The 144,179-nt window shown below is 43.2% G+C and overlaps 2 protein-coding genes across 3 annotated transcripts; both read right to left on the bottom strand.

The window, feature by feature from the left end:
- Window positions 1–45,140: 45,140 nt before the first annotated feature.
- On the bottom strand, window positions 45,141–76,872 carry MRPS28 (mitochondrial ribosomal protein S28). Its single transcript, XM_081874864.1, has 3 exons — window positions 76,573–76,872; window positions 70,100–70,281; window positions 45,141–45,440 (listed from the first exon to the last, which is right to left on the bottom strand). The coding sequence occupies exons 1-3, from the start codon at window positions 76,705–76,707 to the stop codon at window positions 45,290–45,292; spliced, it is 468 nt and encodes a 155-aa protein (XP_081730990.1). The 5' UTR covers window positions 76,708–76,872; the 3' UTR covers window positions 45,141–45,289.
- A 6,105-nt stretch (window positions 76,873–82,977) lies between these two features.
- Window positions 82,978–118,187, bottom strand: LOC309348977 (tumor protein D52-like). Of its 2 annotated transcripts, XM_081874815.1 has the most exons (7): window positions 117,902–118,187; window positions 95,234–95,349; window positions 93,752–93,900; window positions 92,239–92,340; window positions 86,876–86,917; window positions 85,880–85,928; window positions 82,978–84,498 (listed from the first exon to the last, which is right to left on the bottom strand). In XM_081874815.1, the coding sequence occupies exons 1-7, from the start codon at window positions 117,933–117,935 to the stop codon at window positions 84,382–84,384; spliced, it is 609 nt and encodes a 202-aa protein (XP_081730941.1). In that variant the 5' UTR covers window positions 117,936–118,187; the 3' UTR covers window positions 82,978–84,381. The 2 variants fall into 2 exon arrangements, with proteins under 2 accessions (XP_081730941.1, XP_081730942.1); XM_081874816.1 differs by lacking the exon at window positions 86,876–86,917 and having other exon boundaries at window positions 117,902–118,158.
- Window positions 118,188–144,179: the final 25,992 nt, after the last annotated feature.

Here is a 144,179-nt window from a genome sequence, read left to right as displayed (position 1 = left end):
TTCTTTTAGCTGGGGATTTATTTATTTATTTGAGGAGGGATGTAACTGCAATTTATGCCGCGTTCCCACGCTGCCATTGTTTGGGCTTTTGTTTCCTATTCCCATCACGTGTCCTAATTAGCCGGAGCCACTGCCTCGCTGGGAGGCGCGCGGCTGAAGCAGCGGCGGAGAGAGATCACTTCCTGGAGAAGGCGAGGAAAGCCGAACAATTCTCTTGCTTTTATTTATTTATTTGCTCTCAGGCCTCCCCCCCCCCCCGACGTGGAAGCGTTTGTTGGCTGGCAGGCAAAACACTAGAGAGAAATGGCCCTCATTGTTAGAAACAATTAAAGGTATAGACATATTGCTCCACCCACCACTTTGAGTTTATTTTTGCAGAGTGGTTTTTACAAAGGCTTCCTACTGCTTATAGGGCTTTAGAGAAAAGCTATATATTCTGAGGGTTTTTCCTTTATATTTTTTAAACTACATACATCACTGGGTGACCTGCTGAGACTAAAGCTAGCTCAGGCCACAGGCAGTAATGTTAGAAACTGGACAATTCAGGATGCTGGTTTTCTATTTGCTGGGATTGGCGGCAGGGCAAGGCAATAGTTTTCTTTATGGGGTATCACTCAATTATGAGACCCCCACCCCACAGACACACCTGTAGTCACATCAGTATATAGTCTAGCAAGAGTTTTCCATAGAATCTGCTGTTGGTATCAATTATATTCCTAGTGACTCATCAGATCACTGCTGCTCAGTCCTTGGGCTCCTCTGGAGCATTAATGGGCATTCAACCTGATACGCTTGCACAAAGCTTATGTGAAGGTGAGACAATGTCTGTCTTCATTGAGCATTCATTCTGATTTGTTTGCAGGGCAGCTATACGACAATGAACATTCATCCTGATTTGCTTGTGCAGTGGTTATATGTCTTATCCGTTAATCAACCAATTTTCCCACCCTATTTAGTGCAATTCACTTTCCTAGCTGCAAAAACTCCTGTGTTTCTAGGTGGATTTGTTGGGACAGAGTGCTTTAACCCACTTTTAACTGTGCAAATCTAAATTTCCAGCATGCGATCTCCCAATTTCTTTTCAAGTCTTGCTATCCAAGGTCCTTTGCCAGGAGATTCCAGCCAGTGATTAAATCTAGGATGGGAAATGGACAAAACTAAGGCCCTCTTTAAGAAAGAGGCAATAAAATCTAAACTGCAGAACTTTCTTTCTCACAGAATTTATATACTTCATTTCTAGCCCCAAAGGGCTTTTTGAAGTGGCTACTATGAATTTCCAGCAATTCTATACACGTAAGCCCCATTGATTTCAGTGAGACACTCTCGGTTAAGTATATACCTTTTCTAGGGAATAAGTTCCAGTTTGTATTACTCTGAAGTAAACATGCAAATGATTGTGCTGTAAATGAATGCATATATTGGTAGGACCATGAGACAATAGCCAACCTTAGGGTGAGAGACTATTCCTTATTACATCTGTACCAGAAGGTAAAGGTAAAGGGACCCCTGACCATTAGGTCCAGTCATGACCGACTCGGGGGTTGCGGTGCTCATCTCACTTTATTGGCCGAGTGAGCCGGCGTACAGCTTCCGGGTCATGTGGCCAGCATGACTAAGCCACTTCTGGCGAACCAGAGCAGCGCATGGAAACGCCGTTTACTTTCCCGCCGGAGCGGTACCTATTTATCTACTTGCACTTTGACATGCTTTCAAACTGCTAGGTTGGCAGGAGCAGGGACTGAGCAACGGGAGCTCACCCCGACATGGGGATTCAAACCACTGACCTTCTGATCGGCAAGTCCTAGGCTCTGTGGTTTAACCCACAGGGAGCTGCTATATGTGTCGGATGATTTGATCTGAACTGATCAAATCAATTAAATTTGATTTGAACTGATTTTATAATGAATTGATTTTAGAATGCTGTATTATTTTACTATTTGTTACCACACTTTGCTTTTAAGATTCAATAGCTTCCATTGAAAGTGGGCTGCCTTTAGCTTCATGAGGCAGTTGGTTGTGTATTTAGGTAATGGCGGAAGGGTGGAAGCAGGGCTTTTCTTCAGCTGGAACTCAGTTTTGGCACCTCTCACATGGGTGCCATTGCCATTACCATTACCATTGACTGGGAGTGGCCACCTAGACCATATAACAACGGTCCTGAAAGACCTACATTGGCTCCCAGTACATTTCTGAGCACAATTCAAAGTGTTGGTGCTGACCTTTAAAGCCCTAAATGGCCTCGGCCTAGTATACCTGAAAGAGCATCTCCACCCCCATCGTCCAGCCTGGACACTGAGTTCCAGCTCCGAGGGCCTTCTGGCAGTTACCCCATTATGAGAAGTGAAGCTACAGGGAACCAGGCAGAGGGCCTTCTCAGTAGTGGTGCCTGACCTGTGGAACGCCCTCCCATCAGATGCCAAGGAAATAAATAACTATCTGACTTTTAGAAGACATCTAAAGGCAACTCTTTTTAGAGAAGTTTTTAATGTTTGATGTTTTATCATGTTTTTAATATTCTCCTGGGAGCCACCCAGAGTGGCTGGGGAAACCCAGCCAGATGGGTGGGGTATAAAGTTGTAGTAGTAGTAGTAGTGGTGGTGGTGGTGGTGGTGGTATTAGAACATGTTCATGGTGAGTTCCAGCATCTCTTTTTCTAGAAAAATAGCACTGGGCAGAGGTACATGGAGGCCACCCTTACAGTGGTTACGGGCAATGGGATATTATTATCAGAGGCAGTAATGCTTCTGAATACCAGCTGTTGGAAACCGCAGGAGGGTGGAATGCTCTTGTGCTTGGGTTCTGCTTGGACATCTCCCACAGGCATCTGGTTGGCCACTGTGAGAACAGGAAGCTGGACTAGATGGACTATAGTCCTGATCCAACAGGCTCTTATGTTCATATTGTGGTCATCAGTAGTCAAGGTCACCTGGAAGAAGGGGTGCTATATACATTAAGTCCATTGCGCCTCCTGGACCACCCCACAGCTATCAAAGTTGGGTTGTCCATGTTAGTCAACCCCTCGCTTGGTGGGTGTTATGAAATGCCAGGTCACTTCACAGTAAGTCATCTATTCTTCCTGATTCAATCATGGAGGACAGGGCCCACATGGTATGCGTTACAAAGACCTGAGTGGGCAAGTTGTGTGGACTGAAACACCAGTCCAATCTAGAACCATTGTTATAAACATTCTATCATTCTTACCAGAAAGCCAATCCACTCTGGGACTGGATTTGAGGATGCTGCTGGTGTGTCACCCATCTCTCTGGCTGTCAGTTTCCCAGGCTGAGCTAGCAGAGGTGGTGTTGCGGGATTTCAGCATTCACACTAAGGTGGTCTCCCATGATGCTTGACACTTAATGGTCTCCCATGGTGCTGCTTCTGGTCTTAGTATAACCCTCCTACCTATGGGTCTCTGATTTTCTCTATCAAAGGTATGTTTTAGATATCACTGTACACTGTACCCTCCTGGAACACCTCCAGGATTTGTGTGTGCTGGAAGCCTAGTTTTGCAGCAATTTCACTCCTGCTTCCAGGGTCATTTTCAGAGAATAACAATAGGAGACTGCTGCTTGGTCCCATGAAAACTGTCCTGCAGGGTCCCACAGGGTTCAGTCTTAGACTATTTGACAACTATATCAGGGATTGGGAACCTCAGGCCTGGGGGATGGGGTTCAGGTGGCAAAAATTTGGTAATTGGGACTTTTCCAAGACCACACACCATCTCCAGCCCTGCTCCACACCCTCCTTGAGAGTTTTTGCCTGGCTGGAATGTGTCCTTGAACTCTGTTAATGATTCTTGTTTGCCTGAATGGATGATAGAGGGGTGTGTGTATGTGTGTAAACTAGCTTAGTGTACAAAGATAAAATTCACATTCGTTGCTCTGTCCACATTTGGTTCTGGCCTTGCTCAAGAGAATGCCCAGAAGGCCCTCAAGTTGAAAAAGTTTCTTCATTCCTGAATTATATGAAGCTGTTAGGAGCAGTCATCAAGGGATTTGAAGCAAGGCATTATGACTATACATAGGACACCCAATTCTCTTCCAATGGAATGAAGGGAAGCCGTGCAGGTGCTGAACTAGTGCCTGGAGGTGGTAATACGTTGGATGTGGGCCAATAACTTGAAGCTAAAGCCAGACAAGATGCAGGTGTCAGGTGGGTAAGACTGTCAGGCCAAGGATTGAGAGAAATCTCCTGTCATTGAAAGAGCAGGTGTGTAGCTTGTGAGTGCTCCTGAAGCCAGCATTGTCACTTGAAGCCCAGGTAGCTTCAGTGGCTAAGGGTGCTTAATCCAAGCTCTGTCTCATTCTCCAGCTATGGTCATTCCTAGAGTTATCCATGGCCTGATAACTTCCAAGTTGGACTACTGCAAACTCTGGCAGCTAGAATACAAATGGGTACCACAAGTCAGGCACATATAAGACCAATTCTTGTACAATCAAGCTGTTTGCCAATTGTGTTCCAGGCCCAATTCCAGGCAGTTATGATGACCTACAAAGCCCTAAATGCCTTGGGGCCCAAATATTTGAAAGAATGTGTCAAATACCCCATGCAAAGCTGACCACGATCAGCAGATTCTACCATAAAGGGACACGGGTGGCACTGTGGTTTAAACCATCAAGCCTCTTGGGTTTGCCAATTGGAAAGTCGGTCTTCCGGGTCGGCGCCATCGCCGAATGGCGGACTCCCTCCGAGCTCCGGAGGGAGCCTGCACGGCAGGGGCTGGGTCCTACCGCACCGGCGATGCGGGGACCCTTAAAAACCACGGCCACGGGGGCCGTGGACATGGAGACTCGGCTGACACCGTTAGCGCCCTCCCGACTCGTGAAGGAGCCTTTTTAAAGGCTACGGATCGGGTGCCGGGGAGAAGCGTGGTGTTTTGAGTCCTCTGCTATCCCTGCCGTGCGAAGCCGCATGCCATTCGGCGGAGAGCGCTGGCTTCTTCCTTTGAAAATTCAGACCTAAAAGAACAACCTGTAAGTAATTGGAACTTGGATTAAAAAGAGGGACAAAAATTTTAAAAATTTCGGAGCGAGCGGGGGAGGCGCAAAAAAGGAAGTCAGCCACCCCCTCCATTGTAGAAGGGTCAAAGCAAAGGATCTGATAACTAAGATCGGAGTAACATCATTTTGGCAAGTTTTTAACCTCACGAGTGAAGAATATGAGATTGAGCTGGAGGAGGAAAGTAGAATTCGGACTTAAAAACAACCCCCCCTGGAACCCCGGGAGCGATCGATGACGGAGTTTGGAGAGGAGAAAGGCAAGTTTTGACAGCTGTCAAAGAGCTGTCAAAGCGGAAAATAAGATAGAGACTATGTTACAAGGACTTTGCTGGTTATATTTGTTATAAATTGGATACAAATTGTTTTAAATAAGGATTACAAAGTTACTAGGGCTAATGGATGCGATCTGGAAGAGAACTCAGCTTTTGCAATCCACCTAGAGGAGCCGAGGGACATTACAAGTTTTAGCTGGAAATTGGAACTGAACTGTTTATCTCCTGGGAAACTGCAGAAATGGAACATTATTATGACTACAGAGGCCACTACACCGAAGAAGACAATGGAATCATCTGTTGTGGAATGAAAGGAACTTGACGTAATGTTTTGTTTCTGAATAACAAGCCTCTGTAAAGGAACTAACTTTTGGAATTAGGACATTTGTGCAGGAAAACAGGGACAGAAAGAAATAGAAAGAGGAGTGTGATCAATAAGAACAACAAAATAACAAGAATTGGACCAAGTTAAAAGTGGGGACATTTGGGACATCCAGATTTGACAAGCTTAAGGATTATAATTTGGAGTTTTTCACTCCTGGATATAAAAATCTGGATGGAAAAAATGGGCCTCTCTTTGAGACAGAATCCTTCCATGATTGGACATTCGAAACTAAAGAGGACTGGCAAAGGACTATGATTTAGAGAGACGTGGAAATATCGGACATTGAGGAACATTGGGAACGCAACCGGGAAAAGGGGGGGTGGGAAATGTGGAATCCTTAAAGGCGTAAACTACGTTTTATTTAGGCTATATACATCTACATGGTATTCTAAAGGGGGGAACTCGTGGTGGGAATAAGCCGATTTTAGGGGAATGGAAAATAATGTTTTTTTTTTGTTTTTTTTTTAAAAAAAAAATTGGGTTAAGGATAACAAGTTTGAATTGAGGAGAAGAACTTGTTGAGATCATTTGAGAGATTGGGAATACAAGGGGGGGAGGGAAGGGGAAGTCCTGAAAGGATGTAATTGGAAAAAGATTTGAAATTGGATGTTTTATTAATTTGTAATTAATTGGAAAACTTTAATAAATATTATTAAAAAAAAAAAAAAAAAAAAAGGAAAGTCGGCAGTTCGAATCCGTATGACAGGGTGAGCTCGCGTTGCTATGTTCCAGCTCCTGCCAACCTAGCAATCTGAAAGCATACCAGCACAAGTAGTTAAATAGGTACCTCTGTGGCAGGAAGTTAAACAGTGTTTCCATGTGCTCTGGTTTCCGTCACAGTGTTCCATTGCACCAGAAGTGGTTTAGTCATGCTGGCCACATGGCCCAGAAAGCTGTCTGTGTACAAATGCCGGCTCCTTCGGCCTGAAGTGAGATGAGTGCTGTACCCCATAGTCGCCTTTGACTGAATCTAACCGTCGAGGTATCCTTTACCTTCTTCTTTTTTTTACCTCTGCCCCCACCCCCAGTGAGGTCTGCAGTTGTGCAGGAGGACCTTCTCTGTAGTGGCGTCATACCTATGGAATGACCTCCCCTCTGAAGTGGGTCATGAATCAAAATTATTGGCACACCTTTTTGCCCTGGCTTTGCCCTAGCATCTCATGCTAATTGATCGAATCTGCTTTCTTTGTTCACTGCTACCATATAGATATTTAATTGACATTTTGCCTTATGTTCTAAATGTTTTAGCCCATGAAATGTTTTTAAATATGGTCATAACATATTAATCTGGTGAAGAGCGATTTATAAATTTACTAAATATATGCAGGCAGGCCGCCCTGTCCTAAAGCAGGTTAAAACACCTTTTTTAAAGAAGAAGAAGAAGAAGAAGAAGAAGAAGAGCAGCTAGAACAAAGGACAGGATGAAAGGGATTGAAAGGTTTGTCCAAATGACCATGGCTAAGGTTATTGGTAATTTGGAAAGGTGCTAATTTTAGTACTTAAAAGGGAAAATGGAAGCTGAGACGCAAACTGGGGCAGAATATAGTATTAAAAACAGACTGCACAAGCAATATGTGGCATTTACGAGGAGGGGGAGTCACATGCCGAACAAATTATGGTAAAGATACCTGTTTAGCAAAAACAGGATCTGAACTGACATGAAGTTATGCCGATTCCTGGGCACAAAGCTTATACCCTGCTAATGCAAAGGGGTGTATCCAAGTCAAGACATGCATGTTAAAACTGGATTGCCCACTGTTTCTGTATTTTATTTTAAAACAGAAAGAATCAGCAGAATTGGGCAGTTTAAGTTTATGAAACTATACATGGGAAGCTGAAAGGAGACCTTCTGCCCACCACTCAATTTTGCCACAACAGCCAAGTAGGTGGATGTAATTCCCCCAATTGTTTTCTCATCATATCCCTGATTCTGTCATTATTGCATTTCCTTTAGATGTGCTGTTTTGTCAGCCTATGGGCTTTATGAAGACCTCCCCCCGTCTCCACTCATAGCATTCTTCTTATTGAGCTCATTACAGATCTGGAATGCTTGTCTTGCTATTTGGGAAATAATTACAATTTGTGTGGTCTGATAAGTGGCCCCAGAGTGCTTCAGATACAAACAGCAGGGCCTACAGGAAATATTTCTGGATAGTAGAGCAGTTGTACTAATCTACGAGGAACTAAAAAAAGCACTTACCCCAGGCTAAAACCAGTAGCGAGGAGCTTAATTGCTTCCATGTCACCAGGAGAAATTACTGTTGCCATATAGACTAATGTGAACCTGATTCGGGTTGCAATCGTACCTGGGGATAAGTCCTGGTGACTTGCTTTTGAATAGGCATCTACAGAATTGCACTGACTTGTATTTCTGATTAAGGACCATTTTGTTTTAATCATTTCAGATAACCCAGATCATCCATAATGCAAAGATCCTTGGCTCAAAAGGGCAAGTCATGTGAATAAGGGGCTAAAAGGGGACCATTAAAATATGGTTAAACTGTTGTAGGCTTACTGTCTGATTACTGCACACACATTTATCGCTATGGTTTTGCCTTTGATCAAAAAAATTTAACGTTTTTTTAATGGCCAAGGGGAGGCAGCTGTGGAAATGGGTAGGCAGCCTCAGGCCTGAGGGCAAAATGTGGGTGTCTTTATCTGGCCCTTGAGACTCTGCCTAGGCCAAGCCCCTTCCTCAGATCACATCCATCACTGGTCCTTAATACCCTCCTTTATTGCTTTTGGTTGGGCCAGTGTGGTGTAGTGCTTAAGAGCGGTGGACTCGTAATCTGGGGAACCGGGTTCGCTTCCCCGCTCCTCCACATGCAGCTGCTGGGTGACCTTGGGTTAGTCACACTTCTCTGAAGTCTCTCAGCCTCACTCACCTCACAGAGTGTTTGTTGTGGGGGAGGAAGGGAAAGGAGAATGTTAGCCGCTTTGAGACTCCTTAGGCTAGTGATAAAGTGGGATATCAAATCCAAACACTTCTTCTTCTTTTGCCTGGCTGGAATTTGTTCTTGACCTCTGAAAATGCCTCTTGGTTGGTTGACTGAATGCACAATTAAAAGTTGCATGTGTATAGAAACTAGCCTTTCATATAAAGACAGAATTCACATTTGTTATCCTGTCCACTTTAGCTTCTGGCCATCCCACTTTTTACCTCTGTCTTTACCTACCACTGACATGTGGAGCCCAGAAAGGAATGTGGCCCACTGGGTTCCCCACCTCTCTGTTAGAAAATTATCTTTTCCATATACAGAAAACTCCCAGAGATGTTTGCAAGGGAAAGTGATTGGTTTCAATGAGGGGATGAGGTTGTAACCAGATGCCCAGCTTTCTCTCACTAGTGAGGCTGAAAGGTGTTTCACTTTGGCTGGATCCTACCAATTCCCCTCCGCCTTGGTCTTTTATTAAGGCTTGCCATAAAGACAATTACTAAATAAGCACACCCACACTTCATTACTTGCTTCCTTCTTGTTGCTCTAGCAACCTAGCCAGGTTACTAGTAATCTAGTCAGCCAATATTTCATTAGGTCACATTAGGGTTGCCCCCTCTTTATGCAGCTTGACTCCTCTAACAGCTGCACAGCTAGAAGAAATTTTGAAAAAGCCAAAGCATTTCCCAGCATGCAGATTTCAAGAGGAAAACCACCTGCTGACTTCCTGTTTATCACAGCAATTATAGGCACAGGAATCTGCCAGAGGAGATGGTAACCATGGGTCAAACAGGTAGTTCTCCAACCTCCAAAATGTCTGCCTGTGCTACATAAAGAGGAGAGAGTACAGTAAGTTGTCACGCTACCATGTGTGCAATAAAATTAATTTATGGTGCACCTTTGACTGCCTCACCTCCACACATTTCACTAATCCACTCCAGCTGGATCAGCTTCTAACATTCCAAACTTCTGAGCTGCCTCCGACAGCTGCCGCTGTTTGTTCTTTACCAACCTGCTATAGAGAGACGTTTCATTTGTTTCTCCGCTGAAAAGTCTTGATTCCCTTCCCCCACCACAATCATATATCGCATTTAAAATTAGTTTCAGTAAAATGTGCAACCATATACATCCCTTTAAAAAATAATGCTCCACACAATAAAAAATATGAGCATATTTGTAGCAGGGCAGGGAAGGGACTTAAAGCCACCTCCCTTTTTAATGGCTTAAGGTAAAGGTACTTGTTTATCTACTTGCACTGGTGTGCTTTCGAACCACTGAGTCTCTTGGGCTTGCCGATTGGAAGGACAGCAGTTCAAATCTGCAATGCGGCGAGCTCCCTTTGCTCTGTCCCAGCTTCTACCAACTTAGGAGTTCAAAAGCACACCAGTGTAAGTAGATAAATAGGTACCACTGTGGTGAGAAGGTAAATGGCGTTTCCGTGCGCTCTTGTTTCCATCACGGTGTTCTGTTGCGCCGGAAGCGGTTTAGTCATGCTGGTCACATGACCTGGAAAGCTGTCTGCAGACAAACGCCAACTCCCTCGGCCTGAAGCGAGATGAGCGCCACAACCCCAGAGTCTCCTTTGACTGGACTTAACCGTCCAGGGGTCCTTTACCTTTACCTAATGGTTTAAGGAGGGCACCTATGACATCAGATGATTGAAACTTCAACATTTACCACACTGAGCTCCTAATTCTTCCCTTGCAACCATGGCTGCAAATAAACACTTGTTTGACACACATGATCTGCATATGTCAAGATGGTGCTTCTGCTGTGAGGGTCCTGCATGTTGCCCGAGAAATTGCAACACTTCCCTCAGACAGTGCATTCCATGTGGAACATGAGGGGTGTCTACCTATTTAGTATCTCTTGGTTTGCAATTCCATCCTTGGAATGGCAGTATTTGAAAAATGGGAAGAGTACAGCCCTTTCACCATCTCCCTTGACCCACCTTTGTGTGTTTTATGCTTTTATTTATTTTTATTTTTAAAAATTATGCACATCACACAGAAAACAATTCACAACACATCAACCACTTTGCTTTATCAAATTCTTACAGTTTACTCCAAAAAAACTTTCCACATATTGCAATGAGATCTTAGGAGGTTATAAACATAATCTTCTTGACACATATAATCCAAAAATGGTTTCCACACACTATTTAAAAAGATGGGAGTCAGAATACCCTTCAGTTGCTTAAATCTGGCATGTCAGCTTTACAGCCAGGGTTACTGTCCATGCTCTGGAGCACTATGCTTCAGTGTTCCAGCCCAAGACAGTGCACCATTGCATTCCTTTTTCCATATATGCTGCCACAAGGAGAAACATTAAAAGTCCTTTATGAGCCATGAGTGGAGTAGACATGTCCTTTATTCCAAGTAAAGCAAGTTGAAGGAAAGGTTGTAGGTCTATTTTGTATATTAAACTCAATTCTTTAAATACCAAAACCCAAAATGAGTAAACAGATTTGCAAAATCACCACATATGGATGTAAGACCCTTTTGTGAAACCTTGCAAGAGAGGCTATGGATCTTTAACATTACCTAGGATTCTTTGGGACAGATCTGGCAATTAAACTGATTTAAAAATTTTTAGAAGCATATAGTGCACAAGGGCAGAGCAGATTTCTAGGTCATTCTCACCACTCCCTAACTCCCCAAAACTGTAGGAACCTCATTTTTTAGAAGAATCAGCGGAAGGTGGTAGGACAGATACAGGTGAATAGCAAAATGTCCCCAAGTCAGTCCCAACTAGCTAGGATCAGCAGACCTGTTTCTACTCTCACTATTGGCCTCTTGCAGCATCATTCAAGTTGGGTGAACAGATGATGGGGCCAATGTGGATGAATTTGCAAGAGCTCTCTCTTTCTCACATACACATCACTGTTTTGATCAAGTTCCATGGGCTGCTGATTATCTTCTGTAGCAGGGAGCCCCTGTACTCATGGAGAAGATTCCTGTGGAAGATTCCCCATGCATTTTAGAATCCTGATTTTCCAAGTTCACAAGTTTGCCCTCCCAACTCATGGAAGGCAACTGGAATGGCGAAGGGTTGGGGGTAGAGCTAGTGCACATGCTTACTGAACTCAAATAAAGAACGCCTGAAGAGGGTTTATGTTTTCATACATTCCTGGTGGTGCTTTCAGAAGATGGCCATTCCAATTGGTTGCTCACACAGACTCTTCCTTTCTCCTCTTTTTTGACACCTGGTCTGGGTTTTCCAAAGGAGATATATGATCTGGAGCAGGCCAAGCAGCTGTAGGACACTCATAGTTTCCTGATGTCATCAGCCTGCCAGCTTCAATGGATAAGTGCGCAGAAACTCCTGTGTGCCATTACCGATTAAATGCAAAACATGCGGCACCATTTCAGGAGTATCTTTTTTCTACTTGCATAGGAAACAAGTAACTGACTTTGCAGTATTGTAATATGGGGTAATCTCCCTCTTACAGACCAATTTCAGTCCCTTGGTCCCTGTTCACATCAAAGGACTGAATTCTGTATCTGATTTACACGTTGCTCAGCTCTAAATCAACTGAGCTTTGGGCCACCCTATCCCTCTGACTGCCAAAGTACTATATATATATTGGAGTGCTCTGATGCTTAAGCAAATGTGGAAATTAGGTTAGTCATACTTTCCTGTAATCTATATTCCGGTCCATTTGGCGACAAGCTGTACATTTTTATGAGTGTTCTAGCAGGAGCCAAAGCTGAATGCTTGTCAACAAAAAGAAGTACCAGTCAAGACAAAAATGTAAACTTATGCCACAGTGTAAGAGTAAGTCTGACTCATACAACAACAAATGACTTTAGATTGCTGCTGGGGAACATGCTTTGAAAACAGAAGAGACCATGTCCTATTCCTAACATCTGAAGGTAAAGGATTTCAGGAAGCAGGGCTAAGAAAGACTTCTGCTTTAGACCGTTTATAACTTTTGCCAAATGGAATGAATAGTCCTGAGTGAGATGGGACTGAACAAATACAAGTCAGCTTCAAGCGCTCAAGGATTTCTTTGCAAAATGAAAGTTCAGATGAAGCAGGGCATGTTACAAGAATAACTTCTGACTTGTTCCCAGGAAAATCAGACAGAGATGATCCAAAATAGTTCAGATACTAAGTTACACTGCATAAGAAGAACTAAAAAAAAGCAGCCTTCTCCAACCTGGACATTTTGGACTACAGCTTTCATCAGCCACAGCCAGCACTACCAGTGAATGGTATGGGGTGATGGCAATTATGGAAGGCCACAGGTTAGCCACTCTTGTCATGTCTCGTAAACTAGGGTCCACTTCATCAGATGTTCATCTAGCTGTCCCACCCACATGTCTTCATTGATGTTGGGGATATCTGAAATACCAGAAGTTGCAGACTCTGGTAGGCTAAGTCTACTGTCTCCTGCCATGGCAGCTGTTGAATGTCTTCCCAGCACACTGAATGGACAAGAGCCTCCTTTGACTGAATAATCAGCAGTACTGGCAAATACTCTGAACTTAGGCTTGGGGCTTGATTTGTGCCAGGGTTGAGTTCCAGAGCTTACCCTCTGGGAATGCCAAAGCGTAACACTGATGGCAGTGCCAATGAGGAAATGCACAATTTTCTTCCCTTTACCACTGAACAACCACCTCCAGTAAAATCAAAGCAGGTGACTACCAAGCAAGTTCTGTACCCACCCCCAACTGCTAATTTAAAAATTAACTAGTGCTGAAGTTTGTCAGAATGGTTCAGCTAAGTCTTGGTCAAATTCACACCTGATAGCAGCGAATTTTTAAGCGCGCATACACACACACACACACACACACACACACACTCACACTCACAGAGTTCTTGCCAAGCTAAGGCAATTGGAAGTCAAATAAAGGAGGATTGTCCTGAAAGTGGGTTGCATAATAAAAACAAACCCAATATTCTGTTAACGAGGGTTTAGAGGTCAGGTTCTCATCCCTGCCCACAAAGACATGTGCAAGCCCAGGAGATTAAGGGGAGGGTGAGGGGAAAAGAGCTGGAGGGAGACTGTTTCCTTCCTCCCCACCCTGGTGCGTTTCTCTCCTCCCACCCCCAATCTCCTTGCAGACTGACACTGAAAGAGAAAGGATCGTTTTTTAAGGCGCCGAGGTGCGATTGCACCAGAGAATGCCATGCATTGTGCACTTCATTGCAGGCAGGCCAGCATTTCAGTGCCAGCAGAGGAAACAAATGCTGCCCCTCTGTCTCCTGGAAATCCCGCTCTCATCCCTGCTGGGCGAGCTCATTTTGACGCCAACTGACTTTTTGCCCTCTTCTTAATAGAGCTTAAAAGGTTCCAGCTTTCTTCTGTCCTCTCTCTCTCTCTTTCTTCCCCCCACCCTGCTTGCCGCATGCAATGATCCCAACCATGAGACATGTGCATAATCCTGGTTCGTCACCAGGGAACATACTGGCAGGCGGGGGGGGGGGACCCTGGGGTGGTGGGGATTAATAGGAGGGCGCTTCTCCTCCAGCTTGCAAGGGGTGTGTGGGTGTGTGAAGCTGCTTGGGTGCGAAGGCTTCTCCCCGCAGCAATCTGAGCAAAACACTATAAAAACAACTGATCTTAAAAGGTAGCAGCTAAAGCCACCCAAATCCCCTCTGGAGCCTGACCTTTACAGCTGCGGGGCTGGATGGGCCCCCCAGCAGATCTTTCTCATACTCTCTCCCCCTAATGATGTTTTCACTCCCCTGGAGGCGCACACTCAGCCCCTCTCTCCCCCCCCCCCCTCAGCACGGAAACAAAGGTTTTGTGTGAAGTGCGGCCTGGCCTGCCTTGGGCCAGCCACCGGGGAGCCCTTTCAGCCTCAAAGAGGCAAGGCTCCCAAGGCGGTGGCGGGCCTGAGGTAGGCCGCTCTCCAGTAATTAAGTTAGCTCTGAGCTTCTGTGAGCGGAGGCCTTCGCCCCAGCTGCACCCCCCCCCCCGTCCCTCTCTTTCCCTCTCTCCCTCCTCTCCCCCCCCCCCAGACTGTGTGTGTTTAGGAGGTGATGTTTCCCACAGCTCTGATCTAATTCAACTGTAATTCAATCTCCGTGTGACCAACACTCAGCCAGCGCTCTCCCACCCGCCGGCAGACTCCTCTCTCTCACAGGCTGTGTGTGTGTTACACATTTGCACTGTCAATCTGACATACTCCCCTCAAACAACCTCCCCGTATAGATTTACGGTGTCAATCAGGCAGGCTTGGGTTGGGGGGGGGGGCGAGCCCGTCTGAGCAATAACTCTCCACTCTGGACGCCTCCATCCGTTCCTACCTTTTCCACCCACCCCTTCTCTGTGTCCCCTTTTATGCTGTGGAGAGAGATACCCTATAGCTGCCACTCAGCAACTTGCAAAGGGGTTTAATAGGGGTTTGGGAGCAGCCGCAAAGAGAAAAGGCACCCCACCCCCAAACCAGATAAGGCTGAGAACCTGAAGCAGATGTAAAGGAGATCAGGCCCAGCTTGCCCCTGGATCGACTTGTAAAAAAATTACAATCCCTTTTAACCTCTGTCTAAATTGGGGCTGCTTTACGACTGATGGAACAAGGTTTGCTGCTTATCTTGAAAAGCAGCCTAAAAAGCAGACAGAAATGGTGAATTCTTATCATGCAGGAGTTTGGGCAGCTAACTACATTTCTTGTTGTTTTTCTCCCTCTGACTTCAGTTATCTTCTTCTGGCTTCATTCTGTGAATCCCCTGAAATATCCCAGTAGTTCTAAACTAGTATAAATATGGCTGCATATGTATCAGCTCAGCCTGCATGACTAATTGCATTGACTGGTTGTTCCCAACTTCTCAACAACAGATTGTCCACCAAATTTCTCAGTGCAAGTATCGTTTGAGTTGGTTCAATCCCCAGCACATTCAGGTAGGGCTGAAAATGTCCCCAGATGCTTCTTCACACAGTGCATACATAGTTAAACTACAGAACTAGAGGAAGTGGTGGCCACCAACTTGGAAGAGAATTAGACAACTTAATGGCGGATAAGGCTATCAATGGTTACTAGTCATGATACTACATTCTACCTCCATTGTTTGGGGCATCATGTAGCTGGGAATCCCAGGTGGGCAGAGGGCTTTACGCTCATGTCTATCTTGCAGGCTTCCCATAGGTTAGCCACTGTGAGAGTAGGATGTTAGACTAAATGGGTCATTAGCCCAATCCAGGAACATCATCTTATGCAAAGGAACTTGGGCCTCTCCAGACACTTAAGGAACCCACAAGCCTTCTTCAGGCATTTGAGTTGAATGCATGTGGGCCAAATGTGAGGAGAGGGGTGGAGATGCACATGCAAGCCCTGACCCAACACCCCCACATGTGCTAGCTCCACTTCAGACCTTCCCACATTTTGAGAATCTGGAGAAGGTGCACCATGAGAATAATATGTTTTCAGGCATATACCTGTGTAGTGCTATAGTGTGTGTTGTAATTATGTGGTGCAATTAGTCACAATTCCCCATCCCCAGGAATGTGAAGCGGTACAGCCCATAATTCCTTACTGGAGCCTAATGCCTCAATCTTCTGCGCATGGCCATAGCCAATATTTTTGTGGGGGGGGGGGCAGGCCTTAGGGGAAGCAGAACCTCATTTTGTTATGTATTTTTGTTGATTTTGAGGGGGCAGCTGCCCCTCCCTGCCCTCCTGGCTACACCCATGCTTCTGCATGTGCAGATGAAACCTTGGATACAGGGGGTTTTTTCTCATTTCCTTAACCGGTTTTCCCATTGGTAGAGAAAGCTCTGAGCTACTCCTCCCCTCCCCCACCCCAGAAGTTTTTCATGCTTTTTTTGGTGCTGAAATCTACTGATGGTTAGAATGCCAGAAACATTGTTGTAAATCGCTGTGATATTTTCATGAAATAGCAGCATATATATATATATATATTTATAATTAAGAATGCAGTAGTATTAGGCCAAGTTTAATTGCTGGACAGCACCACTGAAAAAAACCAACATTAAAATCGAGGAAATTTCTTCATCTTTTTTTTTTTTTTAAAGAAAACTCTCCATCCTCCTCCAGCAAATTCCAGTTCTGCACATTAACCCTAACACTGCAGTTCTGTAATCCCCATTTGCCTGGAAGTATGCTCCATTGAACTTTGTGGGACTTATTCTGAGTAGACATATAGAATTGCACTGTAAGCATCTAGTTTAGCTTAATCTTAAAGAGCAATCTCACATTTACTCTGGAGAAAGAATTAAGGATCACCCATGACAGATGACAATTTTTCTTCAGCTCGGAAATAAAGCGCCAGGACTTTTTACTTAAAGTCTCAGTGAAATATTAAAACCCCAATAGAACCATCATCTTTCAAAGGATATGTGGTGCTCGTTAAGCTTCATTAGACAGCCTTGAAGATTTGCGTTTTTCCTCCTCGGAAACTAGAAAGGGTAGCAGTATCTTGGTGAAATGTCTCCCAAGTCCTCAATCACTATTTAAGAGATTGTGGGCTTTTGAAGGGCCATAGAGGAATGAAGTTGTTTGGGGATTACGTGAATAGCTTTTATTTCCGCCCATAATGGTGTTGGGAAATGCAACAGATGCCCCTGGGCAGATAAGCTGATCCACAAAATACTGCTCAAGTGCCTTTGCTAAGCTAGAGGATCAGCGTCAACAATGCAAAAAAGAAAACCCAGCCTCTTTTATTCGGTCATAAGTCATAATGTTTTAAAGCATTGAACAATGAAAATGTCAATGGTCATGCAGCGCTGAAAGAACCTGCAGCCGTTACATGCACATCCCCTTTGAAGTGACTTCAAAGTGACTACTCCTATAAGCAGAGGCTGTGGTTCCACCCTGCTTGGCTAACGAAGGAATTCTAAAAATTATTTAAGAAAAAAAAAGATGTAATATATCTGAGCGTGTTTGTGTGTGTGTGTGTGTGTGTGTGTGTGTGTGTGTGTGTGTGTCTCGTTGGAGCTCCTAATATTGTTAGCTAGCTACTGACACTTCATTTCAGCAGAAGATGTTTGTGCTACACTCCAAAGAGAAACTATTTATCTTTGGCATTAACTTGCACACAGACACCAATGAAGACCTTTTAATTGTGCACACCTAAATTTCCCTGCATGTGCTTGAAACCTTCCCACAAAATACCGACAATCTGGTCGGTTGCTGTGGAAGGCAGGAAGATGCTGGGCTACACTTGACAAATCCTTGGTCTGAACCAGCAAGACTTGCATTAAATCCTTTAAATTGAAACACCCTTGCAGTGAGGAATCCAGTCTTATAGATTGCACAGCCTGTTCCTCTCAGTTTTTGAACTCGGGGAGATTCCTCTAGCCTGAATCACCTCCCACATCTGGTTTGCAGCAGTGATCAAGTGCACCAAACTTTTGATTAGTGGTTGTGGAACAAGATTGTGGAACACTAGGAACAGGAGCTTTCTAAATGATCCCCTCAGCTTGGCCGAAGATAACAACACAACTTAGTTATGTGTAGCATGGAGTGAGAGACATATGGTGGTCCCACACTCTGCACAGGATGACTCATGTTGAATATTCTGTTGCATGAAGACAGCAGCTGGGCTGGGACTCCTCTTTTGCAGGCACAGGTGGATAAAGCCCCAGCTGCAGCACCCTGAATACAAAGCCAAGGCAGCCAAATGGGAAAATTGTCAAAACCAAGAGAAAGGTTCCTTTGGCCAATATGTATACATCACAAAGCAACAGCATCCTCTCTCTCTCTCTCTCTCTCTCTCTCTCTCTCTCTCTCTCTCACTTCAGCTGCGCTCTCAGGACATACTTGTTGAGTTCTTGTTGCTTTCTTGTTTGGAAACATCACAAGATGATAGTGGAGCTTCTCAAAACACAAAGGGCACAGGAAGTTTCCTGCTCAGGCTCCATTGAAACAAATGAATGCCAGTCTCTTGCCTCTTGATAACACCTGGATTTTGGTATTCCTTGGTGTGTAAATAAAGGTAAAAGGACCCCTGGACAGTTAAGTCCAGTCAAAGGCGACTATGGGGTTGCATCATTTATCTCGCTTTCAGGCCGAGGGAGCCAACGTTTGTCCACAGACAGCTTTCTGGGTCATGAGGCCAGCATGACTAAACCGCTTCTGGTGCAATAGAACACTGTGATGGAAACCAGAGCGCACGGAAAGGCCATTTACCTTCCCGCCACAGCGGTACCTATTTACCAGTACTTGCACTGGCGTGCTTTCAAACTGCTAGGTGGGCAGGAGCTGGGACAGAGCAACAGGAGCTCACCCCGTCGTGCGGATTCGAACCGCCAACCTTCTGATCAGGAAGCCCAAGAGGCTCAGTGGTTTAGACCACAGCGTGTGGTCAGGGTTGACCCTACCATTAGGCAGAGTGAGGTGCCTTCCTCAAGGAAGGCAGTCAGGTGTGTGACATATAAACTCAGCTTTGCACCCTGAGGTTGCCTGCTGCCCACAGATTTGGTGGAGATTGCTGTTCTGCTGCCAATTTGGCTGGCTCCAGTTGTGAGTTCTGGGGAAAGGGGCATCCTGGGATGGATCCACACGAAAATTTTAAAGCATACTCAATGCACATTATAAAAAAAAATAACTTCCCTCAAAGAATCCTGGAGTTTGTTAAGAGCACTAAAAATTGTAGTTCCACTCCATGAGGGGGGAAACTACAGGTCCCAGTTTCTATGGAGAAGCCATGTGCATTGAATGTGCTTTAAACTTATAGTGTGTAGCTGTTCTTGTTCTTGCCCTCAAGCAGCAAAATGTTTTGGGTTGGCTCTGAACGTGAGGGGGAAAGAGGATAAGCAGGCCAAAGCTCCTGATGGAGAATACCAACTACTAGCCACAATGGCTATGTTCTGCTTCCACTACCAATTTCTAGGAATCAGAAGTGGGGAGACTCAGGTCCTGCTTGTGGGCTTCTCATAGGCATCTGGTTAGCTACTGTGAGAACAAGACGTTGGATTAGATGGGCCTCTGATGTGATTCTCTGAAGCTTTTTTGTTCTTAAGAGGAGGAGGAGGGATAAATTGGTCTCTCGGTGGCCCTGACTTCCCCACTCCAAACTACTCAGATCACCTCACAGTTTTGACATATTCACCCTTTCTCCCAGTAATTCAGTTTGTTGCCATGTATGGGAGAAATTTAGGGGACTATATTTGGGATGACTGCAAAAATTAGTCTATACCTGTCATCTTCCTCATCTCTTAGACTACCTCATAACACCTTTATCCTCGTTCTCCCAGAGACATCAACACAAAGCATTTGCTTTCATGGGTCAAGGAAGTATCCATGGCTCATACTGATCTGCACCTTGTTAGTTTATGGGAAGATTCTAAAATCTATAGCTTCAGCATTTGAAACAATCACCTGGGGGCAAATAAAATTCATCAGTGCCAAAGCTACTGAGTATGGAGCTGAGGGATTAGAAGAATCATCAAGAAGCTTCAACATATAAATAATAAGATCAGGTAAAATGCTGGGAGATACACAAATAAACAGAACAAACTTCAGGAAAAAATTGGAGGAGCAAAAATAAATATTGAATATGGCACTGCAAAGCTTTTTTAATCCAGCAATGCAAAAATAGAAGATAGCATGCTTGCACTGCACCTCATTACCCACACTTTAAACACCTTAAAGTTCTGTTAATCTCAATATGAGAACTAAGCACATGCTTCAGTCTCTCCCTTGAAATAAACAGAACTTAAAACTAGTTTGACATCAGATGGATTGCAACCAGTGTTTTTCAATACAGTAAATACCGTATTTTTTGCTCTATAAGACTCACTTTTTCGACTTCCGGGTTGGCGCCATCGCCGAATGGCGGACTCCCTCCGAGCTCCGGAGGGAGCCTGCTCGGCAGGGGCTGGGTTCTACCGCGCCGGCGACGCGGGGACCCTCAAAAACCATGGGCGCTGAAACCCATGGGCATGGTGACTCGGCGGGCACCGTTTGTGCCCCCCGACCACGCGAAGGAGCCTTTTTAAAGGCTGCGGAGCGGGTGACGGGGGGTGGTGGTGCTGTGAGTCCTCCGCTTCCCCTGCCGAGTGAAGCCACATGCCATTTGGTGGAGAGCGCTGACTTCTTCCATTGAAAATCTGGACTCAAAAGAATAACCCGTGAGTAATTGGAACTTGGATTAAAAAGGGGAACAAATTTTTTCTTAAATTCGGAGCGAGCGGGGGAGGTGCAAAAAGGAAGTCAGCCTCCCCCCTGTTGTAGAGGAGCTAAAGCAAAGGACCTGACAACTAAGATCGAGTGCAACCTTTTTTTTTGATAAAGTTATTAATTTCGCGATGGAAAATTATAAGCTGGGCTGGAGGAGAAAAGTGGAATGTGAATTAAAATACAACCCCCCCCCCCCCGAAAAACCCCGGGAGCGATCCGTGAGAGCGCCGGGAGAGGAGAAATAGAGGTTTTGACAGCTGTCAAAGGAGCTGCCAAAACTGAAGAACAAAAAGAGAACTTTGTTACGAGGACTTTGCTGGTTACATTTGTTATAAATTGGATATAAACTGTTTAAAACAAGGAATAATAAGTTACTTTGACTGGTGGGTGTGATCGGGAAGGAAACTGAGTTATTATAATCCCTCTAGAGGAGCTGTGGGTCATTACAAGTATTGCTGGCATGGAATTTGAATCGGACTTTTTATCTCCTGGGAAACTGCAGAAATGGAACACTATTTTGTCTACAGAGGTCTACACACTAAAGGAGACAATAGATTTATCTATTGAAGAATGGAAGGGACTTGACGTATTGTTTTGTTCCTGAATAACAAAGCCTCTGTAGAGGAATTACAAGCTTTTTGGAATTAGAACATTTGTGCAGGAGAGCAGGGGGAAAAAAAAAAGAGGAGAAGAGAGAACAACAAGAACAACAAGAATAACAAGAACTGGACAAAGTTGGAAGATAGACCCCTTCCAAGATTGGACATTCGAAATCAAAGATGACCAAAAGACGGCAAAGACTATTAAAAAGACGGCAAAGCGGACTGGTGAAGGACTATGGCTTAGATGTGGGAGCTCCAGGACGACAGTAGACATTGACGGACATTGGGAACGCAACCGGGAAAGGGGGGAGGGAAATTTGGAATCCAAAGGGTGTTAAATTACATTTTATTCTTTTTTCTATTTTTTTTATGTTAATCTGTATTGTATACTAAAGAGGGGAACTCGTGGAAGGGAACAGGTCGATTTTAGGGGATGGGAAAATATTTTTTAAATTGGGTTAATGATAATAACTTTAAAACTTGGGGTAAGAATTTGCTGAATCTATTTGAAAGAACTGGAATACAAGAGGGGGAGGGGAGGGGAAGTCCTGGAAAGATGACATTGAAAATAAGGCCTTAAATTTGGATGTTTTTCTTTTCTGTTAGATTTGAAAATTTTTAATAAATATTATTTTAAATATATATATATATAAGACTCACTTTTTCCCTCCTAAATAGTAAGGCGAAATGTGTGTGCGTCTTATGGGGCGAATGCAGGCTGCGCAGCTATCACAGAAGCCAGAACAGCGATCCCTCTTGCTGTTCTGACTTCTGAGATTCAGAATATTTTTTTTCTTGTTTTCCTCCTCCAAAAACTAGGTGCGTCTTGTGGTCTGGTGTGTCTTATAGAGCGAAAAATACGGTACTTTAATATAACTTCTAAGATTTAAAAAATGTGGACTACTAACATTGCACATTTTTTTGTTTAATGTTGCAATCCTTCATGTCCGTGATAACTTGTAGTTAGTTCCATTCAATTCAATGAAACCTTTTTCTGTATGAGATTAGACTGTATTAATATAGAAGCAGCAAAAAAGAAAAAGTAAGCATGAAATAGAACAGAAAAGGCATATTTAGGAATGCTAATTTTAAAATAATCTGTCCTCCACATAATACAATTTAAAGAAGTTATCTGCAGAGTTTTCTTGCTTCCCAAATTGTATGAGTCAACAACTGTCCCAGCAACATCCCACTAAAGTGAATGGCAACTTCATAAAAACACACTCCCATTATTTCTGTTGGACTTACTCAGGAAACATTTCTCAATGGATTGTAATCACCATCAGGGGACCCCCCCCCCTCAGCTGATATAGCAAATATTAACAGGAGCTCTTTGACCCTGTACATGTTAGTTTTGCCATTGTTGTCGATGAAGAAAGAGCAGCCCAAACAACAATAGGGATAGTTCTGAAAAGAATTCCCAACTATATATGGAGGGTGGCTCCTTTTAAGAAAAGTACCTTTCTGCAGCTGATCAGGAAGTCCACAGTTAAGTTGTACAATTTCTCATTCTCAGAATTGTTTCCCTCTGCCTACAAACTTTCTATTGTTCCCTAAGCATTATCCTAGAACAAATCATATCCTTGAGAAAACATGTCCTTTTAAGCCACTCTGTTGTTGTTGTTGTTGTCTCCTCCCGTCCCTCCCTGGATCAGATTTGCCTGACGCACAGAAGCCAGTCTGTCCTTGCTGCTCTTGCTGCTGCTCAAATCTTATTAGGAGGGAAACAAGGACAGAATGATTCTTACACAATGTACAAAAATACATACGTGAGGCCCTCTCAACTTTCCTGATGTCACCCGGTGAAGTACAAGGACACATATTAACTCCCACCAAATATGAGTTCCTATATCTGCTTAGGGAAAGTCCATAGCTCAGTAGCAGAGCACATGCTTTGAAGGCAAGAGCCCCAGGTTCATTCCCTAGACTTTCCAAGTCTACATCTGAAAGCCTGGAGATTTGCTGCTGGTCAACGTAGAGGCAGTGGTTTGATTTGTACAAGGCACATCCCTATGTCACTTTGAAGCCCAGCTGATAATTTTCCTTCTGTTCTTTTCCACTGACAATAGACCAATTGGTGTAAATATGTTTACTGTTGAAACTGCTCAACCATTTCAACATGCTTGAATATTCCCACTTGTGCGGTGCTGCTATTATGTTTTTATATGTGCTGCCCAGAATGGCTGGGGAAACCATGTTGCAGTGGCTTCTGTTGCTACTTTTCAAATTTGGCTGTTTGTTTTTGCTGCACTCTGAACTTTATTGGAAAATGACACGGTGTTTAAAACAGGGTCTTTGCTTCATAAATAGTCCATTCATAAATGGGAACCCCACCATAAAAGGGGTCGCCTCTTCCTTGGACAAGGCGGATGGAGGGTGACGCGTTGGACGGCCATGTGCGCTCATCCTGCCTTCCCTGCGGAATCTGGGCCCTCAGGCCTCCTTGGGGTCCCGGCTGGCTGGATTCTCCCCCTCCTTCCCTCCTTTGGCTCTGGGGGGCTTGGACCCCTGGCCAGCCTTGGCTTTCTCCCCCTTTGCCTCTTTGTTTTTCTTGGCTGCTGCAGGTGCCTTGGCCTCTTCCTGGGGGCCCCTCATCCTCGGCCCCCTGTCTTGCTTTCCTTAGACACAGCTTTCCGGGGGGCACCAGGTGTGTTTGCCGGCAAGGCCTTGGAAGAGCTTGGTTTCTTGAGGATTTGGGCTGCTTTCTCCCCCTCGGGGGACTTCTTCACTTTGGGCTTTGCTGGAGGTTTGCCTGCATGCTTGCTAGCTTTCGCCTTGCTGTTCTTGCTGGGAGCTAACTCCTTCTTCTCCCCTTCTGTGATTGATCCCTGCCTCGGTTTCTCCACAGGAACCTTCAACTTGGGGTTCTTGGCTGCTTTCTTCAGTTTGGGCACTGTTTTCCCATCTGAATCCGATTTTTTTTCATGGCTTTTCTTTCCCTTGGCTTCCTCTGTACCCAGCTTGAATCTCCCCGTGGCACCCAGCGTGGAAGAGTTTTGGGGCCGGATGAGGCAGTCCCTTTCCAGGCCTTGGGCCAGGGTGTACTTCAGGTGGATGGGGTCCACCCCGGGGTAGCTGCCCAGGATGTAGCACTTTGTGGCCACAACAGAGACCCCCTTGCGCTTGTCCAGGGTCTTCACCACCTCCATCACCATGGTCAGCGTGGGTAGGTGCTGTGTCTTGGGGCAGTTCAGGAGGGCCAGGGGGCTGGCCAGTGGGGCAGAGGACTTGGCTATTGACAACGCCTCCATTGCAAGCAGCCCCCAACTCTTCCACCCATCTCCACCTCTTTTCAAAGATGATTTGCACAGATATAGGTTGTTTAACCAGAGTCCCCCAAAACACTCTATTGTGAAGGGTGAGAGCAATAATTGTCAACATCGTGCAAATGTTCTGGCATGATGATGCAGTATCCTGAAGCATGCCTCTTGGTTTATTTTTATTCTGCTGATAGGGCTCACCAGGAATCTTCTATCCAGAAACTGGTCAGGCCCAAATCTGCTTAGAATCAGAGGTGGCTTTATATCACACCTCTTTGATTTCCCTGCGTTATATCAACAGGAGAATGATCAAGAGAAATATTTCTTCCTTGTTTATTTCTCTCTTTCAACACAGGACATCTAACACAGGACTTAAGAAGCTGTGAATGGTTTTCAACTCTTGAGTTCCATCAACTGTAGCCAGCATGGACAATGGTCAGGGAGGATGGGAACTGTAGTTCAACAAAATCTGGAAAGTCACAGGTCTCCCAGCCCTGATCTAGAGCATCACACAATTAAATTGATGCATCTTCGTTCATTCTCAAAATATGGGTGGGAAGTCATGGGAATGAGAAGACGCGGGCACAAATTAATCTGTCATGTGAAGGACAAGGGTGAACCTAATCCCCTGTGCATGATGATACATTCATTTCACTTCTGCAGGCCTTTATTTGCCAATTAAATGCATTCACAAAGCCACTGATTGTGCCAATTGCTGGGGTTGTCATCACAGTTCCATATTAGCAGGATAAGCATCCTTCTGTCACTATCCTCCTGTAAACACACTTACATAAAACACTGCTTGGCTCCATTAGCCTAACTTTAAAGCAGACTCTGAGAACTCTCATCCCAGCAGAGCGGGTGTGTGTGTGTGTGTGTGTTTCTATCAATAGAAGAAGTCAAACCAGAGGAAACAATTTTAATTGAATCAGAGGCCTCCTGTGGTTGCAGTTTATGTGCCACCAGATTGGTCAATTCATTAGACTTCAGGCCTGTCAGAACTGCTAGGCATGTTCCTACTTTAAAAAAATTAAGAAGCCAAAGTTAAATTATTTTGAGGTCAGGATTTCAACAAAAGTTGCCTAAAATATTATTATTTTCAGCACCATTAAAAAAAAAAATTCACAACTAAAGCAAAAAAGAAATATTCCCCAGTGCATCCCTGAACAGAACCCCCCATTCATTAGGGTCCCAGCACTCTTAATACAATTGCACAGGTGCATGGAGAACAGGTGCTCTGATCACAGGTGGTGGTTAAAAAAACATTCTTTCCTCAAATGGGAAGAATGTTTGTGAGCCCATCATTTTCTCATTCCCTATTCAGATGGCTTCTCCTCATGAGCATGGTCTGCACTTGGCTCTCAAGAATGGTGCAGTGTGCGGACTTGAACCCTGTTTAATATACATGGAGGGCAATTTTGATTGATCCACGTGCATCTCTGTGTGCATGCATCCAGGTATTTGCCTATTCCTAAATACTCAAATGTGTAATACCACAGCCCTATGCTAAATTAAACTAGGCCAGGAACTACTTGCTGTTTTTTGTACTGAATTCAGACTCCAGTCTTCAAAAATGACAATATGTTCATGCCATTGCTTTAAGTAGAGGGTAGCAGTGAATAACAGCACCATCCTATGTACACAGACTCAGAATTAAGTCCCAGTGAGTTCTGAAGTAGATGGGATTGCAAGCACAATCATTTTAATTTTACAACATACCGAGGATTTCCCCCCTCCAAATCTCAGATGTGACTGTTACTGTGATACCCTCTTTATTTGCATGAGAATACTTTTGTTTTCTTTCACTTGGCTTTTATGCGCCAATTAAAAGTATTCCCAATGCCATAGTTGGCTGGCTGGCTGGTGTGGTCATCAAAACTCCATTTTAACAAGATATTTTGTCTTAGAGTGACCACGTGTCCTGTTTTACAGAGCAAATTCTTCAATTTGAAAGAGTACTGTTTGAAGGCCTGTTCAGTTTTAAGTCTGTAATTCTATTTAACTTAATATTTCTAAATATTCTAATCAAATCTGTGTTTCCTTTTGTTCTCTTTTTGGGTGATGCCAAGTGGGCATCCGAATTCCTAGGATAGGGGGACAATTTCCCAAGGTATTGCCCTTGTTCTCATTCTTGTGCAAAGCTGGGATAGCTCAGCTGGCAGAGCATGAGACTCTTCATCTCAGGCTCGTGGGTTGGAGATCCCTGCATTGCATGGCTTTGGACCAGATGACCCTTGTGGTTCCCTCCAATTCTATAACTCATGTAATAAGTAGAACAACTAATTAACCCTATGAATTTCAGGTAGTTTTCTTGTCACTGATAAAGTTTCAAGAGTAGTCAGTGGGGTGCCCTCTGAATGCTGCTGGACTACAACTTCCATCAGGCACAGCCACCATGGCAAATGGAGAAGGATGTTAGGAGTTGTAGTGCAAAAACATCCAGAAAGCATACATTAGCTCGTGGTGGTTAGAGCACCAAACTAGGGCTGGAACTCAGGGAAACAGGCTTTGAATCTTCACTCGACCATGAAGCTCACTGGGTGAGATGGGGCCAGTCACTGTCCAGCAGCCTGAGCTCCTTCTCAGTGTTAATGTGAGGATAAAGGTGGTACCTCGTGTTACATACTTAATACATTCTGGAGGTGCGTTCGTAGCAGGAAACTGCTCGTAACATGAGGTGAGCTTTCTCTAATGGCGCCTCCCGCTGCTGCCGCACCGCCAGAGTGCAACTTCCGCTCGCATCCCGGGGCAAAGGTCGCAACAAGGGGCATCTACTTCCGGGTTAGCGGAGCACGTAACCCGCAGCATTCGTAAGGGGGACGGTACGTAACACGAGGTACCACTGTAGGTGGGAAAGAACTGTGTTAATTTCTGGATAGTACAGAACCGGGGTGTGGAATATTACAAAGACCACAACCTGTCTTTGTGTGGGGGGCGGGGTATACCTTCCGTTGATTTCAATGGTCCAAATACAAATACATGTAACTGAGCTGTAAGCAAAATGTCTCAAGGGCTTTAATCTGGCTCTGCGAAAGAGCAACATGCTGCATAATTACTCAGCGCAACATCAAGGCAGCCTTGCAAAAGACAATGTTGCTTTAAAGGGTCTGTAAAGCAGAGCACACATGTACCCTATTAAAGAGAACTGAGAGAGATAAATGTAGGGTTTGTCCACTGACACATTTTATTTCCCAGCTCAAGTCGGTGAATAACTCTGTGAACGGTTCTGGGGTGCAGGGGGAGAGAAAACAGAGAGGTAGCGAGCTCTAAATCCTCTTGCCAAGTACCCTTTTCATAATTTATAGTCTGTCACTGGTTTTATCACAGAGAACTGTCCCTCTCTCTCTCTCTCTCTCTCTCTCTCTCTCTCTCTCTCTCGTTCTGCCGGCTCCTTTCCCACTGGACAGTCCATGCCAGCTGTCTAGGCAGCAGGAACGTCCTTTTTTTCCCAAGCCCCGACCTGTGGGAAAATCTTCATTGGCCAGTAATTGATTCCACCCTGCCAGCTCCATTACTTTACTCTACAGTCATACTGCCAGCAATCTGGAGACAGGCAGCCTCAGCCCTCCCTTGCTCTCGCTATTGAAGTCTGCTCTTACCAGTGCTGCAAGCTACTGGCTCTCCCAGTTGATGTGTCAGCCCTCCCTGCAATTAGCACTAATCTGAAAATTGGCCTCTGCTTGCAAAGCCAAGCACCTGACAGCTAATTGTTTATGTCAGATTGATGTGCATTTAATATGGAAAGGTTATTTATCAAAGGGTATTCTTCCCTCCCCCTCTTTCTCTTCCCCCTTCCCCCCACCCCTACTGTTTGGCTTAGTTCAGAGCAAGAAGCATTGCCACAGGCTGTGTGAGTTGCCAGAACAACCGAGATCTACGTCATATACCTTAAGAAAGCACCTAAATAAATACCTAAAGCCAAAACAACTCCAAGAAGGCAGTTGACACAGTTTATCAAGGAATAACTGCTAGTGCTCTTCGCTTCTTCAGAATAAGTGCACCTTGAGGGAAGGAGGCAAAGAAAGAGGGGGGTGGGATAAAATCTCCATACAGTATTGGGTTGACCCAGTGGCACAAGCAAGCCAAGTTGTCATTTGGGATGGCGGTAACATTTTTGGGAATGCCCAGTGAAGCTTCCTGTGGTTCAGGAGGTGCACCCCAGTGCATTGCAAGTCCCTGATAATGCCACAGAGTCTGCTGAGGTGAAGTAAAAGAGCTGAAACCCAGCAAGCATTGCTACATTACAAGGGATCTCAGTCCATGCAGTGCAGTCTGTTGGGGTGATAAACTGCCCATGTTGTGTTTATGGAATAGGCGCGCTGTGATTTTTTCTAAGGTGCATGTTAAGGAAGTTATGGCTTCCACTCCAACAGTTTCTTCAGTCATTGAGGCTGGCAACAGAGCAGAAAGTTGATGTTCCACTGGGTTTTAACTGTTTAATTGCCACTGCTGACACAGCTACATAGGAGCCAACTCCTAGGGGCCAAGTTCCCTTCAGCCCCCCAATAAAATATTTGAGGGGGCCACCCCTCAAAGTTGATAGGAATTGTGTGTTTGTGCCATGACATGTGATCAATTATGCAGGCTTACCTGGACCTGCCCAATATTTTATTTAAGTTGGCCTGAGGCACTGTTTTACAACACCCACTTGTTCGCAGCCTGACATCGTATGCAGGGCCAAATGGAAAAGAGAGATCTAGGTGTGCCCTCCACACTCACTTCCAGCTCTTTCCACTCACTGGTACTATTTGGTGCTCATTGAATTTGGTACCTTTTCCAATCATCCTACTGCATGGGTGTGAAAGTAGGGCATAGCTTCTGGTCTCATCCAACCAAGAGAAAGCTAGTTGTACTGAAACCTGATTGAAACCATTTGAATTTAAAGTAAGCCATGTCAGAACAATTTCAATAGAGCTTAAGCCTATATGTATTATTCAAATGTCATTCATTGAAACATGCATATATATATTTTGTATTCTGCTTTTCCGTTAATAAAAAATCATGCTCAAAGCAGCCTACAACAAAGAAACAGGGATGTGTTTCAAGCAAACACTATAAAAACAACTTCATAGAATCATAGAACTGTAGAGTTGGAAGAGACCCTGAGGACCATCTAGTCCATGCAATGCAGGAATCTCAACTAAAGTATTCAGGACAGATGGTCATCCAACCTCTTCTTAAAAACCTCCAAGGAAGGAGAGTCCACAACCTCCCAAGGGAGACCGTTCCACTGTCTAACAGCTCTTACTGTCAGAAAATTATTTCTTATGTTTAGTTGGAATCTCCTTTCCTGTAACTTGAAGCCATTGGTTCGAGTCTTACCCCCAGAGCAGGAGAAAACAAGCTTGCTCCGTCTCTCATGTGACAGCAAAACAATAACATAGGATAGGAACAATTTCATACTATCATAGCAAAACAAAAATCTAATAACATACAAAAAAACCCCATGTCAGTACTATAAATATAACAGGATTACTTAAACAACATACCTATAGCATCCAATAGAAAGAAAAACTAGGGAGCTTCACAGTTTCACCTTAGCCCTAGAAACCCCGCTTCCATGATGTTACTTAAAGTAATTGCTGTCATAACGAAAGGTTCCTTAATTTACTGTGACATAAATATTACAATGTTGAATGTATCCATCTGAACAGTAAACAAATGGCCACACTACTCTGTTGGATGCAGGAAGCACTTTGCCACTTACTCAGTTACTGGTCTATGACTCTGAAGAAGACAAGGCTTGGTTTACACTGTCCAAAGGCTAGTAATAGAAAAAGACATTAACATTTCCATCGCACTGGAGTCATTGCTTGAGTCTTCTGCATCAGAATTTTTTTGTGTTACGGTACTTTAAAAAACAATAACAGCAAAAGATGGCCCTTTAAGATATGATTGTGTAGCTTGCAATTTTTGAAGTTTTCAATTATATCAATGTATTAATAAACAGTGGAAACAATGGTCATCTTTGTAATTTGTAGGAAACACACATAGCATTAACCTAAGCCAGAGCTTGCCAAACTTTTCATGTTGGTGACACACTTTTTAGACATGCATCATTTCGTGACACAGTACTTCAGTTTTACGAGCAAACCCTTTCCAACCCTGGGAGGAGTATGGGGTACATTCGTGTGACACATCTACACACTGTAGCTGACACACTAACATATCACGACACACAGTTTGGAAAGCTCTGGCCTAAGTGTAACTCCCCAAAATAGAAGGAACTTGGGAGGAATATACTACTAATAATGAAATCTATTACAGAATAGAGAACTGTCAGCTGCAGATTTAGAAGACATTCTTATTCATGAAAAGTGAAAGAAGGAGGTTAACAGCTTCACAAATGTTTCAATTGTGTCCAGTTACAGATAGGTAGCCGTGTTGGTCTGCCATAGTCAAAACAAAACAAATTCCTTCCAGTAGCACCTTAAAGACCAACTAAGTCAGTTCTTGGTATGAGCTTTCGTGTGCATGCACACTTCTTCAGATACACAGTGTATCTTCTGTGTATCTGAAGAAGTGTGCATGCACACGAAAGCTCATACCAAGAACTGACTTAGTTGGTCTTTAAGGTGCTACTGGAAGGAATTTGTTTTGTTTTGTCAATTGTGTCCAGTTAATACACACAGATTAATACATACAGTTAATACACTCACACACACATACTTTGGCATAATTTATGAAAGAGCCTGTTTACATATGAATGTTAGACTCTTCACATGATACGCTGAATGAGCAATATCCTGGTCACTCCTCTACTTGCCATGTCGGTTAACATCTGTACATTCTTGTTGTCATCAGAAGGGTAGACAATCTGGTGCTTTCCAGATATTGTTGGATTACTGTTTCCATCCTCCCTGTCCATTGGCTGTTCAAGCTAAGTTAATGGGAGTTGTTTCCAACAACATCTGGACTACCACATTGGCTTCTATACTGTGGGAACAGGCGTCTCAACTGCCCTGCTATCTGATTTTGGTTTGCTTCAACACTTCTTTTCTTAAAAAAAAAAAAGAATAGAAAAGAAAATGACAAGGAACATGCATACATTTTATCAGTTAAAGGAAGAAAGGGGAATCAGCATACCTAAACAAACAACCAGAGGATGAAAGATTAAGATGCATCATGTAAATATTCAGAGGCATCTTTAAGGGTGCAGCAGGGAAATGGAAGCGAAACAAACATTGTGCATTGTATTCTACAGCAATGATTATCTGCCGGTATTAAATGCTTATCTCCCAATCTAGGCCTTTTCAGATAACATACTCAAGTTTGCTCCAAGGACAGTCTGTACCAAGGCACTGAAAACCAGTTGTGATTGAAGATTATGCAAAATGGTAAATCAAAGTGACACTCCTTTCCTCCCCACAAAGACCAGTTCTAAATTCTGTTTGCTTTTTCTTTCATAAAATTCCAATGTAATGAGGGGGAAAGTCCTAGGGGGGAAATGAAGAAGAGGGCTAACATGTCTCCCCCCTACACAACTTCTATTCTATAATATGCAATGTGGTATCAAAGGTTTATTGGTCTGTATTAGTGTGGCCTGCTTTTGTCCCTCAAAAAAAGTAAGCTGAGTAAACAGTGGAGGTACTGTGTGTGATTTGGGTTGGGGGTAGAGGAAAGGGAAGGAATCAGTAGGAAAATAGATTCAATCACATTCTCCTTTACTGTTTGCACAGGTTTCGTATTGCCTTCTGCGAACAGCTCAAAATACTGTATTTGACCTACGAAGCCCAACTGCAGACCAAATGCTAATAGTGGTGCTACCAGTTCATGTTTTAACACAGAGATGAGGAACTTTGTGGCCCTCCATATGTTGTTGGACTACAACTCCCATCCTCCCTAACCACTGGGCTGGTTGGAGTTAGGAGTTCAACAACATCTGGGTGCCAGATGTTCCCCATACTTCTTGTGAGATAGCGAACCTATTCTTACTGGCCATTATGAGATTGCTCTTACCACCCTCCTTCAGAATGGTAGAGCATCATGCTATGCAGGTGTGTGAGAGTGAAGGGGTGGGGAAATTACATTGGCATAGTGCTACATTTAAACCAGCAGAAAGGCTACTGACAACTAGGGATGGGTAAAAATTGTTTCAGTGTGTGATTTTCACTTTCCTAAACAACAGAAACGCAATCACTGGCACCCTTCAAAATTAAAACTTCTCCGAATTTTGCAGTGCAGTTCTCCAGCCAATTGCAATACTGCAATATTACCGGTATGTTGGCCTGAATGAAAACACTAACATTGAAGTTAATGAACAAGCCAAAATGTCTTCACTCCATTCCTTCCTCTTTGTCCCACTTCCCGCCCAGTGTTGCAGTGGTGGTTGCAATTCTGTCTGCTTCCACGGCTAATTAAATCATTGTATCACTGGAAGGACAGATCCTGAAGCTGAGGCTCCAATACTTTGGCCACCTCATGAGAAGAGAAGACTCCCTGGAAAAGACCCTGATGTTGGGAAAGATTGAGAAGGGGATGACAGAGGATGAGATGGTTGGACAGTGTTCTCAAAGCTACCAGCATGAGTTTGACCAAACTACGGGAGGTAGTGGAAGACAGGAGTGCCTGGCGTGCTCTGGTCCATGGGGTCACGAAGAGTCGGACACGACTAAATAACTAAACAACAACATGACACCAGAGGCATATCAGATCTAGCAAAGGAAACTTGCTGTCCCTTATCAAGACGTATGGCACAGGGCTGCATCGCTCTGGCCTTATGTACCTTGCAGCACAGAAATGAGAACACGGATAAAATGTCACCTTGCAAGAAAAAAAGAAAAAGACTACCAAGGATCACAATAATCACAACAATGTAGACAGTGCATATTGCTAACACTTGTCTTCTTAGGACCAGAAACAACCACCAGGAACCAAAATACTCCCACAACTGGGGCCTAAAGGATAGAGTTGCCATATTTCAAAAAGTGAAAATCTGGACAATTTTATTTTTTAGTTTTGGCCAAAGTTGTTGAGCCAAACTTTGTTGGGCCAAAGTTGTTTGCAAAGAAATTGGATGTTTTTGAGCTATTTCTGAAGGAAATCGGCAAAAATGACACTGGCAACATGGGCTGCCCAAAATCCAGATTTTCCCGGACATTTTGCCAGTTTTCACCAGGACACTGCTTGCAGCTACAGTATTCCGGATATGTCTGGGAAATTCCGGACGTATGGCAACCCTACTCAAGGGCATAGAAATCTACTTTATATTGTGTCAGAACATTGGTCCATTGGCTATCTTGACTTGAGAACAGCTCTACAGAGTTTTAGTCAGGACAGAATCTCTCCCAGCCCTACCCAGAATGCCAGGAATTGAACCTTGGAGCTTCTGCATGCAAGGCAGATGCTGTACCACTGAGCTATGAACTCTCCCCAAACAAATGCAAGCAAGAAACGGGAGCAGTTAAATTCAAGTAGGACTTGCAAATATCCTACATCCCTCACTCTGCGCACAAGAGCAAGCAGAAGAGCCCACCGCCCAATACCACCAGATGACTCCTCCTCCTGAACAGCTGCAATATAGGGAAACATGTATTATCTTAACAGCCTTCTCTTAATCCACAAGCTACATATATTGCCAACCAGCAGGCCATGACAATCATCCAAATGAAGATGGAAATATGGTTGGACAGCATAATGGGAGCTGGCTAACATGGAAGGTTTCTGGGGCATAAATGGGCCAAGTTAACAATGTGAGGCTATCGTGCGTGTTAGTGTGTGTTTCCATTCCTTTTCCCCTGGGAGATGGTGGCAAGATCTCAGTTTGCATAGATGCTTTGTTCCCACAGTGGAACTCAAAATACTTGGGATCCCACTTGGATTCCCCATGTAGAGTACCTGTCCAAGGCACCATAATAATTTGAACACAATTAATTTCCTTTGCTTCCTATGAAACATCACAAAGCAATTAAACCAAATTTTCTGCCTCACATTTTTCCTCCTTTTGTTAATTGGTGGATGAGTGCGATCACAAAAATGTTACACTGGCATCTGGTACGTTCCTAGGGGGGCCTGGAAGGGTGGCAGAATGAGCTACGGATGCTGGGAGAGTCTTCTGTTGGCCAGGTGGCTACCTGACCTAACTCTCAGAAGCATTCATGAATGCACTGCTTCCAAGAGAGCCAGTGGCTAATGTTTGACTTTGATGGGGAATCCAAGACTGGGTTGGTTTTTTATTATTGTTTTTTTCATTGTGTACATAAACACTCACCTAGAGAAGTTTTCTTTAAGGGGACAAATAAATAAATCAAAAAATAAATAATGGGGAGGGGGAGAGGATAGAGAGCAAGCAAGCAAGCAATCATTATCCTACACCACATCTTGTGTCCTACTTAGCTGCCCACTATCCTTCGTTTCTAGAAATTAAGTGACACCACAAGACTAATTGAGCTTCCATTGTGAATAAAGGCTGCCTTGAAGGATGGGCCATATGGGAGCTTCCTTCAGCCCTTCTTGTTCAATAATAATAAAAAGGGGGAGAAAATATTTGATGGGAAAGAGGGTGGAGGAGACACTCCCCACAGCTCCCTAATCGCTCGCGGTAGTACTGCCTGTACTACCCCTGTCACAGCAAACTAGCAATTACAGGGAATATCCTGTGGCAATTGGATCCTGATTCTCACGTCAAAGGCAAGTCTCACCATTTGCATGCAATAAATTATGCAGGGCTGTCAGCTGCTCAGATGGGAATTGGTACGTCTGTGGTTAAACGCTCGCCACATGGCTAATTTGAGGTGTGCCCACCAGAGCCTTACCCCACTCAAATTAAATATTATCTGGGGTGCAGACAATCCCCATCTGTGCCACTCATGTAATTTGGGTGAAGAATTGTGGTTTTGTAGATGTGTGTTCATGTCTCTGTGTATATCCATCTTCTGGCTAAGGGGGCAAAGCAGTGGGGGGGGGGGGAGGAAGATAATATCGTAGTGGGACGATCCAAATTTCAAAAAGACTAACGTATTTGCAGCCTGCAGAATACCTTGCTAACATTGTTATTTGCACAAAGTAAAATGAACATTTTCAAATGTGCTCCACATTTTCAAAAAGCCCACCAATATTGAGCAAGCAATAAATTATACAAGATGAAACATAAGGTCACCGTTGTTAACTAATCTTGGTTGCTTATTTAATTAAGGTACAGTACTTAAATACTGCTTTTCAGGCGGTCCTCACAAAGCTGTTGCAATAACCATCACATCTAAGATTGCCATCACTTGCCTGGGCAGCGATAGTTGAAGGAAATTGCTCATCATATTAGATAAGAGAAGATGTTTATATGGGGAGACATTTCTGCTGCTGCCTATCTGGAACTGCTGAGCAAATGGGGTGGCAGGGAATTCATGGATGTGTGCAAACATATCTGTACACAGAGAGTCCCCCAATCTGAGCTGGCAGTGGTGCAAGCCCTGGTGAGGCCGAGAATGAAATAGGAGTGTAAGGCAGCTTTCCCTCAATGAAATGCCCTCCAGCTCTTTTGGACTACAACTCTCATCGTCCCCACCCAGTGACCATGCTGTCTGGGGCTGATGTAATTCTTCAGCAAAGGGTTCATTCAAGGAAACTGACCCATAGGACTCATGCACCATACTTCCTGATCCACTGAGTCTGCATTTAGGCAGAGGGAAAATAAAATAACAAATGAAGAGTCCTGCTCCAGCCCCCATGCTCTTCTCACAATGGCCAACCAGTTGCCAGTGGGAAGTCATGAGCTCAACAGCACATTTTCCCTCATGTTCCCCAGCAATTGGTTTGATCTTTGATGCGCTGTGGCAACACCTACATAATGGCCAGAAAGGTGTACTGCTGTTATGCAACCCAGTCAGAGCAGATCATCTTAGGAGCTGATTGAAGGCCAATCGCAGATGCTTCAGTTTGAGCAACTTGTCAAACGAAGCAGCCTTTATAGCACAATTTTACGCTTTCCTGCTTATATTTATTTTGATGGATTATTTACTGTAATTTCTTGACCGCTTAACGTATCTGTAAGCAGTATCCAAAATCTGAAGCAACAACAGACAACTTAAAAGATTACAAAAACCACAGAGTTACCCAACTACAATTATCTTACATTAATTTACCACTTTAGAATTGTGACTTGGGTCTTACGATGCACAGATCTCATGTCTCCCGACGCAGCAGATGGATTCAGGACAGTTTTATATGATTACATAATTTAGTGTTACGTTGCACAGTAGACACACTCCCCCATCCCTCCACCTCCCAGTGTTATTTGTAACATTCAAAGCAATCCTCAGGCTTCTGGGTTCATGTGGGAGATGGGCCCCAAGATGGTGGCAACGGAAACTCTTTTCCTTGCTGGTTTGAAGTTCCATGCCCTTGCCTAATGGGGCTGCGAGAGCAGCAGGGAGCAACAGCTGTGGATCCTTGATCTAGGGAAGCCCTAGAAGTAAGCAGGTGTGGTGCTAAGCCAGGGGCCTTAGTAAAGGGTTTGGAAATGTTGGGTGGGATGTTAGTGGGGAGTGAGTCCGTCACTGATTATTTTAAGTATTAACTTTTTCTGGGAAAAGACCTAACGTGTTCATGTTTGAAATATCTTGAAAAAGTATTTTGAGTCTGTAAGTCTCAAAAATCCCATTGTGACTTTCAAGTTTATTTTCACAGGTGCAAAAAATACTGATGGATTAAAATGTGGTTACAAATGGGTTCCAAGATACCACCAATTTTAAGAGCAATCTTTTGTTCCATAATATCATAGTAAGAGAGAATATGATATTTCCACTCATTCTTTTAAGAAAAAAAATATTGTTCGTTTAATCATGTTCCCTGAACACTGGGTAGCCTATAAATCACTACATTTTAAACCATCATGGTAAAAATGAAAGGGCCTAGGAATCACGTGTGTAAAATGAATTTTTTATTATGTTAGCAACAAAAAAGGGATGGATCAGGAACAAAGGTGCTGGACATTTGGTTTTTCTGTTGTAGTAGGTCTTTCTCCAGTGTCCCTCAATGAATATGTTCTTAGTAAATAAAACAAAAACAAAAACAAAAGGCTTCTGAGAAATTATTGGCACTTGAACTTTCAGGGCTCTAAATGAAAAGCACGACTAATTTTCCAATTAAGCCGTTTGATAGGCACGATGACATGTGCAAAAGAGGAGGGCAAGCTTGAAGCTGCATTTTTTATCAAAATTTCTCATGACTACAGCGGCCTCTCTCCTCACTGACAGCTGAGAAGTACACTTTCCCATGCCGTCAGGGGTGAGAAGGTTACAACTTAAGTATTGTGGCAGTTGTTTTTCACACAAGAATCCAGCTCGCTTGAAAGAATCCAGTCCCTTGAAAGAGATGCAAGCGTCCCCCACCCCCACCCCCACGCACCCGGCTCTTTCCTCTCCTTTTATTGCACGCTACGCCCCCCACTTGAGTGGGCAGCTCAGTTTAACCCGCCATTGATCTGGACAACTTGCAACACTAATTGGGAACAGGGGCTTTTTTTTCCAAAGCTGCTCAGTCGGTAAATGAAACTTCAGCTCCCCTGTGATCCAGCGTGTGCAGGGAAGCTGCAGCCCAAGGGGCAAAGAGCACAGCAAAGAGAGATTCCAGGCAGCCGCTGCTCTTTCACAGCTCACGCTTGCTTTGCCCCAAAGCCAGGCAGCTTGCTTTGTTTGGCAAAACGGGGGGACACACACAGATCTTGATCTCCTAGCACTCCTCCCAACCCAGGGTTCATGGGGCTACACAAGGCACCAGCAGGCTTTTCACTACTGGTCTCATTACTATAATAAATATTCCTCCAAGCAGCTCTTCAGCAGCGGAGCTAGCCGATCAGGTACCTGGGGGTGGCGCAGAGCCTGCAAGTGCCCAAGCCTCCACGTCACTCCTAGGAGAGACATGTGGCTCCCAGTGCCCCCTGCCGCCCCCCAGCTATGCCTCTGCTTCTCTCCCTCTCCCATTTCATCTTCAGAGCTACCCTTGTGAGTAGCCACAGAGGTAATGGCTTGTAGTGTGCTTGTTTTTTTGTTGCAGTTAAATATTTTTGCAGCCTCCCAAGCTGCCTGTGCCTCTTGATCATTGAAAGCCCTATGGAAGAAATTACCTCATGACAGCCTTCCCTGAATTTTAACTGATGTGGGAAGTTGTAGGTGGATACCAAGCACCTAAGACTGGTGTGCATGCCCATTTTGTTTCTAAAGGGAACTCCCTCTATCTTTCTTTCTTTTTAAGCTTTCTGCCCTGATTTATTTACAAGTGAAGAGCTCACTTAAAAACCACAACAAACAGCAGACAGGCACAAGGTAGTTAGCATCCCTGCCTTCTGTACTCACAGAGTAGCTCAGCCAAGGACATTGTGGGTTTTCCAAGAAGTGCAGGCACCCAGGAAGGCTGCAGAGTGCAGACCAACTGAAAGTTTATTTGTGTAATGTTTCATTATGTTTTTATACAGTGGTACCTCGGGTTACATACGCTTCAGGTTACAGACTCCGCTAACCCAGAAATATTACCTCGGGTTAAGAACTTTGTTTCAGGATGAGAACAGAAATCGTGTAGTGGCAGCGCAGCGGCAGCAGGAGGCCCCATTAGCTAAAGTGGTGCTTCAGGTTAAGAATAGTTTCAGTTTAAGAACGGGCCTCCGGAACGAATTAAGTTCTTAACCCAAGGTACCACTGTAATTCCTTATCACAAAATACATAGCCTTTTTTCAAGTTCTACATAACTCATTGGGCTAGATCATGGGTAGGCAAACTAAGGCCCGGGGCCCGGATCCGGCCCATTTGTCTTCTAAATCCGGCCCGCGGACGGTCTGGGAATCAACGTGTTTTTACATGAGTAGAATGTGTCCTTTTATTTAAAATGCATCTCTGGGTTACTTGTGGGGCATAGGAATTTGTTCATTTTTCCCCCTTCAAAATATAGTCCAGCCCCCCACAAGGTCTGAGGACAGTGGACCGGCCCCTTGATGAAAAAGTTTGCTGACCCCTGGACTAGATGGTAAACAGAACAATGTGGCAGGGTGTTTGTGTGTGTGTTGGTGATGCTGAAGCCATGGATACTTTTGACTGTCTATGCTAGCTCCTAGTACTCAACCGACCTACCTCACTAACCACAACATATGAAAATTTGCTCCATTCCATTTAATAAGCACAGCTTTAGCCACTGGCGTTATGTCTTATGCAACTTCATTCAGGACACAGTAGTCTACCTGAGTTCTGGGTGTACTTTTCAAAGTCTGTTTGAACATGTGGTTACACTGATTAACCCAGAGCAGTTATCGGTAAGTTTCATAACTCAATTTGCATAACCAATAATATCTCATAGTTCTCAGGGGGGGGAAATGCATATTGGATTGTGACTGACAGGTCAGAAGAGTCTCTACATATTCCCAATCCAAAGAACTTCATTAAGCAGGGTATAATTGTTGGAGAAATATGTTTCCCATTGATTTGATGCTGAGCAGCCAAAAATGAGCAACCACAGACATAGCCATGTTCTTGAAGTGGGAAGGGTGTGCAAAATAATGAAATACGATTGTGGACTTGCTAGTGATACTGTAAGTTCTCTGAGGTGGCTCACAAAACAATACAACATTTAAAATGACAACTGTTAAAATGAAAAAGGCATACAAAACACAGATTTTAAGGACTTGGTCGTAAAACATAAGTTATTTTAAAGGCCTGGATGTTCACTTGATAGCAGAAAGACCATAAAAAATAGTACCAGGCAAACCTCTCTGGCAATGCTGTTTCATAACGGGGGGGGGGGGGGGGGACTATCATAACGGGGGGACTACTACTTTACATGAGTAGAATGTGTGATTCTATTTAAAATGCATCTCTGGGTGATTTGTGGGGCATAGGAATTTGTTCATTTTCCCCCCTTCAAAATATAGTCCGGCCCCCCCACAAGGTCTGAGGGACAGTGGACCGGCCCCCTGCTGAAAAAGTTTGCTGACCCTTAAAATCATAGAATCATAGAATCATAGAGTTGGAAGAGACCACAAGGGCCATCGAGTCCAACCCCCTGCCAAGCAGGAAACACCATCAGAGCACTCCTGACATATGGTTGTCAAGCCTCTGCTTAAAGACCTCCAAAGAAGGAGACTCCACCACACTCCTTGGCAGCAAATTCCACTGTCGAACAGCTCTTACTGTCAGGAAGTTCTTCCTAATGTTTAGGTGGAATCTTTTTTCTTGTAGTTTGGAACCATTGCTCCGTGTCCGCTTCTCTGGAGCAGCAGAAAACAACCTTTCTCCCTCCTCTATGTGACATCCTTTTATATATTTGAACATGGCTATCATATCACCCCTTAACCTCCTCTTCTCCAGGCTAAACATGCCCAGCTCCCTTAGCCGTTCCTCATAAGGCATCGTTTCCAGGCCTTTGACCATTTTGGTTGCCCTCCTCTGGACACGTTCCAGTTTGTCAGTGTCTTTCTTGAACTGTGGTGCCCAGAACTGGACACAGTACTCCAGGTGAGGTCTGACCAGAGCAGAATACAGTGGCACTATTACTTCCCTTGATCTAGATGCTATACTCCTATTGATGCAGCCCAGAATTGCATTGGCTTTTTTAGCTGCCGCGTCACACTGTTGGCTCATGTCAAGTTTGTGGTCAACCAAGACTCCTAGATCCTTTTCACATGTACTGCTCTCAAGCCAGGTGTCACCCATCTTGTATTTGTGCCTCTCATTTTTTTTGCCCAAGTGCAATACTTTACATTTCTCCCTGTTAAAATTCATCTAGTTTGTTTTGGCCCAGTTCTCTAATCTGTCAAGGTCGTTTTGAAGTGTGATCCTGTCCTCTGGGGTGTTAGCCACCCCTCCCAGTTTGGTGTCATCTGCAAATTTGATCAGGATGCCCTTGAGTCCATCATCCAAGTCGTTGATAAAGATGTTGAATAAGACCGGCCCCAAGACAGAACCCTGTGGCACCCCACTAGTCACTCTTCTCCAGGATGAAGAGGAACCATTGATGAGCACCCTTTGGGTTTGGTCAGTCAGCCAGTTACAAATCCACTGAGTGGTAGCATAGTCAAGACCGCATTTTACCAGCTTCTTTACAAGAATATCATGGGGCACCTTGTCAAATGCCTTGCTGAAATCAAGGTAGGCTACATCCACTGCGTTCCCTTCATCTACCAGGCTTGTAATTCTGTCAAAAAACGAGATCAGGTTAGTCTGACATGACTTTTCAGAAATCCATGCTGACTATTGGTGATCACAGCATTCCTTTCTAGGTGCTCACAGACTGTTTGCTTAATGATCTGCTCCAGAATCTTCCCTGGTATTGATGTCAGACTGACTGGGCGGTATTTATTTGGGTCCTCTCTTTTCCCGTTTTTGAGAATAGGGACAACATTTGCCCTCCTCCAGTCTGCCGGGACTTCGCCTGTTCTCCAGGAATTCTCAAAGATGACTGCCAGTGGTTCTGAGATCACATCTGCCAGTTCTTTTAATACTCTTGGATGCAGTTCATCTGGCCCTGGAGACTTGAATACATCTAAACTAGCCAAGTATTCTTGTACTATCTCCTTAGTTATTCTGGGCTGTGTTTCCTCTGCTGAATCATTTGCTCCAAATTCTTCAGGTCGGGCATTGTTTTCTTTATCGGAGAAGACTGAGGCAAAGAAGGCATTGAGGAGTTCAGCCCTTTCTGTGTCCCGTTTGCATTTCACCATCTTCTCCTCTGAGTGACCCCACTGTTTCTTTGTTCTTCCTTTTGCTACGAACATACCCATAAAAGCCTTTTTTGTTGCTTTTAACCTCTCTAGCAAGCCTGAGTTCATTCTGTGCTTTAGCTTTTCTGACTTTGTGTCTACACGTGCTGGCTATTTATTTGAATTCCTCTTTGGTCGTTTCCCCCCTTTTCCGTTTTTTGTACACATCCTTTTTTAATCTTAACTCAGTTAAAAGTTCTTTAGATAGCCACCCTGGCTTCTTTAGGCACCTTCCATGTTTCCGTCTCATTGGTATTGCCTGAAGTTGTGCTTTTACTATCTCCCTCTTAACAAACTCCCAGCCATCATGAACTCCCTTTCCCTTTAGTATTACTGTCCACGGGATCTCACCCAGCACTTCCCTAAGTTTTATGAAGTCGGCTTTCTTAAAGTCAAGAAATTGAGTCCTAGTATGCTTGGCTGCTCCTTTCCACTGTATAGTAAAATTCAGAAGAGCATGATCACTCACGCCTAATGATCCTTCCACTTCTACCCCACTAACCAGGTCATCAACATTGGTTAGGACCAGATCTAAAATGGCTGTTCCTCTTGTTGCTTCTCCCACTTTCTGGACAACGAAGTAGCCTGACACCTGGCTGGTTGATAGGGGATCAAATACTTATTTCACTCATTATAATGCACATCAATCTCTGGCTTTTGTCTTCTGGGTTTCTGGGGGTTTTCCTGTTGTTATTCTGTGTCTCACAGCTAAAATAAACCTACCATTAAAATTATGAACTGGTCATTTCTTCATCAGAGGGCAAATTTAGCAGGGGATCAAATACTTTCCCCGCTCACTGTTTAGGAGAAGGCAGTCTTTCAGGTAACCTGGTCCCAAGTGCTTTCAGTTTTAAAGTTTAATACTAACAGTTTAATTTGGGCCTGGAAACAGTCTGGGAAGCAGTGCAGCTGTAGAGTATGGTCAGCTCACCAGTTAATAATATTCTAGACTTGCATAATTTCTAAAGAAACACACTGTAACATAAAACATTTTGCCAGACCTGGGGACAAGGCTGAGGTGGAGCAAGATTTGGTTTAATTTTATTAAAACATTGGAACCTGCTTTAATTGGGCAGTTCTGCATCTGAGTCAAGGTTAGCTCGCCTACATCCAAAATAATTAATTTTAATTTAATGTACAATTGAAGCTAACTAAAATTACAGTATTGTGGGGAGGAATTAAATCTAACACTGTGGCAATCATTCTGTCAGCACAAGCATTTCAACTTGCCAGATGGAACCCCCCCTCCTTCCCCCATGCACTACTCTGGGGTAGGGGGATTCTGAGCCAATTTTAGGGAGGGAAAAGGGGGAGGAAAATCCCTGTTCTGCTAGCATAAGTCCTTGTGTGGGCTTCTGCTAGCAATACTTGCTGGCTGAATCTGGCCCAGCATTTGGTGTTTAACTAAACAGCTCACAGACAAGCCAAGAAGGATGGTAATTCCTAGCAATACCAAAAGCTCATACCAAAGAAGTACAGATGTCATATTTTGTATGGAATATAAAAGAAGCAGGGACATAAAAGTATTTCTGGTTGCTGCTCCCTTCCCCCAATATTTGCTGGTGACACTTGTTGGTTCCTGAAAATGTATTGCCCATCTCTCTTTGTTTTTTAACCGGAGGGTAACATATGGAATTCATGTTCAAGCTCTCCTAATAAATAACACCAAGAGAGATCAGTTGTCTTTGGCTCAGAGCATTTCCGATCTGACAAGCAACCTCTCATTATTGGTTGGTATGCAGAATATGCTAAAACATGTCTCCATTCCAAGCATGTTATTTTTAAAGGCATCTTATTACCCAGAACGTGCTGTGAGAAATATGTTATGGCTGTAGCTTATTTTAGAGTCAAAATTACCCTTGATAACTGGGCTGGACTTAAATCCAGTTTACTCTTTTACTTACCAGAAATACTGAAGAGAAGATCAAGAGTAGCTACACGGGACATTTCAAATAGTCTGGTCTTAAAGGTGGAAGAAATAATTTATATACAGTGGTACCTCTGGTTACGTACTTAATTTGTTCCGGAGGTCTGTTCTTAACTTGAAACTGTTCTTAACCTGAAGCACCACTTTAGCTAATGGGGCCTCCTCCTGCTGCCGTGCCGCCGGAGCACGATTTCTGAAGCAAAGTTCTTAACCCGAGGTACTATTTCTGGGTTAGCGGAGTCTGTAACCTGAAGCGTATGTAACCCGAGGTACGACTGTACTCTGCTACGCTTCTAGTTAAGACTTGTTGTAATTCTATGAAAGACAGGTTTAATGGGATTCAAGATACGAGTCACAAATGCATTATGAACTTACAAATGCATTATGAACACATCACTGAAATGACTGGAAGTGTTGAATAATTCCTTTTAAAAGTTGCATATACTGAATTTCTCCTGACTTATCATGGAGACCAAAATACACATTACATTTAAAATATTGTGAATAAAATGTGCTTACACTAGCAGCTTTTATTCTGAAGGAAAGATGAGCTGATTTGGAAAGTGCTTCTGCACCAGTTTCCTGCTGACCTCCCTCCACCCCCGCTGCTATGTGCAAACAGCAAGTTTGTGGTCAAGTAGTAGTTGGGGGTGGTAGTGTGCATTGGCCTTCAGAATGTAGCCAGTTGGTTGTCACTCTGGAAGCTTCAGAGTTTAAGACATTCAACAGTTCACTCTTTAATCAGAAAACTTCATATTTCATCTGTCATGAATTTGTGTCGCTGTTTTGTCATATAATCAGACACGGTGAAATATACCTCTTTCTTGGATTAAATATGAATACAAAATAGAATTAATATAAACAATTAATAGTATGGAGACAACAGAAGGGAAATAGATATTACAGAACCAAATTTGCTAAGATGGTTTCTTTTTAATTTATATTTACTTGCATCAATTAGGCAACAGAAGTGGAAGAATGGTTTCAACATTTTAATTCAATTCAAATCTTTATTGCTTAGCCAAGCCATCACAAAAAAACTAAAAGTGCTGAACAAATCAAATAACTACCTAGATTTGCTAAAATGTAGTCAGGAGTGAATCTATATTGAGGGTTTTTGGGAGGGGAAATAGCATTTGCTATTTTTGTCTATTTTCTTTGCTTTCCACAAGTCCCAAGAGTACTGCATCAGCTTCCAGTAAAGTTGTGTCTGTTTTGGCTCCCAAGAATCTAGATGAAAGTTCAAGGTCAGTAAGTCTCAGCCGGACTTTGGATCCCTTCTGATATTTCCTGGTGAGAAAAAGGAAAAAATGTTCAGCACTGTTTGTACTTACATCTTCTCAAATAAGGCATTTTAAATTTGGCAATAATGTGACTGTGTTGAATTCTTTCATTTACTGTAAGATATAGGGATGCAGGTGGCGCTGTGGGTTAAACCACAGAGCCTAGGACTTGCCGATCAGAAAGTCGGCGGTTTGAATCCCCGCGACAGGGTGAGCTCCCGTTGCTCAGTCCCTGCTCCTGCCCACCTAGCAGTTCGAAAGCACGGCAAAGTACAAGTAGATAAATAGGTACCGCTCCAGCGGGAAGGTAAATGGCGTTTCCGTGCGCTGCTCTGGTTCACCAAAAGCGGCTTAGTCATGCTGGCCACATGACCCGGAAGCTGTACGCTGGCTCCCTTGGCCAATAAAGCGAGATGAGCACCACGACCCCTAATGGTCAGGGTCCCTTTACCTTATCCTTTGTGATCTTCAATAAGCTGCTTCAAATGAAAAGCTATTTTGTTGTGGTGCTTGTCACCAAAGGTACAGATCCTCATGGAGCCTCATGTTTTTTATATAGTTTGACAATAAAACAAACATCAAATCACAGAACACACCTGTGGCCTATAATCTGAGAGGACCCCTCATAAAAATTATGAGGGTCCTTAAGGATCCATGCTTTCGATTCATGTTTTTGTGTTGTGATAGCACTAGAAAGTACCAGCGCCATAATTTTAGGGTTCAGTCGATGGAGACATGAGATCTGTGATTTGATGGTGGTTTGAGAGAGGGGGGAACTATGGAGAAAATATCCAATTTCAAGAGTTTCCATTTAACTTAGTCTGGCTTGTGTGTGTGTGTGTGCATCTCTCTCCTGTCTGCTGCAGTACCTTCCTGGTCACCTTGTAGCACTGGTAACAGTAACAAGGAGCTATACAATTGAAGGCTATATTGCATGGGTAGGCAAACTAAGGCCCGGGGGCCAGATCCGGCCCAATCGCCTTCTAAATCTGGCCCACATATGGTCAGGGAATCAGTGTGTTTTTACAGGAGTAGAATGTGTACTTTTATTTAAAATGCATCTCTGGGTTATTTGTGGGGCATAGGAATTTGTTCTCCCCCAACCAAATATAGTCCAGCTCCCCACATGGTCTGAGGGACAGTGGACTGGCCCCCTGCTGAAAAAGTTTGCTGACCCCTGATATTTTGATCAGTCAATGCAAGCTATATCTGGAAACATTCTATTGTTATCCTAGGTTCTGCCACCACCAAGTTCCTCTATGGTTACAAGAAAGGAGAAATCTCATCATTAAAAGATTGAAATGGCAAATAAGGTATAACATGTGAAAAGTTCAGTTCTGACTTCCAGTTGCACTTTCCCTCGCTTAATTTTTTTGCGATAGTCGGAGTCAAACAAATATTAGTTTTCGCCTTAAAGACTCTCATTTACTATGCACCCAAAGGAGCCTGCTTGTCTGAGCAGGATAGAAAGAGAGCAATTAAATCTGATTTTGCAATTCTGCATGAGGGGGTGATTTGAAAGCTTTTCACTTGGAGATTTTTATTTTTACTTTTTTACATTTCCCCCATAGGCATTCCTTAGCATGTGCCAATTCTTTCTAGAAATTGCTTTGCTTTCTTAGAAGGAATTCTCTGTGCTAAGGCTTTGACATGATGAATGCAAAGCACACTGAAGCAAAGAGACCCATCATCTGTTTGGGTATGGATTCATGCTAGAAAAAAAACTTACTGGTACTTTTTTATAACTGGAGCTTCCTGGCTATTACATACACCTCATCCCACTAACACCTGCCATAGCCTTGAAATTAGGAATGAACCTAATTAGTGAGAGAACTCTCACTACAACTAGTTGGAAGAACTAGTTGTTAGTTACTGTTGCAAGCCAAGCCACTATAAAAATTTTGTTTTGTTTTGCCGATCATCAGGGCTTCCAATACAGTTATACAGTACAGTTGAATTTATAACGTAGTATTCAAAGCCTAAAACAACTGTCATAAGCAGGCCACAATGGAGTCTCCAGTATAGGGGTAGCCTATGTATCGCTCTCTACACATTGTGGGCTATACTGTTGAGCAGCTCCATCCCGCATGGCTAATGGTCGGTGATGATGGGAGATGAAGTTCCCAACACCTGGAGAGTTCCACACTGGTTCAGGAAAATTCAATATACAAGTCAAGATGTGTGCTATCACAGGATGTTTTGGTCTCTCTCCCCAATCCAGATAAACGGCCAGAACACACTTCAGTTGGATTTCCTGTGATGAGATATTCTGATTTTTAGGACAGCTGAGAATAAATAATAATTATTGCAGAATTGTTTATTTTCTATGAACAGCTTTTTGTATGGTAGAAAGGGGGTGGGTTTGCATTATACACATCATTTTCATTCAAATGTACACAAAGCCAATCTCCTTCCCAAAGTACTGGACAAAATAATACCATTTAAAAAAGAAAGGCCCATGTGGGATTCAGAAAATTACAGATTTGCTAATCTAAGTGCTATAAAACAGGCACACCATTGAAAACATTAAAAATAAAAGAACTAACTGTATAAAAGAACAAGCCGTATGAAAGAAAAATCTGCATGGCTTCTGCAGTAGGTCACTTTTGACAGGTTGGCAGATCCACACTAACTTGACACCATTTGGCATCAGGTGAATCTGTGCCCACCAGAAAGCAGGGGAGCCTGCATTGGGTGCTATATTTAAAAAGCTTTCAGCAGGGATTGACTTCAGCCAGGAGCTCCTGAGTGGAACCAATCTTAGCAGTGCTTAGACTCAGCACCAGATTTAAATAGCACTGAATGTAAGCCCTGATGTGAAGAAACAATCAGGAATGCACACCTGCTGCTGCAGCTTTAACCTGTCTCACACCTGATGCCATTTGATGACAGGTAGTGGGATGGCTGGTTGAACATTTTGCCCACGGACCAGAGGTTTCCCTTCCCTGGCATAGGGTGATAGCAAACAAAATCTTACTCGAGTAGATCCACTAAAACCAATGTTCCTAAGACAATTGATTTCAATTGTTCTGAGAGTATGACTAATATCAATAAAAAATAAATTTATTTTAAAAATACATAAGTAAAGCATTCTAGGCTGCAAACTCTCTTTTAATAAAAAATTTTCCAACAATAATCTGTATACTGTTGCTGCTGCCCATTGAAAAAGTTGTGTGCTGTAGAATGTTGCATCTAGAGAGATTTTTTTCCAGGGGATGGGGGTGGGGAATCACCTTTCTCTTCTTTTTTAAGGCATATCTGCCTCCCTGTGGGACTTATATACATTTCCTTTCAAATCAAAGATGAAATCTGTAACCTTTTCATTGTGGCAAAACGCAGAAGAATTTGACAACTGAAACTCAGGAAAAGTAACTCCTGTCATCGCAAAACTTGTATCGCATGTGATTATGTCATAAAAAATAGTTAATGCCAGTCACCTTTCAAGGCAGTATTATAGAATTTATCACTTAATTTGAGATGAAACGCCATCTCAAAAGGACAGTGACAGGAGATAACTGTCTCTTTCCTTCAGACTGTCTGAAGTACCTGCACATCTATGCATAACATCAAAATAACTCTTCCTTGCTCTCCCAGCCATATGTTTCCAGTACCATAAGGTTTACATACTTTTCAAGCATCAGGGCTTGAATAGCAAAAAGGCAGAAACAAGCAAGCACACATGCCAAGAGCCCTTAAATGTCACAACAGCCCGCTTACATCAAGACATCTTTCTGTACCCCATATTATCTTCTGGTTCTGGAGGGTGAAGTTGCAAAATGCTAAAAAATAATGGGCCGAACCATAATTCTCCCCATAGCAGCCAGTGTGTGCAAGCAGATATGTAACAATATGCCAACCTTTCCCAGTGTAAGATCTGTGAAACTTGAAAATATTTCACTGAATCCAAGGGTATGTTTTGCCTCTCATTACTATTTAACAATAATGATGTGGGAAACATTTTATTTGTTACCACTCTGAATGTAATAATATTTCAGTTGGATGAAAAACAATGCAAGTTGCTTTGTGTGTTCTTTCAAACTGTTTTTAAACCTATTTTTAGTTGTTTTATTGTATATCTTATTGTAAGTACCTTGAGAATAATAAAGCACAACTTCACAATGAGAATGTAAGGCAACAAGACATCAAGCTGCCGTTTTACAAATGTTTTAGAATTTCATGCAGTTTTCTTTTTTTTTTAATGTAACTAGCTACTGTATTTCATTAGCCAAGTCTGTGGATTGTCTGTTCTTAAAAGTCCCATTCTGAGGTAGCGTAATGATTACTGCAGTGGTTTGCACCTTGAAAAGAAAAAGAATGACATGCTATCTGAGGTACAGAACTGACAAGAGGAGTCTGTATTCTGCAGTGTAGTTCAAGGCTGCTGTTAAGCTGAAATTTCAGCAAATGAATGGGTTTGTTCCTCAGCATCTCTCACACTTGAATTTCAACAGAATCAGGTCTCACACAAGGGAGCATAGTGATGATAGGGACTCCCACCAATGATATGGCTCAGCTTCCTTTGGTCATGTAAGTTCAGAGCTATGTTGGTGCTCCCAGAGGCTCAGGTTACAACAGACTACTTTCCTGATACAGGAAGCTGGGCTACCAGCAGCATACAACAATAGTCTGTCAACATTTGCATTGGTTCCCTATTTATCTTGTCTTTTAGGTTCAAATCAAGAGCTATTTTTGACCCACACAACCCAAAAATTGTTATGGTCCAAATACATAAGACTGCACATTCCTGTACTGTATTAAGCAAGATGCATTTCTGCCACACACACTCCTAAACACTGTTAAGTCCTTTCTATTTCAACTTTTTCAGCGACAATGGTGAATCCAGCAGGTTGACAGTTTCAAAGTTTGAGGTTTTAAGCTTTCTTACATTGCATTTAAAATTGGGATTCGTGGTTACATCCAATGTTGCATGTGCAGAAGGCAGCTCATGCAAGCAACCTTGCCCTTCTCACCCCCACCCCCCTGAAAAGCTTTCCCAAGGGCCCAAAGACCTAGTGAACATTGTGAGCTGCATTTTGCAGGGCTTCATGTGAGGTGGGAGGAATCTTGCACCACACAAACAAAGCTCCTAGTTTCTCCTTCCACTACAGCCCTGTAGAACAAAACCCACAGTTGTCTGGTAGGTCCTCTATCCAACTTTCTGGAGAGGGTACAGGTAACTTTCAGAGAAAGATTTGTTATGTAAACTGCTGTTGACTCAAGCACTACTGGGTGTACCCCCAAGATCTTTTGTCCTTTTCTAATTTTGTGGATACTTACTCCAAGCCTCTGGGAAGTGGTAGCCTATACAGTTACCAAGATAGATGTTTATTGTGTGGCTCTTTTTTATTATTTTTCAAGAAGAGATTCTATTCCACCTCTAGGGTCAAAACTCCTGTAATTCATGTTGTTAAATCTTGAAACGCACAGAAGCGGCATTGATACCTAGAATTGAAGCAAGCCACATGACTATGCTAACTATGTGAAGCATACCTCGTAAGACTGTCTGCTGGAGGAGTATGTTATTAGCTAGGCTTGGATGAAACAATCCACTGCTCACAAAACTACTTTAAATGTACAGTCTCCACTAGAGTGGGGGGAAAGTCAGAAAATTAAAACAATACATTACGCTGCATTCCCAACTCTGCAGCAGTTACCAGCACAGGCAGCACTTTGTCTTCAACAAAGAGACTCACATTCTATGCTACTAAAATCTCTATACTGGCTAATACTGTAAGAACGCCAAGAGGAACATCTGTGTGCTCAGAACTATACAAACCCAGCTTTAAATAAAAACCCTCACAAACAATGCCCATGTGATTGCTTGGTTAGGAGGCACTCCTACATTCTTTTCCCATATCCTCAAATCTGTATTATTATTTTTATCCAAACGCATGTTTCATTGTCTAAATTAATTGAGTTTCATGAAGTTTATCTTCTATCACCAACAATGATCTGCATTTCTTTTTAGAATAAGCAACTGCTGTAGAAGTTAAGCAGAATTCATCACTGAATAGCATTAATGCCAGGTATAATTGTTGCAGTTTAATCACAGAATAAAACTAATATGAGATTACTGTAAATCGTAAGGTTAATATATATTGTACTACAGAAAATCATGGCGATAGCCACCAGTTTTTCAAACAATTATAATGGGGGGAAATGTTGTAATTCATCATGATTTTAACAAAAGACTCACAAACACATATATGCACACAATGAGCTGCAGCATAAAAAACTTCAAAACTGTACATTAAAAAAATTATTTATATGGAGGCATAATCTTCAGATATGGGGAATTCAGCTAAAAGTACTTCTTCATTTTATGGTTTGTGAAGTTTTTATTGTGTTTAATGGTATGTTATTTATCACAGACTTATAGAACTGTAAAAGTTGGAAGGCACCCTGAGAGTCATCTGGTCCAACCCCTTGCAATGCAGGAATCTCAACTAAAGCATCCAGGACAGATGCCCAAACAACCGCTGCTTAAAAGCCTCCAAGGAAGGAAAGTCCACAACCTTTCGTGGGAGTCTGTTCCACTGTCAAACAGTTCTTACGTGAGTTTAAGAATTACTGACAGGTGCCTTGATGGGTTTCTTCAACCAGTGGCGTAGCGTGGGTTGTCAGCACCCGGGGCAAGGCAAGTAATTAGTGCCCCCTAACCCATGGATTTGCGCCCCCTAACCAGTGGATTTGCGCCCCCTAACCCTAACCCCCAGATGTTGCGCCCGGTGCAGCCGCCCCCCCCTGCACCCCCCACGCTACGCCACTGTCTTCAACTGAAGGGCTGGGCAAAATTTTGTTAGTTAATAAATGAAGCCAGAATCAGATATTGTTCCTGAACACTCCCAGTTAATTAATAAATACACATTTTTAAGCATTATTAATTCTAAGACCACCTTGCACCAAACAATAATATGGCAGTTGAAATTTATAGTAATAGGCATTAAAGATGAGAAAACATTAAAATGAGAAGGGGGGGAAAGCTATCATGTGCACCACGTTAAAGTTAATTAAAATAAATGATTGCCCCCCCCCCCAAAAAAATCAGGATCATGCATATATGAAGTATGGATGCAATGCATAAATGTAACTTGTATTCACAGTATTTCTTTCAAACAGGACAAAACTATGTTTTGTAGTTAAAAAAATACTTGATCTTATTGATGCTGCACAAAATGTCAATAATAACAATAAGGAATTTCATTTTTTCAACTTACTGTATCTGGGACTTGTATTTTAATTTTTTAATTTTTTTAATGTGCAACTAAAATAGCCCCCCTACTACTTTTCATATATTCCCTTTTTGAAAAAAATGATTGATTCATATCCCTGTAGACATACTGTTTGAATAAACCATTATTCTGTATGTTATTTAAACTGTATGTTATTTAGGATGTGTCTGAGCAATTTCATCTGGGAACTGTTGGCCACCACAAGGGGTTTTCTATCATCATCTTCTCCAATAAACCTATAGTGCAGCAGATCTTCTGTGGGTCTTAGTCTGATACCAAATCTGTCTTTTCAGCTCATCAAATAGGTGTCACAGGTTCATAAGTTCCCACTGTGAAGTCCTTCAAGTGTGTGTGCTTAACATTGAGGAATATGTGGCTGTATTACAGAACTTGGCTACGGGCCACAATTATGCAGTACACTCTAGAATGTAAGTGGGTAAATAATGGTTAATTGTGTTGTATTGTATTTTTTATTTACTTTGTTGGAAGCCGCCCAGAGTGGCTGGGGAAACCCAGCCAGATGGGCAGGGTATAAATAATTTATTAGTAGTAGTAGTAATGGTACATCAGGGTAAGTATAGCAGTCAGTGCAAAAACTGGGGTTTTCAGGACCACCATAGTAAATTAATTTAAATTTTACATGGATGCAATTCATAATGGGCACAGTTAGTAATAAAGAATACTTGGTTTGAGTCAAACATAAAGGTGTCCTAAAGTAAGTGGATAGTGTGATAGGATTACGGCATATTCTATTTATTATAGCACCACCTATAGGCCATGATCAGAGTTTTTGCTCTTTGCCTTGTTTCTCTCAAGCACAGCTTGTTGAAGTCCCAGGCAGCGGTGATTCAGCTTGCTCCATCTAACAAAGAGATCATTCCACATAAGGGGCAACAAAAGGGGGCATTAAGGAGGCAGGTAGACTTCTTCACAGTCTCTGTTCATCGAAGTCCTCTGCTTGGTAACATCTCTCACCCTGGGAATCATCTGCATGAAACAATTCAGTACTGCAAATCAAGATGTGTTCTCTTAGTTATGTTGTTGCAACTTTGTAAGGAGCACCATCAGAGCTACCACCCTCAAAGGAAAATGCTGTGTGTTTAGGCTGATGTTTGGGTGTAAAATTTTCTGCATACCTATGCTTTTCTGTGATGGAAAGCATTTGTTTTCCTGAGTATGGCTGCAAATTAATATCAGCTGCATTCACACATGACTAAGCCATGGCCTGTTTAACAAACCACAGGTTGTCTCACAGATGAGCAAACAAGACATGGTTTGTTTCTCCAAACCTTGATTTGTTCTCCAGCTGCTAATGGCTCTGTAGCTTGAGAAGGCTGTTCCATTTCGACCAAACACCAAATCTAAATAAAACAAGCCTTGCCCTCACATTGTAATTTGTTGCCAGGAAACAAACCATGGTTAATCTGCTTGGCTGGGTCTGGGCATTCAAACAAACCACACTTTAAGAAATGTGCTGCATTTCAGTCTGACATTTTCAGGCTTATAACTTCATTTAAATGAAATGAAAGGCCTCCTTCCTTATACCAACCATCTTGAGTCCTATGACTGACAGGAGAGGCCCTGTAGGTAGTAGTAGCCACCAGGTGTTGCTTGGTCAGGGCCTTCTCAGTGGCCGATCCCCATTGTCTTCCCTGGTGAAGTATGTCTGTCACCCATGTTAATATTCAGGAGGAATGGAAAACCTTCCTGTTCAGTGAGTCATTTAGTGACTTAAAACATACTGTTTCTGGCAATGCTGAAAGTATTAGCTATGAAGATATGTTACTGTTTTATAATGTTGTGAAGACGTTTTTAAATGTGTTTCTATTTTATTTTCAATTGTATTGTTTTACTATCTGTTGTTTGCTGCACCATGCTACTTTGGCGGGACGGTGGGAAATTAAATAAATCTATAAAGATACTACTAAGAGCATAATGAACCTATATTTTTTCAGTAGTATACATTTCTGAGAAAATATAATAAATTCAAATTAAGTTTACTGATTTGATCATAAGAAGTTTAAAATACCAACTAGAAATTATAAATAAGCCTACATATTGGTGAAACAATCACAGCAGCTTTAACTAATTCTGCTCTTATTAGGAAAAACAAAATAAATTACTATGCTATATTTATCCTTTCTGACCAAAAGAAAGTCAGCAAAGTACCCTATTAAAATAGGAGGAAGTAGCTGATGCTAAAATGAAATATAAACAGGCCTTCTGTAGTTATGTTGTACAGATGCATAATATATGCATAACATATGTACAACACAGCCAGATGGAAACCCAGCCAGATGGGCGGGGTATAAATTATTATTGTTATTGTTATTATTACATGCCATTTTAAAAAATAAGCAACCAAAAAATATCAGAAGTCCCCTTCTTAGCAACTTGGAACAAGCCTTTTCAGTGTAGCTGACCCTGTATTGTGGAACAGCATCCCTGTTGAAATCTGACAGATACCACTATTTGTCGTTTCCAGAAATAACTAAAAACATCCTTATGTCAACAAGCTTTTCAAAGCTTGGGGGGGGGCGCGGATTTAGGTCTCTGCCCTGGTTGTTTATTTGCATTGTTTTTAAACATATCTGTGGGAGAAGTTGCATTGTTTTAAAATCTACTTTTCATGATTTATTGCATAGTTGTAAGTCGCCTTGAAATTCATAAAAAGTTGACCCATAAATCAAATAATTAAAAATAAATGAATGGTTATACCTAACAAAGTCATCCATTAATTAGTACAAGGCCTTTTACCTCAGGGCAACCCAGTCAGATGGACGGGGTACAAATATAGTAGTAGTAGGAGTAGTAGTAGTAGTAGTAGAAGAAGAAGAAGAAGAAGAATTACTACTGTTACCTGTGCAATGGGACTTCCCTTCTCTCTCTCTTTCTCCTCTCACTATGCTACCCCCTGCAACCCTCCCTATTCTAAGAGAGCAGGTTTGAGGGGAGAGGAAGTCCTGCTGTGGCAGTGGAAGTCACTGTGACTTGGTGGGAGCCAACAACGCAATAATAACAACAACAACAATAATAATAGTTTGTAGAAATGGAAGATTCAAAATTTAGAGAACTGTACTGCGATTAAGATCTAGCCTTCTCTATGACATCAAGTTTTCTATATACAGGGTACGTAGTGGACAACATGCTAAACCTGGCTTTTGAACTGGCTTATCACAAACCAAACCATAATCAACATGAACTGCAGTTTGTTGATTTGGACAGCATCATAAAACTGTGATTAAGCAAAAATAGAAGTGAAACATTCCAAACTCCTCCTGTTGCTACTTGCTCCTGTCGCATGATGGAATGTCCCAAAGTTTAATGCGATAGCTCAGTCGATAAAGCTTAAGACTCTTAATCTCAGGGTTGTGGGTTTGAGCCCCACGCTGGGCAAAAAGATTCCTGCATTGCAGGGGGTTGGGCCAAATGACCCTTGTGGTCCCTTCCAACTCTACAATTCTATTATTAAGTCCCATCTGTAATTTTTAGGTGATGCAGCCTAGAAACAAGTCTACAACATCAGTGAGAACCAGGCCCAAGGAAGACTAAATTTCAAGATCCTGTCCCTTCTTTTAAAAAAAATTAAGCAGGCCTTGTGGCCTGAAAATGTTATATGAATTCATTTTTTAAAACAAATTAAAAAGACAACCAAGTCATGCCTTTTCAAACAGCTGATCTCTTGTAACTTGAAGCCATTGGTTCAAGTTCTACCCTCCTGAGCAGGAGAAAACAAGCATGCTCCCTCTTCCATGTGACAGCCTTTAAGAACACTCCAGATTGTTCACAGATTTCTACGGGTGAGAATCACAATGCCAAGAACAAGAAAAAAGCCCACCTTCAGCTGGCGAGGGTTATCAGCCATTTCACAGTAGAGTACATTAAGACACACTACACAAATCATATACCCGAGTGTGAGCAAGATTAATTGAACCTCAGTATCTCTCTTTTTATTTGCCATCTCGGAAGGTGCTTGAAGCTTTCCCACAATATCAAGTTGCCTGTGTGTGTGGGTGTGGGTGTGTACACACCAAACACCTCAGAGATAATTCATTTCACTTTCAACCACTTTTTCAAACAAACTTTTCTAAACAAAAGCATTTATCTGCATTTAAGTGGCAGGTGAAATTCTAGCACACTTCTCAATAAAAAGAACAGAGCCGCTTTACTGTTCAACAAAAGATTGAGGAAAGTATTGGCAGTACCAGCAATCTAGAAATACCCTTGGGGTAAAGAATTATTCTGAAAGTTTTCTCACACTCAGACAAAAGGGGGAAAGCAGTGCGTATAAAGTGATTCTATCCACTGATGTACTGGGCCATCCAATCCCTCGTTAAACACTTTGAGACATCTAAATAATGTTAACAGTTGGCTCTCTGAGACAGGAGGTGCCTGATTTGGAAACCTAAACAGGAAAGCAGATATTGACTGCGGTTTATGAGAATTACTTTCTTTTAAAATATATTGTTTATTAAGATCATAATTTGAATAGCATTTAATTGTGAAGTTACTAAAATATTATTATAAAAAAATATACAAATAGCAAGGGCATATCAACATGGAACCAAACAATAATTTTCAAAATTTACCATCTAATAAATTCCAAATCCAGTTCAGATATAAAAACAATTTAGTATTCAATACTTAGTTTACAACTTTACATCAGCTTTTGCCATTCCACTGCCAATTTTTTCAAGGCTGTTCATTTTACTATCTTTAATTGCTCTCGTATCATATTTAATCATTCTCTTTTCTTTGGTTCTTTGTTTACCTCTCAACACATAACAAAGAATTCTGGTGGTGCTTAATACATATATCAGCTATTTCTGATATAACTTGAGGCAAATTTGCTTTATATAATCAATGGGTTGAGGTTGAATCCTGACGAGACAGAAGTACTGTTTGTAGGGGCAGGGTAGGCGGGTTGGGGTGGGCTCCCTGGTCCTGAATGGGGTAACTGTGTTGTTAAAAAATCAGGCATGCAACTTTTGGATCAATTTGGACTCACAGCTGTCCATGGAGGTGCAGGTTAACTTTGTGTCCAGGGCAGCTATCTACCAGCTCCATCTGGGATTCTGGCTGGGACCCTATCTGCCTGCACACTGTCTTGTCAGAGTGGTACATGCCCTGGTTATCTCCCGCTTCGACGACTGCAATGCACTCTACGTGGGGCTACCTTTGAAGATGACTCGGAAACTACAACTAATCCAGAATGCTGCAGCTAGACTGGTGACTGGGAGTGGCCACTGGGACCATATAACACCAGTCCTAAAGGATCTTCACTGGCTCCCAGTACATTTCCAAGCACAATTTAAAATGTTGGTGCTGACTTTTACAGCCCTTTACAGCCTCAGCCCTGTATACCTGAAGGAGTGTCTTCATCCCCATTGTTCAGCCCGGACACTGAGGTCCACTTCCAAGGGCCCTCTGGCAGATCCCTCACTGTGAAAAATGAAGTTACAAGGAGCCAGGAAAAGGGCCTTCTCTGTAGTCGTATGCACCATGTGGAAAACCCTCCCGTCAACTCCAATAAACGTGAAAGAAACAGCAGCAGAAACGTATCTTTTTAAATTCCAAGCACTTTACTTCTAAGATTTTAATTATAACCATACCACAGAAAGATAAAATATTTATAAGAAAATAGAAATTTCCACATTTTTAAGTGAGCATTGAAGTGAAATGGAGGGACAAAAGAAATAAGAAGAACAGAAAACTTCTAACATGTACTCCAAAGCCTCTCTGCCTATATGGAAGAAACATCCATCACATTGTTGCTGAACAACTTGTTTCGGGTACTAGAGATTTTATGAAACGTAGGCCTTCCTCTGCCATAAGAAAGGGCATTTCTCAATACCAAGATCCTCTCATGCCTTGCTATTTATTTTTCAATCACTCCTTATCCCAGAAAGTTTATATTAAAAACTACAAGAGGCTCAAAAGTGTAATGCACTGTGTCACTGGAGCCTGGTCTGAACAATGGCTGGTATAATCACATGGAAAAGACTAGTACAACTGCATATTAAATATCCCATTCTGCTTCTGGCCTTTCTTTGCACTCCCCACTTTAAAGAAAATGTTCCCTGCATTATTTTGAAGAAAATGCTGAATGAAGTAACAAAGTCTGAAGTGGCTTAGGGGAAGGCGTTGGTCATTTACTGTTGACAGCCTGGCTTTATGTTACACACAGTATTTTTAGGCTTTTCACTAATCCCTCTTCTTTTTCATTCAGAACCTTATGTTACTTGAGAATTTGACAGGAAGTTTCATACAGACAAGGCCTTCCACATATTGGCAGCTGATGACCAGATCAAACACACGGATTGGAAGCTTTCATCCAACAAAGACTAAGCAAACAAATGCAAACTTTATTCTCCTTCTACAAAGTAGAGGGAAGAATACAATTTTCACTTTTCATGAGTAACCACAAGGGACCCACTGAAATAGGACTGTGACATATGTACGATTGAACCACAGAGTACTGTAAAATGTGGTTTATTCTACTTATCTTTGGGAAAACTCATTTATGACATTCCTGCACTGCAGGGGGTTGGACTAGCTGACCCTCAAGGACCCCTTCAAACTCTACAGTTCTATGATTCAATGAACCTATTCTTCCCCACAAGCCTTCATATGACAGCTGATGGTGGAACACTGAGGGGTGGGGTGGGGGGAGAGACTGTGTTTGTCACCTACCCACCTTATCGCCTTCTTAACGAAACAGCTGCCAGAAAAACTGTTAAGGGGTTTCTGACCTTTTGCGTCCCATTATAAAAGTTGTGTGTGGCCACTGTGGGATATGAAGTGGCTTTTTGATAAGTCTTATGCTCTCTTCAATAAAATTAATTGTTGAACTGTTAGTGCTATAGTAGTATTATAATCTTAATTCTATACAGTGGTACTTCTGGTTGCAAATGGGATCCGTTCCGGAGCCCCGTTCGCAACCTGAAAGGAACGCAACCCGCGTCTGCGCATGGGCGGGTCACAATTCACCGCTTCTGCGCATGCGCGTGATGTCATTTTGTGCGCATGCGCGAGTAGCAAAAGCCAGAAGTAACCCTTTCCGGTACTTCCGGGTCGCCGTGAGACGCAACCTGAAAAAACGTACCATGAAGCAAATGTAACAAGAGGTTTGACTGTATTATGGTTGTGACTCTCACCTTTGTACAGGAGACATTCCAGCCATGCAAAAGTCAGATATTTCTACACACACACACAAACACACACACACACTTCTCCATCCAGACAAGCAAGATGCACTATCCAATTTCAAGGACACATTCTAGCCAGGCAGTGGCTCTTGGGGAGGGCTCAGAGCAGGGCTGAGGAGGGACGTGGCCTGGGAAAAAGTCGGGGTGGGGGCAACATTCAGTGGTGGCTTAAAACTATCAACAAAGAATTATACCAAACAAGAATATCTACAGCCTGAACCAATTTCTTGGTTCACCGCTCCCATCACTCCCTGTTGCTGCAGAGGAAACATGCATTTCCTCTCTGCTCCTCCAGCCAGTTAGTCATGTTACAGCTGGGGAGAAGCCAGAGATGTTTGAGGATTTCACCCAGTGCTGGTCATCACACAACTGACGGGTGAAGGAAAGATTATTTGTTGTGCTTTTAAAAAACCACAACGCGCCATATTCTCATATCTATCTTTTCAGTATGTCTGACTTCTGGCTAGAGATATAAACGTTTTTGATTGTGCACCAATTGTAAATTCTTCTGAAGTTCCAAAGCTGATGTCAGACCCCACTGACTGAATAGTGTAGCTGTCAGTATAGGCAAAATGGTTCCTGTCCTAATCCTGTTCTGACCTCCGAGTGGAGCCTGAGAACCTGCCAGAAAGGTGCTCTCACAGTACCAGATATCAAGCAACAGCTGCACAAGTTGGACAAATTCAGCAGCTGTTTTTTGTTGTTGTTTTTTGATATCATTCTGGACAGACTTCACATTTCACAATGATTTTGCAGAGCAGAAGACACAAAACATCTAAGAATTTCACGAATGTCTTGTTTTATTCAGAAGAAGATATAGAGAAATTGCTTTCACCGCTACCCAAGTTCTTTTCAAATTTCATGACTGATGCTCTCTCTCTAAGGCAGTACTGCCTTACTTTTTTGGTTTGTTTTTAATCTACTAAGTTAGCTTTAAGAAACAGACCTGAAAGAAAAAGACATTCATATGCCAATATGGAACATTAGATGTATTATTTGACTCTCCCTGACTCCTCAAGTGTTCTTACATTATCTCTTCTCTGTTGCTTGTTATCTGCTTTGTATGCTTCTTTTTTCTGCTTGCTGTTAAAAGGTTGCACCTTGGGCCTCTCAAAAGTGGGACAAAAAATGAATGTGATACTGTATTATTATCCCCGACATGCTCCCACTGAGAGGAACAGTTTCGGTTAAAAGCGTTTTAGTTAAAAGCGTTGTAAATTTAAACAGGGGAAACAGGTAGAGAAAAATGGGACTCCACATCGCCATCTGGTGGCGCAATGTTATATTGCATATACAATGCAGATAAATCGCTTTTTCTTTACCAATCTAGCTGAGTCCTAGGATATCAACAGGAGGAAATAAAGGGCTGAGCCTGCCCCTGCCCCTGCCCCCTCGGCACTCACAGCAGCAGATGGTGGTGGTTGGGAGACAGAATGGGTCTGATCAGGCCTGGATTGGGCACTATGCCAGAAGACGCTGGCTGTGAGATGAGCTCAGGATCCAGGAGATTCCATGCTGGGCCCTTTTATTATTTTGCTGTACATGCCAATAAAAAAAGATCCCAGTTCTGAACAGTGGACAAGATTGAGGTGCTAGGCATCCTGCCACCATCATACCCACCCACCATACCCTTCTCGGTGCATTGTTTGGGCTCTAGAGATCCTTCTGTATTTCACATGCCTACAATCTAATGAAAAAAAATGCAACTAAACTTGCTGCCATTTCTGCTTGCATTGAAATTAAGCACACGGTAGACAGAAGAGGCAAGCATATTTCTTGCATTCTTTCAGACAGGGTTGTGGCACTATGCAAGTGCAAGGTACAGTGGTACCTCAGGTTACAGACGCTTCAGGTTACAGACTCCGCTAACCCAGAAATATTACCTCGGGTTAAGAACTCTGCTTCAGGATGAGAACAGAAATCGTGCGGCGGCGGCACGGCAGCAGCAGGAGTCCCCATTAGCTAAAGTGGTACCTCAGGTTAAGAACAGTTTCGGGTTAAGAACGGACCTCCAAAACGAATTAAGTTCTTAACCAGAGGTACCACTGTAGTTTCTTTTAACCTTTCCACAATCCCTGTTCCTTCCCTCAAGGTATCACGCTCACACTATCAGAAACTCTGCAACCAGCATTTAAGAAATGCCTATTAATCTGACACAGTAATCTGGTATCTTAAAAATGAGATCAGAAAGGCTTGTTCCTATATATTCTTACTCATATTCACATAAGAAATAAATGGTATCCATAGTTGCTCTTTGTGCTGTATTCTTATACGGAAAAGCATTTCATCTGGGCTCAGATTTCAGATGCAGAGGAATGAAGCATAATAAAAAATACCAAGTTGAAGCAAAAGCAGAAGATCTGAAAGAGAGGCACTTCTCTATATCTGGTACAGTCTGACAAAGCTGACATTTTTCTACAAGTTTAATTAGTCCATCCACTTGTGACTGAGTTTTGTTGAGTACCGTGGCTCGTAACAATGACCATGTTCACTGACAGTTACCCTTCTTTCCGAAACCTTTATAGAGTTTTTAGACTTTCACTGGGAAAATGTCCACCTGCTTACTTCAAGCCTGGGCAGCATCCTACTTTCTCACAACAGGTAAGTACAAGCACAGAATGTTGCTAAGACAGTCAAGACCCTGCCAAAAACTGATACTACGAGTTTCTGCTGTTGTCTTAGGAAAATCCCATTTTATATTGGCCATGGCTTTCAGCCAATACCTAATTAAGACACTTAGCAAAACAGAGAAAGATGTGTCTTTTATTCAGCCTATAGGGAGTTACAAATATTGCAAGGAAGCTTTTTAAACAACATGTTGTTCTTTAGACATGGTGTCCAGAGGAAAATTGGTTTACAGTTTCATGCTGTAACATGCCAAGGCATTTTTTAGTTAGAACAAAGGAAGGGAAAAAACTGAGCAAACTATACTAATAAGATTACAAGGATGCCTAAGGGTTTCAGGTTATATAGATTTTCCAGGGACACAAATTAAAAATAAGCACCAAAACTAGTAGGTAATTTCTTCTACTCTAGTGTCATTCAGCTCCTATAAAATCCTTGGAAGGCAGACAAAAAGAAGGAAAAATAAAACATTATTCAACAACACTATCACTTATAGACTGTGTAAAATATTATTTTGTTAAACCTTTTTACCCAGGATACTCCTTTGCTCTTAAATATGCAAAAACACGGGACTGAACTGCTGGACTGATCTAAAGATTCAAAACTACGGTTTTATAAAGTATGGTTGAATGTTCAGCTTTCTTTTATCTTTGTACACTAGCTTGGGTGAGCTTTACCCTAAAAAGTAGCTTATTAAGTATTTTAAATATTCAGAATAGGTGAAGTGCCTGCATATAGCATTTGCCCAGCTCCCCCACTATCCCTTCTGAGGCAAAGAAGAAGAAAAAGCAAACCAGCATTCCTACTGAGCCAAACCTGGAGACAGAGACCTTGTTCTATAAGCAGGCTACTTCAACTGGTACAAAATATAGCAGTCAGACTTTTAACTAAGGCTTATTGTTTGCAAAATATCTCAATCGTCATTGACTGCCATTTGTTTCTGGGTCCAATTCAAGGTGTCATTAGCCATTAAGGGCTTTTAAAGCCATTTGGCGCCAGAATACCTGAAGAACTGTATCATCCCACATGTACCAATTTGTGCATTCTCGTCAACAGCCAAGTCCCTCTCCTCATTCCCCTGCATTCAGAAGTGAGGTGGGTGAGCAGTAGAGCCTGGGACCTATCAGCCATTGCTGATTATATCTTCCTGAGTAGGTCTCTTTGGCCCAGTCACTGCTTGCTTTTTACAACTGGCACTGAAAACCTGGCTCTTCAATAATGCTGATGCTGCAGCTTAAGTATTCCCCACCCTCTGTATTTTACATGATTTGACTGTTATAATTTTAATTTTTATATTCTACACAATTTTACTCTTTATTGCTTTTGTGTAAAGCCACTTTGAGAGCCCTTCAGGGGAAAAGTGTGGGCTACAAAATAAAATAAATAATAGAAGTAAACTCATTGTAAGTCAAAGCATTGCACTGCCCAACTTCTCCCACATATTAAAAAAAAGCACACAACACAATTTTTCAACTCTACTGGTCTCATGCTACGTACAATAAGGGGAAGCAGCTACAATGGCCAGTGTATGGGTGGCAAATGCCCACAGCTGAGGCTGGCACGTACTGATTGTAATATGCATTTTTATAGTCTATAAACTTATTTAATTACTGTATCTTTAAAAAGAAAAGGGTAATGGAAAGATTTGCAAGTATGCCTTGCAATACAGAAGAGGGGTGGGGTGGGGACTCATTGCAGTCCTGAGGCTAGAGAAGACATGGCTTGTCCATGGGGCTTCTGGGATAGGTGAAGCTGATTACTGTTTATATTTACTACTGTATGACTGATCTACTGCTTGTTGGTGTTGCAGCTATGTGTATAATTACTGTTATGTAATTAAATGATTATTTAATTGTTTTATTGTGATTCTATTTTGTTAGCCACCTTGCAAGTTCTTTTGGATGGAAAGACTAGGTAGAAATAGTTTACTTAAAATATCTGATACTAATAAATAAATGGGTCAGTAACTGAATAAGGCTAATCCAGATGCGCCCCTGAAAAACTCAGAAGCTTATGAAAATATGGAAGTGACTTGTATATTATCAAAAATAATAACCAGAAATATATATTCAAAAGTTATCTCCCCACTAATGTCCTAGTTTTTTCTTATTATTATGGCACCCACCTATCCATGCTAAATGTTGTGGATATATCCATTTGTCAATATGTAGGACTGGTAAATATAGTGTGTGTGTGTGTTTGTGTGTGTGTGTGTGTGTGTGTGTGTGTGTGTGTAGCAGTGGCTTAGACTAAAAACTCAAGTAGCCAGCTAAAAAGCAAAGAGCTGAGAGATCAGTCAAGTTGATCAAGTGAGCTGGAATTATATCTGACTTTACATTCACTACAGCCTTGTTTTCCAAATTCAAGTTCATCACCAAACTTGCAACAAACATTATTGGGCCCTGAGGAGAATAGTGACTTTCAAAACATCTGCCTTCAAAATTCCCTGGAAAATACACTGGAAACAGGCTTTTACATTGGAGGATTTTCAACTGGTACCATGAATGTCAACCTTTTTTATGCTGAAAGCAAGGCAGCTGCAATAAAAATAATTTATTGCCAGGAATGCTATTACCACCCTAGCACACTTACCACTTAAGGATTTAAACTTACGCATAATAATGCTATAAATATTGAGCTCCTAGCAGCTCAGCCTAGAGGGATGGTATAACATACATATGTGCCACAGCAGTAAGTCAGTTATGAGAAAGAAAGTGACAATGGTATTAGAATATGAAAAGAGGCAGGAAGGCAAGATACAAAATGTACTCCCCAAACTTGGCTCACAGTCACTGAGAAACTAGATCGGGAAATACAAAACAGCCAAATGTACAGCAATGGGAAAATGCTGAAACAGGTAGGATGAAGAAGTTCATATCACAGCTTTCCCCCCTTACATGTATAAAAGTATCTACCTTGTTGACCTGTCAGTCTCACTAATCCATCCTCTACTTCCACTTAATATCATTAAAGTCAAGCTTTCAAGGACCTAGACACTGTAGAGAAAACCACCTATTTTCCCCCCTTAGGGCGGTAACCAGATGTCAATAGCTGCAGCTGTGACTACATAATTACCTGTTTGCATTAACAAAGACCACAGTTTAGATTTAATAGGTCAGATGACAATGCAGCAAAATGCATTTACCCTATGATTACCCCTTTTCAAACATTCTCTCACTCGCAACTTCGACCCTGGGAACATTGCAGGCACAGACTTGGGTCAATAAGAAACATTGGCCAGCACAATAGGCCTTGCCTCAAACAGCGCTGTTGACAGACACCAGCACAAAGGAAGTGAATAGAGTCCCCCTCAGTTCTCACACAGAGCGAAGAATGAGTCAGTGTACTGCTGCTTTGGTGCTCTGTTTGTACAGTGTATACAGCTTTTGTCCTCAGCCACTGTTCCCGGCTCAATGGGGGCTAAAGAGCCTAGGAAGTGAAGGAGGAAGAATGGCGCTGCACTCTCTTCTGCAGCCAACAGAATATCCATGTGCACATGACAAGGTCAAATGAGAAGCCTAAAGTCACCAGTTGACTCTCTCCCACCTTAATTACTCCCACAGCACCTCTGCTCTTCCCCTGAAGATCCAGCAGCAGGGACTTGGAACAACTTCTACCACTAGGATGTGAGCTTGAGATTCACTTTTGTGATTTTTTCCTCTTTCTAGTCAATCCTGGTGCCTCGGTACATTATTGCTTTGTTAGACATCTGAGAACTGCAACTTCTAAAAGAATACAAGTGGCCTGGGACGTCGAGTGTTAAAAGTGCACAAAGGTTGCAATCCTAACCCACTTACCTGGGAGTTAGTCCTACTGAATTATTTCTGAGTAGAAATGCTTCAGACTACACTGATAGTAGAGTCACAGCCAGTGCTTTTTTTCTGGCACTACACAATGGTAAGCAGTACCGCCACATTTGGGGGGGGGGGACAAGGAGGTGGGAAGGCTCTTGGACCACATCAGAGCATTGCACCTCCTTTCCCAAACTCAGAAAGTGTTTGCCCAACTTAGGGAAGGAGACGTGATGCTCTGACAGGATTCTGGAGACTTGCTGCCTCCTTCCCAAAGTTGGACATGGGAGGCCTCTTCACCTGAGCAGGAACAGTGCCTTGGTAGGTGAGTAGGTGGGCAAGGGAGAGTCAAGCAGCTAACCAGCCCTCAAAGCCCAGAACCCCTTTCTCCCAATTTTTAAAAAGCAAATGCGGAACCAGAAAACATGAGGCCTTCTCCATTTCTGAGGCATGTTTGGTGGCAACATGCAAAAATGATTGCTTTGTTGCAGCACCCCATATGTGGAACTTGCTGTCCCAAGAGGTTTGATCATCTTCCACTTTGTGTTCCACCAGCACTTAAAGACTCTTCTTTTAGAGCAGCCTATGATTATGAGTTATTCTCTGGTTAGTACTGGCTCTCTGGACCCCATTTTTAATGCTGCTTCACTGAAACTCTGTTATTAAGGTTCCTCAAAGGGAATTGGTTGGAGGTCACATACAGCCAGAGCCAAGTAAACAAGGAAATTCCTTATTTCTATCCATGCCACCATAATCTCTCTCTTTCTCTTTATTTTCTACAGGGGAGAAGGTGTGAAGCAGGGGCGGGGGAAGAGAGAAATGGCTACATAAATCCAGTGACCCTATCCCTATCTTTCTGCTCAGATGTCCTCGACCTGGCAAGGGCAGGAAACCAGGAAGTTCTATTCACCACTGATAGAAGCACCACCTTTGTCCCAGCCTGTACAGCCTCTAGAGGCAATAGGAAAAAGGTGGCACAAGGGAAGAGATATATTCCTAGCCACTGTCCCAGCTGGGATGCCAAAGTTCTCCTGAAAAGAAATATTTTAGGGAGTTGCCAAAGTTATTGAGCCGCCATGAACTGGTTAACGTTTAGTTCAGTTCAACAGTGCATGTGGCTCTGGTGATCCTTATGTTAACCCATCTACATGTGCAAGCAAAGGATACGAGTTCATTTAGAAAAAACTGAGTAGACCCTCAAGTACAATGACAATACTGATGGATTATGTTTTGCAATGACTTGCACACTGGCTCCAAGATGTAAATTCTGCTAGCTAATGCTTAATTGTCTACAGCGCTAAACAAAGACATACTCCAAAAATGGGTACAGATTCATGGTCTCAGCAATTTGGGCAACAGTGTTTTTGTGGAATACCGAGCCACAGAAAGCAGCACCTCAGTTTGCGGCTGAAAATAACTTCTTCAGAACAACAAAGTGGGTGGCAAAACAAAAAGTACACTGTAAGGCAACTAAGCGAATAATATGATGTCCACAGTAGATAAAGAGTTATAATTTCCAAAGTATATACTACTATAAATAAAGTTGGGGAGTTATTTGCTGGAAGAATGCATAAATTCAGCCTGCAATCACACAGCTACTATGTGTGAGTGCTGTAAAAAAAAGAAAAGCTGTCTATTGCTTGACAGTAGACATACTGGCACCACATGCATTGTTTAGACTAAGAGCTATGGTGAATGTGTAACAGCAGCTCTAAAATACTACCCTCTTTGAATTTAAACTTCTTTAAATATAAAATAGCAGCTATTCTCTTAAAAACACATACACTTCTATGATACAGAAACAGGACAAGGAAAACCATCTTGTCAAAGATTTCTTTCTGGGATTTCAGTTGTTTGTGGCTAGAAGCGTAAGCATTACATACTTTATTTGCCAGCAACCATCTCAAGTCACTGAAACTCACACCACTTTTTCTTTTGAGGAGGAAGTTAAGGAAAAATGAACACACACAAAAAGAAACTGTTAATAATCAGATAGCTTTGGTTATTCATTGTTAAAGAGAGAAGAGCTTGCAAGGGTGTAAGTCAGCACATCTATTTAACATATTTTACAAAGCTTAGGAATTCCATCCAGTGAGGAAAGGAACAAGTTACAACAAAACCTTTTTGTTATAGTTTACAATCCTGGTTTACAGACTATTTTTGAAACAAGTTTTCCTTTAAATAGCTTACCTTTTGCACAGAAGTTTAACCAAATTTATTTAACTTAAAGTATTTCACTTAAGTCCATGGTTACTACTTGTAAACTAGCTAAAGAATTATAAAGTTTCACAGGCATGTTAGGGGACATGGGAGGGGCGAGTGTTTCAATCCTTCTCCCTCCTATTTTCTCATCTCCTGACCTCACAAACCAACCCTGTCTACCACTCCCAGTCTCTCCTTCCCTACCTCCAATAGCAACAACAACTTCAATGATGGACAGAAAGATAAGAAACTCTTCTCCCAGCTTCCCATCCTTTCATCCATCAATGTGGGGTTGTGTAGGGAGTCAAGTCTGCTTTACTCCAGTTGACTGTAGCAATTAGTGCAGATCCTCTGAAATGGACTGTGTTACCCACTCTTCAAGCCATGTGCTCAGCTAGCAGACAAAGCACAGGAAATAGACCCAGTAACCCATTGGAATGAGAATTCAAAGTGTAACTCTTTCTCTTTGAATGTGATGGAGTGTTGGGAAATAGCTGGTATGTATACAGTGATACCTCGGGTTACATACGGTTCAGGTTACATATGATTCAGGTTACAGACTCTGCTAACCCAGAAATAGTACCTCGGGTTAAGAACTTTGCTTCAGGATGAGAACAGAAATCGTGCTCCGGCGGCACAGTGGCAGCAGGCGGCCCCATTAGCTAAAGTGGTGCTTCAGGCTAAGAACGGACCTCCGGAACGAATTAAGTACTTAACCCGAGGTACCACTGTATTTTAATCTTATCTGACCCCACTGTTGCATGGCAAAATTATCTAAAACCAGAGACCCAGAGCCACATGTCTAGTTATTTCAATTCGGCCAGCTCTCATCTCCCTTCTGCTCCCCATACCTCAATTCCTAGAACTATCTCAAACCCTAACTTCCCATGAACCACATAGAGATCTGTGGGAAGGGCGTCTCTCCAAAATAATTTTTCTCTCTTCTGTTAAGACTTGTTTTACTCAGTTTGCTTTCTACTCTACCCTGTTCCTTCACCCATTCTGTGTCCTGAGGCCCATCTGATGCCTCATGCAATTCCTGCTAGAATGCAGGAGCACGTGTGACAGCAGCAGGAGATCATTGCCAGCAACACTATGAGCAGATTTTAAAAGTACTAAAAGCAATCTTTAGCCATAGCTGCCTGTTTTAGCTCCTTCCCTTATTCTGGAGCCAGGACAAGCAGGAGAAAAATTATACACTTGTACTGCCTCATTAAGAGGCAGAGGGGTGAACAGGTTCCTATACTGTCATAGAAGCTTGTCTATGACATTAAATGCAAAGTATCTTTTATGGTCACTTCCCTTAGCAGCTGGAAAGAAAAGAAAAAACAGACTTTTAAGGCAATATCTAAACCAATGATGAGATTGTGAAGTTTCAATATCTGAGGGTGAACTTGCGTGATATACATGAATATTCAACTTCTATCACACATATTATATAATAATAATAATAATAATAATAATAATAATAATAATAATTATTTATACCCTGCCCATCTGGCTGGGTTTCCCCAGCCACTCTGGGCGGCTTCCAACAAAATATTAAAATACAATGGTCTGTTAAAGATTAAAGCTTCCCTAAACTTCCATCATGAATATTTTACTTACTCGCCATCTACTTCTGGTCGCTTGCATACACAATGAAATTTGCCACCAAAATCTATATACAGATCATCTTCTGTGATGTGGAAAATTTCTCCAATGGCAATTTTGTCTTTGCAAGGTCCCATCTGAATTAAAGGAGAGCGCCTCAACATGGATGCAAAGGATTCCGCCTTCCTGGAAGGAACCTAAATAAAAAAATATTATTATTTCTTTTAGTTACACATTTGGTGCACCAGCTCATTCAACAAAACACTAAATAAGCATACTTTTGTTTTAGATCATTTGATTCCCAATCTAGAGACAACAATAGGCAGTAATAGCCTACATTCAATGATCCACCTATATAGAGTCAAAAAACTACTGAAGCTCTTTTTTAAAACCTGCTATGTGGAGAAAAGACTGGGATTGAGTAATTCCACTCTCACACCAAATGAGTGATCGGTGCTGTCAAAACTAGCAAGTCCTATCAACTGCTGTAATGATAAGCTGGGATAACCACCAAGGTGCCTTCTAGATGTTGTGAACTATTAACTCTTATCACCCCTGACCACTGATCACTCTAGCTGGGGCCAATGGGAGTTTTAGCCCATAACATCTGCAAGGCACCATATTGGCTACCCCTCAGCCAAGGACATTTACTTGATTGGGACTGATTCTACTGAAGCTTCTTATCAAGGAAGTAGCACAGGCTGATATATGAATGAGCCTTTCAGTTGCACATGCAGTCCCTTCACTTCTGTGTCAGCAAGGAAACTAACTTATTTTGTTTGAACCAGCTTGGGAGCAAGCCAGAATATCAAACCAACTTCCAATCATGGTTTCCTATCCAGGCATGTTCCAAAGCTTTTAACCATAGTTCTCTGGTATGGGCAAAACAGGAAACCTGTCATGACCTCAGAGCCTAGTGGCGATCAAAACACAGAGCTGCAGATTCACCAGCTAAGTAGTCAAACTCTGAGCCTGATGTTGGTGTTCAGGGGATCACTAAATCCAGAACTGGGGGCAGGAGCAACATAAACCAGAACTAACAGAGCTAGGTCTGATGGAGATAGAAATGGAATCCTCATGGGCACCTTCTTCCCTGGGTCTGAAGAACCAAAGACCTCCCAACCCACCACGGAGGTCCAACAGGACAGAGAGTGCAGAAGCACTCATTGGAAGGCACTTTGGGTTAAATCTATATAGTTAGGTGCCACAAAGCTCCACTGCTCTAATGTGACTTCTTCTTCTCCCTCCTGCCTAGTGCCTCCTAAATGTGCTCTGGAGGGTCCCTAACCTCCCAGAGCTGGTTTTGGGGACATGTAGGAGGCTGGAAAGGGACGCAGGTGGCGCTGTGGGTTAAACCACAGAGCCTAGGACTTGCCGATCAGAAGGTTGCCATATCGAATCCCTGCGACGGGGTGAGCTCCCGTTGCTCAGTCCCAGCTCCTGCCAACCTAGCAGTTCGAAAGCACGTCAAAGTGCAAGTAGATAAATAGGTACTGCTCCGGCGGGAAGGTAAACGGCGTTTCCGTGCCGTGCTCTGGTTCGCCAGAAGCAGCTTAGTCATGTTGGCCACATGACCCGGAAGCTGTATGCCGGCTCCCTCAGCCAATAAAGCGAGATGAGCGCCGCAACCCCAGAGTCAGCCACGACTGGACCTAATGGTCAGGGGTCCCTTTACCTTTACCTTAGGAGGCTGGAAGGGACAAAAGAAGGGTGCATTGCACACTGAAGTCTGTTGCACCAGCTGAGCTGCAGCACTACATATGAAACATCGTTCCTCTAAGGCAGTGGTGGAGAACCCTTGGGTATCCTGAAGGGCCAAATATTCCCTAATCCTGCTGTGAAGATTGCAGTTCTCATGAAGGGAATGGATCTTAGAAGAGGACTGAAGGAAAAAGCTCAGAAGGTCTCAGTCCACCTCTGTCACAGGCAGAGCTCTCTGAGGTTCTGCAACTGCTCACCTGCCCAGCCTTGTAGGCTACTTCAAAAGATCAGAACAGGCAAAACTATAGTTAATTGAAGACTTCCTGATTTACGTGTTCTTGCCACAAAGGGAGGAGCAAAAGGACCTGTCTGTATGCACACCAAAAGGAATGTTCATCACTTGGCTCAATTAAACTAAGATATGATCAAACTGAGCATTACCACAAGGCCAGATAAACAAGGAGCTGCTATAAAGTTACTGCCAAAGGGCAGCTTATGGTAGAAAAGCTAATTATGTAAATCTACCCTCAGAATTCTGTTGCCAGGTGTAGAGTTTCAATTTAGAACATTTTTAAGTAGCATGGTTAAGAACACAAGAACTTGTTGATATCTAGTAAAGCTGAATGTTTCAAGATATAGGACACATAAAGTACTTCTTCACACAACACAGGGTTAAAATATGGAATTCGATCCCACAAGAGACAGTGATGGTATGTTATGGTCCTGCTTGTGAGTTTCTCACAGGCATCTGCATGGCCACTGTGAAAACAGGATGCTAGGCTACACAAGCAACTGGCCTGATCCTACAAGGCTGTTCTTATGTTTCCTTAACAGTGAATGAAGATGTGACATCCAGATATTCATATTTTCCTTACTTTCACAGCGATCATTCATGACATTCATGGTACAAAAAAAATGGCATACAAGAGACATTGTCCTGAACCATCCCAATTTGCATCATCCTAGCAGCTAATAAAGCCACTAGAAAACAGGAAAGTTATCACCCCTCTAAGAAAGCTATCCTAGTGGTGCAAATGCACAAAGCCAAGTAAGTGTCTCTGAGGTTAGGATGCCAACTCAACTGAGTCCTAGAATCCGGTCCATAACCAAGAAAAGAAAAGAGGATTTATGATAACAACATAGTTTTTCCCTTTAAGCCACGGGTAGCTAACCTTAGGCCCTCCAGATGTTGTTACACTCCAATTCCAATCATCCCCAACCAGCATGGGTAAAAGATATGTAACATTTGGAGGCCCAAAGGTTCGCCAACCCTGTTCTAAGTCTGCATGGCTGGACCAAATACATAGACAAACTTTGAATGTTCATATATTACTTAATATAATATTGATAGAATGAATGAAAATAAGCATACTGTATAAAAAGTGCAAACAAATTGAATAACAAGCTTTAAGTGACAAGCCAAGTGGAAACATATATTAGCACTATTCTGCTTTACAAGTACACAACCTCTCTCAAATACTGTCATCAACATTTGGGTAAACAGAATTTTAAAAACCAAAAGAATAACTATGCTAGCACATATCAGCAACAACAGAAACTTCCTTCTACCTTAGAAACTACTTGGTTTATCTGACAAAAGATTTTGTACCATTATTTGGCACATGGTGGTCAATAAACATATTAGTGTGTGTACATTTTATATGTATACACAAGCCAACAGCAAATAAAGTTAATAAGGTGAGAACTGAAGGTAATGAGAATACAAACACATTCTGACTCGGAAGAACAATATACAATGGACAATCTGAACATTTGCTGAAGCATGAAACCAAAAATATCACCTAGATGCTGAAAACACTAGACATAGATACAACCCAACCCAGTAAGAGACATGAGAACCACTCCTAGTCCTTGTTAGCACTGCTTAAAAAATAGCAGTCTGATGTGTTAGGCGTGCCGACAGAAAACAAACAGCAGGAGCAACCTAAGTGAAGTATTGACCTAGAATAATTTGTCAGCTAAATCTGGAGCCAAACTATTCTTATCCAAGATACCATACCACTTGTGTGTGTCATCTTACAAACAAATCACTAGTTTTGAATTAGAAATAAAGGCAACTATAAATATTAGGCACTAACCGATAGCCAAATATGATGAGGAATTGCATATGAGTGGGCCAGCAGAGGGTAGATGGAGTGCTAACAATTAACTAACAATTTAAACATCCTTTCTCAGTTCCCACCATAGAAATCAAGTGGGCTGCTACAAGACAGAGCCTCCTCCTCCTCCTGCACATTTAGTATAGAAATGCAGTTTTTCCTCCCTCCTCTGCCAGCCCCCAGTTTGCCATTAAAAAAGAAGAAGTAGCCTTTGTGGGGTTATTTGCAAGTAATACAGCAAGAATAAACACATGTATAAAATGAAGTTTTGCAAAGGTATATTTTTATACATATCTGTAGCTCACACAAACCAGATATATGCAAAGAAAAGTATGCCATACATGCTACTCTAACCAATCTATTACCCTCTAACTGATCTCATACCTCTAACCTCTTCCCCTTTCTTTTCTTGTGTGTCACTTCTTAACCTAAAGACAGGGCCTCATATTTTATGTACTTTGTTAATGTATTTGTCCAAGAAATATTCACCTCATTCTTAGACTTCTGGAGATTAAATATAGCTAGTTTGTAGCTCTGGAAAGAAAAGCTTCCCAAGTTACATTTTCCCCCCTAACACATTAAGAAGCTGTTTGGAGAAGATTTGGGGCTGCTCCACAAAATTACTTTTCTACAGATTTAAGTGGGTCCAACGGTTTTTCAGTACAAAGCAACAAACCAGATTGTATATCTAGCAGCAGTCTGCGAGACCAGAGCCATATTTCCCAGCTGTCACAATCAGAAATATAGCCTGGTTCATATGCTATGCTTGTTTGAGCACACGTCTGAGGATGGCTGCAACTGTTTGAATACCCTAAGATTCCAAGCTGTGACTTGGAAAGGACTTCCAGGACCAAGCGCCACCTTCAGTCTTGTGTACAACTCCATTAAAAGCTAGGTTAAAAATATGTATTTGCCCAATGAAATGCATGTCTGGATTGTGCAAAATGATCCACTGAGAATTGTTAGAAAGTGCTATTTCCTGAGAGGAACTAAAGAGAAAATAACAAGAGACTATGAGAAAAAGACTCCAACACAGACTGGGTATTTCTCTGTTCCTACTTCAAGCTATGAGTTTAAGTGTTAAATTTTCTTTCTATAATTTTCTTTTCTAATTAAATCCTAAATATTGCATATTAGCTGATAAAAAAGAGCTAGAAACAAATACTCACTGTGTTTTATATGCTGAATCTATGCACACTTATTCAGATTAGTTTGTGCGCTATGCCTACTTCAGTGTTGGTGATTCTTGAAGACTGCAGTCTCAAAAGCAAAAACTTATGCAGTCTTTTATTTATTTTGTCTGTTTATACAAAAATGTATATCCTGCCCATGGTGTTGTCTGTTTATATAAAAAAGTATAAGAAAATGTACCCAAATGAAGGAGCTTGTATTCCAAAAAATTGGCTTCATTGTGAGTACTTATTTGGTTTCATCATGAATACTAAAAACCGACGGCCAAAAAAACCTGTGAGCTCTATTTTGTTCTGGTCCTCGAAACAAATTCCTGAGCTCAGAATTATTTAATTCACAAGACCTATTTAAGCGTGTGTGTAAACAATCAGGCTGATGGGGGGTGGGCCACTGCCAAGCCCTGACCACTTTGATCTTGTTTACAGCCCTCCACATATTTGACAGAGGTCTGAAGCTCGGAGCACTCTTTTTTCATGGAGGTTACCTGAACAACAACAAAACAGAATTTACATGTGAGTAATCTAAATGCCCAAATTAGTGTATGTCTCACAGATCCACCACTCCAGTTGGTGGGTAGCAGCATTCTAGTAATAATCTATTCAGTAGATTCTACGAGCTTGAAATCTGCTCATCCCTATTTTACACTACCTACCAAGGCTGCAGCCATGTACACTCTGACCTGGGAGTAAGCCACATTGGGCAATAACCGGGGCTTACTCCCAAGTAAACATGCACAGACTCAGATCTTCCCGTCTTGGAAACCAGTCCCGCTACATTCAACGAGCTTAAATGGTAAATGTACCCCTGACCATTAGGTCCCATGGCCGACTCTGGGGTTGCGGTGCTCATCTCGCTTTATTGGCCGAGGGAGCCGGTGTACAGCTTCCGGGTCATGTGGCCAGCATGACTAAGCCGCTTCTGGCGAACCAGAGCAGCGCACTGAAAAGCCGTTTACCTTCCCGCCACAGCGGTACCTATTTATCTACTTGCACTCTGATGTGCTTTCGAACTGCTAGGTTGGCAGGAGCAGGGACCGAGCAACGGGAGCTTACCCCGTCGCGGGGATTCGAACCGCTGACCTTCTGATCGGCAAGTCCTAGGCTCTGTGGTTTAACCCACAGCACCACCCCTGTCGCTTACCTACAAGCAAATGTGGAAACCTAAGGCTCCAACTCTCTTGTGTATTTTACCAGGGGGTAATTAATTACTCCATATAATTCTGCGGGACCGGCTTCCGAGTAAACGCGCACACACGTGGCCAGGCAGTACCTCTCAGAAGTAAATGCGAGAGGGAAAAGAGAGGCAAAGAAGGGACTGGGAGGAGGGGAGGGGAGATTCCCACACAAAAAGGCATCCACTGACACACATCCACTAGCAGGGCCGGGTTTGTCGCCCTCCGCCCCGGAACAAACTCAAGCCATGCTAGAAGGAAGCAGGGGGAGGGTAAGAAGGAGTGCACGTCCGAACGCGCCGCACCTCGCTTCCGCCGCCTCCTGGCCCCGAAAGACCTTGGCGCCGCCAGCCAACTGCCGTTCCTGTAGCCCCGCAGAGGACTCGCGCCTCTAACAAAGAGGCTCTCAGGTGTCTCGCGACGATAACGGCCGCCGCCATGGCAAACACCTGCCACACGCTTTCCAGTCAGCCAAGCTCCTCCTGCGCCGGAAACGGTCCCTTCTCAAAGCCCGCCCCGAGAGGCAGAAAGGCTTAAACGTATCTGGGCCTCACGCCGGAAGTAGCCTAGGGAGGCACAACCCTTCTCACTGCAGTTCCGCCCGAATGAAGTTCCGTAGCAACCAACCCGCGCGTCAGCGACGGCCGTTGACGCCCGCCCCTTCCCTTGAGGAGAAATCACGCCAGGCATCATCTCGTCACGTGGCCGACCACGCTCGCGATGCGGAAAGGAGCTTAAGTGTCTTGGCTTTGTGAACGCCGACAGCCTGTTGAGAGAGAACCGCGCATGCGCTTAAGCCAGAAGAGCAAGCTTGCTTATTTACTTATGGGAGCTGTAGCTACCAGTTACTTAATGGGCCATTTAGACATTGTAGAATGTAGATCCTTATATAGACAGACACGAGGGAGGAAGGAGCAACCTCTGGAACTTAAGAGCAGAAATGGAAAAGAAAAAAAAAAAGGGGTGGGGCCGAGGACGGGGGCGGGGGTTGGATCCCAGAATAGCTCACTGTAGATGCTGACCAAGGGTGGAAGGAAGAAGAGGGCAAAGTGAGGTTTGGAGAATCCTGGAACAGGGCCTGAAGCTCCACACAGGAGCATCCCCACACTGCAACATTTTGTTGCAGATCTCACCTATGACAGGGTATAGAGAAAATGGAGACTATGCAGAGCTACTGTCTTTTTTATTTTATTTTGTCCTATATCCCACAATGTAAAATCATTCTAATGCTTCTTAAAATAGCAGTAAAATTATACCAATAGTCGTACCTTGGTTCTCAAACGTTTGACTTCTGAAAATGTTCGAAAACCAAGGTGGAGCTTCCGATTGGCTGCAGGAGCTTCCTGCACTCAATCAGAAGACGTGTCGGACATTCGGCTTCCAAAGAACATTTGCAAACCGGAACACTTGCTTCCGAGTTTGTGGCGTTCAGGAGCCAAAACGGATGAGTACCAAAGCGTTCCAAGAACCAAGGTACGACTCTAGTCTACAAACATTAGGCCCAATGAAGCCACTTACTAGTATGTATATTCCACCTTTTCAAGAAGCTTAAGGTACCATCCCCGAGTCTGTCCCCCTTTATTCTCATGACAAGCTTATTGAAATGCTTTATTGTCATTGTACAACTTGTACACAGTGAGATTACACAAGCACGCCCCCCCCTCGGTTCTCTTAGCCTTAATTCCCCTCGTTTACCTGAAAGTCAGTTGCCCTGTTGTTATCTTTTCATTCAGCAGCCTAACACCCACAGATAGAAGCTGTTCTTTACCCTGTTGGTGTGACTAATCATGCTTCTATATCTTCTGCCTGAGGGCAGGAGATCAAGAAAGAGCCGGCCAGGGTGTGAATCTTCCCTGAGAATTTTCCTCACTCTCCTGAGGCAACATTATGAGGTACATGAGGCTGAGATCAGGGCTAGCACAAGAGATTTCACCACCACTGCCACTCTTACTCATCCACTTCTCCTACTGGCCGTGGTTATAGCTCCTTCACCTGAGTTACTTTGTTTTGTTGCTGCTAGATTGGTGGAGAACAATTGCTGGGAATGGCAAGTGGGGAGAGTGCTATTGCACACAGGTCCTGTTTGAAAGCTTCCCATAGGCATCTGGCTGGCCATTGCGAGAAAGAATTGCTGGACTAATGGGCCATTGGCCTAACCCAGCTTGCTCCTTTTTATGACCCTCTTGAGCCAGGCAGGCAAGATGTGGAGTCTTGTCACTGTTAAACCAGCAGTAGCATACCAAGAAGAAGAAATCTCCTTACAAACAATATGCCTGCTTCAGTCTGCCCAATGGTATGCTCAGTTTTGTATATAGCTTTTGACCAGCCTCTATAGATCAGGTTGCCATGAGCATATACCCCAGGCCTCTGGTAATGGCCCCTGAACCGAAACAGGTTCTCCAATATTGTGCTGCATTTTGGAGAAGACTAAAACAGAGATAGATTTGTTGTGCATATTGCGCATGTTGTGCTCCAAAACCCAGCGTTACTTGAGAGACATCACCACTCCTCTCTAAGGCCAGAGGGGGGCATGTGCCAGAGGAAGTAGGGGAAGGGTGGGTAACTATCACAAATGGCCCCAAGTATGGCTCTGTTAGTTACTATAATGCAGAGGTAATTAACCTACGGTCCTGCATGTGCATAAGGTCAAACAGATTCCTCACTGGCCTTACAGACAACTTCATTGTCCAGAAAGTGGGAGAAGCAACAAAAGGAACAGCCATTTTAGATCTGGTCCTAACCAATGTTGATGACCTGGTTAGTGGGGTAGAAGTGGAAGGATCATGAGGCGCGAGTGATCATGCTCTTTTGAAGTTTACTATACAGCGGAAAGGAGCAGCCAAGCATACTAGGACTCAATTTCTTGACTTTAAGAAAGCTGACTTCATAAAACTTAGGGAAGTGCTGGGTGAGATCCCATGGACAGTAATACTAAAAGGAAAGGGAGTTCATGATGGCTGAGAGTTTGTTAAGAGGGAGATAGTAAAAGCACAACTTCAGGCAATACCAATGAGACGGAAACATGGAAGGTGCATAAAGAAGCCAGGGTGGCTATCTAAAGAACTTTTAACTGAGTTAAGATTAAAAAAGGATGTGTACAAAAAATGGAAAAGGGGGAAAACCACCAAAGAGGAATTCAAACAAATAGCCAGCACGTGTAGACACAAAGTCAGAAAAGCTAAAGCACAGAATGAACTCAGGCTTGCTAGAGAGGTTAAAAACAACAAAAAAGGCTTTTATGGGTATGTTCGTAGCAAAAGGAAGAACAAAGAAACAGTGGGGTCACTCAGAGGAGAAGATGGTGAAATGCAAACAGGGGACACAGAAAGGGCTGAACTCCTCAATGCCTTCTTTGCCTCAGTCTTCTCCGATAAAGAAAACAATGCCCGACCTGAAGAATTTGGAGCAAATGATTCAGCAGAGGAAACACAGCCCAGAATAACTAAGGAGATAGTACAAGAATACTTGGCTAGTTTAGATGTATTCAAGTCTCCAGGGCCAGATGAACTGCATCCAAGAGTATTAAAAGAACTGGCAGATGTGATCTCAGAACCACTGGCAGTCATCTTTGAGAATTCCTGGAGAACAGGCGAAGTCCCGGCAGACTGGAGGAGGGCAAATGTTGTCCCTATTTTGAAAAAGGGGAAAAGAGAGGACCCAAATAATTACCGCCCAGTCAGTCTGACATCAATACCAGGGAAGATTCTGGAGCAGATCATTAAGCAAACAGTCTGTGAGCACCTAGAAAGGAATGCTGTGATCACCAATAGTCAGCATGGATTTCTGAAAAATAAGTCATGTCAGACTAACCTGATCTCGTTTTTTGACAGAATTACAAGCCTGGTAGATGAAGGGAACGCAGTGGATGTAGCCTACCTTGATTTCAGCAAGGCATTTGACAAGGTGCCCCATGATATTCTTGTAAAGAAGCTGGTAAAATGCGGTCTTGACTATGCTACCACTCAGTGGATTTGTAACTGGCTGACTGACCGAACCCAAAGGGTGCTCATCAATGGTTCCTCTTCATCCTGGAGAAGAGTGACTAGTGGGGTGCCACAGGGTTCTGTCTTGGGCCCGGTCTTATTCAACATCTTTATCAACGACTTGGATGATGGACTCAAGGGCATCCTGATCAAATTTGCAGATGACACCAAACTGGGAGGGGTGGCTAACACCCCAGAGGACAGGATCACACTTCAAAACGACCTTGACAGATTAGAGAACTGGGCCAAAACAAACAAGATGAATTTTAATAGGGAGAAATGTAAAGTATTGCACTTGGGCAAAAAAAATGAGAGGCACAAATACAAGATGGGTGACACCTGGCTTGAGAGCAGTACATGTGAAAAGGATCTAGGAGTCTTGGTTGACCACAAACTTGACATGAGCCAACAGTGTGACGCGGCAGCTAAAAAAGCCAATGCAATTCTGAGCTGCATCAATAGGAGTATAGCATCTAGATCAAGGGAAGTAATAGTGCCACTGTATTCTGCTCTGGTCAGACCTCACCTGGAGTACTGTGTCCAGTTCTGGGCACCACAGTTCAAGAAGGACACTGACAAATTGGAACATATCCAGAGGAGGGCAACCAAAATGGTCAAAGGCCTGAAACGATGCCTTATGAGGAACGGCTAAGGGAGCTGGGCATGTTTAGCCTGGAGAAGAGGAGGTTAAGGGGTGATATGATAGCCATGTTCAAATATATAAAAGGATGTCACATAGAGGGAGAAAGGTTGTTTTCTGCTGCTCCAGAGAAGCGGACACGGAGCAATGGATCCAAACTACAAGAAATAAGATTCCACCTAAACATTAGGAAGAACTTCCTGACAGTAAGAGCTGTTCAACAGTGGAATTTGCTGCCAAGGAGTGTGGTGGAGTCTCCTTCTTTGGAGGTCTTTAAGCAGAGGCTTGACAACCATATGTCAGGAGTGCTCTGATGGTGTTTCCTGCTTGGCAGGGGGTTGGACTCGATGGCCCTTGTGGTCTCTTCCAACTCTATGATTCTACACCTCACATCAATCCTACCCAACATGGACAATGGTCTGGGATAATGGGAGTTGTAGTCCAACAACAATGAATTACAGTGGTACCTCGGGTTAAGAACTTAATTCGTTCCGGAGGTCCGTTCTTAACCTGAAACTGTTCTTAACCTGAGGTACAACTTTAGCTAATGGGGCCTCCCGCTACTCTGTTTTAGTCTTCTCCAAAATGCAGCACAATATTGGAGAACCTGTTCTCATCCTGAAGCAAAGTTCTTAACCCGAGGTACTATTTCTGGGTTAGCAGATCTGTAACCTGAAGCATCTGTAACCCAAGGTTCCACTGTACTAGGGTCTACCACATGAATTTGAAATCTAGGTAAGTTCTAAGTCAACTTTTGAAGAACAGTGTCAAATACTTTATATAAGCAGGTGATATAGGTTGGTGCACTGCACTGAATGTTAATCATAGTTTAAGTATAATGAATCACACCACTTTGAATTGTATTATGTTTGCTATTTTCCATTGCCCTGATACTGTTTTATTAAACAGGACTAACGTCAAGACAAAAATGGGGGGGGGGGAGAAATTGTTGATTCCCAAGAATTTGTGCACAGGCGTCTAACCCTATGGCACTAGCAGAGCAAGACTGTAGGGGACTATAGTTATGTACTGTACTTGTGATCCTTCTGTTACCGAAAAATTGGGATATTAAAGTAACAGAAGTAGATGCTTGGTTGGTTTCAGCACAAGACATAAACCTGTCTGACACATTACTTTTTCAAAAGTTTAGAAAACAAAACGCCCTCTTGCTGTTGTAAATATAATGGTTTATCTCAATATCTTCATTTAAAATAGTTTGTTCAAGTGCTTCCACCTTGTGGCTACTGTGAGACTAGCCTATTTTAGGTATGATTAAAAGGTAAAGGTACTCCTGACTGATAGCTCTAGTCGCCGACTCTGGGGTTGCGCGCTCATCTTGCTCTATAGGCCGAGGGAGCCGGTGTTTGTCCGCAGACAGCTTCCAGGTCATGTGGCCAGCATGACTAAGCTACTTCTGGTGAACCAGAGCAGCGCATAGAAACGCTGTTTACCTTCCCGCCAGAGTGGTACCTATTTATCGACTTGCACTTTGACATGCTTTTGAACTGCTAGATTGGCAGGAGCTGGGACCAAATAACGGGAGCTCACCCCATTGTGGGGATTCGAACTGCCAACCTTCTGATTGGCAAGCCCTAGGCTCTGTGGTTTAGACCACAGCGCCACCCGCATATGATTAAGTTCCTTATATTTAAAACAGTGTGTAAGACCTAAATATTTTTGGAGACAGAGTAAGCGTTTTAGGTGGGGGACAGGTAAGTATAACAACACTCAATAACAATCAAGACCCAAAGCTTGACACCCAATTCTCTGGACTTTTTTCTCCCAATCAAATCCTGGAATTCCAGTACTTACTTTGTATATGACCATTCTTTGAAACTGAAAATGGATCCAAACGGAAACTGATGTCCAGACATGATTTTTGAGAATATGACCTAAAACAGCATCTAAAACAGCACCTAAAACAATATCTGGGTGCCCAGGTTGCATCAGTGAGCAAAATGCTCGCTCCTCCTCCAACCCCATCTAGAAGGGAGGTGCTCTCTCAAATGCATATTTAGAAGCTCTAATTGAGATCTTCATTTGAAAAGGATAACCTTGTTTAAAAGACAAGCCAACTCAAAGTAGCATTTTACATTTGAGAAGACAATGCTTTTATTTTAACAAGTAATCAAGTATTGAGGCTAAATCTGAAATGCTACAGAACGCTGTCAAATACAGCAAAATTGCTTAATAGGCATTATTTGTGGCAGCTCTGGTGCAGCTATAAAGATGAAGCCTAAGTTGCAATGCACCTTTTAAGAATGTGTTCTAGTTCATTTCAAGCTTTGTGATTAATGTGGCAAAACACTTCTCCTAAATATAACCTTACAGTGTGCCAGAAATTTGTCTAATGCAGGCACATAGTATACATACAAGGTGAGAGTGTATTTAGCTTCTAGGAAGCCAAGTCTTTTTACAAGATCAGCAACAGGTTTTAGTTAAGAGAACATTTTTAAGCATAGAAAGAGTTGACCATGCTCATTTTTGTATTTCCAGGCTGTGAGATTGCCCACTTTATCTTATTCCAATCTTCCACTGCAGCCAATTCAGAGCTTGGGTCTATATTGCCTACATTCCAATGTGCATTTCCCTCAAATGGAAATGCATAGCCGACTTTGCACTGTTGGTACCATACACTTAATTTATTGATTGATTGAGAGGGAGGAGTGTTATAAGCAGCAGAAATAACATGGACTTTTAGTCGAATGTTCCTTTTCATCAACTAGCAAGCGGAAGGGAGCAACCATTTTATTTTTATAAGTATGGTGCCTCTAAACCACTCCCTTTGCAGTAGGCTTTCAGCCTATATAATTTATGTTAACAGCCTGCCTCATTTTACATTTTGGAAGTCAACTTCTAATACCCAGGAGAAAACGTCATCTCTGCTAGTTCAGTTCAGTTCAGTGAAGTTTACTATCAGGATTTTTATTTTTTTTAGGGAAACCATAAAAATAGTGAATGTTTGTTGGAATTGCCCTACTTTCAGTGTCCACTTACCAAGACCACAACACGTACACTGATAACTTAACATTGCAATATCAAAGCAAACTTATTCTGCCTGTGGAACCTCTTGCAACAAAACCAGTTAAAGGTACACACTTAAAACAACAATGAAGTTTTCAAAGGTTTTGGCAGTGAATTAAGTATGAAGAGACATGGCATGAAGCAACCGCTATTCGTCCCAGCATCCATCATATACAGTTTCCCATTTCTAAACCTTTTGTAAAACCTTAATGATTTCTTTGGACCAGAAATAAATCTTTTTAAATACTCAAAATGCATAAAAATTCCCCATCCCACAGATAACATAGGCAAGAGTGTATTTTACGGTTTCAAAAATACTCTGAACCTATAGAAACGATTTACATTGAACAGCTATAAAGCTAAGTGCTAAACAGAAGGACATCCTGGAAGAGTCTACAGCAGAGGTGTTGTGCTTCAGCATTTGCTTGCAGCATCTGGCAGTGGGTAGCACAAGGAAGGCAGGACAATCATTGAGTCTCCTCTTCAGTCTGCTTTGTAGTAGCTTCTGTGGCACTGGCATTGGCAGCAGAGTTCAAGACCTCTCCAAAGTCACCCCCAGCAGGCTTGGTTCCCCCAACCTTATACTGAAGAGAGATTTAGAGACTTCAGATTACACTCTTTAGAAGTTAAACTGCAATTATAGTTAACAGCCTATGGCTATATACCCAAATATTATTTCTCTCTGTCTCTCTGTGCAATCCAAGTTTAGACAGCAAGGGAACCCAGGTGCTTCCCATAGCTGTCTCACAATTATGAAACTTCCTTCTCCCAATGTCCAAAGCAGAAGCCTGAATACAGAATAATGTTGTTCTTCATGCAGTAATTAATGGGGCAATTTAAAATCCATTATGTATTTCTATTGGGAACAGTCTCAGTTCTGAGCTTTCAGAAAACAGGCTGATACAACTGAATAAAGTGTGTACACATGAGCATCTTAGCATACAGATTAAGTTTAGCTGCAGCAATAGTAGAGGAAACTTTGTAGTAAAATACCAGAGGTAGATACCGTATTTTTTGCTCTATAAGACTCACTTTTTCCCTCCTAAAAAGTAAGGGGAAATGTGTGTGCGTCTTATGGAGCGAATGCAGGCTGCGCAGCTATCCCAGAAGCCAGAACAGCAAGAGGGATTGCTGCTTTCACTGCACAGCGATCCCTCTTGCTCTTCTGGCTTCTGAGATTCAGAATATTTTTTTTCTTGTTTTCCTCCTCCCAAAACTAGGTGCGTCTTGTGGTCTGGTGCGTCTTATAGAGCGAAAAATATGGTAAATGATGTAATCCCCAATTTGACGTGCAACATGTTAAAACAACCATCTCTGTGCCTTATAGATAAGGTAGAAAGATGGTTATGCCAATTTGCATAATTATGGTTGCAGAAATGCTACACCTGGACAGACATACTAAAAAAAAAATCCAGTAAGGTCAGTAGCTAAAATGCTGCCCAGTAAGATTTATTTTCTTTGCTTTCATGAGTTCTTTTAAAAGGCACATAATAATAATGATATTACGGGTGTACAAAATTTATATAAATCAGTTATAATTTTAGTAGCCTACCTTAAGCATATCCTCAGGGTGTAGGGCACACAAGGCATTGCATAAGCTAATGTCCTAATTCAATGCAAGTTTGACTTCCTGAGAGTTTCAACTGTGCTTCAAATTGGTATATGGGGAGAGAAAGAGGGAAACTAACACTGTCCTGCTAATGCATTTCTCAGGCTGTTTTTACTGAGCACACTTCATTCTGGTCCCCTTAAGAACCAATAACCTGTCCTCTGTTTTCTCTTCCAACAATGCAGAAGTTAAGCTTTATTTAGTTCCCAACAGTGTGGTACTGCTAGTAGACACCATAGTAGTTAAATGTTCTCCATTGTTCCAAGGAAGCAGAATACCTACAGATCAAGTATTCTTAGAAATCTCAGCTAATTTTTAAATTTTATTTTAAGAATGAAGTTTGTCGTTAGATTTACCTTTAAGTTTTCCACTTTTTCTTCAAAGGACTTGAATGTTGGGGAATTTCTATTCAGGAAAGAAAACAAGAGTTACATTTCTTGTTTGGCCTTAGAAAATGTATATGCAATGGCCAACCACTTAAAGAAAAAATTGAAGAGCAGAACAGTACTTTTAAGATGCAGCTATGGTGCCAGTCAGTAGCCTGCAAGATTCCAATTATACAATTTCCTTTTTTATATTTCATTATTTTCCAGCCCAATCCTATACGCCAGGGGAGGGGGAACTAGATCTGGCCAGTGGGCCAGATTCTGACACACACGCTCCCTGGGGGCACTTGCCAGACAAGTTGGGCCACCCACCTCAATCATCTGTTGTCAGATTAAACATTTCCGTTTACAGACCAGCTTAACCTCAAACTGGGCTGCAAAGAAAGTTCTGTGCAGCTGATCTTAGTAAGAGCTTCAGTCAGCACCAATCAGTTGAACGCTGGAGTGTAGCCTATCCCACCTTGCATTTGGCACCAAATATATAATACACCAAATGAAAACCCCATTTGCCAAGAAGCCATAGGCAGCACACTTTAAAGCTCCCAATTATTCCTTTGTTTTATTTAGGTTTGTTTCTCCACCCCCTACAACAGACATCATATACGATGCTATGCGTCACATACGATACTGTGTGATGTTCTCCACAGCTGGTATTTGCAGTTATGCAGAAGCACATAGGTCAAATGAAACTATCTATCTATCTATCTATCTATCTATCTATCATCTATCATCTATCTATCATCTCCTTTCCCACCTTCCTTACTCTAACAGAAGTCCACAGAATCAGTGGTAACAACGCAGGGTATGTTCCTGCTTCAATACAAAATGGCATTACTCAAACACTCTATATGGGGCAAGTCAAATACACCCTTACCTGTTTTAAATATGCATTTGCAGCAATCAATATTATTTGTCCCTGCTTACATGAGAATAGGAACGGAAACTTAATGCAATTACATACATTACCTCATAGCAGGCATGCTAATTGAATGTTGTAGACAACGTATACTACACGGCAGCGTTAAAAGAAAGGAGAATCAATCAGATTATGAGGAGACGTGTGCCATGTCCCTGCCATTTCGTGTAGCAAAACATTATCAGAATATTTATCCAACACACTCAAAACAGGCATGCAAATCTGTCACCATGCACCACAAAGAGGGAAGCAGTAGCAACATATAAGCACATCATGCTAGGTTAGTAAACAAACTCCACAGGGTGGTTCTTAAGGTAACTGATCAGATTTAGTCAAGAATGCCAAACATTACAGATTAATCAGATGGGTGTAAACTTCAGGAGTAAGCACACCCAGAATTTTAAAACCTTAACCTAGGGATATAAACATGATTCAGCATATTAGTCAATATCAATGTGTTTTCAGAATGGGGCCAATCAGCTTCTGCCAAAAACCACTCCTCTTTTTATATTAGCACTTTATGTTCATGTTCTTTATAGTATATTTATGTTCATCCTCACAACCATCCTACAGGATATACCAGGCACCTATTATTTTATCTGTTCACCCAGCCTGGAAAAGTGCAAGGAAGAATCGGATCTGGACTATCAATAACTATACAGTGGATCACAATAGCTTTCTGTATACTAATAATGCTTGTTCCTTCAGCAACACAGGAGTAGATAATGCCTTGGGGCAGTCACTACACTGTTATGGTGAGCTGTTACTTTATAGGCCGTTAGATGCTGCCAAGCCTATCCAGATTTAGTGATGCGGTTGTTAAACAAGTCAGTTTTATGACATGTTCCAGATGATCAGGAAGCTAAAACAAAGCTATAGAAAGCCATCAGTTCATAGCAAGGGACAGGTTGTTCTACAGAAACGCTTTCCATCTAGAGAAAAAGCAAAAATGGTTCTCACTTAAGCTGGTCCGAATGTTTCAATTATGTTCCTATATAAACTATTTCTATATACAGTTTGGGCAACACCAATTAGTCTGCCAACTACTAGCTACATAGGGTTGAGTCCAACTAAGTCATGATTAACTTCTGAACTGATTTCAATGGGTCTGCTCAAAGAGTATGATTTAGCGGGATACAAACCATGTAGGTACAGTGTACAAAGACACTGTAGGTTGTCTTCTACCATGGAGTTTAAGTAACTGGGTCATATTTTAACATCTGATTTTTTTTTTAGCCTTGTGAAGACTGCTAACAGCTCCTCTGAATGCTTGGGCATAGAGAACCAAAACCCCACCACCTACATAATAGGAAGCTGGCATTCATACCACCACATATACCCCAAAAGTGAGTCAAGGTGCATGTGTGAACATGCACCCCTAACTCACCAAATCATTTCCCCCCAGGCGCATCAGTGCTTAACCCAGGCATAGGCAAACTCAGTCCTCCAGATGTTTTGGGACTACAACTCCCATCATCCCTGACCACTGGTCCTGTTAGCTAGGGATGATGGGAGTTGCAGTCCCAAAACATCTGGAGGGCCGAGTTTGCCTATGCCTGGCTTAACCTCTCATTTTCACCTTTTAACATCTATTCACTTTCTTGCCCTATCATCTTCGTTGCTACTTTCTCTCACACATAAGCTCTTTTCTGTTTTCCTCTTCCTGATTTTCCAGCTGTTCTGCTCTTTGGCGATGAAGCAGCCTCAAGGTTGTCGGGTAGCAGCCCCAGTTCTGCTGCTATCCCTGCATCCCCTTGACCTATATTGTCACAGATCCAATTTCCCTCAAAAGTGCTGCACAATTATTGACAACAGAACTGGAAAAAATACAGCACACTTTCCACTTGCTTAGGGCTGGGATTTGTACCAGGTGTTAAAAGACAAGCTATCCTTCTTGAAATGCTTACTGCAGCTACAGCACACCCCAAGGGGGCATAGCTCAGTGGCAGAGCATTTGCTGTGCATGCAGAATGTGCCAGCATCAATCCATTGCACCTCCAAAGTAAGGCTGTGAGAACCCTGCCTGAAATCCACTGCCGGTCAGTGTAGACAACACTGAACCTAATGGACCAACTGGTTATGATTCAGTATAAAGAAACTTCCAATGTTTCTAAAGGAATATAGTGCCCAGCGTTGCAAGTGAGCAATAGTCAAAACTGCTAAGAATTAAAAGGTAAAATGTTTTTTGGCTATTGTGATCCTGCACAGGGAAGTTCAGCAGACACATCGTTTGCTTTTCATTCTTCCAGTGCCGCCATCCAAAGGAGGATTATCTTGCCTCTGTTCTTGTTTGGTGCCCAGGTATCTCACTGTGGAGGCAACAGAAATCTCCCTCTTCAGATGTTCCACTGGAAGAATGTGATATGTGCCCAGCACTATCCCCTTCTACTTTCCCCAGCAGGTCTGGAACCTTCAGTCATATAATAGAAGGAACTAGAGAGGGGACAGGAAAAATATCTGAGTTTTAGGTAAATAAGAAAAGATATTGCTCATTTTTGTGCTGAAATTCTGCTCCAGTAAAGTAGAAGAGTATTATCTGAAAGGGAGAAATTCAACGCCATGCTAAGATAATAGTTCCATCGTGGCAAACATTTCAGGCTTGCCAGATAGAACGACCCCCCTATGTGCTGTTTCGGTGATTCTCCCAATACCCCCCCCCAAAAGTCATTTGGGAGGAGAGAAGCTTCACTGCACAAGTGGAAGTCCTTGCACAGGGCTTCCACTAAGGGGACTCATTGGTTGAATCCCACCCACCAGTGTGGTTTGTGCTAGGGGCAATGAAACTCTTCTTGCTAAGACTCTCTTAACACTAACTACAAAGTCAATCTGCTGTTATTTGATCGTTGGTAACATTCCCTTGAAACAGGCTATTCAATATGTTTTAAGTGCTCAATCCAGGGGAAGCTTGGTTCATAGGAACTTGCAAAAATTAGTAAAACAATTCAAACCAACATATGTAACTATCAAATAACAGGTCTAACATTTCTGGTACATCTTGTGATTGAGAGGTGGCAAAACTTGGGGTAGACCTGACCTCTGAGAAACCTGTATTCAAGGTCTATCCCTCTGTTTGGCTCTCAACAGGTAAGGCACCTGTCCATGGATGGATGGGTGTGGTATCCAGACAGCATCCTTCCACTCACCACAGAAACCCTCTGTTCTTTCCCTGGCTCCCTTCACCTCTTCCATTCCTTATTTAATTGCATTGCTATTGCAATCAACTTCACAGGGCTCTCCCTGCCTCCCCTGAATTTCACATATTATATATGGCTAACAACATTGAAGTGCTCTTCAGAGCTGCCATATGCTACCTCCCACGTCCCTTCCACAAATGGGTCTTCTCTGTGGACGACTTCATTGGATATAACCCAGTATTTCTAATAATCTATTAAACACCTTTTTTAAAAAAAAAAGTTTTTGTGGTGGGGAAGGAAAACTACTTTAGCCCTCTTCAAGTTACCCAGTATTATGGTCAGTCAGGAGCTATTCACTAGACAACAGAAAGACTACAGCAACTTTTCACAATCTTACCTAAAGGAATGTGTAAATGCGTGCACTCTGTAGGACACCAAGCAAACATTTAAAAATAAAGAGAAAGTTCCAGTATAAACACACAGGGATTTTCACAGTAAAAGTAGTGAGCTTGAGGTAGTGCACTTATATGTTAACTGACTATACTCCAGAAGAGAATGGCAGCAACAGAAGTGAAGGGTTCGTTTTCAGCAATGAAATCTAGCTCTGAGATTCAGCAGTTCCAAGGAAATATTGTGCAATTAAATGCAAGTGATTTTAATTCTGAGTGAAGAACCCACAAACTGAAATAAGAAAGATGCAAATTTTTGTATCGTCTACACCAGTGTTTCCCAACCTTGGGTCTCTAGCTGTTTTTGGACTACAACTCCCATCATCCCTTGCTAGCAAGACCAATGGTCAGGGATGATGGGAATTGTAGTCCAACAGCAGCTGGAGACCCAGGGTTGGGAAACACTGGTCTACACAAAAAGCTGCCCAGAGTGTAACGAAGAACCCAAACTTGACTTAGTGCAGGCTCCCAAAGAAGAAATTGCAGCCACTTTGCCCCTCCCCAGTCCTTTTTTGCTGCCATGTTGAGCTGGACAGAACTAAGCCAAGCTTAAACACAAGCCCAGATTGGGACACTATGCTAAGCTCCCTGTATATTAGCCATGGGGTGCAGCCAAAAGCAAGCTGGTTACAGCTTGTTTAATGACATGTCCAGGTTCAGGTGACATGCTAAGCCAAACCTTATTGCAGTGCAACAGCTATAAAAGGGCCAAGGAGGAGCAATGCGACTGCAAGCTCTTCAAGCGTCCACATCTTCATACATTCATGTTCAGTCAAAGTTTGGCTTAACTTGACATGCAAACCAGGTCACTGTGCGGCTGCTGTTATACCATTAGGTTTCATCACAAGTTCCTACCACCACTGCTTTAATGAAGAAAAACAACTGGGCCCTTCAACCTCAGAAACAATGCAAATATTTTAAATCTTTTTTTAAAAAAAAAAAAGCTTCCAGGATATAGAATCCAAAGTTACAGTTCACACATGCTCTGCTAAGGATACCTAGAGATGTTACAACCCAACACAAGCACGTTCCATCCCTCACCCCCAGAAAACCTCACCAACAGTACAAAACATATAAACAGAATAAAAGATGAGAAGTTTTGTAAGCCACAATTCTAGGAGGGGAGTAATGCTTGCTTTCGGTAGCTTGATGGCTACTCTCTTTCCCGGTGTACAAGTAACCAAAGAAGAGAGAACATGCAACTTGTTTAACCCCATTCCAACTGATGTTTTATTCTCTACTGCCTACCCTCCAACATGATTACACCAAGAAAGGAACATCTAGATGCAGGAGCTCTCCAGGATTGGTCTTATCAATTCAGTGCAGTACCGGCCCAACTATTAGGTAGGTTGAGGCGGTGTGCTTCAGATGGCAGATTTGGGTGTTTCGTTAGAGAGAAGCACAATGTTGCGATAGCTTTGTTAACACTCGGGAAGGAAACACAATTTGCAGTCTCAGGCACCTAAATATCTTGGGAAGTGCACTGAATAGGAGGAACCTAATCAGGGCACATTGGGAAGATGGAAGTCTCAATGTGGATCAATATTAGTCCATTCAATGGACTGGGGACCATTTCACATGTAAGTGGCACAGTCCCCACCCACCCATTAAAAAAATAGAATGCCATTAGCACAAGGCCAGAGGTGGTAGTTCCCTGCTTCTTCATGTCAAAATAAATAGCTTAGTTATAGAATCAAGCTGTCAGTTCCCAGCTGCAATCCACAAACTCTGCACTCCTGGAAGGGTTTGCAATTTTGTGTTTGGCACTGCTGAAACCCTATGCAGTGTAAACAGATACTACTACAGGCGAGGGGAAAATTAAAGTCATACTTCACATCTTCCAACTTCTTCGTTATTGCAGAGCCAACTGTTGAGAATGCAGCAGAAGCTTTCTGCCCAGCTTGAGACAGTGTTTCTGATGTCTTCTTATACCTAAATTAAAAAAAAAAGTTAACCTATTATCACAATTCTCAAACACCTGCACCACAAGTGTTGGAACAGGCATACGTATTACTTTGCTCCTAGTGCACTTGAAATTAAGAAGTCATGCATTGCTAGTAAGGCAGCTTATATAAGCTTCTTCAATCCTTAGCATTTCCAGTGAACACTAGCTTCGGTACATCAAATTTATCTGAAAAGTTAGCTTTTGTATCCTGTGTCCCTTTCCTCTATCAAAATGAGAGAAACTGGGTTTAGAACTCTCTCCTCTTTTTTTTTTGGTAAAAGTGGCATAACTAACAAGGCACAACAAGGCATCTATAGGAGAGCACGTGGAATAACTGATTTGGTTTTAAATGGAAAAGGTTTGCCAATAACACATCTCTTTCGCAACACACATGGCAAAATATTTGCTCCACGATACAATTTGTGTGGTAAGAAAACAGTTGGCAGAGTTGCCTCATCTTCCTATCAGCTTAACCAGAAAAAGTTCTAGAAAATTGCAAGACATCCAGGTTCTTTTGTCTTAGATGATGGTGCCAAAATGCCATATTGAGTCTTTTACACACAGTTGCATTAGGTGTTTTCAGCAACTGTAGCTTACCACAAAGAATGAACCATCTGACCACACGTTCAACACACGTGCTTAAGAGCAGGGACAGGAAGCTGTGGTCCTGCAGATGATATTTAAGTGCTAGACCAACTGTATCTAGCCCAGCATTCTGCTCCCACAGTGGACAATGAGGATGATAAATTGATGTAATGTTGAGATGTGTGTGTGTTTGTGGTGTAGAAATGAAGAAAGTATGTATCTGATTCCATTTATCAATTGCTTCCCATAAAATACATTGGAAGTGTTTTCACAATGAAAACATCAATGTTCAAAAACAATTGCAACGGCCTTCTCACACCCACGATCTCACAGACAACAAAAAAAAAACCACTGCCTCCAATATATGTGTGTCGAACTACAGCTTAACCCTGACCAATGGTCATGCTGCCAGGGATTGATGAGAGTTGTCATTAAACAACGTTGGAAGAGCCAGATGCTTAATGGTATGACAATTTTAACCAACCCTAGAAAGAAGCTCGCTTCTGCTTTGACTAAACCTTGCCTAGACATTAAGAACCACTTCACAAAGTTTTCCTAGCTCAGGCTTCATGCAAAGTGTCTGAATGTTCTCCCATCACCGAAGAGAATTCAGGCATACAGAAAACTAACATTTTAGGAAGAATGGTCTCCTCTGAATGGTCCTGCTGAAACCCTCGCTACAAACATATAACCTGTCATCACTAGATCCTGAAACAAAGGCTTCCTCTGAGAAAGCCCACCAAATTCAGCTAATGAGGAATCTCAAGCCCATCCCTTGCATTCAGGCAAAATAATTTAAGTGAAGAAACATACGCATTTGTTGCTGTGACATCTTGCCACCCTTTGGAAAGGTTCTGCCTCAGCTCCTGCAGTGAACTGATCCCCAGTTTTCTCTTTATTTCTGCTAGATGCTTCTCTTTAGCAGCTAGTACCTGTGACAAAGTCTGGATTTCTTCTTCCACCTACGAGATAGAGCCCATGAAGAAAATCAACTAGGGAAGCATAAGCTACTGAGGAATTATTTTAGAGCAGATGTTTTCACATTTGCTATGAACATTTCCTTATTTGGAACAAATTACACTTGCATCCTTTAAGGGTTTAAATATATGTTAATTATAGGTTTCAGTTTGAGACAAAACACCAACAGATTCTGATTCAGTAATCAACTAATAGTGCCACAATTCAATTGCATGGGTAATTTTCACATCTACTTATTAATGAACTTATTGGTTGCTTTTGGTTATTGGTTGCTTTTTTTCCACAAAAGCAACTCAAAGCAACTTACAATCAAAATAACATTCACATTAAAAACAGTATAAACCAAAACAGAAAAATCTAAAACTTGTAATGGATTGAAGGCAATATAATTCCCTCTGTTCCCAATGTTCAGGCTGCAAGATAATCAGGGTTGTTGGTTATTTGTTGGGGTTTTTTAACAGAACTACAGAAAGCCCTCAGGCAAAAAAAAAAAGCTCCAAAAAACCAACAACCCCTAAGCGACGGTGAACCCCCCAAAAGTTTGGTGTTGACAGAATGCTCAGTGGCCATGTTGGTTTGGGGCAGGGTAATGGAAAAGAATGGTTGAGTTCCTGAACAGCATCGCTGCACAGTACAATGTTTTGTTTCAGGTCCCAATGTCACAGAACTAAGAGCAAGAAACATGAAAAACTTTGAAGGCACAATCAGAGCAAAGTGAGTGCTACATCTGCGATGTCTTTCAAGTGTTCTTACTCTAAACCAAAGCCTTCTGCATTTGCAATTCCAAATGCCAACTTCTGCTTCAGCTCTTTTTTTAAATTCTGTAAGGAGACAGAGCTGATCGAAGCAAGTGTGGCAACAGGTAACCAGGAACTACTTTTGCTTGCAAAATAATATACTGATCAATATGTGTAAATTAAAATGGATGCATTGATATTTAAATGTATTTCTGTTTGTTTTGTTTTCCCTTTAATGAATTTGCAATTGTTAAAACCCCCAAATATATGAAGCAAACAAATCAGCTGAACCTTTCATGCATACAGAGGTAGCTTAAGCCATAAATCAAGGTTGTACATATTGTACTTTTCTTCCAGCAAACACAGAGCTGCTTTACATGGACCTTCCACTGAGACCAAGACACAATTAACTACAGAACAGCACCATGCAGCCTTAGGCCATTCACTGTGTTCATTATAAAAACAAATTATTTTCCAACAGCACTATCAGAAAGACAGCCTCATAACTCCATATTAAATGCAGCTGTGGCTCACACATGTGAATCAGATCATTTTTGAGGGCCACACATAACAGGTTTACCTTAGCAAGCTCTCTTCTAAGTTCTTCCTGTTCTTCTTCTGACAAAGCCTCTGCAACATTAACTGAAGCAGCAGCATCTTCTCCAACTTCAGGAATTACTTCATTTTTCAGCAGACCTTTAAAAAGAAAAAGAATCACTACTTTAAGATTGCTTTGTTGTCAAACATTTGTCATCAAGGCTGGTGGGGTGTGTGAAAAGGAAGAGTGGGGGTTTCCCACCACTGCAATGGTGCAGGGATGGTGAACTTGTGGCTCCTCATACATTGGACTGCATCATCCCCAACCTTTTGGCTGTACTGAAGGGTCACAGGTTTCCCATGCCCCTGATAAGAGGACTGTCTGATTTATCTTGCTGTAAGGAGCATTTCAATGAATGGATGCATGACAACAGACGATATTTGACAGTGAATACAGAGTTCAATAGAGGCAGAAGCAAAAACTACATTTACAGCACTGAGCTGCTTTATCAGGGTTTTGTTATTTTAAGATCAGAATTAACTGCTACTCAGATTTCAGTGCCTTGGCCTCATCTAACCTCTTAAAACCTTCTATCCTTACTACTTCTGTGTGATCCAAGATTTCCCCATTTCACACCTTCCCTTTCACATCATATTCATGCCCTCATGGTATCTTCATCTTGAGCAAGAACTGGGCAAGGGTTTTACAGATCATATGGACAACGCAGAAATGACAACCAAAGACGCTGGTTTACATGAATCTGATTCCTGAAGCTTGGAAATCTGAAACTTGCAAATCTGTGTGCCAAACAACTCAAATACTGTAGAGGGTATACCGTTCAACACTGGTCTGTTCCGGAAGTCCTAAGTTGTTCCCAATACCCAGAATGCATCCCAGAGCACAACCAACACTCCTATGCAGCTGCACAGTAAGTTCAGTAATGGTGGAAAAGCTATTTTACATTACCAGTCTTCTCAAGGACATAACTGCCCCCAATATGGTTCCCTGGAACAGTCTGAAAATCAGAGGTTGGTGCTAAAGACCAATGTAGTAAATAACACCAATACAATCTTGTCACTCCACATACCAAAGAGAATGTTCTTTTTCCAATAGCAAACGGAAGTATTTCCTGCAAAGCTCTCTTCAGATTACTATCAAGAAGGCAGTAAACCAATTGAGAATTATTCTGCATTACAGGAACATAAAAATCATTTATGCAAAACCTATCCTCAAAGGATGGTAAATAGTGTTTTAAGTTTTCCTGAGACAGCAAGCAACTGAATCAAAACATTCTGCCAAACGCCTCTAGTTCTCTGCAGTAAGTGCATTCTGGTTAAATTTTTTATACGAGTAGAATATTCTAGTTATATTTTTAGCTGTGCTGTGACTTTATTGGGGATATCCATCCAGGAATGTGCCATCTTGCATCCCCCAGAAGGATGGTGGGCAAAAGGGTTTTTGGTTCTTGTGCTGCACAACTCTCCTGGCTGCCTCCCAGTCACGCTGCAGGGAAGTTGTCTCAGGATGCACAGAACGACAGCTGAACACATCAGCAGAAGAGAGTCAGTGCGGTGTTGCAGTTGAAGCGTTAAAATTGGGATCTGGGAAAACTAGGGCTCAAATCCCAAGTCAGCCGTGAAGCTCAATGGGTAACCCTGGGCCGGTCACTTCCCTTCACAGAGAATGGAGAGGGGAAGAGTTAGATTTGCTTCTCTTCCACAATCAAGAGTATTGCTAGAAGTACTGGAAGGACACTGGTCATCGGTAAACAAGTTTATGTGGAATCCTACCCACCTTGCTAAACATGCATTGCTACTAATGCTATTTAGGATCCTACTAGGCCAAGAAGCATTTCAGATATATTCTTACATAGATCTCATTACCATAGACGAAATTGCACAGAGGTCATTTCCATCAGGTGTACTCAAGGTAGAAAGCACCAATATTCACAGCAAGAACCCGCTTTTCATAGGATGTATATAGTAGTCATAGGGTACATAATAACCCATCACCCTGCAGGAAGATTGCTGTGCAGAGCGTGTCTAAGTGCAGATTCCAAATTCAGTTTTATCTAACTAAGTTGCAATCTTATTTAAATACTGTAATCAGTTTTAAAAGTATGCCAAGGTCCAATTTTAAGAAAATTGCTGTAGTGGCAAGTATCTAGTTTTACCAAATAACTTAGTAAGTTAGTTATGGCCTGCAAGCATGAAATACGATTAAAAGTTTGGTGCCTTAGGCATCAAACCATCTCTACAGAACCAGAAATTCTAGTCTGTCAAAACCTAGCTTGTGATGTCTAAGGAAATCTTTCATGTTTGTAAATTCATTTCTCTCCACACACACCCCTTTAATTTTTTGCAAAAATATTTGCTGAAATCTGAGCATTATTCATTCTTTTCTGAGCATAATAAAAGGCGGTAGGGTGAAAATATGCCAAACTATTCCGTCAAATTTGACGGAACTAATTTTATTCTAAGTTGTTTGGAATAGTTTCTAGCAGTTATGTTGAATATATATATAAGCACTTTGAAATTCACAAAGGTTCCACTCCCAAAATCTTCCCCAAACTAGTGCCCTCCCAGATGTTTTGGACAACAATTGGCTGGGACCGATGGGAGTTGGATTCCAACATCATCTGAATGACATCAGGGTAAGGAAGGCTGTGCTATAGTTACCTAAATCGATGTTCTATGAACACTTGGGAAACACACACATTTTTTTCCAAGATCCAGCACAAAGGAGAAGTTCAAGTGAGCTCTGGACCAAGAACCAGAAGAACATTTAACTGGTTGTGCATGTCTCTAAGAGCCAGTGTGGCATCATAATGCTTAGAGTGTTGGACTATGACCTGGGAGACCCACGTTCGAATTCTCACCCAGCCATGAAGCTCATTGGGTGACTCTGGACCAGAGAAACACAGAAAACTTACAGCTTCTGCTAAGTCCTTGTTGTCAGATGTATGTGAAAGCTTGTTTTGGTACTGGATGCTAATACAACATTCCCCATTCTCTCAAATCATTCTCTATGCCTGATAGTGTTTAAGGCAGCTCTGAGGCAAAGTTCCACTAACATTTAATTACCTATTATTCAAATCAGGCTTTCAGTTGCTTCCATATTATTGAGTGCATCCCTATTTCTTCATTCATTAAATCTAACATGCTATGTTTTGTTCCCTTCTGGGAACCCTGTTATGATCACTTCCATTCCAGCAGAAAAGCACAGAGCACATTACAACAAACATCTTAGGCTATAACTTTCAGAAAGCATACTGAGCTATGATCCGCTCTTATAGTATGGATTCTCTTAAGAAGGCTGTAGATATAAAAACAGTTACCAGAATCCTTCAACACAGGAGATCCAGGAGGAGAAAAAGCCATGCTGGGCGATAGGTAGAGATAATTTCTATTAACTCCAGTATCAAAATCAAAAGGAGATTTGTAATCCTCATATAAATCCATATCCAGCCAGTCCATCACAGAGATCTCAGCATGCATGGGAGCCATTCATGTCGCTCCTGCATCCAGTCTTCTCCTCTCCTTTTCTTTGCACAAGTCATTTGACTTGTTAAAATCCGAGGCATCAATTTAAAGATGCTAGGCACTCACACCGTGTACCAGGTTTCTATTGGAGAATCATAAGCAATTGATAGGATACCAACTTTAAAAGCAATGGCTCAGGTACTCCTTAACTGCAGTAGTTTGTGCAGTTGATGGTTAAGGCTACAACTTTTCAGTATGCCAAAATCCACTCTATGCAACAAGGCATTTTCAGTAAACTGAATTGCCATGGGCTCTGGGAAGTCTCAGTCCTGTGCAGGATTACACCAGAGTTTTCAGTCTTTTTTTTTTTAAGCGTCAGCTGACTGCACCAGGATATTCTTAATCTTCTAGGGCACAAAAGGATTACCAGCCATAATCTATCCTATAAGCCATCTGTGTAGGACTTTATGCCTGATTAATGGAATAGATTTTTCTTCTCCAGTGTGTAGCTTGCAAGCCCTGTGTGTCTTTGTATATATAGTAGACAGCTCTAGTCAAATTTCCTAGTGGGGGGGGGGGAAAATCTGTGTTTGTTGCTTGCACACAGCAGGTTTCTATGAGTGAAGTGCCTCTTTGTCAGACTGCAACAATCCCTTTTCTTACTTCTAGCTTCATCACGTTGCTGCTGTGCATTCTACACTATCAACTGCAGAGATATGTCATTCAACTGACTTCACCTCAGATGAAGGTCCTGGCGTGTAATGTAGCCTTTCTCAAGCTCTGCTGAACTCAGAAGTGGTACGGGGTATGGGGCTCCCCATCGTTCAGGAAAGTGCAACAGCAAGCACAATAGGTTACAAAGGAAGAAACAAGATGCTAACTGTTATCCTTAGAAAGGATCCATTTAAGAAAATGGGGGAGAAAACAAATACAGACACAGAATTGCAAGCAGACAGTAGATGCACTAACTGGATGCCGCACTAAATTGACTGTGTAGGATATGGAAGCAAGACACATTTTTCAGGGTTTGGTCCAAAACTTAAGTGGTGGTGATTATTTTGGAGGGGAACATAGGAAGCTGCCTTATACCAAATCAGACCATTGTTCCATCTAGGTCAATACTGTCAACACTGAGAGGTAGCAGCTCTCCCGAGTTTCAGGTAGAGTGTCAGTCCCACCTGAAGTTGCTGAGTACTAAATCTGGGACCTTCTGCATGCAAGGCTCTACAACTGCACTGCAGGCCTCTTTCCCCGTCTCCAAAATAAAGCACAAAAAAGCTGGCTTATTTATTTATTTATTTGTTTGTTTGTTTGTTAGAGAGTTGTATATTGTCCTTCATCTGAGGATTTTAGGACGGTTCACGGCGTAAGAATTACGCAAGAGCTCCTCTATACTTGAGCCACATTTCAAGTATTGAGTGGGCATCTTGCTAGTGCTGTGTTGCAGACACATGGTTTTAAGAACTCAAAAGAGCTTAAAGAACATCACCATGCTTTATTTGTAAAATATTACTGTCCATGATTTAAAAACAAGTTTTATGGAATGTATTTCTATCTCACCCTTCATCAACAGTACTGGGGCGGTTCACAACAATACAACATATTTTCAAGTAAACCAACACATCTGATATATAAGGTACATCACAATCCACAAAACATATCTCCCAAGCTCAATATTAACCTGCAAATGCCTAGATGGACAGATGCACCTTTAATAAGCACTGCAAGCCCATCAAAGTTTGTGCTTGCCATGTTTCAAAACTGGAGACAATTCCATACGCTGGGTGCCACCATGGAAAAGTTCGAGCTTCTTTTTAGATGGATTACCACACTGATCCCAGCTAGCTATGCAGGTCATTTAAAACCCCCAGGAGCCTCTAAAAAGTCTTAATGCAAGAGTAATAAAGTTACAGCGAAAGGACAATTTGTAGAAGTGAGGGAGTGGATAGGACTGACTTTTAAAGTACCTAAATATTCATACCTTTTAAGGAACATAATACAAAAAACATAGCATGAGTTATTTGTGTTCCTTTCAATCTCACTGAGCACTTCGGTGCTCATTAATAGGCCACATGCACCAACAGAAATTGGATGTACCACGTTGCTCATTAATTGGTTCTTTTTTGGTGCTTACAAATGGCGCCACCACCCCACATTTCTGGATGCTTTATTTAAAGATCTGTACTCCCAACTCAACATTTTCCAAAATAGTGAGCATAAAGGAGCTGGGGAAGATTGACAGTAGGTACAATTCCTCTGCAAATGCTGATCGTCTTGTGCAACTACCACCCTCCCTTCAAGGCTGGGGTGGATATTTCAAGGCAATACAGAAGGCACTTCATGTTCAGCTCCACCCTCAGCATTCAACTGTGCTTTCCTTCCCCAAAGAGTTTCGAGCCAATATATGTCTGTTGAGGAGGTGCAGAGAAGTTCTGGATCACAACCCCCCAGTGCACTTGTTCACAAGCCTGTAAGTACCTACTGCAGTTGAATCTTAACACAGTTCCTTGTTAACTGTGGGCCAGAAGCTTTAATTTTATTACAGAGGTGTTGATGAGACAACAGAGTATATTGCTTGTGGGCAAGGCACTTGAGCCAATTATAATGGAATTAACCTGAATGCGCAGCAATGTAAATTGGCTTGTTCAGGCTCAGCCAAGCATTATCAAGTGTCTTCAACGCTGGTTGTAGTAATTGGATTGCAATATTATCTGCTGAGGCACGGTTTCTTTTCCAATCATCCCTCAGGAGCAGTCCTGGGAAAACCAGCAAGCAGCCACCTAAATAGATACACACAGACGCAAAAACATATTGCACTGCAGAGGCAGTCTGTCACAGCTATTTGGGGAAAATTCATACACCCCTTCCGAGGCCATGGCTATAGCAGAATGCTACTAAAATGGATTAATTTGGGGGACGCAGCATAACACCTCTTCTTGAGTGGCATTGAAGCACACTGCCATGCTCCTTCCTTCTGAAGAGCCTAGTCTTCCTTCCACTAAGTTGCTAAACCATCACTTGAATTAGCAACCGTCAGCAGTTAACTGGGCTGCTGAAGGAGAGCAGGTACTCTAATAAGAAGGCATCAGCTTGTGCCAGTGTATCCATGTGGCAAGGCTGATCCAGAATCCTCTCACATGAAACAGTGCAGAGAGCTGGAAAAGCCCGTCTTAGAGGTCTTGCAGATCATTACAAAGAAGCCTGTGAGAGAGAGGTCCTAAGACAGACAGATACAGAGCGCACGATGCAACTCCAGGAAACTGCTCTAATCCCAGGAGTGACAGGTTGGCATTGTTACCATTCCATCAGACAGTTGTTGTGCTCTTCTTCTTCTTCTTGCTTTAGTACAGATTCACCCAGTACACACCTCCATATCAAAACAGGACAGGTTAGAACACTCCTTAATATAGCAAATTACAACTTCCTGGTCCATCTTACCATGTTGGCTTTGGTGTTGTTGTTGTTGTTGTTGTTGAGTTGTTTAGTCATGCCCAACTCTTTGTGACCCCATGGACCAGAGCACGCCAGGCACTCCTGTCTTCCACTGCCTCCCGCAGTTTGGTCAGACTCATGTTGGTAGCTTCAAGAACACTGTCCAACCATCTTGTCCTCTGTCATCCCCTTCTCCTTGTGCCCTCAATCTTTCCCAACATCAGAGGGTAGTATCCCCAATTTCCCACCAGGTGTGTAGCTAAATGATAAATGAGAGCAACCCGCAAATGTAGAAACATCTCAATGGAACGTACTACAGTGTAGCTTTCAGTATAATCCCTCAATGTTATTGTCACAACCTGGGAAGACCTGCAGAAAAATTAACGCAAAGGAGGTCTGCAATCGCAAGTAGCAACATTTTCAGAGTTATATTCCAAACTAAAGAAAGCCTTCACTCCTGCTTTTGGGCATTCTAGCAACTACCATGTACCAAATACTGTACAAGTTTCAGTATGGATCCCACTTTGGCGCTTGAGAAAGTCACCTCATACATAACCCACTTCATCTTCAAAACCAAAGTCCATCTCAGTAAATCCAAGGCTTTGTCTGGATTAGTCTTTGGGCAATTTCTATGCAGATGGAAACATCAAGGGTCCCGGGTAGGTCATCTGCAAAATTCCAGCAGAGAGTTTTAAAAACAGATTGAAGTTTTTTATTTTATGCTCAGTTGACACCTATGGTACATCCCTTCCAAAAGGATCAGAACTAGTAGTAAAAAGCAGAGCCCTGGTAAAGGTATTTCCTGGCAGAAAGCTAGACCCATTGGTCACAAACTACCCTCCCCCCGCCAATGCCTAGATGCTAAATTTGAGAAATGCAGCAATTTTAAACAGTGACAGTTGTGAAGCAGGCCAAAGGCTTTGGGAGCAACAGCATCTTCCTCAGGCAACTCAGAGGACAATTGCTTCCCATCAAAAGAGCCCTGAATCTTTCTGAAGCAGCCCAATTCAGCTCAGGATTCAACTGCTTCTCAGGAGCAAGAAGGGGCAGGTGCTCATTTTACAGCACTAGAAATGCAGGTTTGCATCGTCTTCCTCTCAATGCTCAAAAGACTAGCTTTTCCTGATATTCTGCTGTTGCCAGACAGTTATACCTAGGGGCCTGCTCAGATTATACTCTCCCCACTAGAACATACAAACATTTGAGACAGCAGCAGAGGCACAGTGACTCCACACTCAGTGGAATGTGAGATCTTCCTTCTTCCAAAAGTCCTCTATGTCTTTGGGGGGGAGACACGATGGACAAAAGGATAACTAGAATAAGTCAACATTCTGGATCAAGTCAATGTGTATATGAACATGAACAGCCAGTGATTGTGGAGGTTGTGCTACGGGAACTGTTAATGTGTTTAAAAGCAGATTCTTGCCTTTGAAGTGACTGCTATTTTTAAAAGCAGGTAGCATTATAAACTTGTTTTAGCTTATACATCACAAAGCTGGCCTCTGTGTCCATCTGGCAGCCAGCCACGAAATCTAGAAGCATCATTCTTACATAAACTGCATCTTATAGCTCTGACGTCTCTGTTCCAATTTGTTTTAGAGGCTGAAATGGAATAGAAAGGAGAGAAGCTGGGACACTCCATACTATTGTGGGGGGGAGTGTTCAGATAAAAAAATATATATATTTAAGAGGATTTTATCTAGTCAAGGATTATCTTCTACAAAGGGCTATAAAGTTTGATTCTGAAATGTCATTTTCAAGTAGCTTGGAGACTGTATTACTTGAGAAAACGAATTGATTTTAACGTTTTAAGTGTTTCAAGTAAAGAAATAAAACTAGATTATGAAAGACATGATCTTGGCATTCCTTGCTTTCATTAAAGATTTGAAGGAACCTTTCCTATTTTGTGTGCTTAACTACAGCCCTAGGAATGGCATTAAAGCCCATTTATTTCTCTGCAGATTTCACTCCGAGGAAACCGTAAAGACCAGGAAGTGTCTGGTAACATCAGGTCCAAAATGAAATATTATTATGGAACTGGACCAGGTCTTTAGTTAGAGTGAAGAAACAGCACAGAAGTTTTGAATATAGCAACTGAGGAATAACGCTCTAGCTATGACGGTCATCATCATTTGCAAGGACTCCTTTTAGAAAACAAGGTATATTTTGACAACCAGCCAAAAACATCAGTCACCCAAACCCCTTTCCACATTCCCAGTCTTATGCTGTGCCTCTGTGCATAGAATCGTAGCCTTGCAACACTGGGTCATGGCACAGCTGAGGAACTCCCAAGCAATACAGCAAATATCCCAAGCAATACAGCAAATAAACAAGCACGTATCCTTCCCTCTAAATTTCGGAATTGCACAACTGCCAGGGCAATCTCTGTCCACTTCAGTTCCAAGGATGTGCGGAAGGCTGGAGCATATCCCACCATGGAGAATCCAGAAAGACAAAGCGTGAAAATCTGCTTAGGGTGCAACTACAGGCAGACTTTCAAGACCAGGGAAAAAGTTAATAGCTCTAATATCAAAATCAATTTAATATGTTTTCCAACACTGTTTTCAAATAGTGATAGAAGGTTGTGAGAAATGTTTCAAAGGTTTGAAGATTTTCCCTCTGCAACTTATGAATGCCTGCAGCTGTTTCAGTAATTTACTCTCAGTCTATGTTTTATTTTTAATGTATCTATCCATTTACAAATTTATAAACGTCAATGGGTGTTTTTTGAAGTGGTGCGTAACAGAAATTTCAGAAAACAGAATACAGTATGTACTTGGCAATTTAAAAGCACATTTTAAGAATGTCAAGTTACACAAATTCAGTATATATGGCTAAATATTTATTTATACAGTACTTAAGACAGCACAGTAACGTTTTTATAAGCCAGAAAGAGAACCCTGGCTATGGAATGGTACAGAAATATTGTAAAACACTGTAAATTTGGGGGTGATTATAAACCGAACCTCAATGCCCCGTTTCCTAGACTACTTTTCCACCTTTAGTCCGCTCAATCTAAGCAAGACAAATACAGTGTTAGCTACATGCATGTACATCCATTTTGTATTTCTGAGTTTTAGAAAGAGAAGTGATCCTGGTTTGGGGTGGTGAGTATGGTGCCATTTGGTTGTCTATAAGCTTCTGCAAGACTCCAGCATCCTAAATCTTTTATGCCCATTGCATAACTGTGAAGAAGCAATATTTCCTGAATACTGGAAGATGCCGCTAAATACCAGTTACCCTTGGACTATATAATGTGATACAGCAGTTCTACCATGGGAAAGCACTAATAGATTCTGAACAATTGTGAGAAGTTAATGCTCCTTTCACTTTGCTCCCCCTCCCAAGTAAGACTAGAGTGATTGGACCCTGTTTTCACCCACGGCATATGGTTTCGGTTTCCAAAAATGGAGTCTCTATACAACAAAACAGTGCTGTGTAATGGTAGTTATTTATATTGCCCTGTTATCTGAGGGACGTAAGGTCAATGTAAGGATGACTCAATATGTACAATCTCGTTGGTAGCCAAAATCAGGGAGGAAATGCCCTATCAGGGTGCAGTTAATTGTGTGCGTGCAGAACAAGTAACTGGCCCATATGTCAATAATCAAAGAGAAATCTTCTACCATCTCCTAAACATGGCATGCTATGCAGATGCCACTTCCACCCACGCTCTTGCACAGGTAAGTTAGGTGCAATTGTGCAAATATTTGTCCACCTGAACGCGAAAGCCAGTTCCATGGGGTGGGGCTATCAAACAGTTACTTTTATAATTGCAAACAAGGGTTGCACAACCATACCTCATAGCTGTCTTGGCTGATCTTTCAGTTCAGAAGCTGAGAAGTATCCACAAGTTGCCCAGACAGCTAGTTTTTCAGGAAGAAAGAATTGCAAGGTAGCTTATCTGCAGATATCACAAAAAGTTCATGGTTTCCCCCTCAATAAAGCACCAAGTTTCCATCTCACCTCTACCAGAGGAACTCTAGAAATAGTCTTAAGAATCTAGTGCCTTTCTAAAATATGCAAACTTTTAAATCAATTTTACCCAGCAAATGACTTCCTATATTGACGTTTCTATTTTTTATTCAAGACCACATAAACAATCACCAGTATTTATTAAGATGTCTTTAGCAAACATCCACTTACACAGAAATTGCACAAACATAATTTTCTACAAACTTAAAACACTTGAGTATAAGCATTCTACACATTCTGCATTTTTATACAGAATACCATACAGCCATATAAATAAAGTAAGAGAGCTCCCCCTACTGACATTCTGTTGTGTCTGTATGCTTTGGGGGGGGGGGGCTGTTTGGATGAATATTTACATGGAAAACTGCATACAAAAAATCGTGCACCAAAACAAACATATATACAAAGCTACTCGGATTTCTAGACTTGTGTCTATTCAACCCTTGTTTTCCACACTAGTTTTGCTTGCTAGTTTACAAGGACATGGATATGGCAAAACAAATTTTAACTTAATGCAGCGTTATCTATACAAGCTTTTTTGGGGGGTCCTACTTCCCACAGCAGCCAACAGCTGCCTCCAGTCTGCAAATGGCACTTGTGTTTTCTTTGCACAGAAATGAGTAAGATGGGATAACATAAAGACAATAATTTTGCCGCAACAGGCAGTGAGACAACTTGAGTTTCTGGTGGGAGACAAACTGCAGCAGAATGGAAACACTGCTGTGTGTAATGAATGCAGGGCAGAATGGGAAGCAAGGCCTTCTGACAGCCCTAGTGACAGATGAGAAACAGAGAGGAGTGGCTCGTGCCCTGCTCCAAAGCAAACAAATCGATCCCTTTGAGAAAATGTGGCCCTGGATTTCTTTGGAGGGCGGGGAGAATACCTTCTGCACTAGGTGAAATAATGCCCTTTAATGTTATTCCTCATTCTTTAGACCCAGTATGGCTTTTAACACCCCAAGATCAATAAGACTGTCAATTATTACAATGTCAAGAGTCTATTCAACTGTTGGTATTTTATTTATTTATTACATATACAGAGTGCCTTTTCCTCCAAGTAGCTCAAGGTTCTCCCGCTGCCCATTTTATACTTACAACCACCATGGGAGGTAGGTTAAGGCTGAGAGATAGTAACTGACCCAAGGCCACTCAGTGAGCTCCATGGCCAAGTGTAGATTCGAACCCTGTCCATCTGAAAGTCATAATCCACTCTATGGTTAAACCACAGTGGCTCTCCTCTGCACCATGGAAAGACCAAGGTGTCACAAATTAGCCACATGCACTCATGTTCAGATAAGGCACTTCCACGTGAACTATGTCATTTCTCGATCCAAGAGATACACTCCGGCCCAGGACCACTAGAATTTAATCCTTCTGACAGGAAAGCCTATGTTTTCTAGATTGCCCCATTTATATTTTGAAACAGAATGGATTTTAACGTACAGTAAGGCTGTTGCATGAAATCGAGCAAGACAGTCATGAGATACTAATCACAACTACTAAAAGCTAGTTTTGTTTCGCCAGCTGTCATGAGTATGAAGTTAGTAACTTCCTCTGAACTGTACTTTTACGAAGCGATTCATTTCAGAATACTGTATAAAGTGTTAGAAACACATAGCTATATAAGCTAGGCATGAAATGGCCCCTGAAACCTAAGTTACAGTCACCACAACAGAATGTCTATTCGCCAGGGGATTGGACTAAAAATGACCCTCAGGATCCCTTCCAACGCTACAATTCTGTGATTCTATGATCTCAACTACCTTGCTTGATCTTACAACAATTCACTTGTTTCAGTAGGCAAGGAAGAGAAATGGAATAAAGTATTAACTATGGACCAAGGCAGAGGTTTCTTAATTGTGGCCTGTGAATTCCACCTAGGTAGCCTGTGAAAACGCGGCAGCACAGTAAAATGTACCTGTACTCAGCCCTGCACTTACTTTCCTTGACGTGATGATGGAGGACTAAGATGCCCAGTCCATGATTTGCGGGGCGGCGCAGAAACAGAAGATGTGCATCTCTTGCTGAGAGTGAGTCACCTGGCTCGATGGAGATGTCCATCGCCACCCCAGCACCCAGAAATCTCCATGTAGTTGCAATTCAACCCATTTAGTTGAAACCTGGTTTTCACCTGCACTGAAGGGCAGACATTAAGCAACAGGTGCGACAAGAGGAAGTTTACACATAGCACTATTGGTATTGTCTGGCTTTTGTCAGTGTTGTGAAAGAGCCCACAAAGTCCTCAGGTTTTTGCAAAGACATTAAAGCTAGACATAAGAGGCTGATTTCTACGTCAGTAAACACTGCTTTAAAAAAAAGTGTGCTTAAAGAAAGCTGTCACAAGAACAGCCTTGACAAATCCATGTTTGCATTAACCGTACCAGGTCAAAAGGCTGGTACTGTGAAATTGGGAGCTGCAAATAGCATTGCATCACAGATATTAAGAGTTTATTCCCAACTGATCCATAGACTTGACTCCCTGATGCTAAATTAGCTATCCTATGTACTTTAGATCATAAGGCGCATTAGAATTACTTACTGTGCTTTTAAGGTGCTGTTCTAATAAAGTAAGCATGTGTTTGGTACTCGGTGACTCCACTTTGTTTTATTATTTATTTATTAGATTTATACTCCACTTTTTCCTCCAAGGAGTTGAAGGTTGTGTACATGGTTGTCTTCCTCCCTACTCTATATTCACAACAAACCCTGTGAGGGTTGGGCTGAGAGATAGTGACTGGCCCAAGGTCACCCGGTAAGCTTCTTGGCTGAGTGGGGATTGGGGCCCTGGTCTCCCAGGTCATAATCCAACACTGACTGACTCCACACTGGTGCTTGTGCACCCAGAACAGTATGGCAGATTTGCATTTTAACTCGTGGTTAACAACTCACCTGGCCGTCATAGTGCATAGAATTCTATGCTGATAAGTGTATGGACCAGTAATGTCAATCTGCTTGATAGAAGACTCTCTTTTTGGGTACTTGCCTGCAAAGAGGTCAGCAGTCTGTGCTTCTATGCTGGCTGTGGAGAAGGGAGCTTGCCCTCCTCTGTGGTCAGTTAAAACTGCATATCAATAGCTCTTGTGGGCTTGTTTTAAAAGGCTGTAATACAGTACAGTGGAACCTCTGGTTACGGACGGGATCCGTTGCAGAGGCCCGGCCGTATCCCAAAAAGTCCATAACCAGAGGCGCCCTTCTGCGAGCATGTGCGGCACTATTGAGCATTTCTCTGCATGCGTGCAGGTCGCTTCTGCACATGCGCACACGGCGAAACCTGGAATATACACTTCCGGGTTTGCCACATTCACAACCCGAAGATTACATATCCAGAGGGATATGTAACCCAAGATACCACTGTACAGCACTCTTTCCTCACTAGGATGCATGAAAATGCCGAAAGTTCTTACTATAATACAAGTATCAATCTTGGAAGCCCTACTTGCAAGTAAAGCTTGCTCTGGCACCTATATCCAGATTAAACTATGCCTTTCATGCAATAGGATTACCAGGACACATACAAGGAAATGTGCAGTTCAAATTAATAGTAGGTGGATGTGCACTCACACCTTGGGCCACGTAAGACAAACTAAGCCCAGGGCCTGCCCATTTCGTATTTTAGAGCCGCTCAGGCACTGCAAGTCTTGTTTGCTTTTTCCACAAGTGCTTTCAGACATCCTCTCCTCTTCAGAGGGATTCTGCTCAATTTTGCTAAATCATTTGTCAAAATCAGTTGAGAATGTAAAGATACATGAGCCCCAGAAAGCAGCTACTGCCTAGTCAGATTGTTGTATTCTGAAAACAACACTGTCTCAGAAGAGGAAAACAAAGAGTTTTGATAGTTTGGTTTCTCCCTTGAAAACGTGGGTAGTTGCCCAAACTTTATAGTTTGCTGAAACTCCAGTGGCCTCAAACAGAAACAAAACTCCTGCACTGCCCATATCCGCATTCCTAGGAATGGGAGAATAATTTGTTCATTCCCTGTTGGTAGGTCCCCTTTTCCTATCATTGTGCAGATTCAGGCAATACATAATGAAGGTCTATTGGCAGTGCCCCCCCCAAAAAAAATCTTTTGTACAAAAAATTAGCACATGGCCCTTTGAACAGGTTTGGAATCCTTAACTAGGAATTCAGGGTCAAAACTCTAGGAAGCCCATAGCTTGCACTGATAATTTGTAGGGAGACTTTGGTCTAACAATCTGACGCACTGATCTGCATCTATGCCTTTTCCTTACTCTTCCTTGTTTCTGCTGGTTTTCATGGACTGCTGTCTCTTGTGCAGGGTATTGTAGAGGTGCATTATTCCTTATTACTCAAATGATGGTGCATAATTAAAGGGAAATGCAATACCAGTGGCAAGTGGGTGTTGATGTGAAGGATAGCAAGTCCTAATTATGCAGACAAAATGGCAAGTTTTAGACCAGGCTGTTACACAAGCTAAAAAAAGATGACTTGCTCAATGCATATTGGCAAAGTTAGGGAAAGTATTTCCAAACCATTAAAAGTGTCAACTGGGAGTCTAAACACTCATTTGTCCTGCATAAAGTTTATCTTATCTCCCACTATGCCAAAAATACTGGAAAGGCTTTGCTGGCAGGCAAATCTTCCCTAGCACTGGTCTTCCCACTTCAAACATATTTTTGGAACATTGTCTGAAGGTACTATAATAAACCCTAGGAAAGAGAATTGGCAATGTTATGAAACGTTTAACACTTCATTCTAACTGAAGCTGATTCTGCACAGTTGCCAAGAGTACAATAAAACTGTCACTTTTGCATAATTTTCATCAGCAGAGGGGATGCACCAGGAATGACCATGTACACCCACAGAGTCATTACTTATGCATGCTGAATAGGTCCAGAATATCTCTAAAGCATGGCAGAAATTACGCTGAATATTGGCCATGCCAGCTAAAGCTGATGGGAGTTGAAGCCCAACACATATTAGAAGGTCACAGATTAGTCATCCCTGAGATAGAATCATAGAATTGTAGAGTTGGAAGGGACCCCAAGGGTCATCTAGTCCAACCCCCTGCAATGCAGGAAACTCAGCTAAAGCAGCCATGACAGGTGGCCATCCAAATGGCAATAATACTGTACACGATACTCTTAATTCTAGACATGACAATATGAATAGAAACAAGCATGTTCTACACATTCCTTTTAACTGTGTCACTTGAATTGGTGTCAGAATTCTTAAAAATTGAAAACAAGCACAGGGCCTTGATCCAGATTGGACCCATATAGAGAGAGATGTTCAAACATTCAACCCTGCTGTGGCCCTGGATAAGTCTCTCCCCAGTGTCACAAATAGTAGTAGCTTTAAAAACACACAAACCTCCCATTGGTATTGTTGGGAGCTTTTTATGCATCACCAACTACAAAAAAGTAAAATGTTTGCTACAAGAGGGGAAGGCGTTTGCAGAAAAGCTGAATGAATTATCTGCATCCTTCACAGCAGAAGACATTGTTGCCTGAACTATCAGATGTGTCAAGAGACCATTTTTGTTCCCCAAAGATCAGCTTCTATAGCAAAGGACTAAAAAGTATTCACTGCAACACCCATTTTGTAAGAGAGATCCATGAAATTACAGGCCAGTAAGCTTAACTGGTATTAAAAACAGAATTACTAAGCATAAAGAAGAATGAATCTTGCAGAAGAACCAGCACTAATTAACTTTTCAGAGTTCTCAGAGAGTCAACAAGTATTTAGAGATGATCCAGTCAACCCTGTGTACTATAAACTGCAATCTGAACCAAACCTACATGGGAATGATTCTCAATGAATTCAATGGGTCTTACTTCTGAGTAGGCATGGTGAGGATTGCAGACTAAGACTTCCAAACAAGCTTTTTATTAAGCCCCTCATCAAAGACTCATGAGTAAGCTTAGTAGTCATGGGATAAGAGGACAAGTCCTCTTATGGATGTGTAAAGAGCAGAAAGCGGAGAATAAAAACAAATGGATAATTCTCACAAAAATTTATTATTTATATGCCACCCATCTGACTCTGTGGGGATGTAAGAGGTGAGGTGCTCAATGGTTCAGTGAATCTGAGCTTTTAAAACTTGTCCATAAGTTATCTAGAGCTAGAGGTGATCGGTGAAGTGGGCAAGCTTCCTAATGCCAAATTGTTCAGGGTGGTTAAAAGGATTACACAAAGCTCCAAAAGACTCTCTCCAAACTGGGCTCTGACATCAAAATGGCAAAGATGACCCAATGTCAGCAAGTGTCAGCACACTGGGACGAAAACTCTTAACTTTATATTTATGATGTTTGAACTGCTAGCATTCAAATTGGGAGTCATGGCAAACTAGCGTGCAGCAGCTGTGAAAAAGGTACATTCCATGTCAGGGATCATTGGAAAAGGGATTGAAAATAAAACTGCCAATATCATAATGAATGTCATTTTAGAAATATATGGCACCTCAGAAAGGTTATTGCAGAGCTGGAAAAAGTTCCAGCCAAGTGTTTATGGAGCTAGAACCTCCGTAGGAGGAAAGACTACAACATTTCAGGGTTTTTAAGTGTAGAGAGAAAAGGCAAGTAAGAGGGAACCGACATGCTATTGGAGAGGGTGCTGTAAATAAAGCACACTTAGTATGGTTTAAATATTATATTCAAAGAAATTCAAATATTTATTTAGACATTTTTATTGGAAATACTTGTAGATATTTTAAGATACAATTCAAGAGCTTGTTGTTTCCCTTGCATTGCTTATATTTTAAGAGAAATTGAGAGTTGTTAGCATACTAATTTTAGCATTCCTCAAGAACTGGGGCACATAAATATATGTGCTTCCTAGTGCTAGTTATCTGAAGTAAAGTTACTTATAACTTTGATTTCATTTGTTTATTTCACTTCTAAACCACCTTTCATTTGAAAGAATCCCAGGGCATTTAAACGATTTTAGCTTTAACAAAATACCAGCCACACACTATACTAACTAGCTTATCACAAAATGCATTTCTTAAAAATGAAATATTTTCCACAGAAATATATAGTAGTGGAAAATTCCTAGAAGTGTAAACTTTTCCATTGCTACATTCTTCCGTGGAAACTTTTCTGCCATACGTCGCGGGTCAACACTTGTGCCTTCTAAGTGCAATCTTCCCAATAACTTAAACATGGCCATTTTGCAAGTTATATTCCTTGCCGTCAGTTCTGTCTGAATCCCAGCCACAGACAGAAAACTGTACTCGATTCAGCTGCTCTGCAGAAGTCAGCAGAAATAGCTCAGTAGGCATGAACTCTTCAGAAACGCTGAAACGGCATCAAAAGGACGAGGGAGCACTGCTGATATCCACGGATCGGATTGACACTTGATCACCTACCCTTGATAGCAGAACTGGCAGAAACAGCAATACAAATTGAAGATAAGCAGCTGAAGTAATACCCACTTTAGACCTGACCATTAGAACTGTTAGTAGCCACATTCCATGTTATGAAAAATATTCCTAGTAAATATTGGCTACTCAGATGTGACTGAACGCATGAGGGCCAAACAAGACGTGATGTAAGAAATACACAAATAGGATTTTCTCTCTGTGTGTTCATGCGCTTTAAAGCACTAACAGTAGCCCAAAATAATTCTTGGCACTGGGGAAGGAGGTTAAACTCTTTCTTCCTACATACCATTTCCCCCAATTAAATGTGGACCCTCAGAGCTGTTTGCCCACAGGATGAAAAGAGTCATCTGTAGGAGAACAGTCTACTTTGCTTACTAAGCACATAGCTTGTGGGGGAAGGGAGTTCAATTTTCACCTGGAAAATGGTAAACATCATCTGGCAGTCCTTCCCCAGTGCCATGGTCACTATCTAAATTCTCCCCTGCGCCTCCCCACTGTTACTGACCTTTTAGTAAAAGAACGGGAAACTCTAAATGTGGAACTGTCTTTTGACAACAGTTAACTTCCATGTATTGTTAGATCAGCCACTTTTGAAATTATGCGAATAGTGGTCATTTCATATGACAAAATAAATACAGAGCAATCCTAAGCATGTTTACTTTGAGATACACAGGACTATAGTACACTGGCGAGATTTTACGTTTCCTACACTAAAATTGCTCAGCCTTACAGCTCAAGGTATTTTCAGGTCGAGCAAATGGCACTGTGCTTGGACAACCAAATAGTCTAGTGACACAGGGCCACGTCATCCATAGCTGTTATCTCTACACAACGTGTGAAAAAGACCACAACCTAGGGTTTGGCCTAGTCATGCGCCACAGCTAAAAGAGGCAATGTAGAAAGCTTATGAGCTACATCTGACACTTTAGGCTAGGGTGGAGAATCAGATGTGGCCAGCAGGTATTTTCACCAACCCTCACAAGCCAAGCTTTATAAGTGAACAGAGGTACCCACCTGTTAATTGCCTCACAATCACAATGTCAGGTGAACTTCTCTTGCCTGCAGGAGTCTTGGCAAAAGGGTTTGCAAGGGGCCTAGTAAAATCCAACAATCAGCTGATCAGCGGTGACCTGCAAACTCCATTTCAGCAAGGCCAGATTTTTACTTGCTTTACATCTGACATCATAAATGTGAGGTCCACTGTACTGGCAGGTGGCTTGCCCAAAATGGTCTGGCAGGACAAATGGGGAGGCCTGCTTTATGCAGATTATAATGCAGGGGTAGGCAACCTAAGGCCCATGGGCCACAAGCCCACGGGGGTCGTTTAACTGGCCCATGAGCCACCCCCGAACCAAGCCACCTGCTCAATGAGTCCCCACGCACTGCACTAAACCGGCACAGTGTGACACGGGGACTCACTTCCATGGCACTGGAAATCGTGTCTGTGCAGACACTGGAAATCACGGGCACGCACACTCACACACGGGCGCAATCCGGCCCGCGGAGGGATCTCCACTGGAGTAAACTGGCCCAGGCATGGTAAACCTTGCCAACCCCTGTTATAATGTACTGACTTTCTTCTTTTCTTTTTGAAGGTTAGGGACCAGTTTTCAGTAGTTCATTGTAATGACTGAGAAAATAATGGAAGAGACAGGCAAATTTAGCTTTCCAGCTCTAAGACCTACTAAATTTTAAACACGTAGCAGCATTGGTTATTATCACGAGGGACTGTAAATGAACAAAATTTATAGTTCCATTTGAAAAACATCATTCTCGGAATTTTCTATACCACCCAAAAATAACTTTCAACAGCTGTCATTTTGGACCTATAATAACCTCATAAGCTTCATCTGGGATGTTGTAACTGCTCTAGCAGCTACGCAAGCCATGCACCCTCCTAGTTCATGCTAATGTGGATCGAGCATAAACATCCCACTCAGCTGCACCAGTCCAGCTTATTAGATGTTTTTAATGTGACCCTTGGTGTTCAACTGCTGACTAAATATCTTTCACATATAGGCTATAAAACTAAAATCTGAGCAAGCCTCATTGAAATACCAAGTATCACAATCCTGCTCCTTAGAAATGGGCACTTTGCCACCAACTTCATTAGGAGGTCTTCACCCTGATCCATTTTAATGCATTATTCATTTCTACCCATCTTCCTATAAAAATAAAGCAGCTTACATTTGAAAAAAAATGAAATGTAAAGAAAAGAAACACAAATGTAACAGACAATCTAAAAGGAAATTGCGAGTGTTATATAAAGTTATATAAAGCATGAAAGAGGACTGTAAGACCTTGAACTAGAGTTGTTTTGCAGTCTCACTGAATGATACTATTTCAGTGACCTTGGTGGTTAGCCATTATTTGGTTTCCACGGCCCATGCTGAGCTTTGAAGATACTCTGAAGCAGTGATAATTTCTTGCTCTCTGGGGCTCCAATGCCTGCCATAAAGTGACAGACTACTACTTCCTTTCAGAAGATCCCAATACCTAAAACAAACCAGAGAACTTAGTGGGGCAGTCTGTCTCTCCTGCACAAACACAAAATGAGGCCCTAGCCACCTCTCTGAGATGCAGGAAGAAATCAGCGCTCTCTTGCTTTATCCTGGGCAAGCCAAGTCACATGGTCACCAGAAGATCTGTGGCTGCTGCTGGCCACACAGAGGCATTTGGCACCTGCTGTGCTAGGAGTATTTTGCCTTCTTCAGCACAGCCCACAAACAACTGCTCAAGTCAGCTGAAGCAAGTGGAAAACTTCAAAAAGGCTTTCCCAGGCATTTGTCTCTTCCTCAGTCACACACCCTAGGCTACCATTGTTACAGCAGATCCAAGGAGCTCTCAGCCTTGGGTGTCTGAAAAGCAGGCAGACCACAAGCAAACAAAAAGACAAATGGAAACTCAGGGTGGGTGTTGTGTTGCTTTCTGTTCTCAAACAGCAATAAATGTAAAAGTGCAATAAATGTATCATAATACCCGAACATGAATAATGGTACATACTCTAAAATATCTCTCTGCTTTTCTTTTTCGCTTGCACATACACACAAGACAAATTTAAAGGCTTCAGTACCCTAATGTAGGGTGCAGAACAGAAAGGGTGTGTTACAGGCTTGCAAATGCCTAGGACGACAAATGACAGGTGGGAGAGGCAAGGAATCTAGTGTCTCCTCTGAAACACTTTGCTTTGTCCCCACACCATTTGCCTCAGACCCTTTCAAACCACCCAACTCAAGCCTGGAAAGAAGACCCCCTTCCGGCCCATACAGAGTTAGGTACAAGTCTTCCAAGATGCCATTTTGGCATCTAGCAGCCTCCTGGAAGGAACTGTACCTCTGTTCCTAGATCAGTGGCAGTGGGCCTGTGGCCCTCCAGATGAGGCTACACTAGGCCCAACCATTGGACATGCTGGTTGGGGCTGATAGGATTTCATAGAAACATAAGAGTTAGACGGGACCCTAAGGACCATCTACTCCAACCCCCTGCAATGCAATAATATGCAGTTGTCCCTTACGGGGATCGAACCTGCAACTTTGGGTGTTATCAGTGCCACGCTCTAACCAAGCTGTTCAGATAGGCAGGCCAACAATATCTGGGGTGCCCCACAACTCCCATCAGCCCCAGCCAACAAGGCCAACATCAAGGGGTGCTAGAGTGGTGGTGACCCAACAACATATGGAAAGCCACAGGTCGTCGTCGTCGTCCCACTTCTGGCCTCTCTCTTCCTGCGCCCTTCTATAGCCAAGAGCCACATTGACGACGACGGCGCCCCCAGCCACCCCCGAGATCCAAGCCCATCTTGCGCCGACAGGAAGACTCTGCTCGACAGCTGCATTCACGGAGCCATAGAAATCTCCAAGCCAGCCAGTTCCCGCCTCCGGATGCAACAAGCAGGAGGAGGGGGAAGAAGCAGCAGCAGCCGCCGAAGGAAGCGAGCCAGATAAGCACGGGGTGGCCGAGTGCTTCGACGCCCGCCGCCCCCCCCCCCGGAAAGGTCCAGAGGGGCTGCGAGGCGAGCTGCCGCCTTCTTCGCTCCTCTTTTCCACTAGAGACTCTCTTCGGGCTCGTGCTGCGAGGCAGGAGAGCGAAGGGCGGAGCCGACCCGCGGGGGGGAGAGAGGCCTCCAGCGGAGCTGCGGGGGGGGGGGGCGGCTTGGCGGGGGAGCCCCAACCCGAGCGACGCGCCCACCCTCCCCCCCAAAAACAACGTGCACTTTTACACCCCCTATTTTTCCTTTTTGCACGCACGGCGAGGGCCAAGAGCAGTTGCTCGTCTCTCTCCCACGCCCACCCGGAGTTAAGCGCCGCGCCTCCCCGAGCAGAGAAGGGGAGCCCGCGCGCGAAAAGCGCAAAAACTGCTAGCGAGGGAGGAGGGGGGCGGCGGAAAGCAAGCCGGTCGGAGCGAGGCCCGAACAATGCCCGTCCCCGCCCCCCCCCCCGCGAGGGAGGAAGCGCCCTCTCGCTTTCCCGCTTCCCTTACCTTGCTCGCTGTTGGGGTCCATTTCGGCAGCCATCGCCCTCCGGACGCTCTCTCTCGCGGGCGCGTTTTCCTCTTCGGGGCGTGCCAAGAGGGAGCAAGCGGGGGGGAGGAGGAGGGGAAACGTCGAGGGGACGCGCAGCAGCAGAGCAGCCGGCTCGTCGCCAACCGCCCCGTCCGACCTCCTCCACCCTTGCAGGCGCTCGGCTCCTCGCTCCGCCGCACTCGACGCGCCCGCCCGCGCCTCATATAGGGCGGGTTCCTGTTGGCGTCCACGTCAGCCAGGCAGGCAGCCCGAGCCACCTGACCAGCGGCTCTCGCCCCGCCTGGCCCGCGCGGCGGAAAGGTGCGCGGCAGGTGTGTGGGAGGGGAGGGCGGGCCGGGGCGGGGACTGGCTGCGTTTCCTTTCGGGGGTGCCTCTCTAAGGGGGGCGCAAGAGTAACGGTGCGGGGCTCTATGTGTGTGGGAGGGAGAGGGAGAGAGAGCACACACGTGTGTGTGTGTGTGTGTGTGTGAGAACAGACATACTCCTGTGCCAAGTGGGGTTTGTCCCCAACAGGGTTCAGCCCATAGCTGTCAACTTTCAGATTTGAAAATAAGGGATCAGTAGCCTCCACTGTCCAGGGGACAGTCTACATCTAACAATCCGGCGAAGCATCGGGAAACGGCGCTGGAATAAGGGAATTTCCCGCAAAAAAGGGGAAGGTTGACAGCTATGGTTCAGCCCAGAAAACCCATTTGCTGAGACAAGACATTGGAGGTGACAGCACTCCTGAGCATGCACAGAGTGCCTTCACTACTGACTGATAAGCAGAATCTGCTACCATCTGGGATTGAGCTCTGGGCGGCCTTTATTTGCTGCTAGGATTGAATCCAGCATTTCTTTGCTTAGAAATGAGCTGCTGAACTTTAGTTTAACAATCCCACTAGCATGCTATGTATGTATTGTTGCGTGAATAAATAAATAAGATGCTGTTATCTGGAAAACACTGTTGGGGAGAACTGCCAGGAAAGCCGTTACATCTGCTGCATGCTTCGTTATTGCACAATAGTTTTGTTTATTGCACTTTTTTTTTTTACATAATGCAGCCACACTACTATTTGGCATACATTTAACCCTTTCGCTTTAATTTTGCAACCTTTATGCTATTCATCTTCCCAGCTATCTTGTGAGATTCTTGTCAGCTCACTGCAATTCCCATGGCACTCACCTTATGGCCTCCAGCCATTTGCTTGGGAGAGCTTCAAGCTGCGTTTTTCATGTCAGAGTAAAATATTATAAGCACATTTTATCATAATTCTACCTGCTGCCCAGACACATGCTTTTCTTGTGTGTGTGTGTGTGTGTGTGTGTGTATACCTCTCTTCTGCTAACACAGAATGAAAAAAGCACATTTTGATTTGACTGCATAGTGAGGAATACCATGCATACCAAAAATATCCTCACTATAGACTGACCTTGCAAACATATATCCATAGTTATGTGTCTAACGGTGCATTCAAAGGGTATATACCACTGCCCATTTATTGTAGGCTACATTTCACTCTTCAGCAGGTACATTCCCCTGTCTTTCATCATGTGAATTCCTATTCACCTTTTACATAGAAGACAGTAGAAATTCCACATTAGAACCCCTAGTGTAGGTGTACCCTAAGACCTCCAGATTTTGGAATCCAATTCCCATCAGCCCCACTGAGCGTGTCCAATGGTCAGGGGTGATCCTGGTGCCTAAAGATGTATATTGAAAGCGCTGATTGAACCTCCCTTCCACAAACAGGCAGGCACTGCAAAAAGGACCCATTCTCATGTTGGCACCTTCCAACCCCCTCATGGGGGAGGCATGTTGGCTCCAGCAAATCTTGCAATATATTCTCGCATATAGATACAAGGTTTTCCCAGTAATGATGTATGGAAGTGAGAGCTGGACCATAAAGAAAGCTGATCGTCGAAGAATTGATGCTTTTGAATTATGGTGCTGGAGGAGACTCTTGAGAGTCCCATGGACTGCAAGAAGATCAAACGTATCCATTCTTAAGGAAATCAGCCCTGAGTGCTCACTGGAAGGACAGATCGTGAAGCTGAGGCTCCAATACTTTGGCCACCTATGAGAAGAGAAGACTCCCTGGAAAAGACCCTGATGTTGGGAAAGATGGAGGGCACAAGGAGAAGGGGACAACAGAGGACGAGATGGTTGGATAGTGTTCTCGAAGCTACAAACATGAGTCTGACCAAACTGCGGGAGGCAGTGGAAGACAGAAGTGCCTGGCGTGCTTTGGCCTATGGGGTCACGAAGAGTCGGACACGACTAAACGACTAAACAACAACAACAACAACAATAGATACAAGGAGGAAAGTTTGCATAAACATCCTCATAGATCTACTGGGTACAGGGCGGTATACAAATTTAATAAATAATAACAAATAATCCTCAAGCATGACCTGCCATTTAGCTTCAACTTTGCCTCTGTTGGGGGCTCCTGGAAACAGACCTCCAAGCCATTTCTCTTCTCTCATGATTAGGCCTGGAACCTCAGCAATTTCACCAGGCACAGCAGTATAAAACTGAGCATATCACTTTAATTCTTAATCATATTTTCCAAAGATACTTTTTTTTCTTTGGGGCATTTTCACCGTGTCATATTTAACTTTGAAGAGGAATTCCTGTCCTACTCCTCAACATGACAAAATAATGGATTTCTTCAGCCTGCCACATGTATTTCCCCCTTTGGCGAAGAATTAGCAACGTGAGAAATGTTTCTGTCCACATTTCAGCTTCATTTGAGATTCTGCAATGTACCTTGCCCGCTGCTCTAGGCTTGAAAAGCATCAGTTTTACGCAAATAAAACAGCAACCTCAAATTACTTTTGTGTCTTCGGGCTTCTGAAATGCAATACCGCAGATCAATATATATGACTTAGGGGTGAAGACCTGCAGAACAGAAATAAAACGGAATCTGCACCTCTTGCATTAGACACAATTACTAGTGAGTATAGAATTATATAGGTACCAATGCCCTGTGTTAGTATAGCACAAGATGCTCCGGTACATAATACTTTATGTTTCTCAAGTGCCAGAAAAATTATCTGAATTTAGAGGAAGGGGTTAAGGCGTTCTGTTTAATAGAACAGCAGCTCATTGTTTCAGGCATGGATATGAACTGCGCTTCTGAAACTGCTGTGCAATCATGTTTATATCAGTAATTATTGTTATGCTACATTTATATAAACCAGCCTCTGAATGATCTACAGTTTAGGAGACATTTTCATATTCCCTGCAGCTCAGCTTTGGCAAAGTAGAGATTGTACTGGATGTGCCCCTGAGGCCGGAAGCTAACTGTAAGAGATAAATAATAAATAAGGGCAGGGAGTTATGGTCTTTTTTCTCTAGATCCATCCCTGTAACTAGGGGTGTGCATGTGTGTTTTATCGGAAGCATTTTGATATGAAACAGGAACATCAGGTTTTAGTGCTTCCTATGCTCAATTACACACTTGAACTACTCATTAGAAATTAAATTCTTTAAAAGGGTGTGCATTAAAAAATTATACGCATGGCCCATATTCATATGCCAGTGTGCCCAATCTGATTGGCTGTTCCAGAGACTTGTTGCCATAGCTACTGCCACATCATACTGTGCGGGCTGCGTCTTTAAGTGAAAGGGCACTTTGTAAAGAAACATACGGAGACATACAGTGCAGTCATGCACCTGTCTATTTTGAAGTAAGCTTCATTGAGGTCAATGGGACTTACTCCCAAGTAACTGTGTCCAGTATTGCAACCTTAGTCCTGTTGACTTTCGTACAATTGTATGATACGGGTCAGGGCAGGAGATATCATATGCTGCTGCTCTTTGTGGCAGTGGAAATAATCTGACAGAATTTATATGAAATCTCTTTGGTAAGAATTGTGGGTGTATGCCACAAAACTTTAGGGGAAATCCTATTTCCTGGAGAGCAATGCAACCACAATTTTTATCCTAAATGCACCTGTAGTGCTTCTCTCACCTTACGAATCTACAAGTGAATAAGATCCCCAAGGCTTACCTGGCACTTGGGACAGATGGCATTTCCCCCCAAGAATCCTGAAGAGGAATTATTGCTCATCACATGAAGACTCACCCCAGTGTTTACTTCAAGTAAGCAGGTTGTATGAGTTCATATATTTTTTTAGAAACCTACCAGAATTCACAGAAATACACTTCTGAAAGCCTATACAATTCAAAGACACTTTGAAAAAGACATTTTGATAATTCCAATATGTCTTAAAACTTGAATAAACTAGAATTTGTTTCAGCTGTGGCTAAGAGAAAGAAAGAAAATCAGCTAGATGTTGATGGGTAATAATGTAATCTTTGGAAAGTGAAGTGTCATGCAATAGCTATTGGTACCTCCATGATATAACAACACAGCAGAATCAAATCTCTTTGATAGTAATATAACTTCCCTCATTTCAATTTATCTGCTCTCAATACTATTTTTATATATTTCTTTCCTTTTGGAGTGATATGATATATTCTTTGTTGTTGTGACGTGGGGTTTGTGATTTCAGCTCTCTTGACATAATATGCTGGAGACAGTTCTCTAGTAACACTTCTTTATTAAAGCAACAAGACTGAGACTTGAGGAGGGGAGAGCTACATTTATAGGGACAGGGAACTAGCTAGAAAGGATACATTTTGGAGGGAACAATATCAGGCAATCACAGTCCTGCCTTTTGGAGGCAACCAATAAGACAGAGGATCCAAATACAGCAGCTTAAATGAACCAATAGTAGCTGTACCCTCTGGAACCAAAAGGCAGTTACTTTACCCTAATGCAATACAGACAATAATAATACAGATATAAAATCCTTTGACTCAATACACAACACCCCTCCCCCCCTAGTGAGCACAGCAGACGTAATCTCTCAGGTACTGTGGGGTCCTACAACTTCTACTTGATCTCCTGACAACAGGTGTTGCCGGTTCTGGATTGGGTGTCACCTGTGGTAGGGGGGCTGCTATAGGGGTTTCGTCAGGAACAGATGGAGTCCCAGACATCTCAGGGTCCCCTACCTGTACCTCGTCATCCTGAGGACCAGCAGACCCTGGTTCATTTGCTGAGGCCCCTGGTGACTGCACCTCTGGGCCATTTTCACCCTGGCCTTGCAGCTCTGCGTCGTTAGCCAGAGATGAATTATCAGACTCCTCCCTGCTGAGCTCCCGGCGCCTCAGCTGATCTATATGTCTCTTCCAAACTTGCCCATTTTCCAAGGTCACATAATAGGACACAGGTCCACTAGTCCGGGTGACCACACCAGCCACCCACCGCGAACCTCGTGAATAGTTCCTCACCCAGACCAGATCTTCAGGGGCGAAATACCTTGTTGTATCAGTCTCAGCCTGGGGGTTTGCTCTTGAATTACGGTTTGGCATTTTATCCGGGTGGACATAATCCAGCACCGTTACCAGTCTTCTACCCAAGAGCAGCTCAGCTGGCGACTTGCCCGTCGCAGTACACGGCGTCGCATGCTGCAAAAATAACATTCGCGCGATGCGAGCTGACCAGTCACCCTCCATTAAGCGCGCAATGGATTCTTTGGCTGTTCTTACCATGCGCTCCGCCTGCCCATTGGAGGATGGGTGAAAGGGCGTGGATGTGACCCCTCTTATGAAGTTATCAGCCAAGAATGCCCTGAATTCTTGGGATACAAAAGCTGCCCCATTATCTGATACAATGGTCTCAGGTAACCCGTGGGTTGCAAACAGCTGCCTCAACAACTTGATTACGGCAGCTGATGCCATGCTAGGGACCATCGCCACTTCTAACCATTTGGAATATGCATCGACGATAACCAAAAAGACCTTCCCCTGGAATGGCCCAGCAAAATCTAAGTGCAGCCGGCTCCAGGGAGATCTGGACTGCTCCCACCAGTGAACTGGTGCTCTGGCCACTTCTGGCCGCACCTCTTGGCATGCCTTGCATGTTCGTACCCATTGTTCTATGTTCTGGTCCATTCCAGGCCACCACACATAACATCGGGCTAGCGACTTCATCCTGACCGTTCCCGGGTGTCCCATGTGAAGCGTCTCAAGAACCCTGTTTCTCAGTGGTGCTGGGATGATCACCCTATCTCCCCACAGGAGACAACCCTTATGCATGGACAACTCGTGCTGCCTTGTCGCATAAGGCCTGAATTTGTCTTCATGCGGACCACCTGGCCACCCCCTCCCCACCCAAGTGAGCACACGGGAGAGAACAGCATCTTTCCTCGTTTTCTCAGCTATATCAGTAGCTGTTACAGGAGCCCCCGGAAGTGTTTCCAGCATCATTATGTGCTCCGCTGGAGCAGGATCCTCATTGCTCCCGCCAGGAAGGGGCAATCGACTCAGCGCATCAGCGTGGCACAACCGCTTCCCCGGCACATGGGTCAAGGTGTACTGGAACCCGTTCAGGAATATAGACCAACGCAACATTCTGGGGGAGAGAATTTGTGGCGTTTGTTTGTTCGGGTTGAACAACCCTAACAGTGGTTTGTGGTCCGTTTCAATGGAGAAATGGCGACCGTACACATAATCATGGAACTTTTTGATTCCTGCCACAATTGCAAGCGCCTCTTTGTCAATTTGAGCATAGTTGCGCTCCGTGGCCGACAACGTACGGGAATAGAAAGAGATGGGCTTTTCCGACCCATCCGGTTCCCTATGACCCCCAGGCCGTATTGAGAGGCATCACATGCCAGGACCAGCGGCTTCGACTCATCATAATGAGCAAGGACGCTCCTGCTACTCAGCATTCCTCGCAAGGAGTCAAAAGCCTTCTGCTGCTCCTGCCCCCATCGCCACACATTCTTTCTCTGCAACAGTCTATGTAATGGTTCAGCTACCAAAGCTTTCTGGGGTAAGAACGAATGATAAAAGTTAATAAGTCCCAGGAATGACTGCAACTCCGTCTTGTTCTGTGGTCGTGGTGCCTCGATGATGGCCTTAACCTTAGCATCTGTGGGGTGGATGCCTGATGCATCAATTTTAAACCCCAAGAAATCCACAGTTGGCACCCCAAAACTGCATTTTTCCTTTTTTAGTTGCAACCCCGCCTCCTTGAACTTGAGCAACACTGCACGGACACGCGCAACCAGTTCCTGTGGGTCTTTTCCAGCAATCAAAACGTCATCAAAAAATGGCAAGACCCCCGGCAGACCTCTTAACAGGCGTTCCATGAGCCCTTGAAAAATCCCTGGGGCCACACAAACTCCAAATTGTAATCTGTTAACTCTGAACGCCCCTTTATGTGTGACAATAGTCTGTGCTTCCGCTGATTGTGGGGTTACTGGCAGCTGTTGGTAAGCTTGTGCCAGGTCAATTTTTGCGAACACCTTGCCCCCAGCCAGTTTAGCCAACAGATGTGATATGACTGGAATGGGGTATGAGTTTCCCCTGAGTGCCTTATTGATAGTACATTTGTAATCAGCACAGATCCTGACTTCCCCATTTGCTTTAAGGGGCGTGACGATTGGAGTCTCCCACTTAGCGGAGTCCACGGGTGAGAGAACTCCCTGCTTGACCAATTTATCCAGCTCTGCTTCGATCTTGGGTTGCAGTGCAAATGGCACTCGCCTTGGTTTGAGTCGGATTGGGGCCACCCCAGGGTCCAATTCGAAGTCAACTGGGGGCCCTTTATAACAACCCAGTTTTCCATTAAAGAGACCAGCAAATTCTTTGCATAATGCCTCGCTCATCTCAGCGCAGGTTTGGATTGAATTAAGCCCTGATATACTCAGTCCCAGGGCGGGGAACCAGTCAGTGCCCAGGAGACTGGGGCGACTGCCCTTCGCAATCACCAGTTTGAGTACCGCCTGTTTGTCCCGGAACTGTACTCTCACGGCACACATTCCCATGACATGGATGCGGCCCGCTGAGTATGACTGCAAAGTTGCCGGGAAGGGCTCCAGAGGGGGCAACTTACCCCTGGGGAAGAATGTCCTCGCGGTCTGGTCCGACACGATAGTGAATCCAGATCCGGAGTCCACCTCCATGTCGCACAGCTGACCCTCAATCTTCACCTTGACGTGTGCCTTGCCTTGCGCTGGAAACTGCACGACCCTCCCGTTGATCTCCGTTACGTAGTGGCAGTCCTGTAGAACGTGGGTTGCTGTGGGCGGTCTGCGATGCTCCAGTCTAGGTGCTCCTGTCGCTCCCAACGCCGCCGATCTACAGACCCTGGCGATGTGACCTGTCTTCCCGCACGTCCAGCACATAGCATCCCGGAAACGACAACTCTTCCGCTCATGGTTTCCACCACAACCAGGGCACCTGCCTCGGTGATCTTTGTGCACTGTGCAGGCCTGACGCACTGACTCGACCCTACGGACTGGGCTCTGGCTCGGAGTAGCCTCTAGCTCGTCCATGGCATGCGCAACTTCTATCTGTGGCTTAGGGGCCCTGCGGCTGGCATTAAGCTCCTCTCTTTCATAATTCTCCGTGGCGGTGGCCTCCTTCAAGGCTGAAGCAAGGGTAACCTCTTCTTTAGCCACGATGCGTCTTCTGGCTTTCTTGCTGCTCAGACCACCGATAAAACGATCCAGGAGAGTCTCTTCCAGATCTTGGAAGTCACAGTGCTGAGCGAGCTTCCGCAGTTCAGCTAGAAATGCAGATACAGACTCCCCAGCACGCTGCTGCCTCTTATGAAACTCCATCCGCCGGGCCATCTTGGTCTCAGTAGGCGCCAAATGGCTTGTTAGGCAGGCAAGAATATCTTTGAGAGATGTCTCACTTAGCTTCGCTGGAGCAAGCAATGCCTTGGCCAGCGTGAAGATCTCAGGCCCACAGTAGCTCAGGAATGTGGCCCTTCTTTTGCTGGCATCAGTGATCCCTTGAGCCTCCGCGAAGAACTCGAAGCGTTCGACGTAGTCTTCCCACGTGTGGGGCTCTGATGGCTGGAAGGGCTCCAATACCCTTGGACTCTCCATTGTCCTGTGGGCAGGGTCGTCTTCTCAGCTGGCCAGTGAGTCTTGTTTTAGCTTCAATCCGGACTCTGAGGCAGGGCTGCGTTAACCGCTCCTCAGCATTCCGGATCCCACCTTCGCCGCCAGTTGTTGTGACGTGGGGTTTGTGATTTCAGCTCTCTTGACATAATATGCTGGAGACAGTTCTCTAGTAACACTTCTTTATTAAAGCAAACAAGACTGAGACTTGAGGAGGGGAGAGCTACATTTATAGGGACAGGGAACAAGCTAGAAAGGATACATTTTGGAGGGAACAATATCAGGCAATCACAGTCCTGCCTTTTGGAGGCAACCAATAAGACAGAGGATCCAAATACAGCAGCTTAAATGAACCAGTAGTAGCTGTACCCTCTGGAACCAAAAGGCAGTTACTTTACCCTAATGCAATACAGACAATAATAATACAGATATAAAATCCTTTGACTCAATACACAACATTCTTTTGGATAGATTTTAATATGAGCAGTGGCAATGTATTACATTTAAATGTGACACTTCCACCAAGGTGCTCCCGGCAGCATAAATACATCACTCCCATCCTTATTCACAACACAACTGTGAGAGAATAATACTAATAATAATTTATTATTTATACCCCCCTATCTGGCTGTGTTTCTCCAGCCACTCTGGGCGGCTTCCAACAAAATATTAAAACACAACTGTCTGTCAAACATTAAAAGCTTCCCTAAACAGGGCTGCCTTCAGATGTCTTCTAAAAGTCTGGTAGTTGTTTTTCTCTTTGACATCTGGTGGGAGGGCATTCCACAGGGCGGGTGCCACTACCGAGAAGGCCCTCTGCCTGGTTCCCTGTAACTTGACTTCTTGCAGCGAGGGAACCACCAGAAGGCCCTCAGTGCTGGACCTCAGTGTCCGGGCAGAACGATGGGGGTGGAGACGCTCCTTCAGGTATGCTGGGCTGAGGCCATTTAGGGCTTTAAAGGTCGGCACCAACACTTTGAATTGTGCCCGGAAACGTACTGGGAGCCAATGTAGGTCTTTCAAGACCGGTGTTATGTGATCTCGGCGGCTGCTCCCAGTCACCAGTCTAGCTGCCACATTCTGGATTAGTTATAGTTTTCGGCTCACCTTCAAAGGTAGCCCCATTAAGAGCATGCAGTAGTCCAAGCGACAGATAACCAGAGCATGCACCACTCTGGCGGGACAGTCTGCAAGCAGGTAGGGTCTCAGTCTGCGTACCAGATGGAGCTGATAAACAGCTGCCCTGGACACAGAATTGATCTGCGCCTCCATGGAAAGCTGCGAGTCCAAAATGACTCTCAGGCTGCGAACCTGGTCCTTCAGGGGCACAGTTACCCCATTCAGGACCAGGGAGTCCTCCACACCTGCCCACCTCCTGCCCCCCCCCCAAACAGTACTTCTTTCTCGTCAGGATTCAACCTCAATCCTGGGGTTACGCTGAGAGTGGGACTGATTCAAGATCATCCAGTTTGCTTCCCAGTGGGAATTTGAACTCAGGGTCTCCCCAGTTCAGGTCTGAACACTACAAAACCATTATACCATGCCAGCTTGATACATTAGCTACCTATTAAACTGACCCCCAGTTTAACACAAGAGCAGGCAAACATTATCACATTCTAAAAATCAGCAAAATGTACATAGAAGTGAGCCTCATACTATTCTTTTTATTTCAACTTCCTCCCCAGGCAATATACAACTTAGGTGCTCAGTAAATGGACAAGAAACTAGGTTTCCAGAAGGAGAGGTCAAAATTAGAAACAGAATTGCTAGAGCCCAATACTAAGAACTTGTCTAGAATGTATAATCTGCTGCTAAAATGGAATACACAGGATGAAACGGTTAAATCAGCAATGATTAAGTGGGCACAGGATATTGGACATGATATTATGTTTGCTGATTGGGAGCAGTTATGGACCACAGGCATTAAGTTTACGGCATGTACGGCCCTAAAAGAGAATATAATGAAAATGATCTATAGGTGGTACATGACCCCAGTCAAGCTTGCAAAGATATATCATTTGCCCAATAACAAGTGTTGGAAATGTAATGAATGTGAAGGAACTTTTTATCATCTTTGGTGGACCTGCCCTAAGATTAAGGCTTACTGGGAAATGATCTATAATGAAATTAAGAAAATCCTTAAATGGACTTTTGTAAAGAAACCGGAGGCCTTTCTCTTGGGCATGGTTGGCCAAACAATTCCAAAGAAAGATAGAACCTTTTTTATGTATGCAACTACAGCAGCAAGAATCCTCCTGGCAAAGTATTGGAAGACGCAAGAACTACCTACTCTGGAAGAATGGCAGACCAAGGTGACTGAATTTATGGGGTTGGCGGAGATGACCGGCAGAATTCGAGACCAGAGGAGAAAGTCGGTGGAAGAGGACTGGGAAAAATTTAAAATTTATCTTAAGGACGTTTGTAATATTATGGAATGCTAAGATGTCAAGGGATTAGACACAAGGAATTACAGTTGTAAAATTTGAATTTGATAAACTTTAATAAGAAAGATATTTAAGAATTGGATGAAAGAATGCTAAAAAAATTGATAAAATAAGGATGCAGCGAAGGGGAGGTTTGGGGAAGTCAGTTTATATGTTTTTGTTTGTACTTTTGTTTGTCGAAAATTAATAAAAATTATTTAAAAAAAAAAATAGGTGCTCAGTAAATGGCAATACTTAGGCACCATCATCGCACCACTTCAAGAAAACGCCTTTCCTGATTTTATCTGTCTACACAGTAATTAATACATATGTTAGGGGACACTAATTTTAAAGCTCACATTTTTGTTTGTTAGGCACACATCTGTGTTATCATGCTTGTTCAGGACATGTCTCTGTATGATGATTATTTATTAGATTTGTTATCTGCTTGTTACCAGAAGAAGTCCAAGTGACTTACAACACTGTTATTATTAATAATATTATTTATTAAATTTATATACCGCCCTTCATCCAAAGATCTCATGGCAAATCACAAGATAAAAATACAAGATAAAAGCACAAATAAGTAGAACTCTAACAAAACAATAACCACTGCTCCTACGAATAAATATTTTATAGCATGAAACAGAAAAAAAAATCAACAGCCACAGGAAGCTTTGGCAGCATACTAATAATGACAATATTGCATAGGTGCCAATGCCCATGAAGGCATCCACCAATTTCAGTGCCAGGGCCATGCACACTCCGTGGCATCCACAGCCCCAGGCCCCCACAGTCATGAGGCCAAGTTGGCACTCCTACAATATTGTCTTTATCAAAAGCCAGGGACAGGGAGTCACTATTTGGTGCTGAAAATATGCCCATGAAGGTGCCAGGCAGACCTTACTGGGGAGTACATTCCACAGATGGGGAACAACAACCGTAAAGGAGGGGACCTGAAGAAGGGACTCAGATGAAGATCTAAGGGTCCAGGTAGGTTCATATTAGGGGAGGCATTCCAGAGGAAATTGGGGTCCTGAACCATAAGAAGTTTTAAAGGTCAAAATCATCACTTAGAAGCACAAAGGCAGCCAGTGTAACTGGAGCAGAATTGGTGTTATCTGTTCATTTCAAACCTGTCAACAACCAGGTAAGTCACCTTCTGCACTAATTGAAGCTTCCAAACCATTTTCTAAGAAAGTCCTATATAACATGCATTGCAATAATCTAATTTTGAGGTGAGCAGAGCATATATTACTGTAGCCAGGTTATCCTTGTAGAGATAGAGGCATAGTTAGGCTACCAACCAGAGGTGCCAGGTTGCCCCCTAAGATTGAGGGGGCCCAGCATGCAATGTCACAGGTGTGTAACATCACACGTGTGTCATCTGGTGGAGGCCGAGCACTTTGGAGGAGCTGGCCACTGAACCTGCAACATGCAATGCACAAGACATCACACATGCACAACGCGCACTGGGCCTACTCGACACAAATTACCAGGAAGAACTTAACTGAATGGTGCTAGGGGAACAGCTTCTCACTGCAACCATGACTGTGTTCTGCTGGAGGACAGGCTTTCTGTCCATTAAAGCTGACCCAGAAACCAGCATTTTCCAAATATAGAGAAGCAAAGTGTGAGTAACTTTAGACAAGGTAGTGGAGTTTCCATGTAAGGTTATTGGGGAGCAACAGGGATAAGATCAGAGTTTATCCAGAAATGGGGTTTTATTGGAAAAGCATTAAAATCTTGGAAAGTTGTCCCAGAGAGGGGAGAAGGGGATGAGAACTAAGGCAGTGCTGTTTCAGCTTCAGCATCCAGGGACATGGAAAAGGAGGAGTTACGTCTCTTCCTTAATCACCCAGGGTGCTTCTTGGCTGAGTAGGAATTTGAAGCTTGGTTTCCCTAATCCTATTCCACTACCCTAAATACCACACTGTGCTGCCTGAAGATGAACCTGAAGAGAAAACTGGCTAGGATTAAAACCCAGTCATGACTAAGCTGCAGGCCTCCAGATGTGGTTGACTCCCGAACATCCTTCAGCTGCTGCCCAATACTCTGGGATTATGGTACTAGTAGTTCAACAACATCTGGAGGGCCAAAGGTTAGCCACCCCCACAATAAAGCAAATAAGTAGATTTAATTGCTTGGAATGGGCTCAGAATATGTGGGGACGGTGAGTTGTATTAGTGTACTCTCTCTCATCCACCAGCCTTTCCTCTGAAGATTCTGCTGGCTTTGTATTTGCTCACTTGTTTTATTTACTACAATGTACATCATCCCACACCTTTACTGTAAACAATTCAGATTATTCTGTATGTGATCAGCTGAGTTTTGCCTAGCTTTTGTTGTTGTTGTTGTTGTTCCACCCTTCATCACAATATTTCAGGCTGATTCACAGAATAAAAAAATTATCTTTTAATTCATGTTTAATTTAAAATATATGTGGGTTTGAAATAAGATTTTATTCACAGCCAGTTATCAAGAAGAAGGGAATGATGTGTTTATTCAATATCACACTTGCTGCAGAGATTGTCACTGCTGGAAGTTAAGATCCATGGGCGTTTGAAAATGTGGCATTTTTGCCTGCAGGCAATCTGTTATTTAGTGATGTGATTAGATTAGATTAGCGGAACCACCTGTAACATCGGGGCCCAGTACGGGCCACATGTTCTCCTGCAATGATTTTGCAAATTTTTTTGCAGATAAAATCGCTCAGATTCGGGAAGAAGTAGACTCCACCGTGGGAGCAGGGCCGGGGCGGGAGAGTGCTAGAGTCCTGTCTGGTCAAGTTGTGTGGGATCAATTTCAATCTGTTACCTCCGAGGATGTGGACAGGCTGCTTGGACGAGTGAAGCCAACCACCTGTCTCCTGGATCCTTGCCCATCCTGGCTTATAAAAGCTAGCCGGGAAGGACTGGGCGATGGGCTTCGTGGGGTGGTGAATGCTTCCCTCCGTGAGGGAGCCTTCCCAGACCCGCTGAAAGAGGCGGTTATTAAACCGCTTCTTAAAAAACCATCTTTAGATGCGGCCACGATGGCCAATTATCGCCCAGTCTCAAACCTCCCATTCTTGGGCAAGGTGATTGAGCGAGTGGTTGCTGAACAACTCCAGGCACGCCTGGAAGAAGCGGACCATTTGGATCCCTTCCAGTCGGGATTCAGGCCTCATCATGGGACTGAAACTGCCTTGGTCGCACTGGTTGATGATCTCCGGCGGGCTAGGGACAAAGGTGAGAGCTGTTTCCTAGTTCTGCTGGATCTCTCAGCGGCGTTTGATACCATCGACCATGACATCCTTCTGGACCGTCTTGAGGGGCTGGGAGCTGGGGGCACTGTCATACAGTGGTTCCGCTCCTTCCTCCTGGGCCGTGTTCAGAAAGTGGTGGTGGGGGATGAGTGTTCAGACCCCTGGCCGCTCACTTGTGGGGTGCCTCAGGGTTCTGTCCTCTCCCCCATGCTTTTCAACATCTACATGCAGCCGCTGGGAGCGATCATCAGGAGGTTTGGGCTGGGTGTTCATCAGTATGCAGATGATACCCAGCTCTACCTCTCTTTTAAATCAGAACCAGTGAAGGCGGTAAAGGTCCTGTGTGAGTGTCTGGAGGCGGTTGGAGGATGGATGGCGGCTAACAGATTGAGGTTGAATCCTGACAAGACAGAAGTACTGTTTTTGGGGGACAGGAGGCGGGCAGGTGTGGAGGATTCCCTGGTCCTGAATGGGGTAACTGTGCCCCTGAAGGACCAGGTGCGCAGCCTGGGAGTCATTTTGGACTCACAGCTGTCCATGGAGGCACAGGTCAAATCTGTATCCAGGGCAGCTGTTTACCAGCTCCATCTGGTACGTAGGCTGAGACCCTATCTGCCTGCGGACTGTCTCGCCAGAGTGGTACATGCTCTGGTTATCTCCCGCTTGGACTACTGCAATGCGCTCTACGTGGGGCTACCTTTGAAGGTGACCCGGAAACTACAACTAATACAGAATGCGGCAGCTAGACTGGTGACTGGGAGCGGCCGCCGAGACCATATAACACCGGTCTTGAAAGACCTACATTGGCTCCCAGTACGTTTCCGAGCACAATTCAAAGTGTTGGTGCTGACCTTTAAAGCCCTAAATGGCCTCGGTCCAGTATATCTGAAGGAGCGTCTCCTCCCCCATCGTTCTGCCCGGACACTGAGGTCCAGCTCCGAGGGCCTTCTGGCGGTTCCCTCACTGCGAGAGGCCAAGTTGCAGGGAACCAGGCAGAGGGCCTTCTCGGTGGTGGCGCCCGCCCTGTGGAATGCCCTCCCATCGGATGTCAAGGCGATGGACAACTACCTGACATTCAGAAGACATCTGAAGGCAGCCCTGTTCAGGGAAGTTTTTAATATGTGACATTTTAGTGTATTTTTTATCTCTGTTGGAAGCCGCCCAGAGTGGCTGGGGAAACCCAGCCAGATGGGCGGGGTACAAATAATAAATTATTATTATTATTATTATTATAGATAATTTTCTTGAAAAATCCTCCTTCTTCACTACATAAAGGTAAATCAGTCAAAGCCACCAAGATAGCAACAGTAGGTAGAATTTGTATTCTTGCTGTAACAGAGACCATTTTGCAGCTTTTCAGCAACAGTTTTATAGAAAGGGGTTGATCAATAATTCTATATCTTTGCCAAACTCATTTACAAGGATCTGATAGCATAGGAACATAGGAAGCTGCCCTATACCGAGTCAGACCATTGGTCCATCTAGCTCAGTATCAGCAGGGATGGGGAACCCTTTACAATCTCCTCTCCTGCTTCTGAGTCTGATCCGCTCTCTGCCACAGCCTCTTCCTGCTCACTAAACCCTGTTGCCTCTTCAGCTTCCAACTGCTCCTCCCTCCTCGCAGTCTGCTCCCTCTGACCACCCATTGTCATCCCACCACCAACCCCCTGGTGCTGAACCTTCTTCCGCTGGGGGTTCCCTTGGGGGTTCCCCAGCTAGTGCCTCCCACCACTCCTTTGCATCTAGCCAGTACATGACATCATATTATAATATTCTATTGAGTGAATTGATGGTACATTTATTGTATATATCTTTTGAATTAGATATGTTCTTCACTGCTTTGGGGGCTTTAAAGTATATAAATAAAATATAGCACGTTAACACAATATCATGAATCTGTCAGAAGCTTATAAAGAGAGACGAAGAAGCATGCTAACCTCATCTTATTGGACTTACATGACAAATTTTATGATGGTGTTAAGAAGCAGGGCTTGATTAACCAGCAAGTTTAGTATGCTACAGAGCAGGTCATGTGCCTTGCGTTACTTTATTATCTGAAAGCCTCTCTGTGTGGTTAGCATGCCTTTCTGATTTCTTCTGCAGGATTTCAAAAATCATTCCTTGAGAATTTCGTAGGTAAAGCTGAGCTGAATCAGAGGGTTAAAGTGAAGGTTAAAGAGACCTTTCTTTCACTTGGTCTTCAGAAGTCTCCCAGTCACCTTGTGTCCTCTTTCCCCTTAAACAGCCTCACACCTGAGGTGAAAGAGCAGCATCTTCTTAGCATGCTTAGGATTAAAAGCTTTAAACTTCTTTTAACTCCTTAACTTCTTAAGTAATTCAGCCTTTAGCCTTTACAATTCAATTATGGACACTAACAAAATCTCACTTTCATTACAATAACAAAACTAATGGATTAAGAAAAAGATAATACTGTATTTTAAATAGTTTATCAGGGAGGGGGATAGAATTAACATTCCTATTTCAATGCATACTACTGAAAAGAAAAAAGAAAAAATTCCTTCCAGTAGCACCTTAGAGACCAGCTAAGTTTGTTATTGGTATGAGCTTTTGTGTGCATGCACACTTCTTCAGATACACTGAAACTGAAGTCACCACACCTACCATAAGTTTACCACACCTACCAGCCAATCACCCATTCCCACCACCCTTCTGAGTAATACCCCTTCCCACCCTCTCACTATATATAAGGGTTTGGTGACTTCTGTTTTAGTGTATCTGAAGAAGTGTGCATGCACACAAAAGCTCATACCAATAACATACTTAGTTGGTCTCTAAGGTGCTACTGGAAGGAATTTTTTAATTTTGTTTTGACTACAGCAGACCAGCACAGCTACCTACCTGTAACTGAAAAGACAGCAGGTTTCTAAAGACAGATAACGTGCATACTCCTAAAGTCTTGTGTGTGCTGTGCCTATAGACAAATAAAAAGTTCTTTTTTAAAGAACTCTTCAGCTCAAATGCAGCATCTCTGGAGGGCAAAAGCTTTAAGGAGACCAACCCCCTCACCAGATTGCCTTTTAAAAGCATTGCATCCTGTTTTGTGGTTCTGTTAGTGAAAGCAAGTTACAAGACCCCCCCCCCCCAAAAAAAAATCTCTCAACATAAGGCTCCTGGGGAAGGGAGGTCAGGAAGGAATGTTTTCATTTTGATTTGGTTTCAGACATCATAAAGAAAATAGGTACTGGTATTTCAAAACACCATTCTCTCCATGTGCCACTACAGAGTCCTTCTTGAGGTCTGCATGTGGGAAAAGTAAAATATTGTTTAGTGTGATGCATATACAGTGGTACCTCGGGTTACGGACGCTTCAGATTACAGACACTTCAGCTTACAGACTCCGCTAACCCAGAAATAGTATCTCGGGTTAAGAATTTTCTCCAGGATGAGAACAGAAATCGCACGGCGGTGGCACAGCGGCAGCTGGAGGCCCCATTAGGTAAAGTGGTACCTCAGGTTAAGAACACTTTCAAGTTAAGAACGGACCTCCAGAATGAATTAAGTTCTTAACCTGAGGTATCACTGTACAAGATAGTAGGCTAACACTAGCTAAGCAGGGGCAGGCAACCTAAGGCCTATGGGCCGGATGTGGCCCAATAGCCTTCTCAATCCAGCCCACGGACAGTCCGGGAATCAGCATGTTTTTACATGGGTAGAATGTGTCCTTTTATTTAAAATGCATCTCTGGGTTATTTGTGGGGCATAGGAATTCATTCATCCCCCCCCCCCCCAAATATAGTCCAGCCCACCACATGGTCTGAGGGACGGTGGACCGGTCCACGGCTGAAAAAGTTTGCTGACCCCTGAGCTAAAGCCTCCTTGTCCTGAGGCTCAATATAGCTAATGCTATCAAATAATCAGCTCACAATGTCCTTTTCAAGGATGTTACCAGCTCATGTTTGAAGTACTTTCACTGTCACATTTTCTTTACCTTTGACACACCACTTTAGAACCTCAGGTTCTAACCGGATTGATTTAGTCAACTGGTACTTGCAGCATTCATTCAGAGTGATGTATGAAATCTCCAAAATAATGGTGCACATCCAAGCAGACCCCAGTGCCACAAATTTGATTCCAAATACTGCTGATAACATTTCTCTAAGGATAAAGATAAAGGCAGGAGGAAGGAATGCGAGGAATGGAAGAGATGCTGGTATTTTCATTCTTTTAAGGCTTTGCTTATGAACCACTGACAGTATATTAACATTGACCCAGATCATTGACCCGGATCATTCTTGACCTTGCATTATTGGTTTGTCCAAAATACCATAGCTGCCATGTGTTTGGAATGTCACACTGGCAGAAAACCTGACTAGCCAAAGGAAAGACAAATCCATTCTACTTTTAGTCTCCCGGACAACCATTCATCTCCTGTAAACACAGTTATGATCAAACAAGGCGACCAACCCAAGCCCACAGGGGACTATGGAGAGACTCGTTGGATTAAGCCGTTTGCGTTACGTTCTGCTCTTCACTTGTGTCTCCATGTATTAATTGCTAAAGGGTCTTGGGCTTTCTTCTCCATTAATTTGCCAAGCTACATTTTGTTGCATTTGTATGTTAAGCATTTATTTGGTTTACAACTGAAAAGCGATTTAAAAAACACAGTCATGTAGCATGGTCGCAACCATGCCAGTTCCTCAAACAGGGAAACACAGGATTGGACCCTTAAAAAAAAGCTGGGAGAAATTGCACAGTTGTACAGCAGTCGGAGCGAATGCACCAGCACGAAAGAGCGGCAGGCAACTTCCAGCAAAGGGGCACCATAGCTGTGCTCTCTTGCCTTGGCTAGAATCCTCCTGCCTCACTCATGGAGCTGCTGCAATTACAGCAGTTCTTATCTGCAAGGTAAGTGTGTGAAGGATTATTTTACGGGGGATAGAACAGCGATCCATGGTTCTGCCCCTCTCATAAAGAGCTGATTTCATTTTCATTCTTTTTTCATTTTTGGCTGAGCAGCCGCTGACGTCATCTCACTTAACACAATAAGGCTGCCAGTTTTAATCCAATCATCTCTTGCTCACGTAAACACTGATCCTCAGAGAGATGCGGGAAAGGATGCCCTGCGACTCCATTAATTATTAATTGCTCTTCTGCTCACAGCTGGGCTTCCTTCCTGCCATCCCTACGTAGGCAAAAGCCCAAATAGGGTGCCATCTGGCTCGTTTTAACGTGGCCTCAACCAGGTAAAAGGCTTTAAGACTCACAGTCAGGAGGTTGGTTGGCTAGTTTAAGAAGCTGGTTTAAGAAGGATGTGCATGTATGCAGCCCTTAAACAGCAGCGCCCAGATTTTCAGTGTTTACTGAACTCCCAGGATTCCTTGATGAGAAAGACGTGACCGTGAAAGTAGTTTACACTCGTTGCCCTTCAGTGGCAACAGCTTAATGACATCTGCTGCAGAAACACGTCATACTGATTAAATCAAAATGACTACAGCAAGTAAAAAATGTCCAGCAAATGTATTACGACTAAGTGCTTTGTTTTAATCAGTTGATGGCAGCTTTTATATTGTATTTTAAGATTTGTTTCCTTGTTTTGCAAGCTTTCTAGTGAACTCTTGTTATGAGGTCTAAAGAAACAAACAAATGTTAAATCTGAAACTAAACTTGAAAACAGGGCCGGGGCAGGGAATAACACATTCCTATTTTAATACAGGGTACTCAAAATATTTCATCCCACTCCTTGTGATATTCTTTTGATCAGGAATCACCTCAGCAGTTGAAAGTAAACACTTGGAATAACTTATTACAATATATTTAATTGTTCAGTTCCAAAGTCATTTGTGGATGACTCCTTACAAGGACTCGAAATTTGATTAGGTAATGGATTGTGGAAAGCAATTCATAGCTGTAGTCTTGGTAAATTCATCTACAACATGAAGAAAGTTTGTGCAAACGTATGCGGGGGTGGGGGGAAGAAATATTTTAAAAATATGGCTGCATTGCCATCTCTTCCTCCCTTCTCCACCAGAGGCAGATTTAGGGGAGCGCAACCAGTTTGGTCACACTGGGCATGGAGCCTTGGAGGTGCCACAATAACTATGTTGTTGAATGGAAGGTTAAATAAAAAAATTAAGGGGGTGGGGGGGTGTATACATCTGCTGCTGCTTCAGATTCCAGCCAAAACCTACAAATGCTCCAAGTCAAATACTCCTGCCACACTGACAAGTTTATTCCATGCAACTTAAAAGTGGTTGCTGCAAACATTACTGTGGGTTTTGTGCTCCAATCTTACTCCATTGCAAATGTGCCTCGGAAGGGACCTGACCTATTGCAAAGTCCGGTTCTGGATTCCTCTCGGCATCCTCATTTCCAAGGAAAATTCACAGGGTAGAGTGTGAAGAGCCAGTTGTGGCGTGGTAGTCAGAATAATGGGCTAGGACCAAGGAAACCCAGAACAATGTGTGCCACTGTTATGTACTAAAGTTCTCACCCTGGGCCAGCAGGGGGATACTGTAGATAGTTATGCAAATAAGGGATCGAAAGTGACATTCAGTGATTGGATAGTTTTAGAAAATTGTTACAGTTACGTTGTACTGGAGCTCTATATAAGCAGGCTGACTGAACCCTTCAGTTCAGTTCTGTTCTGGCCTGTGAATAAACAAGAGCTGTTTGAAGAATTGCTGTGTCGTCTGATATGTTCACCCACAACTTAACAGCCACCTTTATCTCCTTGGAGAAAAAGATGTGGTATAAATGTAATAATAAATATATAAGTTGGACTGTCTAAGCACCAGGTATCTGAAGAAGTGTGCATGCACACGAAAGCTCATACCAATAACAAACTTAGTTGGTCTCTAAGGTGCTACTGGAAGGAATTTTTTTTTATTTTGTTTCGACTATGGCAGACCAACACAGCTACCTACCTGTAACTGTCTAAACAATTGATTTCAGTGGAGTTGAAGCAGCTTAAATCTAGTCAGGAGTGCTGGCATCTTGAGGTAGGGTTTTGGAAATTCCAAAAGCCTGGAAAACTGCTGCCGGTCCGTGTAGAACAGGGTTAGTCAATGTGGCACACAAATACCCCTGATGCTGCCAAGCCACAACTTCCATCATCCCTGGCCATGCTGGATGGCACTGACAGGAGTTTTAGGGTCTGGAGCACCACAAGTTAGTCAATACTGAGCCATAGGAACCAATCCTCTGAGTGCAAGGACAAGGCAACTTTCTGTGACCTCAGTGCTAGCAACAAGGCACCATATTTATACTCCACCCTTCATCTCAGAGTGGCATACATGGTCCTTCGCTCCGCCACCCATTTCATACTGACAACAACCCTGTGAGAAAGTGACAGGTCCAAAGCATACTCAGTAAGCTTCATGACTGAGGTGAGTTTTGAATCCAGGTCTTCCCTGCCCTAGTCCAGCACTATAGGCATAACATCACACTGGCTCTCTTGCCAGTTATGATCCTGCCACGAAACATCTGATTTAAGCCAGTCTTGGCCAACCTGGTGCTCTCCAGATGTTTTACACTACGACTCCCATTAGCCCAGCCACTCTCCATCTATGTGCTGCACCCAACCATCCCCTCTCCTCCCCTGTGTGCTGTTCCCCACCCTCTGGAGTGGATTCGGGTGGCGAGGGGGAGGAGAAGTGTGAAGTCCCATTGTCCTAGTGGGAGCCCTTGCACTGGCTTCCACTAGTGTGCTGGGTAAGTTGACTTCAGCTCTAAATGTCCCATTTTAAACTATTTGTCCCCTGGTTAATTCGACACTGACAGTGTCAGTGACAGACCTAGGGGTCTCAAATTTCAGCGGTGCCCTGTGTGACTCCAAAATTTGGCATGCCCTCTCGTGCTCCGTTCTAAATCACAGTTTTGATGTCCCCTGTGGTGCCCCCAAGTCTCTGCACCCAGTGCCAGTCACACTCCCCTAAATCCGCCCCTATTGTGTGGGTAGCTCACTTGCAAATACAGTGAAATATGTGAAGCATAATGTTGCAATGTAAAGGACCTCTTCTTAGCCCAAGCTAAAACGGACAGAGGGTTGCGCACACTAGAAAGGAACTGCTGCAGCGAACAATGTGGTGGCCTATGAAAGAATAAATAAGCACACATCAGTGGTTCTGCACGTCCTGCACAAACTGCGTAGGTTAGACTTTTTAAAATACAATCACTTAGGAAGGAGAAACTTTTGAAGCGGCTCCAAAGTACATAGCCCAAGCCAAGAAAATCCTCTCGTGAGTTTTGATTTATTTATGGATAGGTAGCACTAAATGAAACGACAGGAAGCACAAGCTGGCTGGGAACTAGCGGACTCCCGGCAGTTTGTTTCAATCTCCAGTTCCTGGAAGAAAGTCCTCTTTAGCTCCCTCTGCTGGAGTCCTGGTACAATCTGTGTTGCAGAAGCAACAGATCAATCAGAGAAGACCGTCCCAGTCTGGAGATGGACAATTTTGATCTACCGCCCACTTCCTAGGAAACAACTCACATAAACCCTGCTCACTGGAAGGACAGATCCTGAAGCTGAGACTCCAATCCTTTGGCCACCTCATGAGAAGAGAAGACTCCCTGGAAAAGACCCTGATGTTGGGGAAAATGGAGGGCACAAGGAGAAGGGGACGACAGAGGACGAGATGGTTGGACAATGTTCTCGAAGCTACCAGCATGAGTTTGACCAAACTGCAGGAGGCAGTGGAAGACAGGAGTGCCTGGCATGCTCTGGTCCATGGGGTCACAAAGAGTCGGACACGACTAAACGACTAAACAACAACAACAAAACAGCGGCATTGGCTACCACTTTGTTTCTGGGCCCAATTCAAGGGACTCACATTAGTAGGGGGTCCATCTTGTCAAGATAACTCACGTGTGTGACATCACAAGGAGCCAGGGATCAATATCAAATGCCCTCTGAACACTGAGGGGGCCCAGCTGCCTCAAAAAAACAACAACAAAGAAACATTGCGGGGTCCCAATGGTGCCTATGCATGTTAGTGTCTAAAGCCTTAACTCACTTAGGCCCCAAATATCTGGAAGATCACTTCCTTCCCTTCAGACACCCTCAGGTGTCAGCTGAGAGGGCCATCTTAGTTGCTCCACTGCCCTCAGATGCTTTGGGTGTGGGGGTGGCCTGAGAGTAGGGGATTCTCTGTCACAGCCCCTAAAATGTGGCACTCCTTCTGGCATATCCACTATAGTTTTGGGAATATGTTGAACTTGCACTTCTTTGGCACCCGAGATGTGTATTTTTAGGACCTATCCTACTGTTGTAATTATAAGTTGTTTTAACCCATTTTTAATGTAGCATTTCAAATTGTTGCGACCCACCCTGGAACTCTAGGGTGAAGGGCAGGCAGCAGTAATAATGAAAATGATAATGAAATGTTGTTGTTGTTTAAATAGTCATCATCTACAGCTCCTAGCTAAAAGCATCTCCACCTATTTGATAGCATATTGAGGAAAATACTCACTATTTCTCAGAGGCCTTGCAGGGAAATGCCTGGCTTTCCATTCATATTTATTTATTTATTAAATTTATATGCCTCCCTACAGCCGAAGACTTCAGGGCTGTTCACAATATAAAAATACAGGATAAAAACACAATTCAATAGTTAGAACACAACAAAACAAAACAATAACGCCCCCCCCAACACATTTAAAAGGCCCAATGAAATTAATAATCCAAAGACCTGGTTGAAGAGGAACATTTTTGCCTGGCTCCTAAAGGTGTATAATGAAGGCACCAGGCACACCTCCCTGGGGATAGTATTCCACAAACAAGGAGCCACAACAGAGAAGGCCCTGCTGCTGCTGCCAACTAATTTGTGTTGCTACCCTCCGGACTCTTATGAAGGAGGTACACAAAGAAGGGCCTCAGATGCTGATCACAGAGGCCACATTGGTTTATATAGGGAGAGGTGGCTTATATGGGGAGAGTCCCCACCCCCACCCCGCATACACACAACCTGAAGCAGCAACTCACCAACAATGGACCATCCAATGGATATACAAATCCAGGAAGTAGCCATATACCAAGACTTGGTGCTATCTCTGTCCTCATATCTGTTCAGGTAACACAACTGCAGGACCGCACATCTTCAGCCATACCATCAAGGGAGTATTCACCAGCAAATGCCCGAACATATGATGTATATATACAGGCCATAATGCTCCAGCAGTGCCATTCAATTATTTACATCAGCCAAACCACACAGTTTCTGTGCAAAAATAATAAATGGACACAAGTCAGGCATTGAAGATGGTAACACACTGGCAAGAGAACATTTCAGCCTGTCAAGATGTTGAAAGATGCTATACTACCCTTTCATGAGTGTGCAGTTACCAAACAACATAAATATTTAAATAAAGAAATAGTACAGTACTCAGGTTTTAATGGCATTACAAAGGAGGAGGGATCCTATTTGCGGTTCCCATGCTTCCACCCACCTAGAAACAACAGTTTGAACCCCATATTTCATTTTTTAAAGATGCTGCTGAGCTGCTATCAGTATGCAGATTTGACACAATCACAGATCAATCGCGATTAGGATTGGCAGCCCACTAAATAGAGTAATTCTCCCTCTGAATCACTGACCCTTTTTGCTTCTTTGCAGTTGGCTCTGCATCATAATGGGATGCTCTTATCTCTTGCATTGTTTGGTCTCCACCCTTCACTTTGTAATAACATCCCCCACCTCCTCCTGCCAGCTAATTTAGCATCACTAACTAGAAACCCTGAAATTTTGGATCCCCTCCAAACTGGTGCCACAAACTTGCCAGTCTTTAGGGTGGCATGGGACTCTAAGTTATTTTTTCCCCTGCAAGCAGGTTAGCACACTTTCCCCTCTAGAATTTATCAGCTACTCATCTGGTGCTCTGTTTCCAGGAGCCTCCCACAAAGGTTTATTTTGCAGAAGAATTGTGCTATTCTCCAGGGAATGGCTGGCTTCTGCTAATTAGGAGGGAGGTTATAAAGAGTGTGTTAATTTTTAAAGCAAAAGAATGATAAGCCTGTGGTGACTCTTGCTTCTGTACCCATACCCCCTAATACAAATAAGGCTGCATTCTGGACAGAACCCTGTTAATAGCATGCACTTATAAATAAATAGCTTATGAATTCTATTTTGTACCCTGCACTTCTGTGCGGGGGAGCCCAAATGCTCAAAGCAGATACATACCCTGAGTAAAATGTAAACCTGCATAGGAGATCCTCATTGGCTCTCAAATTCAGTGCCACCCTTGTTTAGTCGTTTAGTCGTGTCCGACTCTTTGTGACCCCATGGACCAGAGCACGCCAGGCACTTCTGTCTTCCACTGCCTCCCGCAGTTTAGTCAAACTCATGCTGGTAGCTTCGAGAACACTGTCCAACCATCTCGTCCTCTGTCGTCCCCTTCTCCTTGTGCCCTCCATCTTTCCCAACATCAGGGTCTTTTCCAGGGAGTCTTCTCTTCTCATGAGGTGGCCAAAGTATTGGAGCCTCAGCTTCATGATCTGTCCTTCCAGTGAGCACTCAGGGCTGATTTCCTTCAGAATGGATAGGTTTGATCTTCTTGCAGTGCTTGGGACTCTCAAGAGCAGGGGTCAGCAAACTTTTTCAGCAGGCAGCCGGTCCACTGTCCCTCAGACCTTGTGGGGGGCCGGACTATTTTTTTGGGGGGGGGGAATTAATGAATTCCTATGCCCCACAAATA

This window comes from Podarcis erhardii (assembly GCF_964252035.2).
Source record: "Podarcis erhardii genome assembly, chromosome: 8".
NCBI lineage: Eukaryota > Metazoa > Chordata > Lepidosauria > Squamata > Lacertidae > Podarcis > Podarcis erhardii.
The sequence above is the reverse complement of the archived record's forward strand: the minus strand, read 5'-3'. Positions and strand labels throughout refer to the sequence as shown.

What these genes read in the sequence shown, in the direction of transcription:
- MRPS28 (XM_081874864.1), bottom strand. Translation starts at nt 76,707, where the DNA reads ATGGCGGCGGCCGTTATCGTCGCGAGACACCTGAGAGCCTCTTTGTTA. An exon ending in CAGGAGGCGGCGGAAGCGAG is followed by an intron (nt 70,282 to 76,572) that starts GTGCGGCGCGTT and finishes TTTTTTATTTAG; the next exon opens with GTTCCTTCCAGGAAGGCGGA. An exon ending in CGACCAGAAGTAGATGGCGA is followed by an intron (nt 45,441 to 70,099) that starts GTAAGTAAAATA and finishes TTTTCTCACCAG; the next exon opens with GAAATATCAGAAGGGATCCA.
- LOC309348977 (XM_081874815.1), bottom strand. Translation starts at nt 117,935, where the DNA reads ATGGCTGCCGAAATGGACCCCAACAGCGAGCAAG. An exon ending in GGACCCCAACAGCGAGCAAG is followed by an intron (nt 95,350 to 117,901) that starts GTAAGGGAAGCG and finishes TTCTTTTTAAAG; the next exon opens with GTCTGCTGAAAAATGAAGTA. An exon ending in AAGAAGTTGGAAGATGTGAA is followed by an intron (nt 86,918 to 92,238) that starts GTATGACTTTAA and finishes GCTGCCGTGTAG; the next exon opens with TATACGTTGTCTACAACATT.